Source organism: Delphinus delphis, chromosome 13 (genome assembly GCF_949987515.2).
Source record: "Delphinus delphis chromosome 13, mDelDel1.2, whole genome shotgun sequence".
Taxonomy (NCBI): Eukaryota; Metazoa; Chordata; class Mammalia; order Artiodactyla; family Delphinidae; genus Delphinus; species Delphinus delphis.
The window spans coordinates 66,578,432-66,722,610 of record NC_082695.1 but is presented as its reverse complement, the minus strand read 5'-3'; the positions used below and the strand labels follow the sequence as shown (position 1 = coordinate 66,722,610).

Genomic DNA, 144,179 nt, shown 5'->3' with positions numbered 1-144,179 from the left:
GGGGGTGGAGGGTACTTCTGGCAAGCTTCACGTTAAGACCTTTGAAAAGTATAACCCCAGAGTTTTATGCCTTAGTTGTATATTTGACATCTTTGTTACCGTTCGAAACCCTCTAATCTTATGCAGTTGGCACTGGTAATGGGTGATTACTCCAAAAAGTAATCATGGGTAGTTATGCATAGGTGTCTTAGATATTTTACTTATTTAACTTAAACATACTCAGGATTTAGGGCCAAAGCCTTTTATTTGAGAATGGGGCTGCCAACCAGCATAGTCCTTTGATAAAACCACATTCAATGACCATATTCCATACAATTTCCAATATGTTTCTTTTGAATTTAGCAAAGTTATTCTGTGTTAGTTTTTTTACCCCAGGATTTTACAGTTGTCTCACCCATAGTTCAACAACATCTTTTTTTTTTTCTTTAAGGTACTCGTCTTTATTGAAATTTTAAAAAATAATCAATTTTCATACAAGTTCAGCATCTTCTCACATTTATATGTTACTGCTTTATGTAATTGTTAATTTAGTTAATGCATGAGTGCAGCTAGTATAAACAGATTGGAATCAAAACAACTGATTCTTAGTGAAGCCTGAAATCCAACTGATGGAACAGAAAAGAGATGATGTACTAGCCTTGAGCATTTTGCCATTGTCATCAGTTGACTTTTACAGAGGAAAGAGTAATGTTAAGGTAAAATAATAAGACAGTTAAATGGATGTCAGTTGAAGAGTTTTTATCGCAGTATAGTTGTGTGGAATTTGAAGTTCTGGGAAGAGCAAAAAGACTATATAGATTATGAAGTCAGACTAGGTTTAACTCTGGCTCTGCCTCTTACTTGCTGTGTGAACTTGGACATGTTATACAATTTTTCTGTGGTTTATATTCCTTAGGAATAAAAGGAGTATAATAGTCTCATCCTTAGGGTTGTTATGTAGATTAAATAAGATGATAGATGTTAAATGTCTCACATGTACATTAATGGTTTTTCTTTGCCACCAACACCCTGCACGGTAGTAAACTATTAGTGTTCTGAAAGTCAGACCCATTTATAGTGTAGCTGGCCTATTTCATGCATCATTTGCAATGACTGATAACAAGAGGAAGAGACGATAAGCCTGACCTCTGAGTTAAAGACCTCCAATAGAGGTGTCACCTCCTCCCTGAGAATGAGAGATCACCAGGAAAGTATGCCTCAGGATCTAGGAATTAGGAAAGCTTTATCATCATCTAGTGATAAGTTTTTGTGATAAAGAAAAAACTCTAAAACTTAAAGAGGGAAGAAAAACTGCCCAGACGCAGACTTTTAGCTTGAAAGGAGCTTTCTGTGATTTGTCTTTATCAATATTATTGAAGCAGATGTTGATACTTACGAAATATTTCTTTCTAACAGGTTGTAAAATTAAAGCGCTGAGAGCCAAGACGAACACGTATATCAAGACACCTGTTCGTGGTGAAGAGCCCATTTTTGTTGTCACTGGACGGAAAGAAGATGTTGCCATGGCCAAAAGAGAAATCCTCTCAGCTGCAGAGCACTTCTCCATGATTCGTGCATCTCGAAACAAAAATGGCCCTGCCCTGGGAGGGTTGTCGTGCAGTCCTAATCTGCCTGGTCAGACCACCGTTCAAGTCAGGGTCCCCTATCGTGTGGTAGGATTAGTTGTTGGACCCAAAGGAGCAACAATTAAAAGAATTCAGCAGCAGACCCACACATACATAGTAACTCCAAGCAGAGATAAGGAGCCCGTCTTTGAAGTGACAGGGATGCCCGAGAATGTTGACCGAGCACGAGAAGAAATAGAAATGCATATTGCCATGCGTACAGGAAACTACATTGAGCTCAATGAAGAGAATGATTTCCATTACAACGGTACTGATGTAAGCTTTGAAGGTGGCACGCTCGGCTCTGCGTGGCTCTCCTCCAATCCAGTTCCTCCTAGCCGTGCCAGAATGATCTCCAATTATCGAAATGATAGTTCCAGTTCTCTGGGAAGTGGTTCCACAGATTCCTACTTTGGAAGCAATAGGCTGGCAGACTTTAGTCCAACAAGCCCTTTTAGCACAGGAAACTTTTGGTTTGGAGATACACTACCTTCTGTAGGCTCAGAAGATCTTGCGGTTGATTCTCCTGCCTTTGACTCTTTACCAACATCCGCTCAAACTATCTGGACTCCGTTTGAACCAGTTAACCCGCTCTCTGGCTTTGGGAGTGATCCTCCTGCTAACATGAAGACTCAGCGCAGAGGAAGTCAGCCGTCTACTCCTCGTCTGTCTCCTACATTTCCGGAGAGCATTGAACACCCACTTGCTCGGAGGGTTAGGAGCGACCCACCTAGTACAGGCAGCCATGTTGGCCTTCCAATATACATCCCTGCTTTTTCTAATGGTACCAATAGTTACTCCTCTTCCAATGGTGGTTCCACCTCTAGCTCACCACCAGAATCAAGACGAAAGCACGACTGTGTGATTTGCTTTGAGAATGAAGTTATTGCTGCCCTAGTTCCATGTGGACACAACCTCTTCTGCATGGAATGTGCCAACAAGATCTGTGAAAAGAGAACGCCATCATGTCCAGTTTGCCAGACAGCTGTTACTCAGGCAATCCAAATTCACTCTTAACTATATATATATATACATAAATACTATATCTCTATATGGACTCATAAAGGCATGGGTATAATGGTACCCCCAGTAAACTTCCTAATGAATTCTTATGACTGTTATCAGGCTTTATTGGGATTAGGCTAAAGTTGTTAGTAAACTTATAAAAGGCTGCTGTGGTAACACTAAACCTAAGTGGTCTCTTGTCTATTAGTTTGGTTTGAATTATTAATACTATCCTGTAGACTCAGAGACATAGCTTGTGTAAGAATTGCTAAAGCTGACGTTCAACTCGGCTGAGTGAAGATAATCATAGGTTGTGTGAACCTATGAGAAAAGCGTATACGTCTAAGATTTCAAAACGATGGGCCCCAAAGCCTAACCACATTAAGAGTTTATGGAGGGTACTTGGCATTACAGATGATTCAGACACTTCCAGTGCTGCCTTCTTTACACTGCCAGTTTTCACAAAATAGGTTTGTTTGTTTTTTATTTCACAACAACTTATGCCTAATTCTGCAGGATTGCAAGTAACTTTCTAATGCATTGTGATGACTTACTGGTAATGATAGGGGCTGATGGCGCTTTACTCGATCACTGGTTATAATTTGGGACAAAAACTGCTACATTGACCTTCATCTCGCCCAGAGTGCTCACGGCTGGTATGATCAGTGGATCAGGAATGCATTTGTGTCGATTGTGAATTCATACCCATTGCCTCCCTTGGTGAGTGTGGAAACGGCCACCTGGGTTTTTCCATTTCAGGAAGGGCTTTGGGATGCACCTATATTGGCTAATAATTGAGGATACGAACATTCCATTCATTAGTCTGATCAAGCTATTGATTAATTTTTAGACTATAGATCAAAATGTGAAACATTTTATGTTCAATCCATATTCGTCTTGCACATTATAAATATATTTTTATTTTTTAGTAATTTAGGGGAGGGGGGAGGGAGAGAGGGATAATAACACCCTTAGCATAATTCACAAAAGCAGCTGTGATGACCTCCAATCAGTTTACTTCATTTCAAAACTTATTTCCAATCAAAAGGAAAGATTTCTTTAAGATACACTTTTTACATTTCACCTGTGGATGTCTGTGACTTCATCCTCAGTATGTTCCCAAACCTGTGCTGGCATTGAACGGACAGAACATTATACTGGTGGGGTTTTCTACTAATTATTTTTTGAAGCGTTATTTTCCCAACACAAAGAGCTTTTTTTCTCAGTATAACAAAAATTGAAATCCTATGTGTATTGAATAGTAAATAGACAAAATTTTATTTTTTATTTCCACTTGAAGAGTTACATTTCGTATAAAAGTTTACAAATAACGGTTTTTATTTTGATTTTTTCAGTATAAAAAACTGCCTTGATGGCATATTATGATGTAATGCTGATTGCTTGTAGGATAGTTATATGTCAGTATTGAAACCTAATCTTTAGCTGCCGTCTTGTAGATACAAACGAATGTTCACCAAGCATGTATTTTGTATTTTGTTGCATTGTACACTGCAACTAATAAGCCAAGGAATCGACATATATTAGGTGCGTGTACTGTTTCTAAAAACCACAAACTAAGAATGATAAATTATCAATATAGTTTAGTATTTGCTAATTTTACTACACTCTTTTGTTATGTATATGTAGGGAAGTCATAGGGATTATAAATTCAATTTGAGTAAAGTTTAAAACCATATATTTTATGATAAAGGGCCTTTAACTTAAGATGGCCAAAGCACTGATATTATATATTTGCTGTAAAGAGAATTATAAGAGTTTTATTTTTCTGATATTAAAAGTTACTTAATAAAGACTTGTTTCCATTAACTTGAATGTATTCTCCTTGGTGTTTTTCATGTGATCATTAGTTTAGACTGGGAGACTGCTGTTTGCCAGAATTGAAAATTTCCTTTTACAGTGTTTCCCCTCCTCAGCCAGTGACCCTGTTGCTTATGCTCCTATCCGAATTTAGCTTTTTTCTTTAAATAAGTGTCACATTAGGTAAAACTAGAGATTTGGCTAGTGTCAGATTGTATAGTTAGTTGCATGTTTATATAGTTGACCACAAATAACCACTATTAACCTAATTGTAAATAAAATAGTGAATGATTTATACATATTAATGTTAACTAAAATCCTGAACCCAACTTAGACTTTACTGTTTCAATCCTTTGTTACAGATTTTTGTCTTTCTATCACTAAAACTATAAAACTAATGTTTTTCTAATATGAAGGTACAAGTTTTTAATTTTTAGTTCCTAAGTACCTTCGGAAAGGTTTTGCGGTTGATAAAAATATTACTCCGTTCATGAAATTGACTTGATGCTGACTGGAATAAATTGTTGCCGTTTGTTAAAAAGCAAGAATAAAGGCAGTTCTAGATTATTTTAATAAAACCAAAATTCTGTTCTTAATACTTAGAGGTGTTAGCCACAGGAAGTCTTTTCATCATAAGTTTTGGACAAATTCTCAGGCTGTGCTAGACGACTCTGGAATATATAGATTTGATGGGCAGGATCGTTGCCCTGTAGAATCATTTTACTAGTTTTAGGATTAGCCTTCAGAAGTTTGAAAGTTAAATTATTTGAGTGTGTTTTAGTATTTATACAATTCCAGCACAGATTGAATGAACAGTGAATATGAATTTAACCTTTACCTAATATAAGGTCAGAATCTTTGAGGGGACCTTGAAAAACAATCTACTTTGGAGGCTTTCCTTGCCAGAAGAAGCCAAAACTTTGTCTGAAAGTAATGTTAGCAAAACTGATAAGCACTTATCCAAGGTCTCCGTCTGAATCTGCCTTTCCTCACATGCCCACATTCATTTTCTTGTTTAAGGACATACTGTGGGAGAGGCTCCAGGAACCCCATGGACCTGTGTTACCAGGGAATTGCTGCACCACACTGGATAATCTGCAGTGTGGATAATCCAGAATTGGACAGACCTATTGAGAAGAACTTGACATTCCATTCACACAAACTTGGAGGCTAGATGCTAAACTGAAAACATTTGGATCAGCTAGCAGCTTAGTTACTATAATGATACGTGATTCTTTCTGTAAAGGATTTTATCAAAAGAATCCCCTTGCAAAGTAGGTTTTTAGCAAGAGTGAAAAAGGCTAGAATAATTAGGTTTAGAAAATAGATACAGAATATTGCTCAGCCATAAAAAGGAACAAAATTGTGCCATTTGCAGAGACGTGGATGGACCTAGATAGAGACTGTCATACAGAATGAAGTAAAGTCAGAAAAAGAAAAATATCATATTAATGCCTATATGTGGAATCTAGAACAATGGTATAGATGAACTTACTTGCAAAGGAGAAATAGAGACAGACATAGAGAACAAACGTATGGATACCAAGGGGTGAAGGGGGGGTGGGATAGATTGGGATTGACATATATACACTACTGTGTATAAAACAGATAACTAATGAGAACCGACTGTATAGCACAGGGAACTCTACTCACTGCTCTGTAGCGACCTAAATGGAAAGGAAATCCAAGGAAGAGGGAACGTATGTATACGTGTAGCTGATTCACTTTGCTGTACAGCAGAAACTAACACGTTATAAAGCAACTATCCTCCGATGTAAAAAAAAAAAAAGGTACAGGAATGTTATTATACTTCAGATTATTCTTACCAGTGGATGTGTTAGCATAAAAACAAGACACTCGTTCTCACTCTGCTACCAACCTCCCCTCCCTTAAATTTCTGCTTTTCTCATTCCAAAACTTTTTATAAATAATGCAGGTTAGGAATATTTATAATACAGGCATACCTCGGAAATGTGAGTTCAGTTCAAGACCACCACATATAAGTTATGTTTACACTGTACTGTTGTCTGTTAAGTGTGCAATAGCATTGTGTCAAAGAAACAATGTACATACCTTAATTTTAAAATACTTCATTGCTAAAAAATGCTAATCATCATCTGAGCCTTCAGTGGGTCCTAATCTTTTTGCTGGTGCTGGAGGGTCTTGCCTCTATGTTGATGGCTGCTGACTGATCAAGGTGGTGGTTACTGAAGATTGGGGCAGCTGTGGCAATTTCTTAAAATAACAGAGTTTGCCACATCAATTGACTCTTCCTTTCAGGCAAGATTTCTCTGTAGTGTGCAATGCTGTATGATAGCATTTTACCCACAGTAGGACTTCATTCAGATTTGGAGTCAGTCCTCTCAAACCCCATGCTGCTTTATCAACTAAGTTTATGTCATATTCTAAATCCTTTGTTGTCATTTCAGCAGTCTTCACAACATCTTCACCAGGAGTAGATTCCATCTCAAGAGACCTTTTTATTTGCTCATCCGTAAGAAGCAACTGCAACATTACAGTTTTATCATGAGATGGCAGCCATTCAGTCACATCTTCAGGCTCCACTTCTAATTCTACCTCTCTTGCTCTTTCCACCACGTCTGCAGGTGCTTCCTCCGCTAAAGTCTTGAACCCCTCAGAGTCATCCGTGAGGGTTGGAATCAACTTCTTCCAGACTCTTGTTAATGTTGGTATTTTGACCTCTTCCCATGAATCATGAATGTTTTTAATGGCATCTAGAACCCTTTCCAGGTTTTCAATCGACTTTGCCCAGATCCATCAGAGGAACCACTATCCATGGCAGCTATAGCCTTAACAAAATGTTTATTAAAACATAAGACTTGAAAGTTGAAACTACTTGATCCATGGGCTGCAGAAAGAATGTTGTGTTAAACTCATTATACATCTCCATCAGAGCTCCTGGGTGACCAAGTGCATTGTCAATGAGCAGTAGTATTTTGAAAGGAATCTTTTTTTTTTTTTTTTCCCTGAGCTGTAGATCTCAATGGTGGGCTTAAAATATTCAGTAAACCATGCTGTAAATAGATGTGCTACCATCCAAGCTCTGTTCTGTTTAAAGAGCACAGGCAGAATAGATTTAGCATAATTCTTAAGGGCCCTAGGATTTTTGGAATGGTAAATGAGCATTGCTTTCAACTTAAGGTCACTGGCTGCCATTAGCCCCTAGCAAGAGAGTCAGCTTGTCCTTTGAAACTTTGAGGCCAGGCATTGACTTCTCTTTAGCTATGAAAGTCCTAGATGACATCTTCCAATATAGGGCTGTTTCATCTACAGTGAAAATCTGTGTTTAATATAGCCACCCACATTCGTTACCTTAGCTAGATCTTCTGGATAATCTGCTGCAGCTTCTACATCAGCACTTGCTGCCTCACCTTGCACTTTGATGTTATGGAGACAGCTTCTTCCCTTAAACCTCATGGACCAACCTCTGCTAGCTTCAAACTTTTCTTCTGCTGCTTCCTCACCTCTCTCAGCCTTCATAGAATTGAAGAGAGTTAGGGCCTTGCTCTGGATTAGGCTTTGGCTTAAGGGAATGTTGTGGCTGGTTGGATTTCCTTCAAGAACTCTTCCCTCGAATTCACAACTTGGCTAACTGGACAAGAGGACCAGCTTTCGGCCTGTTTCTGCTTTTGACATGCCTTCCTCACTAAATGGCATTTCTAGCTTTTGATTTCAAGTGAGAGACATGTGACTTCCTTTCACTTGAACACTTAGAGGTTATTAATTGGTCCAATTTCAAAATTGTTGGGTCTCAGGGAATAGGGAGGCCCAAGGAGTGGGAGAGATGGAAGAACAGCCCATTGGTGGAGCGGTCAGAACACACAACATTTATGAATTTAAGTTTGCCATCGTATATGGGCGCGGCTCATGGCACCCCAAAACAATTACAACAGTAACATCAAGGATCACAGATCACTATAACAAAATAATGAAAAAGTTACAAGTACTGCGAGAACTACCAAAATGTGACACACAAAGTAAGCAAATTCTATTGGAAAAATTGCACTGATAGACTTGTTCCATGCAGGGTTGCCACCAACCCTGAATTTGTAAAAGTGTGCAATAGAGCAAAGCGCAGTAAAACAAGGTATGCCTGATACACTGTGAGCATCTTTTCCAGGTCAGTATACTTCCACAGTATGATTCAGTGGTTGCAGTAATAATCTGCTTTATGGCTCTTCCATACCTTAGCCATTTTCTATTAGTGGTTAAGTAACTAGGCAGTGGAGCATTGATGGAATAGGGAAGGACATTGAGAAACGTAATAAGGAGATTCCATTTAATAAAGATTAAGAAGAGCTGTTCTCTTTAAGCTGCCATACCTTCTGACTTGAGTGTCTGAGTAATTATTCCTAGTAAGTGTCTTCAGCTGACCATGTGAAATAATTGAAAGTTATGAATGTTAAATTTTCTTGCCATTTGGGGATTTTCTATGCTGTATCCATATTCATGTTTATCTGGTTTTATAAGTATCATTTGTACAGCAGGGCAAGAGAGCTTCCACAGGGAGAAGTGGTTAGATATCTTAAACAGAAAATAGAGTTCAGTGATCAGAGATGGGGATTGGAAGGCAAAAGAGGAAAACAGCTGAAGAGAAACCACATTTCTAGGCCCTCGGGGTGTTTTTTAGAGGGCTTGTGGGAAATGGCGATGTTTGTCACCTGACACCTAAATGAGTTCCTGCTGCCTTTGTGTTTAAAATGATAAATCTTCAATCTTTGTAAGAGCGTATGGAAAAATACCCTTTTAAGTGTGAAAGTCTTAGGAAGGAGCTACAACATTCAACTGAATGCACAACAATAAAAAACTGAAAAGAATTAGCTTAGTAATAAGAAGCTTGCTCATTTAAGAAGAAAGTAAATTAACATAATAAATCAAGTATACTTCAATAAAATAAATTTTTAAAAAAAGAACAGTCAATGAAGGCCAAGATTATATAAATCTGTTTAATGCCTACCAGCAACATCTCAATGTTCACCTAAAGCCTCTAGCAGTGTCATGCATAATTTACTGCATATATTAATTTTGAACACCAAGATGGGAAAAATCAGTCCCACCAACTTAAAGCCTGTATAAAACCTCAAAATATAGAGATGACCTATGCCAGAGACAGTCAGATGGAGTTCTGTTAAAGTGGAATGTTCTTGGATAAGTCAACAATAGTTAGCCTCTATTCAAAATGAAAATTGGAGGGGTTTTTTAAAATGTGATCCTGGAACTATAAGTATGTAATGATTATTTAAAATGAAATTAATTATACGTATTTCTCTATTTTAAAGCACCGAGGTTCATATCTATTCCGTGACATTACAGTGGAATTTTTTACACGATCTGGTGCTGCAAATTCAAGGAAATTACCAAGGCATTTTAACAAGAGACTTGAATGGGTTAGTGGTTTCAAGCCTACTTGAGTCATAGGTGTGAAATGCTAAACTATGGAAATTAGGCATTGTACTTTAAAGATAAATCTAAAACTAGCAAGATAAGATTTCCACAAGGAATGCGGGAATACTTGATAGCTTATGGATTTTGCTAATGCTAAATATTTGTAAGTTACCTAGATTGAAAGTCTCTGACGTTCACTATTAGATGACAATTTTTTTTTTTTTTTGCGGTACGCGGGCCTCTCACTGCTGTGGCCTCTCCCGTTGCGGAGCACAGGCTCCAGACGCACAGGCTCAGCGGCCATGGCTCACGGGCCCAGCCGCTCGGTGGCATGTGGGATATTCTCGGACCGGGGCACGAACCCGCGTCCCCTGCATCGGCAGGCGGACTCCCAACCACTACGCCACCAGGGAAGCCCTAGGTGACAATTTTTAAAACATCGATGTGTTAATAAGAAATAGCCAAACCTACTACTATTAAGAAATTGTTATTGGAATTTTTCGTAAAGTAAGATTTTCTGAAAGTAAGACCACAGAGGAAAACTGGAGAGATGGGCTAGTGCATTTCTTCCACATTGGTGGAGGCTACAAGAACTTGTTGGACATTTTAAGAATTGTACATGTGTAAAAGTAATTGTGTGGGTTTCTCTTAAAGCTACTTTCTTAAAACAGTCTGTGCTACCTCCGTTAAGGAGGTTTTTTCCCCCTCTATCGATAAGAACCAAGAATGGACTGTTGGATTAAGTAGCAACCTTCCTTTGTTTTCTGTACATTTGCTGAATTTGAACTTCTTGGAAACTGCACATTTATTGTCACCCAATGATATTGTTGAGGATGTTTCTTTTTAATTCTGGTAGTTCCAGTTATCTAGAGGCTGGATATATCTTCCTAAGTTTGTCTTTTCATTGCACGGATGAAGGTTCTCAGAATTCATATTCTGAGAGCCACCATCTCATTGGAAATTAAAAGAACAAACTCTAAACATGTCTAATTTTCCTGGCCTGTTCCCAGTGGCTTTTCTTGAGCAACTTGAAAACCACTGAGATCTTATTCTCATGTGCTTGTGGTGAGGACTCTTGCCTCAGGATCATACTTTATGATTTTTTCCTCTTCCCAAGCAAGTGATGCCTAGTACTTTTTGGAAAATATACCCTCATATCAAAGATTCTATTTGTGGTCAAGGATTACAGAAATGGTTCCTTTACTTTTACCTTCTTTACTAGTAGACAAGTCTTTCTACATGTTCTATTCCATTTCCTCAACCTTTTCAGTAACCTCCCTTCAACTCCCGCCCCTAGCTTTTTTAACTTTCCCCAGGAATAGCAGCATTCTCTGTGATCCCTTCCACTGTACCACCATTTGGGCACCTGTAGGTAAACCCTTCCAGGTAAATCATGGACTCAGCTGGACTCCAAGTCTCTCTCTGAGGTCTTTAAACCCACTTAAAGCACTGAAGGGAATTGGGGGCCACCTTTTAGAGCACATCTGATTTTCAGTTGTTTCCCATGCTTTCCTGGTCATTTGGAAACTGCTCCTGGGCTAGGCCGACAAAAGCTTATTTTCTAGCTTTGGACTCTATTTCAGTTCAAGTTCCCTTATTTTCTGGTTTCAGTAAAGGGCATCTAATGCCATGCTTTGCAGATTATGTTCTTTGAATATCATTTTCCTTATCTGTAAATGAAAATGATTACCTACATGAAATTCAAGTAAGAAACTAAGACCTAGAGATACTGTGAAATAATTTGCCCTCCTTGGCAGCTTCCCTCTTGTTCTGACTTTTTGTAAAACCCAGCATGACCCTGAAAGAAAATGTTGAGGTGCTGCTGAGAGCAATGTGAAGTAAAAGTAAAAAGCCTTCGGATTTTAGAGCTCTACCTTTAGTCGGGTGACCCAGTTTGTACAAAGTGAACTCAGGTAAGTAAGCTTATTTAATCTTTACCACAGCCCTACAGGTGTAGGGACTATTACCTCCATTTTGCAGAGAAAAAAAAAAAAGCTGAGGCTTAAGAGTCCAAGTAGCTGGCTTAAGGTAAAGATAAAAATCCCCAAATCTAAAGCATTTTCAGGAGGATTTCGTGCAAAATGTTTCATGAGTTGCTGACAACTGTGGTGTGAGCATTTTTCATTTAACGCAGTGGTCCTCTAATTCCTGGGCATGCCAATCAAAAGATTTCAGCAGCATTTCCTAATATAATACAGTTCATTTTTATTCTCGAACTGTCATGACCATGAAGGAATTGGGCTAGATTAAAGCACCATGTCTTCTTTCAAAATTGATTTGTGGACTCAAATTGGGCACCAAAGTGCTCTGACCAGCAAATGGAACGTCAGAGTTGGCTGAAACTGTGGTTGAACCAGGAGTTTTACTTAGGTTTTTAATTTCTTCTTTGAGACCAAGCATGAGCAGATATTGGCCCAGCCAGACTACCGTTGACTTTCTGAGGAATTAGTCTTTCCAGAATCATGGAAACTTTCCTCTACTTGTAGTCTCTTAGTATGTAATTTGCTTTATCCTAGAAAGAAAATAAAAAATGGGAGACAGGCCTCATCTATTTTATTACTATGTGATGCCCTTTCTTTTTCCTGGACCACATTTCAGCCCCCAGCTGCTTTCCCGTTCTGACCCTCTAATTTCTATTGCTTTTTCGCATCTTACCAAAAAAACTATTTAAATCAGTCCACTGACCTTATGAGTCTTAACTCTGAATCCAGTTTCTGTAACTTAACCCTGTGAGTGATAACTGCTAAAGGTATCCTAATTGAGAAGAGGGTTGCTCTTCCAGGGATGTGTGCAGGAAATTTCATTTGCTGCCAGATCCCAGACCTGGGGATCCCATTTGCGTCTCCACCTCCCCTCGTCTGAGTGGGCTCACCTCAGCTTCTCCCTTTACATCAGGGACTTTCAGTCTCAGCACTGTTGACATTTGGGGCTGAATAACCGGGGGTGGGGGGGGGCACTGTCCTGTGCATTGTCTCTGTGCTCCGCCTACCGGACACAGTTGTACACATACACACACACACACATATTTGTGACAATCCAAAATGCCTTGACACATTGCCAATTGTACCCTGGGGGGCAAAATTGCCTGTGATTGAGAACCACTGCTTTTTTTTAATAACATTTTTTTTATTCAAACAAAGTCACAAAAATTATAATCATCCTCATCAGTTCACTCAGTTCCACGTAATTAATTATTTTTTTCATCGTGATCTTTTGTTAGCACTTTTGTGAATTCATCAGTTTCCCATTAGAGTTCTGAAAATGCTTCTTCATTCAGTTCAGCAGTATAGTCAGTTACCAGAAACGTGTACTTGTCAGAGTCTTTTCCATGAATTCCTTGAAGATGAAACCCTTTTATAGGAACATATTTGCAAAAGCATCAGAGTACACCCAGAACTGTCTGTAAAGGACAAAAGACTTAAAAATGACCACGGTTAAAGATTTGATGAATGTTCATAATAATGCAATTGACAAGGAAATGTAGTTATTTCTGAGATATACATTTTAAAGTAATAACTAGAATTATGACTTATAACATTATACCAGAACATATAAGATTTTTAGGAATTTCATGTAATGTCTGAAACATTTATATTAACTTATTTCCATACCAATAACCCAAAGAAACTTTAGTATTAGTTTTTTGGAGAACCACTGCTTTTGTAAAAATATTTTAATTTTACTGTAGTATAGTTGATTTACAATGTGTTAGTTTCAGGTGTACAACAAAGTGAGAACCACCGCTTTAGAAGAACATTTGAGTTTATTAGATAAACATTAGACCAAGCCCTCACTTAGCCAGTCGACTTGAGCAAGTTGGACATACTAGACATTCTATGGGCAAGTGACAGAAAAACACTTTTAAATGGCTGAAATAACCGTCTATGAGTACTCGAGTTAAGCATGCTACTAAATGTTTTACCTACAGTCGCATTTAATACTTAAACCTCTGTGGGAGAAGTAGCACCCCGTCTCACAGGTAAGAAGACCACCTCGGATGAATGAACTTGCCGAGGTCACACAGTGAGGGGCAGAACTGGCATTCAGCCCAGTTGGTGGGATTCTGACACCTACGTTCTTCACCCCTGCTCTGTACTGATTCCTTGCCCACCGGTAGCTTACATTCTAACTGAGACGCCACAGTCAGTATTCCTGAGCCTCAGGCCTCCTTCTTAAAAAGCTGTCTCTCGGGGCTTCCCTGGTGGCGCAGTGGTTGAGAGTCCGCCTGCCGATGCAGGGGACGCGGGTTCGTGCCCCAGTCTGGGAGGATCCCACATGCCGCGGAGCGGCTGGGCCCGTGAGCCATGGCCGCTGAGCCTGCGCGTCCAGAGCCTGTGCTCTGCGGCAGGAGAGGCCACAACAGTGAGAGGCCCGCATACCACGGGAAAAAAAAAAAAAAAAAAAAAAAAAATCTGTCTCTCACACTTTCCAGGTCCTCTAGAGGTCTCTCTGCTGCCAGGCCCCAGAACACTCTTCTCCAAGGACAGGCTTTATAGCTATCCAGGCCCTCCCTCTACTGCACTTGCCACCAAGGACACACTGTCCATAAACCTGACAGCTCCACCAAGTTGCCTCAGAATCTATCTGGTGAAAGATACTATATTGTTTGTGGAACAAGCAATGCAGAAGTAAGCTGCCTAAGAATCCATGTTCCGGGTGCCAAGAATTTCTCTGAAGACTTAGGACATCTGCAGCCCTCTGGGAAGTGTCATTTTTCTGTGGTTTTCCCATCTGACCCCGGTTCCATGAAGGAAGCCTCACGTGCAGGCCTCAGGAGGGGTTGGAGGATGCTGTCTTACCTTTACAGGGCTTTGAGAGACATCCTTAGATGCATTTGCTCCCCATCATCAAAAGATGGAAAAAGCCACCTAAGTGTGAGACCTTGTTCCTCTGGCAGATCTGCACCCAGCCTCTTGGGCACGCTGTGCAGTGCCAAGGTCATCTGGAGCTCACGCTGAGACATCTTCATGCTCTAGGGCATGATATTAACACTGGTTTGATCCAGCAAAGCTCCCCAATAGATTTGTCACTGTATCACTTAGACCTTGAAGAAATCACTAGCTCATCTACGAAGAGACCAGAAACCATCGATGAGGGAGTGCCTTCCAGACCTTTCCACCTAAGAGCGAACACCCTTGAGCTGGCACTGCTAATTCTACCTGAACATGAGAGTTGCCTGGGAGCCTTTTTAGACGCAGGTGCTGGACCTCACCCTTGAGGTCCTGATTCAGCTGGTGAGGATGGGCCAGGCGAGGCTGTGTGGAGGAGGTGAGGATGAGGGCATTACACTCTCCCAAGCTGGCCTTGTTAAGCCGCAATCCCGAAATTTCTTTGAAGCCTTGTGGTTAATCTTTTTTTTAAAAAAAAAAATTTGTTTATTTGGCTGTGCCGGGTCTTAGTTGCGGCATGTGGGATCTAGCTCCCTGACCAGGGATCAGACCCAGGCCCCCCGGCACTGGGAGCGCGGCGTCTTACCCACTGGACCCCCAGGGAAGTCCCTTTGTGTTTACTCTTGATTCATGAAAAATCTGCATTTTCCAAACATCCATATAGGATATTAAAATACCTTAAATTAGGGCTTCCCTGGTGGCGCAGTGGTTGAGAGTCCACCTGCCGATGCAGGGGACACGGGTTTGTGCCCCGGTTCGGGAAGATCCCACATGCCGTGGAGCGGCTGGGCCCGTGAGCCATGGCCACTGAGCCTGCACGTCCGGAGCCTGTGCTCCACAACGGGAGAGGCCACAGCAGTGAGAGCCCCGTGTACCGCAAAAAAAAAAAATACCTTAAATTACTAAACTTCCCCCATACACTTCCAAGAGTAAAATCGATGAGCCTGGAAGCTATTTATCACATCTCACATACTTTCATTTGAGGCAGGTGGCATCCAGGTCTTTGAGACCCCTTCAACGCGCTCACTGTCTGCAAAGCCGTGTCATGAGAGAGATTTACAGCTGTTGGCCACCTTCCTTGGGCTTCTGGGAACCCCTTCCTCATTTGAAAGTGCCTGGACTTCCCCCCGGCTAGGTTCTTGAGGGCTTCATAGGCTGCACAGGTAAAAGAGGAACAAGAAGTTCTGCTTGAGTAACAAACATCATATTTTGACCAGGAAAGATGACACAAATGGGGGAAACCTTGACAGCACAGCCGGGGATGCTGAGGCCGGAACCAGGGAGAGAGGCCTCTTGCTCTCAGAGTCCGCACATCCGGGGGCTTCTGATGCCTCACTTAAATGCCTCACTTTCTTTCCAATAATATACGAACAAGTTCCTTATATTTTTATCTTTGACCCTTCTGCCAGTCCCAGAGGCAGGGCAGTGACCCCGTTTTGCAGAGGAGGGGGAAATGGGACTCAGCAAGGCTTCCAGAACTGGAAACCAGGAGGCTCTGAGGCGAGGGCAACGCTCGGGGAAGCTGAGCCCAGGCTGCCCATTTGGTTGGAACAACCTCCCACGGTGCCGACCCGAAGCCTTCCTTCCCTCAGTTTGCAGCATCTAAAGCTGGCTGGCTGGATTCACAGCCAGCTTTAATTATCGTAAAACAGAGTCCCTGGGTGGGAAATATTTTATTCATAAAAAGTACCTCTCTATTCCACGGCGTTCATAGCAAGCAGACTCTCCTGGACATCTGTGCATCCATTATTCCATGTCACCAAGCATGTGCGGGCCCTGCAGGGAGAGGTGGGTCACACACGGCGTCCTGTCGCCTGCAGGGCCCCCTTGGCAGGTACGAGCAGCGTGGGGCCTCTCTTAGGGTGGACTCCATCCTACACCACTGCCCTCCCACCATCCCCAGAGACACCCTGTGTTTTCACATCCTGGAGGCCTTACAAGGGCCTGGAGGGGACCCCCATCCTGCCTAGGACACGGCAGGACGGGCCTGAGGACGGCCCTGTTCAGGGTTGCGAGGGGGGCTCGGCAGAGTCCTCAGCTCCCAAAACGAAGCCGGGCAGGGGGCTGGCCACGTGGAGGTATCAGCACACAGGGAGCCCAGCCAGCCTGCGCAAACCCTGAGGGAGTCCAGAGTGGGATCCATGTGCCATTTCACAAAAGGGGGAGGTGACGAGGAGAGAAAAAACTGAGACTCACCAGGCAGAGACGTCAGAGAAAAAGATGACCTTTGGCCCAGCAGTCCAGATACTTGACTGGAGGGTCAAATAAAGAGAGCAGCTAGGTTCCATCGGGTTTCTGGCCCGGGCTGGGGCTTCTGGTGAGGGCAGGGGGATGACTGGTCTCACCTGCAGCCCATTCTGCCTGGGCCCATTGGACCTGTCCAGGCAGAGGGATGAGGCTTGCGAGGGTGGCAGCTGAAAACCCTGGGCCAGGATGAATCCTCAGGAAAAGTGCTTCCACTCCCTTCCCTTGCCCACGCCCCTCCCACTAACATGTGTCAGCTGGGCCCAGCTACTGGCCTGGGGAAAAAAGACAGAAAACAGGTTCTGTCCTGCTAGCCAGGTCTTCCCCTCCCACTCAGATCTCCCCTAGAGTTTAGGAAACAGGACTTCAGTGCATTCTTCTAATGCTGGCTAAATTCCTTCCTCTGGGCAGCCAAGGGCACAAACGAGAAAAGGAGTAGGAAGGGTTTAATATAGCACACAACTGGCCAACTTGCACTGCCAACATAGGCTAGCTATTACACACCAAAAAATCCAGGTGGTGCAATTTGTTGCAACTGTCTTTGGCGCGGACTCGGGTGTGGTGCGTATTTGTAAGAGCACACATGTTCCCTGGGTGGAACGGAAATAAACCCGGTGCAAATTCTGCTGCAGGCGCTGGGACCATTGCAGGGTATGGTTGCAATTCAGACCGCAACGCGCTTTGGTGTCCAAGTAAAATGTGGTTTTCATCCACTCCTGGCCTCACGCCCCCTCAGGTGATGTGGAGTCATCGGGTGCTGTTGGAATCAGCTGTTTCTAGGAACCGGAACCTAAGACGACCATAAAAGGAAGCCACTTCCTGGGGCTGTTCTTCAAGGCATGTTGGATGGATTCTGGAGATGGCTGTCACAGGCCAGTCTCCTGACTGCAAATAAACACTTTACTGGAGACCCACGTCCCTCATGCACAGTCTCTCCTGAGACTTTCGAGAGGGCCAATGTCATGAATTCAGAGCACTTATTTACAAAGGACGTTTTTAATCACTTAATTAGTTACTATGTCTGTTACAACAAGAGAACAGTGAGCCATCTTGGATGAGGGTGCTGGACCATCCACTAGATTCACTCAGTAGCAAGTGAGTAACGCAGGTCTGTGCCCCTACGAAATGGAAAATACACCCGTCAAGGACCTTCTGGGAATGGCTAAAATGCCAATTGTACAAATGCCAAGGATCTATAATAGTCTTGTCCTCAAACCAAGGGTCTTGATTTGGGCTGAGAACAGAGTGGCTACACCGGCAGACACCTTCTTTTCCTTTGCCTTGGAAGGAAGAAATGTACCTTCCAGGGAGGCACTGGAATCGGCCGATCTTTGTGTTGGAGTGATGCTTTGGGTATCAAAACACTTCACAGCTATTACCTTCCTGTTTGAGGTCAAGAAGGCAGATCTTGGATGGATGAGAAAAGCACCAGGATGTGAAAAGACATTTTGCTCAAAATCACATAATTATTAGTTAGCTGAAGTTGGGATTAGAAACTCCAGTCTTCAACATCCTGCTTCCTCTGCCTCTGCCTCTTTGTTACCTGGCTCTATTCCACCACCACCCCCACACTCGACACCCTCCCCTGGATAGTTCAGTCAAAGAAAGCCACCTATCCTAGATAGATGCCTAAATTCCACCATTTGAGCTTCATCTCTTTTGCTTAAGACATGAGTGTGAATTAAAGTGCAAATGCTCCCGGGAGCATTTGTGGCGGGAGAGGCCACAACGGTGAGAGGCACGCGTACCGCAAAAAAAAAAAAAAAAAAAAGTAGAGCCAGACCCTTGCTCTAAGTTGTCCCCAGTCAGGGCTGTGCTTGGTGGGTCAAGGCTCTGCAGAAAGGAGGAGCGGGGGCGGAAAGAGTGAGCAAGCGACCACCTAGTGCCCCAGGCAGTGAGTGGGGAATGCAGACAGGTCGCCGCTGTCTGCAGTCTGGCCATTGCAGTCTCGGCACCGTCCCTTGGGCCCGTCTAGAAGGGGGCAGCTGCCCACCGGGCTGACAGAGCAGCCTCTGCATCTGGATCACCGCTGGAGCCATTGGGACCTCATGAGAACTGTGACTTTAATGCCGGTGTTTGCTGGCCAGTGAGGGGGAGGTGACTGTTCCCCTTTCTGGCGCACAGTTACACCGATATTCAGATTTTTCTTCTCCCCACATCCATCTGTAGGCTCCATGCCCCACCATGAGGAGGCTGAAAGGTCAGATTGCTCCATGCTGCTGTTACCTTTGAGGGCTTTTGTTATTGCTTTGTTGTTCTTTAAATATAAAAGCCCAACGGAGGAGGAGATCGCTGCTATGGGCTGACACTTTGATCTGCCATGTGGTAGACATGGGGTATATGCTGCTGTCATCCTGAAAGCGCTTCCTCTTACCGTCTCATTTGGTTCTCCTGAGTGGAGTGAATAAGGAGATATAATTATCACCATTTTACAGATGGAAAAACTGAGGCTCAGAGCACTAAACTGACTTCCCCAGGCAGAGCAGGGGAGCAGGGTTTGCATCCAGGTCTGAGTCCAAAACCCTGACTAGGTTTCCAGGCTGACTCCAGGAGGGATATGTGCAGACCAGCAGCCTCTCAACCCCACCCAGAGCAAGGAAGAGACTGGACCAGCCCCTCCAGCCTCGGCCTCCCTCTGTCTCACTTGGGCCCTTAGGCCTGGCAACCCCTCTGTGGCTCTTCCGCTCTTTGCCTGGGGGTGGAAATAGGCTTCCATCTACCTACAGTGCCCACTATGTACTCCGTCCTCACCCCACCCAGCAGTGCAGTCTCCATGGAGACCCACGGGAGCCCCAAGGCCCTACTGCATGAATAGCCCTTCCAGAGAAGCTTTTATCACCATTTCTTCTTATATGTTTATTAGTTTATTGTCCAACATGCAATCGGCACTCTGATATTTATTTGTGCGTGGATGAGTGAATGAGTTAATGCCTCTTACCTTCAGATGCCCCCAGGAACACCAGGATAGGGTTCTCTGTGATTACCTCTCAGTGGAATGGCCCACAGGGGTTTTCTGGAATTTAGTCACATTGGGTCAGCACATGATAAGGATACAAGGGAGCAGCCAATTTCCGGCACTTCACACACATTCGCTTCATCCTCGTGACCATCTGCACTGAGCACCCTCATCACCCCATTTCACGGATCAGGGAACTGAGGCTCAGTGCAGGGCCCAAGGATCTGGACCCAGGTCCCCCTGGCTGTCTCCACACCGGTCCCTTCTGGGCACCAAGTTGTAGGTAAAGGAGGCTCCTTAATTCACCCTAAACCTCGGGCCCCTCGAGGAAGAGGGCTAGAGAAGGAAGGAGCCCAGGGCTACCATTTCCCCCACCAGGGCAGCACCAGCCCAGGTGCACCAGGGGCTGGGAAGGAGCCCAGGGCAGCCTGTTCCCTTCTCCCTGTAGGCTGCATGCTTGGGGCTGGAATCTTAATACTTTTCACTGGCAGCCAATGTAGGCAGGTGCGGAAAAGCGATAGTACAGTGGACCTTCCCTCAGAAGCACACAGCCTGTATGTACGTGGATGTGACTGGGGTCCAATATAAGACACTGACTCTTTATGGCCCAGCCTGTGCTAGAAATCCTGCCATTGAAACTGCATCCCTTGATGTGTTACTGCTTCCGGATTTCAAGCATCCCCTAGAAAAATAGGTGTGAAAAAAAAAAGCTGGATGTGACTATGTGTGGGAGGGAGCCTCGGGGCAGAGGGAGCAGGCTTGCCAGCAGATGTGGGTGCTGGATTCAGCCTCCAGCCCCTGCCCTTAATGCTGAGGGGGTGGAGGGGACAGAGGAGCAGCGTGCGGCCTGCCCCCCCCCCCCACCCAGCGCTCCCAGCTCCCTTCTCGAATCTCCCCTGCACTGGCCACAGCTTCCTCCACCCTCCCTCTCCCAGCACCCTCCTAGCCGCTCAGCTCCTGCCACGGCCCCCCTCCTGTCGCAGGTCAGCTCAGCCCCTCCACCCTCACGGACCCACCGCTTCACTGACCCGGCAGCAAGAGCCTTCACCCAGCAAGACACACCCTTCTTAGAAGACAGCAGGAGAAGGAGAAATCGTAAGTCCTGTTGCACCTATATTATCTTCTGGAAGACTTGAGGTCAAAAGCTAGTGTGTGGCCTCGCAGGCAATCCATCAGATCTCTCAGCCATCAGAGCCTGAGTTACCCACTCCCGTGTCCTCAGGGCGAAGCCAGTAGACAGGCTACAGGGCCCTGCTTCCCGCTTCCCGCTTCCCGCCCCCCACCCCAGGCAGCCAGGCGGTCCTGAGTGCTGTTTCCAGATCCTCCCTTTCTAGAGGTGCTTGCGAAACCTCAGGCAAAGGAATCCACCGCTGAGGGCGACGTCAGGGCAGCGTGGCAGGCTGGGGGTGTCACTGGCGTTCAGGGGGACACTTGTCTTCACTGCGAGGAAGGTGACATGGCAGAGGTGGGCCTCACTCACCTTCAGAGTGCGTTCCCTCAGGCTGTGGTCATTTTTACAGTCCAGAGCCTCCCCAGACCAGCAGCATCAGCTTGGAACCTGCAAATTCTCACATCCCATCCCAGACCTCCTGAGCCAGAGCCCCTGGGGTGGACCCAGCGCCCTGTGCCTTTACAAGCCGCCCGTGATTCTGAGGCTCGTGAAGCCTGAGGTCAGCCATCCTCGAGCTTCTGTGCGACCCACGCTTCCCCGGGGGCCAAAAAGCTGTTCACACTTCCACACAAGTTCTGATGATCTTGTTTTATCTAGGTACTATTATCATATTATGTACAAAAAATCATATTATGTACAAAGTAAAGCATCCAAAAAAGAAGATTCTGAAGGACAAGATAAAGATGAAATTAAGAATATTTTTGAATGTCTTCTTGTTCTCTCATGGCACAGTATCCACTGGAGGCAACATTCACCATGAATGACTAAGGATGTAAAGTCGTGTAGGTTTCTGGACAATTTCAATTCTGACCAACTCTCTGTCAGATATGTTTAAAGCACATGGCTGACAGCGAGCTCCTACCAGGGCTCGGGGAAGGGCCAGCTGTGCCACCTGGGGCCGCTCACCGTGATTTCCATGTTAGTGTCAGCTCCGGTCCAAGGTTCCTTTCAACGATTTTTTTTTTTTTTTTTGCGGTACGCCGGCCTCTCACCGCTGCGGCCTCTCCCGCTGCTGAGCACAGGCTCCGGACGCACAGGCTCAGCGGCCATGGCTCACGGGCCCAGCCGCTCCGCGGCATGTGGGATCCTCCCGGACCGGGGCATGAACCCGCGTCCCCTGCCTCGGCAGGCGGACCCTCAACCACTGCGCCACCAGGGAAGCCCCTCAACGATGTTTTATAGCCACTTGCCCTTCTCGCGAGAGTTCGTTTACCCCAAAAGAGGTAACAGAATCTCTCAGTTCCCCTCAGTGGGCACATGTAAATTACAATGTGCTAAGATATCCCCACCCCCCTCCACAATCCTCCTCCCTCCCCCAGGGGCCCCTTCTCACCCCCGCGACGCCCCCGCCCACGGGACAATCCAGGAGGCCAGAGTCTGTCGGCACTCAGCCTTAATAATGTTGCACAGCTTTCTCTTTCATTTTTGAAGTAAACCATTAATCTAGATAGATGGACTATTATTTTCTCTTCTCAACCCCGTGGATCATCTTCCACACTCTCTGGGGGTGCACGCATCCCACTTTGGAGACCCCAGACTGAACACAGCGCCCCTCCACTACCCCTAAAAGCCCCTAAAGAGGCGTCATCGGTCAAGAGGGCCTGCCAGGAGCTGCCCAGGCCAAGGGAAGGTCAGGCAGGGTGGCCTCAGGGTCCCTTCGGGACCAGCTCCCTGTTACCACCCTAGACCCAGGAGTCTCCCCAGGGCCAGCCCGGCAGGACCCACTGCTGGACAGCACCAGCCTGGGCAGCCACCACTTTCCCGGGGGACAGGCCCAGCTGACAGCCCAAAGCATGGGAGATACGAGGGAGGGGTGGCTGCCTCCCCCTGGCCTCATTGTTTCTGAAATCTTGTTTCCTGTCACCATTCGGAGGCAGGTGTTTCTGTTTTTAGATCCGTCTCCAGTTGCTATTCCAGTCGTGTGAGTGACTAGTTTTTTCCTCGGGGCGGGGGAGCAAACAACCTGGCAGGGTCAGTTGTGCGGCAGAGGCCCCTCCCAGAGACCTGGGGACATTCCAGGGACGGCTGGGGGCCCAGTGGAGCAGGAGCCCATTTCAGGGCAGTTAAAGAGCCATTTGTGTGTTGGTTGAATTGCAGATGTGCAGCACGCCTGGCTCTACCCAGGAAAGGTGAAACAGAAACAAGCCGGCCCTGCGCCTTAGGGGGAACCTGGGCCCACAGGGCGTGAGAGTAGCTGGAGACAATAGTGAGAGAGCTTCTCACACGACATCCAGAACCTCAAACCCAGGAATTTAAAAACTGGGGTCTGCAAACACCCCGAGAAGCACCTGTCCCATTCAGGAGGTCCGTGACCCCCCATGAGAATTTTAACTTCCATTTGAATGAAAATCTTAAAAATTAATGTAAACATGTTCCATATCACATGAAAGATCATCTCATAGCTAAGTGTTTATGGAGATTTCAGAGCCAAATAGTATTTGTAAAAAGAATGGAGGAGAAGCTTTCATTCATGAACATCACGGGGTCCTATACAAGGGAAAGGTGTGCAGTTTCTCCAGTCGGGGGAAGACAGGGAGGAACCTGGTCATCACACCACTCGGGTGGTGTCACCAAGCACAACATTCAGTGTTTGGGTTCAGAAAAGTACCATGAGTTCCCATTAAAGTAAGTGAGCTAAGTGGAGTTTCAGCGACATCATAGGGATTTTCTGTATTTCAGTTGTACACTGGCTTGGGTTTTAGAGTCATGTAAGAGCTATTAAGGATACAGAGTTTAAATAATTTTGTGTCCAGACTTATTTAAGTAATATTATAAGTAAAATCATTTAAATCAGCCCTGGGGGGCATAAGACTTTTGGTTTCCTTTGTTTAAAAGAGGTTTGTACATGACTCAGATTTAAAAATCACCACTTTGGTGTTTGAATCAGATATCCAGAATTACCTTGAATGAGGGTTTATGCTGGGAGAATTACAGAACAGCCTCTTAGGGGCTTAGGACCAACCAAGAGAACCAGCCTGTGGGAGGTATGTTATCACTTGTATGTTTCCTGGGAGCTGAGTTTAAGCAGGGGCTGTTTATTACCAGCGTCATTACTCAGGCCTGAAATCTTAGTTTCTAGTGCTTTGTGGTCAATGAGTAAAAAGTGAATTTCATGTATGTGTTGTTGCCTAATGGAGCACATGAGATGCAATTTGAACACTCATGATCTCCCAAGAGCAGCTGCAGGCAGGTGTGGTCATCGCCCGAGGGTGAAGCCAGCACCTCGCCTCCTCCCCGGGGTCTGAAGCTTCAAGGGCTCATCCGCCTGCCCCGCCCACTGCTGGGTTGAGGGTCACTGGGTCAGGTCTGGGTTGTCACGGTCAGGGGGCAAGGGCCACAGCTTTGTCCAGGTCATTCGCAGGCTTCCCAAGAGCCCCAGCGTCCACAAGAGCAAAACAAAAAACGCAGCGGCGCATGGGGGCGTAGAGTCCAAAACAGTAGTTTGTGAACGAGCCCACGAGGCAGCTAAGTGTCACTGCCCCTGCGGTGTGAGGACTCCGGGAGCAAGTCCAGCCAACGGTCCTGCTTGTACTCCCTGTATAGCCAGGAACTCAGGTGCTCTGTCCCCTGGGGACAGAAACCCCAGAAATCTGGGCTCTTGGCCTCTGAGACGGGAACCTGCTAGAATCTCCTCACTGGGAAGGGGCTGGTTGGTAAAGGAGGATGAAATAAGCCTGGCAAACAGACCCAGACACAAATAGAGGGAACGAAGCCTGATACATCTGGACCAGGTGGGGTGGGGGGTGTTTCCCAGGAGGACAGAGGTTCTCACCATCACCTTCCCATCAACCAAGAGAGGGTTTGACCCCAAGTGTACTCGTTTGCTAGGGCTGCCATATCAAAGTACCACAGACTGGGGGCTTAAACAACAGGACTTCTTTTTCTCACAGTCCTGGAGGCTGGAAGTCCAAGATCAAGGTGTCGGCAGGTTTGGTTCTCCTGAGGCCCCTCTCCTTGGCTTGCAGGTGGCCGTCTGCTTGTGTGTCCTCACACAGCCTTTCCTCTGTGCATTTGCATCTCTGGTGTCTCTCCCTCTTCTTATAAGGACACCAGTCCCATTGGATTAGGGACCACCCATATGACCTCATTTACTTATTACTTCTTTAAAGGCTCTATCTCCAAATACAGTCACATTCTGAGGTATCAGGGGTTAGGGCTTCGATATATGAATTTTAGAGGGACACCATTCAATTCGTAACACCAAGAAAATGGCCTTGTGTGAGGTGTGGAGTCAGACCTGAGCTGTGCCCTTGCCAGTGAGGGTCATGAAGAGCCCCCACCTGCAATGGCAGCTTCATTCACAGTCACAGGAGGATGATGCATTAGCTCCAGGAATGGCCTGTCTCTCACCCTTCCTTGGCCCCTGGCAAGGATGGACTGATTCTGACCCTTGATTCTGACCCAGGTCTTTGAACATGCACTGAGCACTTGCTGTATCCATCTTTGTGAAAGTGGAACGGAGTCTATTTTCATACTGACCTATAGACGTCTGGGAGACCCCTATGGCACCGGGCCCTGGGCACTGATCCCAAATCTGCTCAGGACAGCACAGGCCACCTCAGGTGCCCTGTTGGATTGTGTTTATTCAGGCAGATAAGAAATATGTGCAGCTCCTAGGACTGGCTGACACACACCCCCGCCCCGGAACAGCATCACCGGCTGGGTCTGTGAACCACCTTTCCCAGACACCACAGGTGCTAAAGAGCTCTGGGATTTAGACTGCCCTATTAGCAGCAATACTTGCCCCTATACCTGCTCAGTGAATCTTCTTCAAGTAGAGTATAGCTAATACTCCACTGCCATTAATGACAGAATAGGTAAATCAGACCAATTGTTTCACCAAGGACAACTAGCAAAGCTGGACTAAATATAAAAATCACTGAAGGAAGAGCTAACATAAGAGTGAAAATTTACTGGGCCAAGACCTCACGGAGAGCAGAAACTCAGGTAGGTAAGGCAGGTGTCCAGAGCCTGGGTGCATTTGCTGAGCCACAGAGAGCAGCTGAGAGACTGAGCATAGCTTTTCAAAGCTTACATGCTGCAGGGCAAGGATCCACAAAAATAGCTTATATATCAGAAATGGAATAAATGGAATTAAGGTTTTGTAAGGTACTCATATTGTCTAAGAAGAGGTAAAAGTACTAATTTCTTTTAGAATTTGGTAACTCAAAAAAAATTGTAATCTCTAAGTGTGACCACTAAAAATCATATTTTAAAAAAAAGGATAACTACCAAACTAAGAAAGGAAAAAAAATGAAATAATTTTAAAAGAACTAAAGAAGGCAAGAAAGAAAAAGGAAACATAGACTAATTGGGGCAAATAGAGAGCAAATAATAACATTTAAGTCCAAGTGAATCAGTAATTATATTAAATGTAAATGGACTAAATCCTCCAATTAAAAGATAGTCTGACTTGATAAAAACAAAACCTAGCTATAAGTTGCATATAAGAAGCACACCTAAAGTAAAAAGATACAGAAACATTAAAAGTTAAGTATTGAAAAAGATATGGCAATCAAAAATCTAAAGAAAGTCAGAGTAAACATATTAATACTAGAAAAAATAGATTTAAAATTGAGAAACTTGGGCTTCCCTGGTGGCGCAGTGGTTGAAAGTCCGCCTGCCGATGCAGGGGATGTGGGTTTGTGCCCCGGTCCAGGAAGATCCCACATGCCGTGGAGCAGCTAGGCCCGTGAGCCATGGCCGCTGAGCCTGTGCATCCAGAGCCTGTGCTCCACAACGGGAGGGGCCACAGCAGCGAGAGGCCCGCGTACTGCAAAAAAAAAAAAAAAAAAAAGAAAGAAAAAAATTGAGAAACTTTACTGGAAGTGGTGTTTCATAATAATGAAAAGATCAATTCACCACAAATATCTAGCAAATCTAAATTTGTATGTGCATGATAAAATAGCCTCGAAATGTAGAGAGCAAAATGTTGACAGGTAAAAGAAAAAATAGGCAAATCCTAAACTATAACTGTAGTTAGGAGGTAGTGACATATTTCTCCCAGAAATTTGGAGAAAACAAACAAAAAGTCTGAAAGGAATGAAAAGGATACACCACTTAATTGACCTTAAATAACCAATACGAAGACATATTCTAGTAAAATAGAATTTACTAGACTTTTACGGACTTTAAAAATAAAAAGGAGAAAATAAAGTGGGAGTATAATATGTATTAACTATGTGCTCCATAAAAGAAGGGGAGGAGGTAGAATGGGGTGAGAATATACACACAAAGTCATCTTTTTAACTGTCTTCATTAACCAAATTTGGACAGTCGTGTTCCGTTTCCCAGCGCTTCAGGGAGCAATGTCTGGGACAAGAATTGTACATGATAAGCCTGGAGTATTTTGTCATATGGGATGGAAAAGAAGCTACAAAGGCTCAGGAGTCAAGTAGAACTCCAACTGGCCAAAGAGGGGACAATGTCCTCGTCAGCAAGTTGGCAAAGGAAGCTCTTGAGGCTTGCACGGAAGCTCTTGGTCATCAGGAAAGCATTATAGGCCTCTGCGTTAGGAGAGCCAAGTTTCAGAGCAGGCTGGTGGGGGGCAAGGGAGGGGGCAGAGACCAGGGAGACATAGCAAAGGCGGAGAAAAAAGGCAAAAGAACCCACAGGAGAACTCCAAGAAACCGGACAGGAGCAGGCAGGGCTTCCCACCTCTCCAAAGGGGACTTCTTACTGCCCTGGGCTCCCGTTGGCCATGCGGGGACAAGATGGTCTTGTGGCTGGCAAGTCACGCCCTTGCGCCACTCCACCCACCTCTCCACTTAGACCTTCCTCCGCCTTTAAGGAAGGAGGCCGCAATGAATTCTATATTCCTGGGATGGATCTAAGTACTCCACGAAAATTCCAGTTTAATTAGTCCTAAGTCATCATCCAGCCTGGCATTGTCTGCCTTTATTGAAATCTGGACCCAGAAGCCTGCCCATCCAGACGGATGCTTGCACAGTCTGATGAGTGCAGTTCTAACGCTGCCCTCATTTTCCAAGGTGACCGACAATAAAGGATTTTGTTTACTCATCAGCAAGAAGACCTGGGAAGAGAAAGGGAAGGGGTATGTGCTTGACAAGAAAGCACAGAGGAACTGGGCTTGAGAGAAATCCTTAAGACACACAGGGTGGTTGTACAAAATCCCATCAGTTTAACACCTCTTTTCCCTTTCCTTTTTTTGGGGGGGAAATCTGATTTTGAATTTGTGGTTTGAGTCCCGGCTGAGCTGCCAGGCAGTAGATCTGGCCACCATAGGCTTTGCTTCCTAATCTCTCCAGCGGGTCTGAAAGGCCTGCTGCTGTGTTATGGAGAGAGAAGCAGGATGGTGTCAGGAAAGCACTTCGTAAACTCAAAAGCGTTAGATGTTCTTAGCTCACGTCTCTGATGGCCTCTGCAGGGCCGCCGGAGGAAGGATTTGCTAAGCAAACAAAGGGTGTGGCCACCTAGGCTGGGCAAAGGGAAGGGTTGGCCCAGAAAACCATTCTCTCGCACTTTGAAAGAAACATTTGACCTCATCGCAAGTTATTCTTAATCAGTTCTTCTCCCAGGTAACCCAAGAACCCCTGCTTGGCAGGGCCCACATGTCACCAGGCAGGTATTGGAACGTCCCATAAGAAACATAATGCTGCTGGACTCTTCCAGGACCTCAGCTGGGAGCCCCACCCCAGAGCCTTCCCAGGCAGCCGGGAATGAGTCCGGTTTCCTGATGCTCCCCGGGGCGGGGGGGCGGGCGGGGATCCCACAGTGGTGGCCTTCCCTGTGTGTCCTTGGGCAAGTCACTCAGCAGAAACCTCTGGGAGCTCCTGTTTGTCATCTGCACAGCAGGGAAATGAAAATCCCCTCCTCACAGCATTGCTGTGCAGATGAAGTAATTCGCACAAGCATTGGACAGTGCCTAACACTCAGGAAGTCTTTGCAAAGTATTAGCTATTACCCTCGGGAACAAAAGTCAAATGCGCAGAGGCGGAGAGGCCCACGGAGGCCCCAGGTGTGGGTTTCAGGGACAGAGGCTCCAAATGGAGACAGCTTGACGCACCAGGCTGCTCACTTTACGCATATTTAGACATTTACACACATTTAGACGTTTTACCAAGCTTCCCACAGCACTTCAGCCGACCCCCTCGCCATGGCCTCCCTGCCCCAGGCATGATCCAGTGTTTGAGCTTATTTATGGGAGACCATGAGTTCATTTCAAAATGTCAAATGCTCCTTGGTGACTAATGGTCCCTGCTGTGCTCAATATCTTCACAGAGGTTGTCCTCCTGTGCCCCAAGGGCCTCTGCGCTTCAGGAACATCCATCTGGGTGTCTGTCATAAGGAGTTACTATGTCATAAAACCACCCAAAGAAGTCGGGGAGCCCAGGCCCTGCTGGGGCGAGCACTGGGGGGTCTCAGCCAGAAAGAACATCCCCAGGAATGTGAAAAGGCAATGGTTGGAGGATGAGAACCTATAAATTCAACCACCCAGAAAAAACCACCAGTGCATTGGACAAGTGGGTCTCATGGGATGTACCCAGAAAGCAGTTTTATTATTTTACAATTTTTGCCCACAATTTTTACCCACTGAAACCTGCTCTGATCCTACCCATAAATGACTCTCCAGTAGCTTCTGTGCCTGGCCTATTCACTCCCAATTTCAAAAAGTCCTCTGGTCACCGTTTAAAACTTTGTATGATGGAAATTTTCACACACCACCAAAAATATAGAAAATGGTACCATGAACCCCAAGGTACCCAGTCACCCAGCTTCAACAATTATCAACAGTCCTGCTTATTTTGGCATTTCCCATTCCTTCCCCACCCCTCCCCCAGGCAACACACACACTTTGTCTTTGCTGGAGTATTTACAGAAAATCCTCTAATTACTTTCAGAAACAAAAATAGCCTTAGTTCAGGAATGAGTCCCCAGCCCAGTGGAACAATCTAGGACTTCCAAACTTCGAGTTCAAGCTCACTCTCCTACCCAGGGCTGCTGCAGGCTGGGAGCCTGCCTTTGGAAAGGAAGCATGGTGGGAATCTTCTCTGTTCCCCACCTCAAGTTTCTTCTCCTACTCACAGCTGCCTCTGGCTCTTTCAGGGTTGGCAGTGGTGGGTAAGGCCCGCTTTACCAGCGGGACATGTTCCCGCTGGCTCTCAAGGCTAGAGGTGGTGGTCAGCTAAACGTCCTGATGGAGTGAGCCCTCCATCTCTCCTCTGCAGGGCTTGCCTACCTGGAACTGGCCCCAGAGCTGATGGACAGAAGGTGGAAACAGAGAGCTTCCTGTGTCAGAGAGTAGTGCTTGCTGGGTAAACTGGATGTGGTGAGTCTGTCCGTCACTGTGAAGACGTTTTTTCATTGGGAAGAAAAGTCTGGTGGGAGGAGGGGAAGATAGTCACTGTTTCACCCAGTCCCTTAGGTGACCTGGCATCTCACTTGGGAATGTGGGAATAGTTGGCAGTTCTTGCCTTGGAGCTTCACTGTCCAACACGGCAGCCACTGGCCACGTGTGGCTACCAAGCACATGAGATGTACCATAAGTGTGAAACTGGCTCTCCAAGACTTGGTATGAAAAATAATGTAAAATATTTTAAGTTTTCTAGGGACTTCCCTGGTGACGCAATGGTTAAGAATCTGCCTCCCAATGCAGGGGACGTGGGTTGGATCCCTGGTCCGGGAACTAGATCCCACGTGCGTGCTGCAGCTAAGAGTTCACAAGCCACAACTAAGGAGCACACGAGCCATACGCAACTAAGACCTGGAGCAACCAAAATAAATAAGTAAAATAAATAAAATATTTTTTAAAAACTGTTCTATATTGATTACACATTGAACTGATAATATTTTTATACTGCATTAAATAAAATGTATTATTAAAATTAATTTCAACTCTTTCTTTTTAATTGTTTAATGTGGCTATCAGAAAGTTTAAAATTATATCTGGGGTTCACATCATATTTCCATTGAGCGGTGCTGCCTTAAGGACTTGGCTAAAACCATGAGTGAAATTGTTGCATTTTAATCCGATGGTATGAAAACTCCTTCTCCTCCCCCACCCCCTCCAAAAAACTGGTCCTAAAACCAACAAAAGTTTGATCTGGATGTGTGTCTAGCTGGACTCCTTCATTTTACAGATGATGAAACTGAGGCCTAGAGAGAAGTGACAGGCCTGGCTCGAGGTCACCAAGTGTCACTGCAGAGCACATGAGCCGTTTCAAGTTGCTCCTGCAGAACAGTGGGAAAGATGGGCACCAGACTCCCAGAAAATCTTTCATGCACGCATGCCTCAAAATGCAGCATGTCCTAAGTCAGAGAAAGAAAAATAGTTTGATATCACTTATATGTGGAATCTAAAAATACAACAAACTAGTGAATATAACAGAAAAGAAGCAGACTCACAGATATAGAGAACAAACTAGTGGTTTACCAGCAGGGAGATGAAAGGGGGGGAGGGGTAACATAGGGGTTGGGGATTAAGAGGTACAAACTATTAGGTATAAAATAAGCTATAAGGATGTATTGCACAACACAGGGAATATAGCAAATATTTTATAGTAACTATAAATGGAGCATAACCTTTAAAAATTGTGAGTCACTATATTGTACACCTGTAAGTTATATAATATTGTACAGCAGCTACAACAAAAAGATAAATTAAAAGGTCATAATAAATAAATAAAATGCAGTGTTTCAGTGTCTCGTAGCTGAATGACAGCTCAAAGTGGGGCGGGCGAGGCTGCAGACCTTTACCTGCTGCCGGTGGAGGTGGCTGGGTGCCCGCCAGCAGACAGCACAGGGCCTGAAGAGGTCTGGGTCTGAGGTCAACGAACTGGCGGCCTGAGGCCTAAATCTGGCCCTCAGACCTGTTTTGACTGGCCTGCGATGTTTGACAATTTTTTTTAATCATTTGCCAACATTCCAACTTTAGGGAGCATCAAGAGAAATCTGGGTTCCAACTTCTCCTAAAAAATTAGATCTGGTGACACGGGGCTTGCTGGCCAGTGGAAGGCGACCATTTTACACATTTTCCAGGAGAAAACAGAGGCGCCACCCACTGAGTACAGGGAGCTGGCTCCAGGGTGTCCTGTGGTCTGGAGCTTCTTTCCAGCTCGCCTACATTCCAGGGCCAAGTCACCAGGATTTGTTGGCCGGGGCTGCAGGTGCTTCTGTCCCAAGGACAGATAAAGTACCCCTGGGGGCAGTCAGCCTCCCGAGGGCTCTTCCCAAGAGGCACATCCAGGTACAGGAAGGAGAAAGACACAGCCATGCTAAGGGCAGGAAACCACAGAAAGGGCCATCACCGCTGGCATTTCTGCTGCTTTTCCCGACATCAGGTCATCCTCCCTCCATCCCTGATGGCATCCTACCCTTGGGTTCTGGAGCCCAGTCCTATCTCCCAGGGTATGGGGCCGGCCACACCCAGACTCCCCCAGCTTTCAGAACGTCATCCAGACAAGGCCTGCCCTGTGGGGTTGGCACCCTGACCGGAACGGGGCAGCCCCGGGGCCAGGGGTGCCTCTCAGCTCCCCGAATGAAGGGCTTGGAAGTCCTCACTTGTCCCAGGAGACCCATGGATTGGGATTGTCTCCTGTAGCCCAATGGACAGGCAGGAGAGGGCAGGCTGCCCCAGTAGGGGAGGAGAAGGGAGGGAAGTGGGTTCTAGTTATAATTAAGGCTGCTTGTATGGTTCAAAATTATTTACTTTGGGGGCGGGGGCAAGACAGTAAGTGACAAGTGCACAGCAGGTAGATGCCCCAGCAGCTGGCAGAAGCCCATTTCCTTCTGTCCCCAAACCTGATGAACCAATACGGAAACAGATACTTGCCCAGCCGCCTGGACGGGGGAGCATTGCTTGCCAGGCAAAGGCTGTGAGTCCTTCATTTCACTAGGAAATGAGGGGGGGAGAAAGATGGGGAGTGGAGGAGGGTGGCCTGACCTCTGCCAACCAGGTGGTCCTCTAAGTGCAGGATCCCAGTTTGCTTGCTATGTTGGCAGTCATGGCATTTACACTTCTATTTGCTTCTTTGGTTTTTCCCCTTTGTTTGTTTAGGAAAAAAGTCTCATGCAGGGATTCAGAAAGATTGCTAAGTGAAAAAAGGAGCAGAAACAATGCATTTAGTACTCTACTTTTACAGTAAAGAAAAGTAAGAGTATTACCGAGGCTTGCTTGGATTTACATCAGGAAAATATGGAAGGATACACAAGAAGCAAACAGAAGCGGTTGCTAGGGGACAAGGAGAAGAAATACATCTCAAAGCATACATTTAAAAAATAAAATGAAATCTAGGGACTTCCCTGGTGGACCAGTGGTTAAGAATCTGCCTGCCAATGCTGGGACATGGGTTCGAGCCCTGGTCTGGGGAGATCCCACATGCCGAGGAGCAACTAAGCCTGTGCGCCACAACTACTGAGCCTGCGCTCCAGAGACCGCGAACCACAACTACTGAAGTCCGTACTCCACAGCAAGAGAAGTCACCGAAAAGAGAAGCCTGTGCACCGCAGCGAAGAGTAGCCCCCACTCACCACAACTAGAGAAAGCCCGCACACAGCAACCAAGACCCAACGGAGCCAAAAAATAAATAATTTTAAAATATATAAAATAAAATAAAATCTAAAATAAAAACACCACAAACAACTTCCTAAAGAGTTTAAAAAGCAGATGAAGGACACGTACCCTTAATTCTACTGCCATCAAAGCACAGATGCATTCATTTGTGCCTATTTTCTTCCTGATTTAGCCACATGCTTTTATGTTTTACATATGGATACAATCACAGGGCACATAAAATTGTCTCCTAATTGTTTCACTGTACATCATCAGTGTTTTCCAGGTTGCCAGGTAGGATTCATTTGGGCTGAATACAGAAAATTCCATCACTTTTCTTGCTTCTAAAGACCTACCAGGGTCTTTATTTCTAAAGCTCACCATGTTGATTAGCTCTGAATCTCCTCACTCAGCACAATCATGGCTGCAGCTGGGGTCATGGGAGTGCAAAACGGAGACTTTCTTCTCCCAGGACAAGGCAGAAAAACACAGCCCAGACCCACGCCTCCCCAACAAGGCAACTATGATTCTTCATTGACCTAACACGACCAGCGACCCCAGGAAGGCTTTTATTTCCTCTCAGAGCTAAGAGTTCTTTAAGATTTGTTTACTCTCTATTTTGAAACAATTATAGACTCACAGGAAGTTGCAAAAATAGGACAGAGAAGTCCCAGGTACTCTTCACCCAGTTCCCCACAATGGTGACATCTACCATAGGAGATCAAATATGTCAAAGCCAGGAAATTGACACTGAGACAATATGTATGCAGTGCGATGCCATTCACCACGTGGACAGGTTCCTGTAACCAACACCTCCTTCAAGATAACCATGCCAGCACCACAAAGGTTTCCCTTGTGCTGCTCCCACCCCACTCTCATTCCTAACCCCGGGCAAACAGGAATCTCTTCTCCATCTCCCTAATTTTGTCATTCAAGAATGTTGTATAAATGGAATCATACAGTGTGTTAATATTTGAGATTGGCTTTTGGGGGACTATTCCAAATAAACTGTTATGAACACTCGTGTACGTGTTTGTGTGTGGACATAAGCTTTCATTTCTCTGGGATAAATGTGACATTTGCAGGTCATAGGCTAAAAGCTTAGTTTTTTTTTTGCGGTACGCGGGCCTCTCACGGTTGTGGCCTCTCCCGTTGCGGAGCACAGGCTCCGGACACGCAGGCTCAGCGGCCATGGCTCACGGGCCCAGCCACTCCGCGGCATGTGGGATCTTCCCAGACCGGGGCACGAACCCATGTCCCCTGCATCGGCAGGTGGACTCTCAACCACTGTGCCACCAGGGAAGCCCTAAAAGCTTAGTTTTTTAAGGAACTGCCAAACCGTTTTCAGAGTATCTGCACCATTTTACATTCCCACCAATAAGGGATGAGAGATCCAGTTTTTCCATGTCCTCGCCAGCATGCGGCTTTGAGCATCTCACAAGCGTGGGCCAATCAGAACCCCTCCCGGATGTCAGTAGGTGATGTTGAGAGAGGCAAGTTCTTTATGGGGTTGCTAGTTGTAAGTCGTATTCATTACGTGTTTTTACATTTTCTGTATTTCTGATGCTTTGACATCTGGGGGCTTGCTGACCCTGATGAGACTGCCCCTCCCAGGGCTAGCCAGTTCCTAGAGATGGTAAACCAGTGGGCCTTTCATATGCAAACTAACCAGTCAGAGCCCACACCCCCCAACCGCCTCCTTCGTTGGCTCTTACATTTCGGGGGCCACGCTCTCCCTCCCCTAATCACCCCAGGGACAGGTGTGAGACATCCAGGGGCAGCCCCTCTACCTCAGAGCCCGTTGAAATTATTCAAATTAGCCAGTCCTGCTTACCCTGCTCACCCGTTCCTTCCCACAAGCACTGTACAAGCTCTTGCCCATGTTTGTTTTGCTGCTGGGCCCTCTGCCTCCTGACCCACCATGATGCTTCCCCGTGTGGCCCTGCACGGTGAGCCCAGTCCTCTTGGAAACTGTGAGAAACAAAGTATCTTTTCAATGGCAGTTGTCTCCTGATCATGGGAAGGCAATTGTCTGCCTTCCCGTATCTAATAATAAACCCTACGTTTTAAAACTTGAGGACAATGTGCATTTAGAGTTGCAGGTGGTCCCCCTTACCCACCACGAGGAGAGCCCACCTGAGGATGAAACCCACCTACAGAAACACAAAGGCAAGACAGTGTCCTGATAGGATCATTTCAGGCCCCAGATCCACCTGTGCCTCAAAGGCACCCCAGACTTCCTAGTCCATGAGCAGTTACCTCTTTTTGCTTTTTCCTAAACTATTTTGAGTTGGATTGCCCATCCCAAGCACCCTGACTGATGCACAGACAGGCCATGGCGACCCTGCGAGGTGCTGTGCTTCAGCAAGACCCAGACCCCCAAGAGCGCTGCGGAAGCAGTCTGACAACTCAGCAAAGAAGGAGCTGGTGATGGGCACAAGTCTGGAGCATGTGTGAGGGGCTATGGGGGGAGCAGCTCTCTAGGCTCAAATTTCTCACCTGTAAAAGAAATGGCTTGGGCTTCCCTGGTGGCGCAGTGGTTGAGAGTCCGCCTGCCGATGCAGGGGACGCGGGTTCGTGCCCTGGTCCGGGGGGATCCTGCATGCCGTGGAGCTGCTGGGCCCGTGAGCCATGGCCGCTGGGCCTGCACGTCCGGAGCCTGTACCCTGCAACGGGAGAGGCCGCAGCAGTGAGAGGCCCACGTACCGCCAAAAAATAATAATAATAAATGGCTAGACTAGGTGTCCCTATGGACCCCTTCAGCCCTCACTCATGTTCCCCAATTCTCTAAGTTTTCATTTCAAAGGAAAAATAACACTAGCTAGCGCTCACCACCAGTCAGGCACTATGCTGAGTGATGCATACACGCGAATTCATTTCATCCTTGTAACAGCCCTCCGAGGGGTGTGATTCTACAGATAAGGAAAGTGAGGCACAGATGGACGAAGACCAAGCTTGTAAATGCAAGAGCTAGGATGAGACCCGAGCCGTCTGGCTGCAGAGTTCTCGCTGAAGAGCACTCCTGAGCCCCTCGAGCTCCCCACACCCACGCTTCCCTCTGCTGGAAATTCTCCCCTTTCTGACCTGAATTCTTAGTCTCAGTCTCTTTCTTCAGTTCTTTTTAGTCTTTTTCTTCCCAGACTTAATCATCTGACTTTTTAGACTCCCCTCCAAAGTATTAGCTACTGTTACTTTAAAATTTTCTTTTCTCTCTAAATTACTTCCCACATTGCCCCTCATGTAATCCCATAGAGCTGAGGTCCTTCCTTCTGGGACCAGCTCAGGCAAAGGCCTGCAGCAGTGGGGAATGGCACATCACAAGAGTGTTTCCGAGGCCAAGCAAAGGCCCTGGGGCAGCGGGGCTGTTAGGGGGCAGAATCTGAAATCCTGCTGGAGACACCACCACTGAAGAATCGGGGGCCTGGGTTGCCTCTGTCTCCCATTTGTGAAGTCTCACCATGGGTGTTCTTTTCATCTTCTCAATGTCCAATAATACAGTTTTCATTCCCCACCATTACCACCACCACTATTTATAGATGAGGAAACTTGCCCTAATATTTTAGCTGATAAACAGTGAGATATGTACAAGTGGGTCTGACTTCAAAGCTCTTGTCCTTTCTACTACATTATTAAATAAACTTTATAAAACACTACCCAGGGCTTCCCTGGTGGCGCAGTGGTTGAGAGTCCGCCTGCCGATGCAGGGGACACGGGTTCGTGCCCCGGTCTGGGAAGATCCCACATGCCGCGGAGTGGCTGGGCCTGTGAGCCATGGCCGCTGAGCCTGCGTGTCCGGAGCCTGTGCTCCGCAACGGGAGAGGCCACAACAGTGAGAGGCCCGCGTACCGCAAAAACAAACAAACAAATAAAAAACACCACCCAGTGCTTGACACTGCATTGTTTATGGCTAGCATGGGGGGCAGGGACTGGGCCCAAACAAGGGCAGCTTCTTTCTTTGGGAAGAAGCTGAAGTCAACACATGGTGGGTGAGAACCACACCAGGAGGCTGAGTACAGACCGCAACCCTTAGAGCAGCAGCATGAGACAGGATACTCGTGCCCTGGAGTTGGCAATCGTACTGGGGGGCCAGGCTCTTCTGTAACAATAGCCTTGAATGCCCCTTCCTCCTACTATGGGGGTACATCATTCTCAAGGACAAATGGACTGAACAGCTATTTGCTGACCCAAAAAGGTGGTGTGAGGACTCTTGTGACAGTGCTCCCACAGCCATGGTGGTGGTTTGAGCTCCAACTGCAAAGGCAGCTCTGAAACAGGGCCAGCACCCTCCTCCAGCGGCCCCAGGGATCCCCCCACCCACACACTGGAAAGTATCTGATGAGCTCATTCATCCTGGGGCATTAGACGCCCTCCCTGGGGGAACCAGGGCTCTGGGCCTGGAAGGAACTTACTGGGAGGCAGGGCTTGTCTCAGCACCGGGAAGAATTTTCTATGTTCAGAGGGGGGCAAAATTGGGACCTAGCCTTGTGCCACGTCCTCTTCTCTCTGGTGATGGAGTTTCTGACACCGTTAGCAGTCCTGGGACTGCTTCAAGCCACTGCTTACCTGCCCCTCCAGTTCCACCTCTGCCCGACATCGCCTGTGCCACGTGGTTCACATGCCACAAATGCCCACACAGTCCTCTGTTTAGTGGCCTCTCAATGGGCCATCAGTCAGGAAGGTGACTCAATGATTGTCCCCTCCAGCTTCATGTCACCCTGCCTCTTGCCCACACCGAGAGGTTCTCACACTTAGGGCAAAACTGGTATTTCCCTCACCAGGCTGGGAACACATCCCTTCCAAGGCTGACCTTCAAGGGACTTTGCTAAGGCGGCAGCCTTGACTGCCCTTCCCACCAGGAGGCGCCTTAAGAGAAAAATTCACGGGCAGCTCCTTTAGCAGCCGTTTCTCCTCTAGGTTCTTCAGCAATTTTCCTTTAACGCAATTGTCCCGCGGCAGCGCATTCAGAAAACACATTTTTCTGGTCTCACCCCTACACTTTTCCACTTACCATGAATTGGCTGCTATTTCAGTAAAATAATTGATGACTAACCTGGTGGGTTACTTTCCTTCAAAAGCGTTGAATTTTCAGGAAACTGAGACCCTGAGAGATTTAAGATCTCTATGCCTCACTTTCCTCATCTGTGAAACAGTGATAATATTCCCTTGGAAAATGTTTGTGAGGATTAAATGAGTAACTACAGTTAACGAGTTCAGAACGGTGCCTGGCACATAGTAAGTGCTGACTCAGTGTTAGCTGTTGCTATTATTACTGTTGTTGTTATGTTCGTGCCTCCGGGGCCTGGCCCTAGAACTTCCTCTTTGGACTGTGGCTCCCCGGGCTCAGGCCGGGGACGGGGGGGTGTTCCCCCAACCTTTCAGTAACGGGAGCACTTTGGGGGCCTGATGGGTACCAAGCATCCTTCCGATGCTTTGAGCGCCAAGCCGTTTGCATCAAGGGGGAAGCTTCCATTCAGGTCCAGGAAGGGAAGGAGCTCAGGATGCCGGCCGACCTTCAGCCTCAGACCCCAGATTCTGAGCAAACGAGGGCCTGGCTTAGTTCCTCCGCAAGATCGAGGCTCTTTGTGGACGAAAACGACAGCCGTCCTAGGCTGTCTCCCGGAGTCCTTGCGACATCGAATTAAAGAACCCTAATACCCGAAATCTAGGGACAGGACCACCGGTGTTAGTCCGGTTCCCGGCTCCGCCCTCGGGCTTGGGTACCAGGCAAGCGGCTCGGAGCTGGAACGGGCGCGTCCTCCTCGCAGGCCGGCGACTCACCTGGGAGGAGCCGGGAGGAGCGGGGCGGAGGGGAGGCGGCACCGAGGAGGGCGCTGCGCGGGGCGTTGGCGACCCCTAGCGGTCGTCGTGGGAAGCGGAAAGCCCGAGTGCACCTCCCGACCCCTCGCCCTGGGCCCCCGCGGCTCCCCGCGGCTTCGCCCCGCGTCGGCCCCGCCTTCCCCGAGGCCCCGCTCCCTCCGCCCCTCCCAGGATCCCAGCGGCCTGCAGGCCCGGACTCGCCACACCCCGGACTGCAGTCCGCTTCCCCCCCATGCCTGTACCCGGCTACCGGTCGGCGTCCGGACACCCCAGAGGTGACGGGGCATGCCTGGGGGAGGGCGGGAGTCCCCAGGTGCCTAATGAGGACCCCCAAAAGCCCGCCTTCCCCGGGCACGTTGATAGGCCCGTACATTTCAATGGTGAGGGGGCAGCCCCCAAACACACCAGTTTTCCATTACGGCTCTGATGATAATCATAACGATGATGATGATGATGGTGATGATGGTGATGATGATGAGGGTGATGATGGTGATGATTGATGATGGTGAAGATGATGATGATGATAATGGTGATGATGATGGTGAAGATGATGGCTGCTAAGCTCTATCAACCCCTTCCTGGCAGCAGGCACATTGTTAAGTACTTCACATACATTTTTCTCAATTTATCCTCACATCAAACCTAAGACCTTAAGTATGCCTGTCAGTGCTTTACAGATAAAGAGACTGAAGCTTAAAGAAGTTAGAGAAGTTGCCGAAAATGCAACAATGAGTAACCACGGGCGGGTCTGATGATGCCGAGACACTCGAACCACTACCTCCCCGGTCTCCAGGTGTCGGCCAGTCACGGGTGCACAGGGTGCCGCTGCAGTAGTGTTTTCACCCTCGGTGGTAGATTTTGCACGTCACCACCCTCCTTCTGAGTGCTCCTATTTGCCGATCATCAATGTACCAAGGAAATGAGCCTCCCGAGCCCCAGGAGATGATCAGCAGGCCCCCCAGCCCTAACCCTGTCCTGGCAGAATCGCAGACATGCTCTCATCCCACCGCGTCTGCCTCTCTCAGCCTTTGTCCTCCAGACTGAGGCTCTGGTTCTCAGAAGGTCCCCCTAGGGACACTGCAACATGGCCTGGGCTGGCCTCAAACTAACTCCATGGAGAATCCAACCTGCCAGGGCAGGAAGGCACCACCTCCCACTCGTCCTGTGCTGCCACCATCTCACCCCTCCGAGAGCCGCCCGAGGCCTCCAGCACAGGCCAGTTCAGTGGGCGTGCCTTACCTGTTTCAAAAATCAAGGAATGAATGTTGTGTTAATTTCCTAGAGCTGCTGTAACAAAGTGCCACAAACCAGATGGCTTAAAACAGCAGAAACTGGGCTTCCCTGGTGGCGCAGTGGTTGAGAGTCCGCCTGCCGATGCAGGGGACACAGGTTGGTGCCCCGGTCCGGAAGGATCCCACATGCTGCAGAGCGGCTGGGCCCGTGAGCCATGGCCGCTGAACCTGCGCGTCCGGAGCCTGTGCTCCCCAACGGGAGAGGCCAAAATAGCGAGAGGCCTGCATACCGCAAAAAAAAAACCAACAAAAAAACCCAGCAGAAACTTACTCTCTCACAGTTCTGGGGGCCGCAAGCCCAAAATCAAGGTGTGGGCCCTGCCGTGCTCCCAAGTAAGAGGAGCCTTCCTTGCCTCTTCCAGTTTCGGGTGGTGGCTGGCAATCCTAGCCTTCCTTGGCTGGTAGATGCATCACTCCAGTCTCTGCCTCCGACTTCACAGGGTCCCACCCAAAGCCCCTATTTCCAAATAAGGTCATGTTCACAGGTGCCAGGGATTAGAACTTCAATATATCTTTTTGGAAGACACAATCCAACCTAGAACAACTGTTAAGGGCAACTTGCTTGTGGTCTGTTTCTCAATTTAAACTGAAGCTCCCGGGGCTTGGTTTGTCACAGCAAGCAAAAGGTTGGCAGTGTTTATGAGGTGCTGCCTTACACGCTGCAAAGATGTACTCGTTTCACCCCTGGTTCCTTTCCCGTTTTTTTTTTTTTTTTTTTTTTTTTGGTACACGGGCCTCTCACCGCTGTGGCATCTCCCGTCGCGGAGCACAGGCTCTGGACGCACAGGCTCAGCGGCCATGGCTCACGGGCCCAGCCGCTCCGCGGTACGTGGGATCCTCCCAGACCGGGGCACGAACCCTCGTCCCCTAAATCGGCAGGCGGACCCCCAACCACTGCGCCACCAGGGAAGCCCCCCCTTTCCCTTTTTATTAGTCCATCAGTGGTGCTTTTGTTGTCACGGTACGACTGTGTTTACTCCAGGCTTAAGTGCCTCTGTTTCTCTTTCATGTTAGGTGTTAAAATGAAATATTAACTTGGAATATAGCCTCTCCCTCCCTGGCAGTGGCAAGAAGCATTCTAATGTCAAAATAGGTCAGGCTGACCTCGCGTACTCACTGAAGTCCAGACTCCTCTGCCTGGTCCTTAAGCCTCATCACAGTCCAGCTCCAGCTCGCCTTTCCTGGGGCTGCCTCTCAGTTCACACACTCAAGGGGTGCCTGCCTTTCCCACAAATGCCCCTCGGGCTTTTGTAACCCTTGAGTAGGGAAGACTTTCCTAAGCAAAACATAAAACACAGAAAGCTGTAAAGGAAGTTTCTGAGAAATTTAACTACATTAATTCAAAACTTCAATTAGACATTGGGACCAATAACACAACTAAAAGCAAGAATCAGCCTGGAAGAAATCATTTACACATACATAACAGGCAAAGGATAAATATCCAGGTCCAGATATATAAAATCTTATACTAATAAATTTAAAATTACAATTCACCGAAAAAATAAACAAGCCATAAACATATGAAAAGCTTCTAAACTTACTAATAATCAGGAAAACAAAAAATAAAATAATAGTAATACATCACCCTTAACCCAGTGTGACTGACACAGTTTGTAAGTTGATAATATCCAAAGTGGGCAAAGGTGAGGGAACTCTAATACTCATTTGTTGGGACTGCAAAATGATAAGGACTTCTGGGGGACAATTTAAAATTTTAAACTGGGAATTCCCTGGCAGTCCAGTAGTTAGAACTCTGCACTTCCACTGCTGGGGGCCCAGGTTCAATCCGTGGTCGGGGAACTAATATCCCACAAGCGCGTGGTGCAGGCAAAAAATAAAATAAAATAAAATTTTAAATGGGCAAACTCTTTAATCCAACAATTCTACTTCTAAATATCTATCCTAGAGAAATATTCAAAAAGCCCTGTGAAAGACATTTATTGTAGCATTTTCATAATATTCTGAAAAGTCAGATATCCATATTAGAACAGTGGTTAGATAAATTGTGGGATATCCACACTATGGAATGTTGCAGCTGTTATATTAAAACAAGGCAGGTCTATATAAACTAACATAAAAAGATGTGCACATATCACTGGATGAGAACAGAAAGTTGCAAAATACTAACATATATTTTCAATTTTTCTGAGACATGTATTTTATCACATTTCAACATCTCTGAAAATCGGAAGTCACCTTATAATCAGTGACATGTGAAGTGCTATTGGCCCACTGCCTATATTCCCTGAGTATACGTGAACCCTCAAAATGTCACAAACCCTTAAAGGGCGATTTGGTGAAGAAACATGAATGCTGTCTGTTGCCTGGAAACTTTGTTAACTTCTTGTCAGACGAAGAAAGTACCAGCATCAAAACTTGCAGAATGCATGTTAACAACTTAGAGGAAACTCCCTGAGACGATAGTGAAGTGGTCTTTTAAGAAATGCTGCATCACAAGGCTCTCGATGGTGTAAAGAGGACACAGTATATAAAAACAGTCATGGGCAATTCAGGGTCAGAAGGGATTCGGAAGAGTCAGATTCTAAACATTCAGTAATTTTAGCAAACACCTAAGCCAACTTATTTTATTTATATTTTCCATTTATTGGATGGACATGAGCTATGATACCAGAAAAACTTTGTGTAAACATCTAAATAAATTCTTCCAATAAATGTAAAATAAAAATTACAAAGTGAAAAGAAAACATGGTAAATTACTATTTTTGTTTAGATTTACAGATAGTTCAAAGAGTTCCCATACAGTCCACACCCAGTTTCCCTTGTTATTAACATCTTATATTATAATGGTACATTTGTTGCAATTAATGAAATGATATTGATACATTAATATTACTAAGTCCATACTTTATTCAGATTTCTTTAGATTTTCCCTAGTGTCCCTTTTCTGTCCCAGGAGCCCACCCAGGATCCCACATTCTATTTACTCATAATGTATTCTTAGGCTCCTCTTGGTTGTGACTGTTTCTCAGACTTTCCTTGTTTTTGATGACCTTGACAGTTTTGCAGAGTACTGGTATTTTGTAGAATGTGCCTCAGTTGGGATTTCTGATGTTTTTCTCATGATGAGACTGGGAAGAAGATCAAAGACGTAAAGTACCATTTTCATCACATTATGTCAAGGGCACAGAGTATCAACATGATTTTATCACTGTTTACATGAACCTTGATCACCGGGCTGCGGTAAAATTTGTCAGGTTTCTCTACTGTAAAGTTAATTAATTTTTTACAAAGATGTCAAAATAATTTAATGGGTGAAACAGAAAGACTTTTCAATAAATGGTGCTTGGACAATTGGATATTCTAATAGGGAAAAACCTTGACCCTTCCCTTACAGCACACATAAAGATCAACTTGAAATGTATCACATACCTAAATGTAAAAACTAAAACTATAAAACTTCTACAAGAAAAGAGAAAATCTTCATGATTATGAGGTAGGCAAAGAATTCTTAGGACACAAATAACATAAACAATAAATGAAAAACAATAACTTTGATGTAATCAAAATTTTGAACTGCTCTTTGAAAGACACTATTAAGAACATGAAAAGGCGAGTTGCAGGTTGGGAGAAAATCGTCACCATACATATATCTGATATAGATCTTTCTACAGAATATATTTTAAAATCTTACAGTTCAATCAGAAGGCAAACAATCTGATTTTTTAAATGGCAAAAGATTTAAACAGACTCACAGAAAAATATATAAATGGACAATAAGTACATGAAAAAATGCTCAGCATCATTAGTCATCAAGGAAATGCAAACTAAAACCACAATGAGAGACCACTACATACTCACTAGCATGGGTTAAATTAAAAAGACTCACAATACCAAGTGTTGGTGAGGATGTGGAGAACTAAAATTTTCACACTTTTCTAGTAGGAAAGTAAAATGATGTCAACACTTTGAAAAAGAGTTTGGTACTTTCTTTCTTTTTTTTTTTTTTTGCGGTATGCGGGCCTCTCACTGCTGTGCCCTCTCCCGTTGCGGAGCACAGGCTCCGGACGCGCAGGCTCAGCGGCCATGGCTCACGGGCCCAGCCGGTCCGCGGCATGTGGGATCTTCCCGGACCGGGGCACGAACCCGTGTTCCCTGCATCGGCAGGCGGACTCTCAACCACTGTGCCACCAGGGAAGCCCTGGTACTTTCTTAAAATATGTGCATACAGGCAAGAAGTTTCACTCTTAGGTGTTTACTCAAGAGAAATAAAAACAGATATCCATCCAAAAACTTGAACATTAATGTTCATAGCAGCCTGAGGCATAATAGGGAAAACCTAAAACAACCTTGACGTTTTGCCAAGATATTAGGTTTCTGACATTCTGAAATGCCTCCAGGTGTGCTGGTCCAATAAAGAACCAATTAAATTGAAAACCAGAAATAGTGATAAATGCATGAACCCTCTGTTGCTCTGTGGCTCATTCCTGGGCAAGATTTTAGCAGAGTCATGCCCCAGTCACAAGGTGGGAACAACCTACCGATTACATATGATGGTACCGTTCTAGGCACTATAGAGCACACAAAGCAGTGGAAGTCATGGTCCCTGCCTTAGCCTCTGAGCTCTCTAGTCTTAAGGAATTCCCGCCTGTCAGGCAGAGCCCACCTCCCGTTATAAAGGGAGAACCTGCCAAATACTTGCCCTCCCAGCCTCTCCTGCAGCCAAGACGTGGACCCGATGATCCAGGCTCTCCAATGATGTGTTCTTGACTCAGACTTCACTTGGTAGGCTACCGACAGAAGACCTGGGGACGGTGCAGAATCCGTGCTGGCAAGGGTGGCTGGAACTGCAGAGGCAGTTCCCTCTAGGATCCAGAGGCAGTAACGACATCAGGCCAGCATAGGCAGTGAAGTCAAAGCTCGCTGCTGTTTCAGGGCCCAGCAGACAAGTTCTGCAATGTGACACAGGCAGTGCCTGGCTCTGTGGATTCCAAGCCCACATCTCCTGCTCTAGTTAGGATTCTAATTACCAAGCTGGATCCTTTTAACAAATTCCCTTTCCGCTTAAATTAACCAGAGCTGGTTTCTTTGCTTACTAGATAAACCAGGTCCTTAAGGAATTCACACTCTAGACAAGATGCTTACATAGATTCCCTGAAACAAGAGGGAACAAAGAAGATAGTATTACACAAGTATTAAACGGGGTAGAATAAACTAGAGGCTCAGAGCGAGAGGGATTGCTCAGTGATTGAGGGATTTTCAGAAGAGAGGCTTAGCATGGAAGAGCCATCATAAAGGTAGGAAGTGAGGGGTGCCCTGCCCCATAGCCACAGGGCTGTGAGACCTGCAGGCCCCGGGACACTCTGTTTCCCAGGATTGCTCACGGTCTGGAGGAACATATCAGAGCATCCCTTTCTCTTCAGAGCCAGAGCCTCCGGGCAGCACCGTGATGAGCTGCGGTGGACTTGGAGGACAGCTTCTCAGGGCTCACTCCCCAAGCAGTTCTAGAGTGTCCTGAAGAACCTGCTGATAACATCATTCAGGGAGAACAGCCCCAGAGGAGCAAGTTCTAGTTCCTGGAGATCAGCCTCGAATGAAAGCAGCACAGAACTGAGAGGGATGCAGCTTATCCCAGCTTATCCCTTATCCCTTATGATTGGCAGTCCACCAATCAACACATCTCACTGAGCACCTAAAACATACAGCTGAGGGCTAGATTTCGTGTGTGGAACACGAAGTGTAAAGTGTGAGAACCCGGTGTGGCTGGAGAGACCTCCGGCTCACCTGAGGACAGTCCCCTCTAGCAAACGGGAGGTCTGAAGGGATGCTGCACAGCCAAGATGGGCTTCCTCGGGCTGTGTCCTATGGGAACACCAGAGGGGACGGCAGCAGTCGCAGGGGTCCCGGCCCTGCCCTCGTCCTGTTTCTGTGACCCGAGCTGCCTGAGATGGCAGCTGTGGCAGCCGGCTGTGTGCCATGGCAATCCTGCAAGTTTTGCCTCAACTAAAGTTTTCCCCAAGGTCCCAGCAGCCCTGGGCACCCAACCTCATATGAGATTTGTAAAAGGTTGTTCCTGACACAACTGTGCTAGTTCTGAATGTGGGGAGTGAGTCTGTGGGTGTTCATTTTCTCATTATACTCCATGTATCTTGTATATTATATTCATTCCTTTTCATTGATTGAATAGTACATGGTACTACTTTAATTTACTTAAAAGTTTTACTGCCAAGAACTATAGCAAATGGGGATGTTTGCAAAGTTCTAAGGTGTCTTGGGAAGCACACAACTAATAAGCACTGGACAGTGTGCCGTGGACCGTGCACGGGTGGCAGTCCTGACTTCCGGTTTGAGGATGGGTTAGATGCCATACCAGGCTGCTCTGATTCCAAGCTGATAATGCCAGCTGTCACTGCTGCCAGGACCAGTGGGATGGATTCCATTCCTCCTGGAACCCTTGCATCCCGGTCCCGTCAGCTAGCTGTGTGGCTGCCTGACCTATTCTAAATCCCATCCTGCATATTCTGTTAAGCGTCTGTGTGAGGGGTGACTTCAGCTTTGCCCACTTCTCTAGGGTTTTCACCAGCAACTCACTACAGTGTCATATCCCCCTCCTCCTACCTTCACCTTCTGATTCCAAGTAATCCTCAAGAATCCTATCGCTAACAGTGAAAAGATGTCCATGGATGACACTAGCAGTGGGGTCAGGCCTCGTTCACACTGGAGCAGTAAAACAGGCCACCTCCAGAAAAGTAACTAATTAATGGAACTAAAAGGTTATCTGATGTGACTGACCATAATAAAAGGAATTTCATCGTTCTTTTGCAAAGTTGGAGGCTAAAGTAAGAGACACATAGACTAAGCAAATGTGCACATTAAAATACTGAGGCAATTAATTTCCAGGAAAAAAGCAAAAGCCAAAAATAAATTATCCAAGAAAGAAAATACGCACCAAGTGTCTCAGCTATGAATACTGAATTAATCAAAGTTATGACTTAATTCTATCAGTGAATGGGAAATAATGGTGGTAGTGATAGTGTGAGAGAGCCAAATCCTCATTTTTCAGAGTAGGAAGTCAGTGGATGTCTAAAAAAATTTTTTTTAAACCAAGAAATGGCAACGCAAGTATGCGATTTAGAAAGATGGAGGTAAACCCAGAAAAAGAGCTAAGAAACAGGAATGGGAGTAGAGAGGGGTGAGGGTTAGGGTTAGGGTTCGAGAAAGAGAGACCTGTCTTTCATTGTAAGCCTCATAGTATGACTTTTTTTAAGATTAAACTTTTGATTTTGAGAAAATTATAGAGTCACATGCAGTTGTAAGAAATGATACAGAGGGCTTCCCTGGTGGCGCAGTGGTTGAGAGTCCGCCTGCCGATGCAGGGGACACGGGTTCGTGTCCCGGTCCGGGAAGATCCCACATGCTGCGGAGCAGCTGGGCCTGTGAGCCATGGCCGCTGAGCCTGCGCGTCCGGAGCCTGTGCTCCGCAACGGGAGAGGCCACAACAGTGAGAGGCCCGTGTACTGCAAAAAAAAAAAAAGAAAGAAATGATACGGAGATTCCTCAGCAGTAACATCTTGCTAAATTATAGAGCATTCCACACCGGGTTATCCACATTAATACAGTTGACCCTTGAACAACACAGGTTAACCTGCGCTGGTCCACTTACATGCAGTTGATTGAATGCACAGGTGCAGAACTTGTGGGGACAGTAAAGTGATACACAAATTTTCCACTGCTAAAGGGTCGGCACCCCTTGCCCCCCGGGTTGTCCAAGGTCAACTGTACAGTCAAGATGCACATTTCCATCACTACAATGATCCCTCTGTTACCTTTCTGCTGTATACCCACTGACCTCCAACCTTGGCCTCTAGCAACCACTAATCTGCTCTTCATTTCTGTACTTTTGTCATTTCAAGAATGTTCTATAATTGGAATAATTTGTAATTTGGAGGAATTGTCTTCTTTTACTCAGCAGCATACTCTGGAGATCCATCTAGATGTGCATGTATCGTTTTTTCCTTTTTATTCCTGAGTAGTATTCCATGGTGTAGATGTATCACAGTTTGTTTAACCATTTGTCTCTTGAAGAACATTTGGGTTGTTTCCAGTTTTCAGCTATTACAAATAACGCTGCTATAAACATTCAGGTACAGTTTTTTTGTGTGAACATGACTTTTCAGTTCTCTGGGATAAATGCCCAGGAGTGCAGTTGGAATTTGTGATTAGTTGCATGTTCGGTTTTTTAAAGAGAAACTGCCCAAGTGTTTTCCAGAGCGGTTGTAACATTTTACATCCCCACCAGCAATGTATGTGTGGTCCACTTTCTCTGCATCCCTGTTAGCATATGATGTACTTTTATTTTACCCATTACAGGTGTATAACGATATCTCATTGTGGTTTTAATTTGCATTTCTCTAATGGCTGGTGATGTTGAGTACCTTTTCATGTACTTATATGCCACCTTATATCCTCTTCAGCGAAATGTCTCATTTCTTATGCCCATTTTCTAATGGTATTATTTGTTTTTTTTATTACTGAGTTTTGAGAATTCTTTATATATTCTAGATATTGTCATTTCATTCTCTTAATAAGGTCTTTCACAGAGCAAATATTTTCAATCTTGACAGAATCCAATTTATCAAATTTTCCATTTATGGATTTTGATTTTGGTGTCAAGTCTAAGAACTTCTTGCTTAATCCTAGATCCCAAAGATTTTTTTCTAAAAGTTTTATAACTTTAGGTTTTACATGTTAAGTCTGTGATTCATTTTTAGTTAATTTACATATAAAGTATAAAATTTGGGTCAAGGTCCGTTTCCTTGTCTATGTGTGTCCAGCTTCTCCATCACCATTTGGTGAAAAAACTATCATTTCTCCATTGAATTGCTTTTGCACCTTTGTTAAAAGTCAGTTGTGCATATTTCTGTGGGTCTACTTCTGGGTTCTCTATTCCATCTTACTGATTTGTGTGTCTGTTCCTCCAATACCACAGTCTCCACTACAGTAATCAATATACAGTAATTATATATATATATATATACACACACACACACACACACACACACACACACATTCAGTATACACACACACATACACTATATTTATAATGTCTTGAATTTGAGTAAACTAACTCTTCCTACTTTATTCTTTTATCAAAATTGTCTTACCTTCTGGTTTGCCTTTCCATGTGCATTTTAGAATAATCTTACCTATATCTATGAGAAAAAATCTTGCTGGGATTTTGACAGGAACTGCATTAAACCTGTATATCAATCTAGGGAGAATTGACATATTTACTCTATTGAGTGTTCCAATCCATGAACACACAGCATGTTCCTCCATTTAGACGTTTTTCAATTTATTTCATCAGCATTTGTAGTTTTCAGCATACAAGTCCTATACATGTTTTGTTAGATTACACCTTTCTTTTTCAAGTGATTGTAAACAGTATTGTATTTTAATTTCAGCATCCACATGGTCATTGCTTATGATAAAACTACCGTTGACTTTTGTACGTAAATCTAGTATTCAGCGACCTCAGTAGACTCACTTATTAGTTCTAGTTTTTAAATACATTCCTTGGGAATTTCTACGTAGACAATCATGTCATCTACAAATAGGGATTGTTTTACTTCTTCCTTCCCAATCTGTATGCCTTTTATTTCCTTTTCTTGCTTTATTACACTGGCTAAAACTTTCAGCACTGTGCTGAATAAGAGTTGTGAGAGTAGACATCCTTGATTTGTTCCCAATCCTAGGTGGAAAGCATTTAGTTTCTCACCATTTAGTATTATGTTAGCTGTAGGTTTTTTTGTAGATGTGCTTTATTAAAATGAGGAATTTCCCCTCTGTTCCTATTTTCTGAGTTTTTATCATGAATGGGTGTAGGATGTTGAGATATTTTTCTTCTTTAGCCTGATAATGTGGTAGTTAGATTGATTTTCAAATACTGAACCAGGCTGGCATTCCTAAAATAAACTCCATTTGGTCATGGTGTATAATTTTTTGTATGTTGCTGAATTCTATTTGCTAATATTTTGTTAAGGATTTTTGCATATATATTCATGAGGGATATTGGTCTGGTTTTTTTTTGGTATCATCTTCGTCTGGTTTTGTATCAGGGTAATACTAGCTTCATAAAATGAATGGGGAAGCATTCTCTTCTATTTTCTGGATAATATTGTGTAATTGGTATTAACTCTTCTTTGGTAGAATCTTCAGTGAAACCATCTGGGGACTGGAGATTTCTTTTCAGGGATTTTAAAATTATTTCCATTTCCTTAATAGCTATAAGGCTATTAAATAATCGATTTCATGTTGGGTGAGTTCTGGTAATTTGTGTTTTTCAACAAATTGGTCAATTTCATCTAAGTTGTCAAATTTGTGTGTGTAAAGTTATCTTAGTATTCCCTTCTTATCCTTTTGATGTCTATAGTGGCTGTAGTGATATCCCATTTTATTCCCCATATTGGTAATTTGTGTCTTGTCTTTTTCTGTCAGTCTTGGTAGCGGTTTGTTGATATTACTGATCTTTCCAAAGAACCTGTTCTTTGTTTCATTGATTTTCTCTGTTGGTTTTGTTTCAATTGTACTGATTTCTGCTCCAAATTTATTTCCTTCCTTCTGCTTGCTTTGGGTTTTTCTAAGTGTTTGAAGTGGAAGCTTTAAAGTACTGATTTGAGATTTTTTTTCTTTTTCTCTAATGTTTGCATTTAGTGCTATTAATTTCCCTTTCAGCGCTGCTTTAACTGAATCCCACAGATGTTGATGTTTTCATTTCTCATTCAGTTCAGTGTATTTTTTAAAAATTTCCCTTGAGACTTCCTCTTTAACCCATGGTTTAGAAATATACTGTTTAGTTTCTAAGTGCTTGGAGATTTTCCTGTTATCTCTCTATTACTGATTTTTTGTTTGATTCCACTGTGGTTGGAGAACACTTTATATGATTTCAATTCTTTTAAATTCATTAAGTTTTGAGTCTATCTTAGTATATGTTTTGTTTGCACTTGAAAAGCACAGTATTTTGCTGTTTTTGGATGACTTGTTCTATAAATGTCAGTTAGATCATATTGGTTGATGGTGGTGTTGAGTTCTTCTATATCCTTGATGATTTTAACTATTCTATCAACTGTTTAAAAAGCTATGTTGAAGTCCCCAACTATGGTTGTGGATATATTTCTCCATTCAATTCTATCATTTTTTGCTTCCCATTTTTTGCTCTGTTGCTTGGTGTATACACACTTAGGATTAACTGTGTCTTGACGAATTAACTCTTTATCATTACATACTGTCCCTCTCTATCTCTGGCATTTTTCTTTGCTCTTAAATCTACTTTATCTGATACTAACATAGCCAATCTTGCTTTTCTTTGACTGTTTACCTAATATATATTTTCCTATAAACCTTTTTCTTTCAGATTGCCTATATTGTTATATTTGAAGTTTCTTGTAGACAGTATATAGTTGGATCATGTTTCTTAATACAGTCTACCAATATCTGTCTTTTAATTAGTATATTTAAACCATTTACATTTAATATAATCATTAATATGTTAGATAGTAAGTCTGACATTTTTAAAAACATTTTCTCTTTGTTCTGTTTTTTTGCTTGTTTTCTTTTCTGCCCTGCCTCATTGTGAGTTACTGAACATGTTTTAGAATTCCATTTTGATTTATCTATAGTATTTCTGAGTTTATCTCTTTGGTTAGCTTTTTCATAGTTTTAAATATTTACTCTGTATACATTTAGAATCACCTTAGGTAGTGTTGCAATTTTTGCTTCAACTAGCAAACATAATTTAGAAAACTCAAGATGAGATTTATGTATTAACACATATTTTTGCTTACCATATATATTATTTTGCTTACCATATTTTTAATTTCTTCTTGATATTACCTTTCTTCTTTTATCATTTCCTTTCTGTTTAGAGAAACTCCTTTAAGCATCATTCTTTTAGGGTAGGTCTGCTGGTGACAAATTCCCTGAACCCATCCTGTCCATCTGTCTGGCCCAAAAGGACTACATCAAAATAAAGAAGTAGATGCCATCCCCAAAGTAGGGCCAGAACTAAAAGAATTGTTCTTTTAGAACAGAAGGGGCTGAGGGTAAAGGGCACTACAATTTATCACAGTGAGAAGACAGGGTGAGAAGGGTTTGAAGAGGAGTTGGGACTTTTCAGGTTGTCATTTGTGGGAGCTGTGATAAGGCAGGAGATGGAATAAAGCACAAAGAATCAAGGGTCAAAAGCAGAGGGCAGAGAGAGATGAAGAATACACAAAACTGCCCTTACTCCTGAAGAGTTCCACAAAGGAATGCTTTTTGTGTTTCGTTTTTTTCCCCTCAACAGCATGCCAATCAACAACCCTCTCCAAGTTCAGCTTAAAATACTGTAAATTTTAGGTCAGGCGAGAATGAGTCTCTCGGCCTGATAAATGTCTCTGGAACTCACATCAGCAAGACCAGAAAGAAAATTCTGATTTGGTCGTGATTTTTTTTTTTTTTTTTTTTACAAGCCATTGCCAAAGAAAAACCTTACCTGACCACCCCCTGCCCCACACTGACCCCTCATTTCATAAAGGAGGCAGCTAGGGGGGAATAGCTTTCTTTATCCTTAGATGGGCAATGATAGGGTCAGTCTCCAATTTCCAATTTCTGTCTCTCCTTTAAGCATCTTGGTTCTCATAATTCCCTAGTACCCACCTCTTCAACCACCATCATTCCACTCTCTCCTTTTAAAAATGAGATAAGAATGGGGACAGTTCTCCCATGGTCATATTTGAAATGCTGTAGTTCCCATTTCAATTGTCACAAAGCAATGAAGGAAAATGTCCTCAAGTCTGAGAATTCGCTACGTGATTAGAAATTCTTTCTAGATCTAAAACATCCACAGGCTTTAAGAAAAAGAATGAGCACATAATGATTTAATTGGCTTTCTCTTTTAATCAAAAACATACTTTGTTACAGAGTTCTCAGGAAAGGTTCAACTATTTTTTAGCCACAGACTTCAACCAGGCAAAAGTATACAAAAAGCCACAAAGGAACTACCAGCCTTAGCTAACCAGTTTCCCCAAAAGCAGAGGTTAAATGTGGCTCTTCTGTGAGTTTTGGCATAGCTGCATTCCTCTGACTTCCGAGAAGGAGACAGAGTTGGGAAGTACTATCACCAAATCTGTTCCCAACCCCTAGTCACCTCCTCCAAATGGTTCTGCAGCTCACCAGGTTTTCATCATCCAGGAGCTTTCACACTTTTCCCTTAAATCACATGTCCAAGGCATCGGCCAGAACCCAACTTGGAAGAAGTTTGCTGACTCTATGTTTGGCCTTTTAACCAATCCAAGCCCATGAGTCCTTCTATCAATGACAAGCAGCCACAGCAACAGCAGCTGGTTTCATTCCTTCCTTTCCAGCTACCACAGAGCTGGCCTCTACCAGGACTCCCCAATCCCCTACCCTTGACCCACCCCCCAAGGAAGGTTCTCAAGGTCCTTGAAAAAGCCAAGTCCATTAATTATACTCATCCAAGGATAGGCTGGAAGAGAACTCTGAAAGGAATGCTCCAGCCAAAAGTCTTCTAATCAAAATGGACCTAAAAAGAGCCAAAAATAAAGTGAATAATCATCCACTGGTATTAATTTCTTGAGTCATATAAACCATTTTAATTGACACAGTTCAAGGGAATTTCCCTGTTTTCAGAATAGAAGAGTTAAGAAACCAAAGACCCAAAGCAATGACCTCTAATAACCATTAGGCATTTACAGTAAGTTTTCAATCCATTTTAAAGAAAAAATTACCAGCACACAGTACTTAAGAGGATGGTGTCACACACATACCAACCCAAAAGGTAGAATATCATGACTCCAAAAAAAGCCTTAATACACCTTGAATAGAGATGATGGGAAAATAAGATAAAGGCTTTTCTCCATTTTTTTTTTTTTTAAGTATTTATTGCAGCCCCCAAGGCGGTGCTAGGCCTTTGGTTGAATTTAAGTTTTAAGGACATATTATGTAACTTCTTGTCCACAGAACAGTAATAAAATATCAAGCCTAGTCTCATTTGAATAATGTGGAAATAAGTAAAAAGCCCCCTCAGACAGCAGACCAAAGGTAAGGAAGAAATCAAAAACTGCTGCAAGGTAGGCAAGGTCACTTAAACTTCAGAGCTGGAAGAACTCATCTAGTCCAACTCCCTCATTTTACAGATGAGGCAACTGAGGCCCAAAGAAGGTAAATGACTTGCCCAAGGTCATACATCAAATTAGTGGCAGAGCGCAAACTAGAGAGTGCAACTATCTGGCCCCAGCCCAGAGCCACTACTAGTTTCCGGTTGAACAAGAACGCTAGTTCTGAGACCTATTGAGAAAGCATCTGAAATAAGCTGAAAATTATCCGCATCAATAGAGAGAAATGATTGTCTTCACTAGAGTTTTCTCCTTAGTTCTTCCTACATTTAAAAAAAAAAAAAAAGATGATGAAAGGAAAAGAAAAAAAGGTTCATTCACTCATTCAAGTCTGATGTTAAAATCCCTGAAAACATCAGCAATCACTTTAGCTACTCCTTGGGGCAGGATATCAGACCCTCAATTCTCATAAAGGCACCTAAAGGTCAAAAATATCTGTAGAGGAGGAAGGCCAGAAGATAGGACTCAAAAAGGGGACACCAAAACAAAACAAAATGACCCCCTCATTTTCCAAGGTTTTTATTTTTTTTGCTGTTCTTTTTCTTTTTGCTGGTGTCCTCTAGGTAATGGTATTGCCTCTGGCTATTGATGCTAACTTAGTAACCAACCCTTGTAACCCCAGTATTTGTTTGAGCAGCATTCAAGTGGAAGCAACTAAACCTTTCAAAGGGGAAAATTATGAATATGACTCATTTCTCTCTATCTGAACTACCTGAAACTCAGCAAGAATCAGGAAGCACACTAAGCAGTCAAACTGATATCAAATGCCAAAGCAGTGAAGTTCTTTTCAATACTTTACAGGAAACTTCCTTGGGTCCTGTCCCAGTTTGCCCTGGTGTTTTAAAGAAAGTTCTAATAAGTATGGTTATCTGGCTTCCTTGCCCAGTCGGGAAAATGAATCAGAAAGGGAAGACGGAACTAAGGGGAGGTATACTAGTAACACACAGGAAGTGGTTGCTGTCATTAAAGGGGCGGGGGGAGTATACCAAAACAAACATTCCAAACCATAGGAGTCTGCGACCATTTAATGCAGGTAAAACAGTCCCACATGTCTTAGCAGCCTCTAAAGTCTACAAGACAGGAGGCACAAAAGAAACACTGTATCTAGTATGTTCTCTAATATACATATCAAATAACTCCACCCAAAAAAATGGCCAAAGTAAAAAAAGTTTTACTGTTTAAATAAGGCAAGTTTGGATTATGCAGAAAATTCCATTCCACAGTGATACCAGATAAATAAGATAAACAACCTAGCAACACTGGGACAAGTGCTTACAGACAAGGCTGGGCCTGAGGATGCTATGAATAAGGCCACTAACTTTTTACATCCTTCCTGATATATCTTAGGAGAAAAGAAATTATCTACTTGTGAGGAAAAAATAGAAAGGTTGCACACAAGATTCTCATGCCCCATCTTCAATAATCTTGCAAAGGAGGACTTAGGTGATTATTTACAGATAGCTATCCGCAACAATGGGTTCTGCCTTTAGGAAGGAAAAAAAAAAGCATTTTTTCTATCTGCTAGTCTTAGCCAAACCCCATCCACAAAAGAGTTGTTAACTGACTTTACATACAGGTAATTGCTTTCATATACTCATTTACCCCAGTAACCTAAAATTCACCATTTTCCCAATCTGCTATTATTAAATGCCAGCAAAATGACTCAATGATGGAGGGAGCAACCTATAGAAACTATCAACAAAAAGGATTATTCTGCCTTACTGAGAATAAAACTTCTTCTTCCAAAAGGCTCTCAAAGAGGTTCTGAACTAATCTGATTTTGCATAATAGCTAGTAACTACTAACTAGTTACCACCAAACCAGGAATCGAAATACTTCACCATATATTCTTTAACCTCCACATATACTTAAGGAGCACCATGGAACATGTAAAATTTCCCTTCTTCAGATGGGCATGGTCAAAAAGACAACTGCAATAAACTTTCGAAATAAGATATTTATCATCTGGAAGACAGGACATTTTATTTTGCCTTCAATGTTCTATTACAAATACCCCCTCTCTACACTACACCCTTCCACACGAAAGTGGATTTTTAACTTTGAAATACAACACAGCTCATATGTGTTCATTTTATTTGGGTATTCTGAGTATGGTTATCCCTAAGCCAGGTCACTCAACCTGTAAACCTACAATGTTTACAGGAGGAATGGGACAGGCAACCTATTTGCCTATTAGGTCAATACAAACGAGCCATGCTTCTAGAAAAACAAGGTTATATGGCAGTGATTTATTATCATTATCTTTGTATACCAGGGGTAGTATACTATAAAAAATGACAGACTATATCCCACAAAAGAATCTACTCCCTGGAAAATAAAGGCAACACCATTTTGGATTTAAGGATTTCCCTTTGATAATGCACTGAAAGGCACTAGACAAAAGTGGAATGGGCCTCATACTGGATTGATTATAAAGGTACAAACCTGGTTCATCTCTCTCTCAGCTTCCACTGAAATTCAATATTCTGAGAGTCTCTGAGATATGAACTAGCTAGAGAAAACACACCCAGAACCATATACTCAGAGCAATCAGATTCCAAGAACTGTGGACACTATTCTACTCTTAAAATAGCCATAAAATCTTAAACACTGTGATTCTTTTAGTCTTACTCATCAAAGATGACTACCTCTAAGAAACGTAAATACTGTTCAACAACTATAAGCCCTCAGAAATAACTGATTATAACATACTAGATGTTTTCTCAAAAGCATGTGACTGAACCTAGGCACAAGTATAAAGCAATTAATAACTAGAAGTACTTCTATGTACTTGTCGTATTTTTATGGCTCTTTGCAAAAGGAAACCAAAGTGGGTGGCTTGGCCTGAAAGACAGACTACTTAGCAAATATTTTCCACAATACTTTCCCTAGATGATTAAACATGTAAACCTTCTTTAAAGTAGAATAGGAGGCAATGGATTATATCATAGCATGCTTGTGGTTCTAATCTAACATCCTCGATTTTTAAAATCTGTTATTCTAAAACTCTCTCCCCTCTTGCTCCTATTCTTCATTCACAATAAAACAGACCTAAGTAAAAAATTTCTAGAGAATGAAGATACCTTTTAAAAAATCTGCCAATAAAACGTAAAATCACCAAACTTTACAGATTAAGATTAGGTCTTTAACAGAAGTATCTGTAAGTACTCAAGAGTATAAATGAGTTGGTAGAAATGTTATTTTAAAAAACAAAATACAAGTAGCTTGGATCAAGATATGTTTAAATCACAGCAATAAGCAAACTCAGTGGTTTCTAGGACGGTCTTACTAAGAAGACCTAAGCAAAGAAGTAGAAGATTTGTTGATTTAAGTTGATATAAGGATGACTATCATGCATTAAGTGTTTCTCATGTCTCAAACTTGTAACACACCTGAAATAATCTTATTACACTTAGAAAGGCCCTCCATGAAGAAAGCAAAAACATCTGAAAGATAATCCTTGATTTATTTCACACTATTTATCCTGTAGACAACCTACTTATCTTATAGACAATCAGGCCTAGTTTTGCTACAGTAAAATAAAAGTTAAAAAAATAACCAACCCTACACTTGATACATAATGTCCATAGGGAAGTCCTGGTAGAGTGGGAGAAAAAAACCAAAGCTGCCCAATAGTACTGGCTGTTTGCCTGTCACTTAGTAGAAGGTGTCTCGCCACTAAGGTTGGACTCAAAAGTGCAAAAGAAAAAAAACTTAAAAATCAAACCTAGAATTCAACTTTGCATGTTGAGATTCAGTTTTATTTATGCTACTAGCTAAGTAAAAAGCATACATATTTTATCTGTGGTACAGTCAATACATTTGCAACTTTTCTACTTAAATTCTCTATACAAAGTCACTGCCAATTGATATGATCATTGATGGCAAAGGGCTTAGAATAACCAAAAGGTATAAAAAAGTTTGCAGTCTTGCCCCAAGATACAAAAACTGAATTTTAAACAATGTCATAACATACATGACTTAAACAGTATACGAAAAAAAAGTCACACATCAAATCAAGTACAAAAATATCCAAACTACCTATTATGAACGGTAATGTTTCCCTTATTCTGCACTGTATTTAACACAGAATTTAGCAATTCCCAAAATATTCATTATTTAGTTTAAGCACTGCCACCTTTGCAGAATGGTTAAGATATTAGATGGAGTGACACTGCTTTTAGTGTTTTTAAAAATACAAAACCTTTCCCTATGTTAATGAAGGAAAGAAATTCCTCCTCTAGGCTTCTTAGTAACCAACCCTGTGCCTAGAAATATAGAATACATCTACTGTTTAACAGGGCTAAAGTAGATTTCATGATAAATAGTTATCCAACAAAGATAACAAATGTAATTTTAAATGATATTCCTTTGGTAATTTTAAGGAATTCTCAATATACAGAGATTAGTGTTTTGCCTTGGCAAAAGAAAATTGAAGTCGCAAGACAATCTGAATTGAAATCATCTTCACTAGTTTAACTTGAAAAAAACATTTGCATAAAAGGTTATAATACATTACTATCTTCTTTTTTAAACACAGAGTAAAGTTGCTCTTGGTAAAATTAACTCACCCGCATGGCACAATATTTTGGAGTAAAGTATGTTCAACAATAACAACTCACACACAAGATAATATAGGTGAATTAACTTTGAGAACTTCTCTGCCTTTAAAATCAGCAATATTGAATTTATTCTGTAGAATAACACACATATCAATGTTCTGCATATAAAAGGCTCTAAAACATTTTAAAGGGCTAAATTTTCCAGCATTGGAATGATTCCTTCATACATAACTGGTGAAGATTTAATAAGAATGTGTTTTTCCTGATCTTCAAGCTCTGAGCCATGCCTGAAAAGTTCTAAATAGGAAAAAAAAAATTGTTTTAATCCAGTTTCTGTCTGCTAGGAGCAAGGCAGCAAACACATTTTTCAACCCCTTATGAAAAGATAAAGCAGAACAAAAGTGAAATATATCTTCAGATTATAAACAGGATTGCATTTTATAGTCCACCATCCTGATAATGTTAAGGGCCCCAACATTAAGTTAAAAGACCTCAGTCTAAAGGCTGTGGGTCGGCAATAGGCATGGTGTGAAGTACTTCATCTAGGAGCTGGAGGGCCCGGTGTAAGTGAATCTCAATCCAGCAAGGTGTTTCCTTGATGCTCTGTCTTGGGTAATCAGGCCCCCAGCCTTTCACAAAACTCATCCTGAGTATGCATAAACGACGAAGGTCATCAACACCGATTCCAGCAGCAGCTGACAAACCTAACAGAAAAGATTTAGATGACGTCAGAGGGACAGCTGATCTCTTCCCATCCTCCCTAAATCTTACATTAATAAGGTGATTAGCTTTCTTTACTTCATTCTCCCCAGCATATAACTTCTCTGTCAAGGTGCCAAAAAGTAAGTGTAGATCTATACTTTATCAACAGGGACTGAAAACTTTTGGTAAAGACCACCTACATTCCACATGGGTCTTCTAGCTACCATCAATTATGAATTACCACAATCCACCAACACCCCACCTGTTTTTCTCTTTAGAAGTGGAGGTGAAGGAATAAAAAACAACTTGTTTTTAAGAGGTAGTGCATGTCTACAGGTTGGTTCTAAGAACCTTACTGTCTGTCTAAACAGTCTAGTTCAGAGTAAGACATGACTAATAATGAGACAGTTAACAGTCCTGGTTCCACTAAGACTTCTTGGATGACCCAGATGATGTCTGTCTCTCAGTTTCACAATGTAACAGAGATAATACGTAATTACTCAACAGGGAGCAGTAGATGAGAATGAAAAATTTAATAATAGATCTGGATTCTTTAGTAAAAGCATGTTTATAACATCAAAACTAGCAAATTAATGGTTTAGATGCCCAAATCTTTTAAAAAATAAAATTTTCTAAATGAGTATGCCTTATCTACCTCTAAATTGTAAACTCCTGAACATAAGTCACAACGGAGACTCTGCATCTAATTTTCCAGAACATACAGTCATATAGTCAATCTGCATTCATCAATATTACAATGAAACTAATGGGAGGAATTTGTTATGTACTGTAGAGAAACCTGCAGGGCCACTGCAGTTTTCTTAGCCAGTGTGATTTGCTTACCACACTGAAGAGGTTAAGAACAGGGGTTGAATGAATCACTAGTTATGCCTTCAGACGTGGAAGATGGGTGCCACGTGTTTCCATCATAAAAGTCTATAGTCAGGAGTTTAACTCTGCAGTAAAAAATTCCCCATCAGTGTGAAACCTGGCACACAGTTCAATTTTACCCTAAAATTAAAAAAAAGTCTACAAGTTACCAAAATACCACCCTCACTTAGTTTTCTCTCCATGCTTAGCATACTTAAGAAAAAACTGGAGAGGTGCCTAACTCTGAAACTGAAATATGCTTTCCTTCTAGAATAAAGCAAAGCATGTCGGTGATCTCAACCCACCCTGGCTGGTGAGGCAAGAATTAAAAGCATCAGCAAAAAAAAGGGGAGACTGATCAATATAATATAATAACCCCCTTTCTCCTTTATCCCATACTCCCTTTTTTGATACAAAAAGAATGAACACAGGGTCCTAGACAAAGGGCAACTATTACAGAATAACAGTTTTCTTTTTTTTGTTTACAAATTCAAAAATGTTATCCCAGTAAAAAGAACTTTAATTTCTATTATTGCTTAAATTAACTAATCAACTGAGTCAATCAAGATAAAACGCCAACTATTGCACTTTAAAAAAAAAAAAATCAAAAGTATACTTACTGATAGCTGGGGCTATTCCACCTACTGATCCGGGGCCAGGGATGTTTCCTGCCACGGCTGCTGCCTGGGCAGCTGCTGCAGCTTGTGCAGTAGCTGCCTGTTGTTGCATCTGACGATGACACTGACGCAAATCAAAGACCTTAAAAAAAAGTATAAGTCTCATGCCATGAGTCCAGCAGAAAATATTCCATACATCAAAAACCAATGCATAAAACTCATAGCTTAATTCAGCTCTCAGAATTAAAGAATTCAAAATTTTAATTTTTTATGTATATGTAGTTCTTAGGAAAGGTGGCTTGAAGCTCACCAAGAGGCACATTTCACTATGAGGACAGCTTTGGCTGCCACAGCTCTCTGTATCCTTTATCTAGAGTTCAGTGTGGGGCAGCCATTATTGTCCTTGTGAAAAACCACACCACTGTGTAAAATGAACAGTTAAGAAATCATCCCTCCCTTTCATAACCAAATTGCTGAGAGTTTTCTTTAGGCTGAATCGATGGCCTAGATCATATGGCCAACTTCTTTTCTTTATCATTCTATTTGGAGGAGTGAATAAAAGGCACTGTCACTATATAAGAAAACAACTACATTTCTCAGAGATGCACACTTTAATCCATAGGAGCAAAATAACATGATATTTAGGACTTGTTTTAAAATACTTTAGAAACAGAGGAAAAAGAATAGATCAAGTAAATGTAAAATCTTAACAACTACTGAATCTCAGTGATAGATACATGGGATTTCATTAACTAGTTTCTCATTACTTTCTGTATGCTCGTGATAAAAAAAAAAATGCTTAGCTTTGAATCCTATCACTGATACCTGCTACCTACATGGGTTAAATTTCTTAACCTCTCTGAGGCCTCAATTTTCTTATCTATAAAATGGGAATGCTAAGTGTACATGCTTTTTTATAAGGTTGTTATAAACTTGGCATAGTATACAGTAAGCTGTCAATAAATGTTACTTATTATATTTTATTTTAGTTTTGGCCTCCCATGTAGCCATTGATCTTTCAGGATAAGTTAAGGAGTTCATAAGTAATTTCAATGTTCTTTATCAGCCATGCCAAGGGCTGGCATTTTTTAAAGCACTGGAAGATTACACAAGCAGAGTGATCATCTTAGAAGTTGCAAGAAAGGAAAACAAGGACAGAGTAGAAGCAAGACTGCTCAATGCACTTTTTTTATATCATTTTAATTTCTGAACCATGTGACTATATTCCTTTGTCAAGAGTAAATTACATTAAAAAAAATCCTTCTAGTATGCACAAAACCCAAATATAAGCAAGCATAATTATCCCTGACAATAAAAGAAATCAAAGAACGCATAACATAGTACTTTATCAGATAAACAACAGGTTTGAAACCCAAACCATTAGTTTTCAGATGCCTGAAAAATTCTGACTGTCTTTAGCCATGGTATTTACATGAAACATAAGAGCATACAACAACAATAAACAAGAGAACCCTCTCCAAACAGCAAACCACATTCCTATTTACTTATTTCTCTACTCAATGCCAATCTTCCAGCATCAATGACGGACAAAACTTAAGACTATCCCATTCTCTGAAGAGTTAGAAATTTGTCACAAATAGATGTATTTATTACCTGACCAAACTATCAGTCCTAAAAGGCTTCAGAACAGAAAGCATGACAAAGTCAGGTCTGGAAATCAGAAATCCCACAATGCCCAGAACAAAACCCACTGTTTTTTCAAGATTCCCAAGAGTCCATTAGATTCTGAAATTTTCCACTGGGCTCTCTGACCTCTTAGAAGGCATCACCTAGCACAGTACAAAGTGGGACTCAAATATTTGAAATGCCAAATAGCTCTACAACCACTTCTTTTTAAAGAAAGAAACTAACAAATCTTATTTTTTAGAGCAGTTTTAGGCTCAAGATAAAACTGGGTAAAAAGTAAAGTGAGCTCTGCCTCCCTACTCAATCACAGCCTCCCCCACCGTCAACGCCCCGCACCACAGTGGTGCCCCTGCTACATCGATGAACCTACCCTGACACACCGTTATCACTCCAAATCACAGGCTACATTAGGGTAACTCTTGGTTTTATAATTCTATGGGTTTAGACAAATGTATAACGACACGTATCCAACGTTGTAGTGCCATACAGAGTACTTTCACTACCCTAAAAATCCTCTGCGCACTGCCTATGAGTTCTTCCCTCCTCTCTATCCCTGGAAACCACTCATCTTCTTACCGTCTCCATAGTTTTACCTTTTCCAGAATGTCACAGAGTTGGAGTCATACAACATGTATGTAGCCTTTTCAGATTGGCTTCTTTCACTTAGTAATATGCATTTTAGGTTCCTCCATGTCTCTTCATGACTTAATAGCTCATTTCTTTTTAGTGCTGAATAACATTCCACTCTGTGGATGTACCACAGTTTATTTACCCATTCACCTACTAAAGGACATGTTGGTTGTTTCTAAGTTTTTGGCAGCTGTGAATAAAGCTGCTGTAAACATCCGTGTGTAGGTTTTCGTGTGGACATACATTTTCAAATCATTTGGGTGGATATTAAGGAGTGTGACTGATGGATCATATGGTTAGAATACATTTAGCTATGTAAGAAACTACCAAACTGTCTTCCAAAGTAGCTGTACCATTTTGCATTTCCACCAGTAATGAATGAGAGTTCCTGTTGCTCCACATCCTGGCCAGCATTTGGTTTTGTCAGTGTTTTGGATCTTAGCCATTCTACTAGTATGTAGTGGTATCTCACTGTTGTTTTAATTCACAATTCCCTAATGACATGAACTTGAACATCTATTCATATGCTTACTTGCTATCAATGTATCCTCTTCACTGAAGCATCTATTCAGGTCTTTTGCCCATTTTTTAATCAGGTTGTTCTCTTACTGTTAAGTTTTAAGTGTTTTCTATATTTTCGATAACAGTCCTTTATCAGATGTGTCTTTTGCAAATATATTCTCCCACTCTGTGGCTAATCATCTCATTCTCTTGACACTGTCCTTCGTAGAGCAGCCATTTTTAATTTTAATGAGGTCCAGCCTATCAACTGTTTCTTTCATGGATCCTGCATTTGATGTTGTATCTAAAAAGTCATTGCCATACCCAAGGTCATCTCCTATGTTATCCTCTAAGAGGTTTATGTTTCACATTTAGGTCTTTACAACCACTTAAAAAAAATTTTTTTTAACCATCATTAACCTAGTATGGCCCGGGAGGAGGGAATACAGCTTACTTATAAATTCCCAGGGTTCAATATGTTCTCAACATATCCCCACCTCCACCACGAGTTATTAAAAATAACCAAGAGATATTCACACATAGGTTCTTTACAATATGTTATAAACAATCATAATTACGACTGTCTTAATTACGACTCTCTAAATCTATGCTAACACCAGGAGCACATATTAACCACAGAGATGAAATTTTAAACCTTTTATCTGCAGATGTAGTAAAAACGATTCATTAAGCACCTCAGCAAACCTTCTTTCCACATGGGTTATTTATGTAATTACAGCACCCACACCAAAAGACATATTATTGGCTATACTGCTAACTAAAACTCAGGCTGCCTCCCCACTGTATACTCTGTCTATACCATAATAGGTTTCATCTGTTATACTGGATAGTAAAATTAAGGCTTTCATTGAAATGCAACCATCTTCCTTTCAAAATTTGACTGAGTTGTTGATAAAAACAATTCAAAGTAACCAAAGGTTTTAAATATTCTTTTTGGCTCAGATCCAAAACATATTTCATCACCACCCCTGGGCTAATCAACAATTTACCTCTGATTTCATTTATTTAAACACATTTCCTGTGGTTACTCTCATATAAGTTTATTACAAACTTATTATTTAACAAAGGTGAGTGTCTTCAGGATATTCCCTTTCAACCAGGAGTCAAATTTTGGCATTCTTCTTTATAAGGCTCAATTACAGTACTCTGTTTAAATCAACACCAAGAAATAGTAATCCAGAAAGAGAAACAGATAATTGTGTTGGTGGTATACCGGGCATCTGAATATAAGACTGCTTTAAGGACTTGCTAAGTAATCTGACCTGGAGGTAAGAATCATGATATATAGTAACTGGGAATAAATTTAAGTGGGATCATAATAACCTTCAACCTAGTCCAGCTGTGGTTTAGAAACACAGCCTGCCCCCTGCCCCTAACATATGTGTTCAAAAACAAACCTGACTCATCATCATAAGAGAAATGCATATCAAAAACCACCACAATGAGATACCACTTCACACCCTCTAGGATGGCTAAAATCAAAAAGACAGATAGCAACAAGTATTCATGAGACTGTAGAGAAATCAGAAACTTCATATACTGCTGCTGTAAATATAAAATGCTACAGCCACTTTGGAAAACAGTTTGGCAGTCCCTTAAAAAGTTACACAGAGTTATTTTATGATCCAGCAATTCCACTCCTTGGTATATGCAAGAGAAATGAAGACGTATGTTCACACAAAAATCTGTACGTGAATGTTCATAGTGGTATTATTCATAATATAGCCAAAAAGTAGAAACTCGTATGTCCATCAACTGATGAATGGATAAACAAAATGTGGTATATGGAATATCATTCAGCCCTAAAAGGAATTAAGTACAGATATATGCTACATGGATGAAGCTTGAAAACATTATGCTTAGTGAAAGAAGTCACAAAAGACCACATTATATGATTCCATTTATAAAAACTGTTCAGAGTAGGCAAATCTATAGAGAGAAAAAGTAGGTTAGTGGTTGTCTAGAGCTGGCGGAAATGGGTTGTTGGGAGGTAACAGCTAAAGAGTACAAGGTTTCTTTCTGGGGTGAAGAAAATGTTCTAAAATTGATTGTGGTGATGGTTGCACAACTCTGTGAATATACTAAAAATCACTCAATTGTACTCTTTTAATGGGTGAATTATATGGTATGTGAATTATCTCAGTATCTCAAAAAAACTCTTAAAAAACCTGAGTGTCTACTGCTTAAGCAACAAAAACAAAACAGATCTTACTTTTGAAAGCAAAAGAGCAATGCCACTTAAACAGAATTCAAACATTTGCTCCATTTAAAGCTTGTAAAATGCCATTTTGTTACATCAGATTTTCATAAATATAAGGTGACTGCTATATCATAAGAGAAGCAGGAAAAAAAAATCAACATCTTAGGAGAAAAAAAAATACAATTTAGTCCTAGCCTCTTGGTTTATAAAATGAAAGAATGGTTCTTTAAACCTATGTTTTCCTCATTTTAACTAAAAAGAAAAAAATGTGTTTGTGTGTATGTATGTGTATTGGGGGTAGGGATGGATTCCCCCATGTGGACTCCCCAATGTAAGGGCACTCCTTCCAAGGGTTCCTGTATCTGTATGCAATTCACCCCAGTAACATGATCTCTGGTGAAAATCTACCTGACAACCTAAACTTTAGTTACTGCGGCCCAAAAAATTAGTAAATGAAGAAAAGGCCAATGGTTAGATTTAGGATAAACTTGCATCTCTTTCTGGCTAATGAGAAGACTCTTCTGAAGAACAATATACTTAGTAAACAGAAATAACTATTTTAAAATCTTAGTTAATATAACAAAAATGGGATTTTTTTACTCCACTAAAATGTACCACAAGAGAGTTATTTATTGTTCAAGGCAAAAGTCTGAGATTGCTATAAAAATCTATCCATGACAGTGGTTTATCAAGTGATGACACGTCTCATACCTGGGTGGCTTTTCAAGGACCATTTGTACCAAAATAGAGATCCTACATTATTTGACAATCCTAGAAATTAATTATACAAGATTCCACATTTTTTAAGCTTAAATGTTTTAAATACTACCTCATATCCGTTAAGTTCATAACTACTGTCTGGCACAAAGTATATATTCAACACTGTAGTCCTCTGTCCATTCACTTCTAATTGCACAAGTAATCCAGAGACTTGTAGTCAAGATGGATGCATAGTTATGCATAATCACCTTTGCTCTCTGCTCCAAACATATACAAAGGCTAGAAAAACTATTAAAAATAGATATCTTCCAAGCCAATCATAAAATTCATGTGGAAATCCAAGGGGCTGGCAATAGCCAAAATAATCCTGAAAAATTACAAAGTTGGAGAGCTCGCACTCCCCAATTTCAAAACTTCCTACAAAGCTATAGCAATCAAGAAAGGGTAGTACTGTCACAAGGATAGATATATACAGCAACGAAATAGAATTGATGGCCCAGAAAAAACCCTTTTATCACTTAAGGTCAATTGAGTTTTCAACAGGGTGTCAAGATAATTCAATAAGGGAAAGAACAGTCTTTTGAACAAATGGTTGCTGGAACAACTGGTGCTCATACAAAAGAACAATCCTTTCCCTACACCATACACAAAAATTCACTCAAAATGGATCATAGACCTAAATGTAAGACCTAAAAGTATAAAACACTTAGAAGAAAACATAGGCATAAATCTTCATGACCTTGCCTTAGGCAATGGTTTCTTAGATATGACACCAAAAGCACAAGCAACCAAAGAATAGATAGACTATACTAAATTTTAAAACTTTTGTGCTGCAAATCATTATCATGCAAAAAGTGAAACACGAGCCAAAGAATGGAAGAAGATATTTGCAAATCATGTATTTGATAAAGGACTGATACCCAGAATATATAAAGAACGCTTATAACAATAATAAAAAGACTAAAAAATCCAATTAAAAAATGGGAAAAGATCTGAACAGACATTTCTCCAAAGAAGATACACAAATGGCCAATAAATACACAAAAAGAAGTTCAACATTATTAGCCATTAAGGAAATGCAAATCAAAACCACAATGAGGCAGATACCACTTCATATCCACTAGGATGGCTAAAATAAAAAAGGCAGATAATAACAAGTGTTTGTGAGAATATAGAGAAACAGAAACCCTCCATATATATTGCTGGTGGAAATGTAAAACAGCACTACCATTCTGGAGAACAGTCTGGCAGTCCCTCAAAAAGTCAGACATAGAGTTATCTTATGATCCAGCAACTCCACTCCTAGGCATATATCCAAGAAAATGAAAAAAATACATCTACCTAAAAACTTATACATGACTATTCATAGCAGCATTATTCATAATAGCCAAAAAGCAGACACAACTCATGTCCATTAACTTATGATGGATAAACAAAATCCACAGTGGAGAGCAAGGACGAAAGACAGAAGGTACTTGGGGTACCAGCACCAAACAGGTGTAGAGGACAGGAATTTGACTTCTCAGAGTGATATGGAATGAGAAAACAGGCTCTCCAAGGGCTACAACTGGGCACCTGCCCATAAATCAAGTGCTGGTAAAACAGTTTGACAGTTAATTCAGAAATGCAATTAGGAATAAAATTCTTGTCCATGGCATAGGAAAGCATCAGAGAAATCTATGCAACAGGAAATTAGGCCCTGAGCATACCTGGGGATTGGAACTCAATTTCCTCAAGGGACAAAAATTCCTCTACCTTCTAAATATAAGAATTGGTCCTGAGATGTGGATCCCAGGGTGCCAGACTAAGGCAGAACTGCCCTACAGGGAGAAGCCATGACAGGAAGGAAAAAATAAAAAATAAAATCTCTTGAGAAAAACTTGCCAACAAATATTAAACAGACTACAAAGCATACGAGGAAACACAGCACCACTTAAAAATAATAAAGCACAAATAAGCAAAATTCCTTGTGGAAAAATTAGAAAACACAAATAAAGATAATTCTATTTGTGTGCTAAGCAATTTCCTAGGACTAAGTGATGAGGCAGAGTTAATTCCACTAACTTACAATAGCTAATCTTAAACATGCTGAGGATGATGGTGAAAAATCTGAAATTAGAAATATATTTAGGGTATCTAATTACCATCTTCCACTTTCAAAAACAGTGTATGTTATAAATTAAAATAGGTTGAATATGTAATAATTAATGAAAAATACTTCAGGCTTAATTTGCAAAATAATAGTAAATAAAACTATTTAATGCACAAAATAACTAACCTTAAAAAAAGTGGTACTGAAGAATTTTTCATTTCTCAGTTCTTAATGTGAAAAGCTATACTTTTAGAATTCCCTTCCATAAAATCCTAAAGGTTGGCTAAGATGCAATTTCAGAGTCTGAGTTTTACATATTTTATATCAAAGGAAATTTGGAGGTTTCACTCAGTATTTTCAAGAGCCTGTGTATTACCCTAAAACATTTAACAAATTTGCTAATAAAACAATAGGGCATGAATGCATCCACAAAACTAAATAACCAATCATATCAATAAAAGTGCCCAGGGAATGTGTTTTATATACAAACATAATTTCTTATTTAATACATAAAGAGACATTTTTACACTCCTCCCACCTCCATCTCAATTCTTTAAACAACAAACAGAGCTTTCCAAGTCTAAAATATTTGAGTAAAATTGCAACTAACCTTTATATATGCACTTGGGTAGATCTTATGAACAGCGTCTCCAGGTGCACGCCCAGCTTCTCTGTCCAAGTAGTAGCTCTGTACAAAGACTGCGTGGTCACTAAGGCACCTGACCCAAACATCACCTTCACCTTTACATTCCAACTGCACACCTTTGCCTATGTGCAACCTTAGGAAGAAAAAGTGAATCACATTTCATTTTGATAAGTATTTAAAAATAAATTTTAGTTCAGATTATATAGCATACCCAATACTGAAAAATTTTAAAGAATAAAGGACATTATATAACACCATAACCAAAAGATAGCCACTGTTAACATTTCTGTATGTTTATTTTTTTTAGTATCCTATTCATATGTAATAATGATGAACATTCACATAATGCTTATTATGTGTCAGGAACATTCGATATAAATTCTCACTTAACCTTCACAATTCAATTTAAATTAATTTAAAAATTCAGTTAATCACATGAGCCAAATTTTAACTGCTCAACAGCTACATGTGGCTAGAAGTTACTATACTGGACAGCACAGATATAAACCATTTCCTTCATCACAGAAAATTCTATTAGACAGCACTGGCTTAGAGAGTAGATAATTTGCCAAAATCACACAGCTAGGGATAGAGCCAAGATTATGTGCTTATGCACACACACATTTCCTTAAAGAGTTGAGATCACACAGTACCTAAAATTGTGTATGTTTTCCTGTAATATTTCATCTTAAGTATTTACATTTGATTATGTAAACTTTTTATATTTTAATGACTGCATAAAAATGAAAGTGTATTAAAATTTACTTAACCATTTACCTTTTATTATCAGTCTTCCATTATAAATAACACCTGTGGAAACATGTCTTCATTTTATGTTATTTCCTCTCAGTAAATTTGGAGAAATACCATACAATCAGAGGAAATAAAAACTAGTTTTCAAACTGGGTTCCAAAAGGTCTAGTTATGATGCAAAACACAGAAACCTCACTGACTTTTAAAAAACACGGTATTTTATCATCTTTTAAATAACAAACATCTACAATTCAAATGAAATGCTTACAAATTCTGAATTTTCAAGACGATCTTTATTCTTTTATATCCGAAAACATAATTTACATTGAAAGATATCTCTGAATAAAAGACAATGTACTATGTTCAATTTTTAAAATTAACTATCTAACTATACAATCAATACCTTGCTCTCTCAATGGCTTCTGTCCTGTGGACATTGGAGAGTTGACCCAAGCAAAAGCGATCTCCTCCAGAAGGGTCTACATAACCATCAACAGTAACAACAGGACAGCTTGAAGGAACCTTAAACGTCTCTCCTACTTGAACATCCATTTCAAAGTAAGCAATGGAACACCAATACTCAGGAGCTATAGGAGATAAATGGGAGAGAACAGCCAATCATGTGAGAAAGATTTAAGGCTTTCACTTTCACTCCATATGACAAAGCTTTTCTTAAAGGGTGAAGGAAAGAGAGAGCCCACACAAGAATTTATAATGCATTATAAAGTACGCACTGCCATGACTTCTACTTTTCAGCTTAGTATCTTACATTCTTGAAACTTAAAGTCATTTTTAAAATCTGGAATTTGGTTCTTACCTGAAAGTACCCAATCAACAGGGAATTTAAAAAACGGAAATTAGAAACATAAATTTTTTTACCATGATGTTTCATCTAACTGCACATAATATTTTCTACGTAGTTTGAACTTTTATTTTTTTTTAAAGCACACTGATTCTAATACGTATTTCAGAGAAGTGTTCTTGAATAACATCAATCTATGGTATATATTTATAGATCCCTAAATGAGAGAGAGGGCATAACCAAGCCAGACATCACAGACAAGAGTCAAGGTTAATTACACTCCAACTACACAGTTTCTGTGAGCAGGATTTTTCAGTTGTCTCTTGGATGAAAGGTCATTTGTCCCATCTGTATTTTTAGTGAAGTCCATTCATGTTAACTACTATAATTTTTTTAAATTGTTTTTTTACATAGCAGGTTCTTATTAGTCATCCATTTTATATACATCAGTGTCGACATGTCAATCCCAATCTCCCAATTCATCACACTGCTTTTCCCCCCACCGCTTTCCCCCCTTGGTGTCCATACGTCCGTTCTCTACATCTGTGTCTCAATTTCTGCCCTGCTAACTGGTTCATCTGTACCATTTTTCTAGGTTCCACATATATGCGTTAATATACAATATTTGTTTTTCTCTTTCTGACTTACTTCAGTCTGTATGAGAGTCTCTAGATCCATCCACGTTTCTACAAATGACCCAATTTGTTCCTTTTTATGGCTGAGCAATATTCCATTGTATATATATACCACATCTTCTTTATCCATTTGTCTGTCGATGGGCATTTAGGTTGCTTCCGTGTCCTGGCTATTGTAGATAGTGCTGCAATGAACGTTGGGGTGCATGTGTCTTTTTGAATTATGGTTTTCTCTGGGTATATGCCCAGTAGTGGGATTGCTACGTCATATGGTAGTTCTATTTTTAGTTTTTTAAGGAACCTTCATACTGTTCTCCATAGTGGCTGTATCAATTTACATTCCCACCAACAGTGCAAGAGGGTTCCCTTTTCTCCACATCCCCTCCAGCATTTATTGTTTGTAGATTTTCTGATGATGCCCATTCTAACTGGTGTGAGGTGATACTTCATTGTAGTTTTGATTTGCATTTCTCTAATAATTAGTGATGCTGAGCAGCTTTTCATGTGCTTCGTGGCCATCTGTATGTCTTCTTTGGAGAAATGTCTATTTAGTTTTTCTGCCCATTTTTGGATTGGGTTGTTTTTTTTTAATATTGAGCTGCATGAGCTCTTTATATATTTTGGAGATTAATCCTTTGTCCATTGATTCATTTGCAAATATTTTCTCCCATTCTGAAGGTTGTCTTTTGGTCTTCTTTGTAGTTTCCTTTGCTGTGCAAACAGTTTTAAGTTACATTAGGTCCCAATTGTTTATTTTTGTTTTTATTTCCATTACTGTAGGAGGTGGACCAAAAAAGATCTTGCTGTGATTTACATCAGAGTGTTCTTCCTATGTTTTCCTCTAAGAGATTTATAGTGTCTGGTCTTACATTTAGGTCTCTAATCCATTTTGAGTTTATTTTTGTGTATGGTGTCAGGGAGTGTTCTAATTTCATTCTTTTACATGTAGTTGTCCAGTTTTCCCAGCACCACTTATTGAAGAGACTGTCTTTTCTCCATTGTATATCCTTGCCTCCTTTGTCATAGATTAGTTGAGCATAGGTGCATGGGTTTATCTCTGGGCTTTCTATCTTGTTCCATTGATCTATGTTTCTGTTTTTGTGCCAGTACCATAATGTCTTGATTACTGTAGCTTTGTAGTATAGCCCAAAGTCAGGGAGTCTGATTCCTCCAGCTCTGTTTTTTTTCCCTCAAGAGTCCTTTGGCTATTCGGGGTCTTTTGTGATTCCATAAAAATTCTAAGATTTTTTGTTCTAGTTCTGCAAAATATGACATTGGTAATTTGATAGGGATTGCACTGAATCTGTAGATTGCTTTGGGTTGTAGAGTCATTTTCACAATATTGATTCTGCCAATCCAAGAACATGGTGTATCTCTCCATCTGTTGGTATCATCTTTAATTTCTTTCATCAGTGTTTTATAGTTTTCTGTATACAGGTCTTTTGTCTCTCTAGGTAGGTTTATTCCTAGGTATTTTATTCTTTTTGTTGCAATGGTAAATGGGAGTGTTTCCTTAATTTCTCTTTCAGATTTGTCATCATCAGTGTATAGGAATGCAAGAGATTTCTGTACATTAATTTTGTATCCTGCAACTTTACCAAATTCATTGATTAGCTCTAGTAGTTTTCTGGTAGCATCTTTAGGATTCTCTATGTATAGTATCATATCATCTTCAAACAGTGATAGTTTTACTTCTTTTCCAATCTGTATTCCTTTTACTTCTCTTTCTTCTCTGATTGCGGTGGCTAGGACTTCCAAAATTATGTTGAATAACAGTGGTGAGAGTGGACATCCTTGTCTTGTTCCTGATCTTAGAGGAAATGCATTCACTTTTTCACCACTGAGAATGTTTGTTGTGGGTTTGTCGTATATGGCCTTTATTTTGTTGAGGTAGGTTCCCTCTATGCCCACTTTCTGGAGAGTTTTTATCATAGATAGGTGATGAATTTTGTCAAAAGCTTTTCTGCATCTACTGAGATGATCATATGGTTTTTATTCTTCAATTTGTTAATATAGTGTTATCACATTGATTTGCATATATTGAAGAATCCTTGAATGCCTGGGATAAATCCCACTTGATCATGGTGTATTATCCTTTTAATGTGTTGTTGGATTCTGTTTGCTAGTATTTTCTTGAGGATGTTTGCATCTATATTCATCAGTGATATTGGTCTATAACTTTCTTTTTTTTGTAGTATCTTTGTCTGGTTTTGGTATCAGGGTGATGGTGGCCTCGTAGAATGAGTTTGGGGCTGTTCCTTCCTCTGCAATTTTTTGGAAGAGTTTGAGAAGGATGGGTGTTAGCTCTTCTCAAAATGTTTGATAGAATTCACCTGTGAAGCCATCTGGTCCTGGACTTCTGTTTGTTGGGAGATTTTTAATCACAGTTTCAATTTCATTGCTTGTGATTGGTCTGTTCATATTTTCTATTTCTTCCTGTCTTGGAAGGTTATACCTTTCTAAGAGTTTGTCCATTTCTTCCAGGTTGTCCATTTTATTAGCAGAGTTGCTTGTAGCAGTCTCTTAGGATGCTTTGTATTTCTGCGGTGTCTGTTGTAACTTCTCCTTTTTCATTTCTAATTTTATTGATTTGAGTCCACTCCCTCTTCTTCTTGATGAGCCTGGCTAATGGTTTATCTATTTTGTTTATCTTCTCAAAGAACCAGCTTTTTGCTTTATTGATTTTTTTTTTTTTTTGCGATATGTGGGCCTCTCACTGTTGTGGCCTCTCCTGTTGTGGAGCACAGGCTCCGGAGGCGCAGGCTCAGCAGCCATGGCTCACAGGCCTAGCCGCTCCACGGCATGTGGGATCTTCCCGGACCGGGGCACGAACCCGTGTCCCCTGCATCGGCAGGCGGACACTCAACCACTGCGCCACCAGGGAAGCCCTGCTTTATTGATTTTTGCTACTGTTTTCTTTGTTTCTACTTCATTTATTTCTGCTCTGATCTTTATGATTTCTTTCCTTCTACTAACTTTGGGTTTTGTTTGTTCTTCTTTCTCTAGTTCCTTTAGGTGTAAGGTTAGATTGTTTATTTGAGACGTTTGTTGTTTCTTGAGGTAGGATTGTATTGCTATAAACTTCCCTCTTAGAATTGCTTTTGCAGCATCCCATAGGTTTTGGATCGTCGTGTTTTCATTGTCATTTGTCTCTAGGTATTTTTTGATTTTCTCTTTTATTTCTTCAGTGATCTCTTGGTTATTTAATAACGTATGGTTTAGCCTCCACGTGTTTGTGTTTTTTACGTTTTTTTCCCTGTAACTGATTTCTAATCTCATAGCGTTGTGGTCAGAAAAGATGCTTGATATGATTTCAATTTTCTTAAATTTACTGAGGCTTGATTTGTGACCCAAGATGTGATCTATCCTGGAGAACTTTCTGTGTGCACCTGAGAAGAAACCGTAATCTGCTGTTTTGGGATGGAATGTTCTATAAATATCAATTAAATCTATCTAGTCTATTGTGTCATTTAAGGCTTGAGTTTCCTTATTAATTTTCTGTTTGGATGATCTGTCCATTGGTGTAAGTGAGGTGTTAAAGTCCCCCACTATTATTGTGTTACTGTCGATTTCCTCTTTTAGAGCTGTTAGCAGTTGCCTTATGTATTGAGGTGTTCCTATGTTGGGTGCATATATAATTGTTATATCTTCTTCTTGGATTGACCCCTTGATCATTCTGCAGTATCCTTCCTTGTCTCTTGTAACCTTCTGTACTTTAAAGTCCATTTTATCTGATATGAGTATTGCTACTCCAGCTTTCTTTTGATTTCCATTTGCATGGAATATCTTTTTCCATTCCCTCACTTTCAGTCTGTATGTGTCCCTAGGTCTTAAGTGGGTCTTTTGTAGACAGCATATATATGGGTCTTGTTTTTGTATCCATTCTGCGAGCCTGTGTCTTTTGGTTGGAGCATTTAATCCATTCACGTTTAAGGTAATTATAGATATGTATGTTCCTAATACCATTTTCTTAATTGTTTTGGGTTTGTTTTTGTAGGTTGTTTTCTTCTCTTGTGTTTCCCACTTAGAGAAGTTCCTTTAGCATTTGTTGTAGAGCTGGTTTGGTGGTGCTGAATTCTCTTAGCTTTTGCTTGTCTGTAAAGCCTTTGATTTCTCCATAGCTTTTGCTTGTCTGTAAAGCTTCTGATTTCTCCATCAAATCTGAATGAGATCCTTGCCGGCTAGTGTAATCTTGGTTGTAGGTTCTTCCCTTTCATCACTTTAAATATGTCATGCCACTCCCTTCTGGCTTGTAGAGTTTCTGCTGAGAAATCAGCTGTTAACCTTATGGGAGTCCCCTTGTATGTTATTTGTCGTTTTTCCCTTGCTGCTTTCAATAATTTTTCTTTGTCTTTAAATTTTGCCAATTTGATTACTATGTGTCTTGGTGTGTTTCTCCTTGGGTTTATCCTGTATGGGACTCTCTGCGGTTCCTGGACTTGGGTGGCTATTTCCTTTCCCATGTTAGGGAAGTTTTCGACTACAATCTCTTCAAATATTTTCTCGGGTCCTTTCTCTCTCTCTTCTCCTTCTGGGACCCCTATAATGCGAATGTTGTTGCATTTAATATTGTCCTAGAGATCTCTTAGGCTGCCTTCATTTCTTTTCATTTTTTTTTTTTTTAAATTCTGCTCTGCAGCCATAAATTCCACGATTCTGTCTTCCAGGTCACTTATCTGTTCTTCTGCCTCAGTTATTCTGCTATTGATTCCTTCTAGTGTTATTTTTCACTTCAGTTACTGTATTGTTCACCTCTGTTTGTTTGTTCTTTAATTCTTCTAGGTCTTTGTTAAACATTTCTTACATCTTCTCAATCTTTGCCTCCATTCTTTTTCTGAGGTCCTGGATCATCTTCACTATCATCATTCTGAATTCCTTTTCTGGAAGGTTGCCTAACTCAACTTCATTTAGTTGTTTTTCTGGGGTTTTATCTTGTTCCTTCATCTGGTACATAGACGAGATGAAAAGGCAGAGGGCTGTCTTTCTGTGAATGTGGTTTTAATTCCACAGGCTGCAGGATTGTAGTTCTTCTTGCTTCTGCTGTCTGCCCTCGCTAAAACTGGTTTTTAAACCTCTTTATTGGAGTATAATTGCTTTACAATGGTGTGTTAGTTTCTGCTGTATAGCAAAGTGAATCAGCTATACATATACATACACCCCCATATCTCCTCCCTCTTGTGTCTCCCTCCTACTCTCCCTATCCCACCCCTCTAGGTGGTCACAAAGCACCAAGCTGATCTCCCTGTACTACGCAGCTGCTTCCCACTAGCTATCTATTTTACATTTGGTAGTGTACATATGACCATGCTACTCTCTCACTTCGTCTCAGCTTACCCTTCCCCCTCCCCGTGTCCTCAAGTCCATTCTCTATGTCTGTGTCTTTATTCCTGTCCTGCCCCTAGGTTCTTGAGAACCATTTTTTTTTTGATTCCATATATATGTGTTAGCATACGGTATTTGTTTTTCTCTTTCTGACTTACTTCACTCTGTATGAGTCTCTAGGTCCATTCACCTCACTACAAATAACTCAAACTACTACAATTTTAACTCTGAAAATGTGTTGAATGTATTCATTTGAACTTCAATAAATGATTTTAAATAATTGGGCAAAAGAGAGCCACTACTAGGTTTGGTTTGCAAATATCGTTGATCAAGTATTTCTAATTTTTGTTTGAATACAGTTATTACATAGAGCCTACATACATGCAAATTATTTGATTTTCCTTTTTTAAATAACAGGTATTTATGGGGTACATAAGAATCACTGTAGGCACACACAGCAGTAAACAAGGCAGCTATTGTCCTATTTTCATGGAGGTGCAGAGGCAGACAAGTAATCAAATAAATGAACAAGGTAACTCAGGTAATGATAAACACGGTGAAGAAAATAAAACAAGGTATGGGACAGAAGATGAGTGGAAAGGTACTTCAGACTAGACCAGGGGCACATCCTATCCGAAAAAGTCAGACCTGAAAGACCATGTATCTATGTGGAGACTGTGAATGAACAGCTCAAGAGGAAGGCAAATGCAAAAGCCCTAGAGCAGAAAGGGGTCTGACATAAGGGGGGAATAAAGGCCAGTGCCATTTATTAGAGATCGAAAGTTTTCTATGATAAACCAATTATTTATCTGCATCTCACTGTGCCATTTATGAACTCTGGCTGACCTAGAATTTTCAACAATATAAAAAGATACTCAGAATGACAAAAAAAATACATTTCTTCAAACCTCCCAAAAGATGTTAAAATGAAGTATGATTAATGCTTAAAATATATTAAAAACAAAAATCCTGTAAAGTCTATGTATCTAATTGCTTTTCAAAATGTTGTCAAGGAAAAAAGTACTTTCCAATGAAGTATTAATAAAAGAGACCACATGAAAACTGGGTGATTCAAAAACTTAATAATTCAAATGTTTTGCCATACAGAACGACCAACTAACCACAAACATTCCTTTAAATATTTTTATTATCATGAGAACATGAAAACTAGCGATATACTGAAGTGCCTTCTTAAAAAGCTAGTTTTGAAATATTTATGAAGCTGTTCCTTATAGTAAAATTCTTTATTAAAGGCATCACATTATGCTATGGACAAGAAGCTTCAGCCAACATAACAGGCAGGTATACTGGTTGAAGCTAAAACTAAAGAGGTTGTTTAAGACAAGATAACAATTACCCAATGTTTTGGCAGCAATAAACAGTAACAGCACTTTAATAAGGTCTTTAACAATCAGCCCAAACAGTCAATTTTGTTACAAATAATATCCTGAAGTCACGAATGTTTTCAACGCTGGTTAAAAAAATGAGATCCAAGTACATGCATTTCCTAGTTCATACTGAAGAATACTATTTACAAGTAAAGTTCCATGGCAAGCAATCTTTTTTCCAAGAGAGTCAATTGAGGGGGAAAAGGGGACCTGTATAATCTCCATGTTTAAATAAGAAAAATAACTTTTATCATTATAAATTGCAACATCTGCAACTACACTTAAACATTATGTTATTATTTCCAGTCACCAAAGGGGTTTTTGTTTGCCTAATATTTCAGACAGCATACAACAATGGTGGTTACATAAAGCTGCATTTGGCAAGCTCTGAGTATAAAAGGAAAGTGACATCAGAGTTGCACCACGGACCAGGGATGAAAAATGACCGTCTAATTAAAAGGATTATTAAGGCCCAGGAAAGCAGGAGGAAGGGGGTTACTATCTGTGAGGAGAGACAGGGCTAGAGGTAACCTAATAGGTAATCCAGAGAAGTTAGTGGTGCTGGGATACAAAATACCATGTGAAAACCTTTTCTAAAGGTTTAGAAATGGTTCTAAAGGTTTAGAGTCCACTCTAAATTTGTTATAAAACGAGGAGGGAACATTCTTATTTTTAAAACAGGAGAAGGTAACAGGAAACACTCATTAAGCCTTTCTAGATCTCTCTGTGCTCTTTCGCTCCAAGGACCAAATGCCACATAAGTGACAAGTCTACAGCCTCTCAAAACTAGTATCAACAGCAAGACAGAATTTACTCATTTCCAAGAGAGCTTTCTTAACGTCCCAACTCACTTGAAAGGGAGTGGGATTGTTATGTGCTTGCTGATGTTGCTATTTTTAGTTTCTTGTTCCTTAAGTTAGTGAGGTTGAACTGGTCCCATGAAGTCTATGGGCTGCTTGCTCATCACTGACCAGAGGAAAGGTTTTGAAAGACGAGTTAAGAACATGAATTTTTTTTAATATAAAAACTCAGCTAAATATTTTTTGTAATGAGAAAACGTATTACAAAGCACAGCTTTACCAAAAAATTGTTATTCAATTATAATAGAAAGTGTAAGTCTCCAAGGCATTATCTTTAATTTCTGAAACAAGAGTCATTCAAGAAAAAGTTAGAAATTTGCTTGAAGCACCTAAATGGCTCATTATGAATTATTCCTTTTATTATTTATATCTGAATGAGATGTCCTATGAGAATCTTTCATGAAAATATAAAGGTACTCTCTTAAATGGTAGTTAGTTCCAAAGTACTAGAACACAACCTGAATTTGAAAATCTGTGAATTCTGTATTCATTTATCAGTGACCAAAACAATCTCAAAGATGCTGAGGAAACTCTTCGCTTTAATTTGCAATCAATATTTAATTTAATGAATATATCTCAGCTTTACAAAAAAGCAAAAGAGTGTTAGTCCATAAAAAGAAATGATTAAAAATGAAATGATTAACTTTTTCCAAAAATATTTTTCAACTTAGTTATCAAAGCCTAGAAATCACCAAGTATATGTCCTGTCTGAAATCTTTTATACCAAGGTAAAGACCAATACTAACTTTTTTTCACTTTCAACAATTTATATTACTTATATTTCCTAAGACATACATGCAATTATATTCAAAAACACTTTATCAAAACAGATATACTATATATTATTGATGATTTTTAATTATTAAAAATATTTTACGTATTCAGATATGCACATTTCCCATCTATACAGTCCTAAGTCAGTGGTAGAATATTTTAGCATTTCTTAATCAAACCTTAAAGGGCTGCATTAACCATACACCTAATACAAAATATTTTTACTTTGGTTTCCTTTTCTATTTGTTCATGAAACAAGGATAGCAGATCTTGTAAACTACTAGCTAGGATTTACAAAGCACTAGATAACAGGGGACACGAGGGATTAGGGAATGCTTCTTCACAACTGTGGTGTGACTTTAAAAAGAGGTCACCACACTTAAGAGGGTAGGGGTGTGAGGTATGGGCATCAAGATGGCACCAATGATTCTCACCTCCTGACATTCACATTTTTGTATAGTCCCCTCTCTACAAAATAGGATCTTACAAAAATGAAGATGTGATTTATGAGGTTAAGTCTTAAAAGACCCCGAGGTTCTGTCTTGCTTTCTCTTGATCCCTCAACTTTGGAGGAAGCAAGCTGCCATGTGAAGACACTCAAGAAACTCTGCAGAGAGGTCCATGCAGAAAGGAACTGGAGCTTCCTGCCCACAATACCACTAACTTGCCAGATAGGTGCTAAGCCACCCTGAAAGTGAATTCTCCAACCCCAGAAAAGCTTTCAGATGGTAGCAGCCTGAGCCAACAACTTGACTGCAAGCTCAAGAGACTATGAGCCAGAGCAAACAACAGACAACTAATACAGAGTATATAACATATCTGGCAGAGAACACCATGCACAAAAAAAGTACAGAGGGATGATATAGTCAAGCAAGCTTGGGTAAGCAGTTCAGGATGGTTAAAGTATGAAGAGATGAACCTAGAGAAGTATGCAGGGTCCCGGATCAGAGATTCTTTTCTGCCCAGCTAAGGAATTTGGACTTTATCCTATAGGCTAAGCAATAAGTAGGGAAGTCAGTGCAAGTTCTTCAACAGAGAAATAACATAACTAGATTCAAATTTTAAAAGAAATACTGAGTAGCAGTAGAGATTAAATGGTAGGGAGGAGGGCACTATGACTGGAAGCTGTCCCATTAGGAAGGCCAGTCAGCATATTCTCTTACCAGTGCAAGAGGAGAAATGAAGAACAGCTGTGAGGTAGAACTCTTCTGGGGCCCATCCATATTCACAGTCAGAGAGTTCACAGCCAGCTGGGCTCCAACAAGCTGACTCCATTAATGGTACAGGCGCAGAGCTGACCCCTCCCGCAACCACGTGGACAAAGACCTTTCAGTATCATCCTCGCCATTAAGTCACTTCCCGTTCTACTCAAAAACAGAGGCTTTAATGCCAGTGCAGGGTCCTACAGATGCATATCCTCAAAACTAGTGAATGCTATTCCCTAACCACCAGGAGCTGTTAGGCCTCAACATGAGTTCTACCATGAGAATGAAGTAAATCCATCAAGAGGCCAAAGCAACTGCTGAATCCAAAACGGAGTCCAAATAACTAGCTAAATGCCACCATTCCCAACCCCACTCCACTATTCATCCATGGTAGATCTTTTTTCAGAGCCCTGATTATCCCTACTCCTGTGGACCACCTTCTGCCAAGCCATATGAACACTGAGAACCACACCCCCCAATTTGCCAGGGGTCACTACTGATTGTCAATGATGCTACCTTGAAGCCAGCAAAATTCTCATTCTTAAGACTCCAGATTTCCCCCTTTTATCACAATATGCTTATTAACATGAATTAAGATTCTGATACAATGATTTCATTTATATAACTTCAAAAAGCAGTAAAACCAAACTACTGGATTGTTTACGGATGCATTCATCATTTTCAAAGAGCAAAAAAATTAAATCCATAAAAAGCAGGATAGTGGTTATCTCTGCAGGAGGAGATGAAAAGTTTTTGACTGAGACAAAATGCATGGGGAGGGAAAATTTCTGAGGGTGCTGCAATGTTTTAATTTTCAGTCTGGGTGTTGGTTACACACGTGTTGGCTTTAATGTTATTCATCAGACTGTATGTATACTGGTTTTATGTACGTTCTGTTTATTACATTTCTTAATAAAAATGTTTATAGAAAGGCAAGACCCCTTGACCCACAAAAAATGTTTAAAATCACAAAAATATGCAAATAACATACAGAAAATCCACTTAAGAGGATAATTTAACTAGTAATATGTATGATTAAAAAATATGTTTAAAAATGTAAACATGTAACTAGTAAATATGTATCGTTAAAAAATATTTCTGTCCCACCAGCAGCATTTTTCTCCTTATCAAAACAAATATTTGCCTCCTAAATCAGTAAAAGTTAATTGAAGTATCACATCTACTGCTGGTGAGCATGATAAAACTGGTTCTCATACTCTGATGTGATCACTAAAGCAATGTGGCCTTTTGATCCAGAAATTCTTCAAATTCCCGAAACTGAAATATGAGAAGAATTATAAGCATAAAGGTCTTACCCTCAATGTTATTTTTCTTTAACAGCTAGAAGAAAAGTTAGAACCAACATAAATAATAAATAGCAGAACACTGTTTAAGAAAATTATTTATCTATTTGAGGAACTATATGTTACTCTTTAAATTGACCATTATGGTTACTGTAGTTATATTTTTTAAAAATCTTCAATGGAAATATATACTGAAATATTTATGTATCAAATGATTATATAGTATTTCCATCAAAATAACAGGTAAGGATATGAAAAGTAGGTGAGGGTATAAATGAAACAAGATTGGCCATTAGTTGATAATAGCTGAAACTGAGGAATGAGTACAATTTTCTATACTTGTATTTGGTACATGTTGAAATTCTCCATAATAAAATTTTTGTAAAACTAGGGGGAAAATTAAGGTGATGAACTGAAATTATATAGCTGCATCTTTCTAAGCTAAGAAAAACAGATAGGATAGGATGGAGGGAAGAAAAGCAAATCAAAATCCACTGTTTATGTTAAGAAGCCTTCAATATTTTCTTTTATTTCCAAACTTTGTTTTATTACTTCTATAGTTTACTTAGCTATTTCATCTAATCTTTTGAACATAATTTAGTGCAAATAGTTTCTAAATTGCAGTTAACCAGAGATTCCTGAATCTATCTTCTAAGACAGATACGGTGAATTATTTTTCTGTTCACCATCTACTTCAGATTCTTCCTGGCTTTTTAAGCTACAGTTTTACAGCTGTTCTATTTTGAAACCTAGTTTCTTCTACTGCATATTTATGTATTACATGCATCTTAAAACCGGTATTTTGGTACTTTATATTTTAGCCGAAAATGCAGTTCTTGTCTTTTCTTTCAGAGACAGTTAAAAAAAATCAAATATGGACAGTTTATGTGTGCTTATATTGGTTACTCATAAACTGTTGATTAACTAATGCCATAATGAGTATTGTACTTATCTGAAAAGTTAAGTTACTCTGCAGTTATATTAAAATCTCTCTGTGTGTATGTGTTTCAATTGCCATAAAGAAAAGCTAAATGTAGGGAATTAATTTTGAAATACACTTACCAGGATGGTTAGAAATGGGAGGCTGGAATGCAAGCTCATTGTGAACTGGCGGCCCTAAAGAAAAGACAATAAAAATCCCATTTTCATTTATTAAAAGTTTTCCAATGCTGAAACTTTTAATAAACCTTAAATATAACTATCATACCTTAGGAATTGTTTAGATCAAGCTTATGCAATGTCTAAGAATGTAAAAGCTTAGTTTACTTTATAATTATAATAAGCAAGTACTCTTGAATTACTTTTGTAGCTATTTAATAGCCAACATTTTAGAGCTGTATACCAACTGTTAAACAATTTACAATAGTTGTACATGCAAAATTTAATGTAATTATAAATTATCCATGTAATACAGTACAATTCATAATGTAATATATAATAATAATTCAAATTGTGAGGTCCATTTTAAAACAAGTGTTTATCGTTTATTAAATTAAGAATATTTACAAAATGGCACAGTAGCTAACATAACTGAGAGATTATTATGTGTTAAGACATTGTGCTAAACACCTCACATGAATTATTACATTTACTTCTTACAACATCCCTGAGACAGATACTACTATTACTACCCTTAAGTCTTAGGGAGGTTAAATAATTTGCCAGTGGTCACACAGCCAGTTAAGGGTCCAAACTCAGCACCCATAACAACTATGCTGGCCCAGGCAGCCATTAAAAACTACATTCTCTTAAGACATGGAAAAATAGTAACATAACTGTAAAAAAGCAGGGTACAACAACATAGTCACAGTCTGATTTCCTTCTCCCCCCAAATTTATATATATACCCGACTATATGACTGGAAGGAAAAATGTGACAAAATATTAGAAGTAGATATCTCTGGGTAGTAGGATTCTGGATAATTTTTATTTTCTTATTTACTCCTCTGTGTATTTTCCAAGTTTTCTTTGGTATTATTAATCTTATAATGGAGGAAAAGGGATTTAATATATATGAAAGATTTATACTCTTGATTTTACTAGGCCAAATGAACAATGTCCCTGTTCTGCCTGAAACTACAAGCTATGGTTATCAGTAGGGTATCCCTCCCAATCAAGCCTGCACAGAGTAGAGGAATGACAGATTCAACATCTGAGTGTCTATGGTATGCTGAACTCTGTGGTGAGAGAAACCTTGAGATCTTGACACTCAAGGAGTTTCAATACACTTAGGGTGGATATACAGATACACATGAGATCTAACAACATACACAAAACAAACAAACAAATGAATGGCAATCAATGTGGTGTTAATGAAATATCAGCAACAAAGAAATAAAAGTATTCTGTAAATATCAATCCTCTAAAACAAAGGTATGATAACATAACTATGAAAAATAAAACTGTTTACCAAAAATACTGAAAAGCACTAATCATTTAATGAAACCAAATTTTAAGATGACTAAAAGATGTAAAAACATTTTTAAAAAAATAGAAAGAAAACAAAGTTCTCAAAAAGAAAAGGCCCTTACAACAAAAACAAGAGCTTACAGTAATGTCCGGGATGGGGCGGCATAGGCGGGTGGTGCTGAAGATGGCCGTTTTGATGGTGAGGCAAATTAGGTGTGTATGGTGCAGTTCTACTTCCAGTCCAGGTGGTAGTGCTGTCTAAAAATTAAGGCCCACATGGATTAATTTGCTTTTATAAACTCTGCCTATTTTTTCTCAACTACTTAGAAGATTTTAAAAAGCATATACATACTATGATGGTAAGTAGCTGGCTGACCAGTAAATCCATTCTGCTGCTGTCCTGGCTGAGGCCCTGAAGCTATCTGCAACAATCCTTCACTATGGCTGCCTGCCAGTATACTGGCAGGCTGACCTAGAGGAACAAGAAGACATTAATATGGTACATTTATAGAGGCAATCCTATGGTTTTATACAATAAATGAAGGATCAATTATATCTGATGGTCACAATTACAAAGATGAGCAAAAAGCAGAATTCACCCATGGCCTATATAATAAAAAACCCTAGAGTCATCTATAAAGGCAAACCTTAACTTGAAGAAGTTCAAAATTATTCTATCTTTAAGTAATATCTAGCTAATTTTATTGGCCCATTTCTTCACAAATATTCTTCAAATGCCAGCAAAACCCCACTATAGGTCTAGCCTATCATAATAACTTCTTCAGAAGCACACTAGCTCACTCCCAGCCACTCCATCTAGCTCTGGACCTTTCTGACTAGGACTCCAAAAGTCCAGGCTCAAGAAAATGTTGGAAAGTTCATTATTATCAGCACTGGTACTGGTAATGGCAGAATGCTAGAGGGTGATCAAAGAAAAGGAGAGCAGGCAAATATTTTAAATGGAATGTGATGGGTAAGGTGAGAAGGTTAAAAAAAAAAAAAAAAGGTAAGCTCCACTGTCCAATCAACATAGCATCTGCTAGTTAAAACAAAACAAAACAAAAAATCAGTCTATTTTGAAATTTTTTCATGTGCTTTTAAAAATCAAGAATTGCCTCTAAGAACACTACCATACTCCTGGATTCACAAGAAATTAGTTGCTCTCTCTGTATGTAATATACCAGGAGAACTATTCTATTCAAAACCATTCTAAGAAATTGCTTACATTTTTAAGGCTTTATTTTTTGTACAGAAAAAGCTTAATTTCTTCAAGCAAGAATTAATTAAGTCAACTGTGCATCTCACTTGGAAAGCAATGAAATTCCATAATTGTTATTTGTTACTGTCATTACCTCAATCTTTTCTCATCTATGTGGGAGTATAATCAGATAGAAGAGAGTAAATGACACCATTGCTCGAATATGCAATGAACAGCTCAAAGTATGAAGAAAAAGGAACATCTTTCTCCTCTCTACAACTCACATTTCCTTAAGGCTAAGATTATAAAATTGAAAGCTAAAGAGACTACTTCAATACTCTCTATTTTTTTAAAGAGGATGTTTTCAGCTACCTCCCATCCTATTCATCCCCCTCAAATTTTTCCATCTTTAAAGTTAATTAAATTTTTACTCTTGCTTTTTAACGACTGTACGTGGTGCATACTCTTAGCTATCTTACAAAAACTGTCACTTGCAGAAGAAATTAAATTATTTTAATTTACTACAGATATTTAGAAAGAAACCCTGAAGATACTCAGGTACCAAATGAACATAAAGCCCACTGCAGTTATCTGTACTGAGTATTTCCATTACACAATTCCAAGTACATAAAATGAAATTAAACAACTAAATCAGCTCACATAGTCTTCCAATTCCCCTATTTTAGTCCAATTTCTTTTCTTTCTTCTAATTTTATCAATACACTTTTTGAGATCTAAGGAACCATTCTGCAACAAATTCTAAAACTTATGGTAATCATTACTCATTGCGAAAATATATCCAAAAAACACCAAGACAAAATTATCCACATTTCATTCATATCACTTTATTTGAATAGGACTCAGCCCCAGGGAACTTAACAGTTAAAATGAAGTCACTTTAGCAAGCATCAACAAAGGCATGCAAATTCAACCTCCAGGTAGTATCAACAGAGGTTAAGTGGCACTAATCTATGCTCAAGTGGCTGTAACGTACCTTCTTTTATTCTCCTTCCCAACCAACTCTGTTTGTCAACTATATTCCCAAATTAGTGAATAAAGAGTAGACAGATAACAGAAGCACCAAGTGGTTAAAGATTCAGGTTCCCAAGTTTGTGTTTAACCTATATGGCCCACTTGGAATATGCTGTCTATAGTGAGACTGTCATCTCATGTAGCAAATCCAAAAGATATTGTGTGAAGAGGTAAAATGAATTAAAGAGGGGGAAATTTGGTATACTTTATTTGAAACTCAATTGTAGAAATCAGTCCTACAGAAATCAGTCCTTTGATCTTATTCCAAAGATCAACTTTCTATGTTGAATCTGATCTGATATTAAACAGAATAATGCTTCCTTTGATAGCAACTAACAAGTATCAGTCCAGATCTATCAACAATTCACTGCTGATGTGGGCTTAGATACAATCTCCTTAGCAAGCAGGTACAAATAATACAATACAAATGGGAAGACCCTGTTCTGTGATTAATTTAAAAACAAAAAGAAGGCCACTCAACTTGCCAAGTTGAAAACTGTCCAACCTTTGGTGGCTATGAAAATAAGGTCATTATTTCCTTGACCAGGCCCCAAGAAAATCTGGACCTAATAGCACTCTGCCTCCATGACATGGCAGAGAAGGTGAGCACCTCTTTAATGGGAAGAATCTTTTGAAAACAGACTTGTTAGAAAAAAAATAAAATAAAGTTAGATACACAGAATTTAGCTTTATTTCAAAGTTGACTAAAATACTTAACATCTATCTTGAGGGTTATATGTTTGTTACTAACCAATTTGTCACGATTCCTTTTTCTAAGTTTGCACAACTGGAGACTGAGATGACTATTATAAAGTAATATTCTGCCAGATACAGCAAAATAAAAATACTGATTAGAGGAAAGCTTGCAATTACATTAACAAAGATTTTTATAAACCTCTTGGTTCAAAACTACTTGTTGGTAACTTAAATATTTCTCTAAAATAGATCTGAAAGCTTAAGAGACTTCTTACTTCTGCGTGTAATAAAGTACAAATTACACCATTAATTTAAATCATTACTTAAATTCCAAGTGACTATACATCAACATAAGAACATTTAAATAAATTACAAACACCATTTTTTTCCAGGACAACTCAAAAACCTATTTAATGCTTGTTTACCTATGAAAGATACTCTGTTGGAGGTTTCCTCCAAGTGGTTACCTATAAATATTTAATGGTTAGGAAAATTCATCTTGCTGACTACATCTGACTCTACAACTCACTTGTGGAAGCCACAGGAATGTTGGGAAAGTTGGTGGTGCTGGTAGCGTTAGACTCAGATGGGGCTAAGAGAGCTGGGGTGCTGTAGGTCTCCGTCGATGCACGATTACTTGGTGGATGCTGGATGGTTTGAATTGAATGCCCTTCAGTGGATAATGATGGCTGTCCCTCAAAGTCATGAACATATTCATCCTTCACCAACATACTAGGTGGAGCTATACAGAAAAGCAAACATATTTTAAAATCTTATAAGCTTCTATTCCCAGAAAAAAAAAAATCTTATAACTAATATAACAACACCTTAAATCAACTATAGTGTGTATCAGTCTAACTCAGAATTTTCTAGTACTATTTTTAAAGCATACTATTCTATCAGCAAAAGCTATTTATTTAGAGGTAGTGGCATCAGATCAATCTGACTGACTCCTTGAAATCTGAAGGTAGACCATATTCCAACAACCTCCAGCAATAGTCCTAAAGAGGTATTTTTAGTTTCTTGATTAATAATCTAAAAGTAATCATCACCTTAAATACATAGAATAAAGTAGACAAAAAATCAAGTGGCTGGGGAAAATATTTACCTAGTTAAGACGACCAAATTGAGATCAAGTAATTACTTTTTTTAATCTTTTTGCTAATTTCACGGTGTAAAAATATGAGTGGGATCTGACAGCTATCCAATTCCAGATCTAGAATTACTGTTTAGTAACATATTCTTTGAAAGTGAAGTATACTGAATGTCCCCTAAAAGATCAGAATGAGCAGAAAACTCCCAAATGGTAAGTCAAACTGAAATTTCCTTCTAGAAACCCAATCCAAATAATGATGTTTGATAAATATGTAGTGTGAAAAAACTCGATAAACAACATCTTTCGCCTACGTGGTTACACCTTAATAGCAAAGCTAGGCTCTAGCTGATATAACACCTTTTCTTGAACAAACCAGGGAATAATTAGTTGGCTTTGTTGTGAGGAAAAAAAGGAAAATTGAAGCTGCACTTACAATAATCAATGCTTCTCTTGCCCAGAACCTCCCCATTTTTTTAGGCTACAGTTTTGGGGTTTGCTTTTTATCTTTAGCAAACAACGCTTTACTGCATCTGAACTAACACTACCCTAGAATTTTATAATCAGTTGAACTCTAACACTAGGTTCTTTTCTTAGAGCAGTTAACAGTCCACAAAAAGACATTCTCTTTTCCATTGAGAATCAGCATATAATGCTCCTTATCTTTCTCTATGTTAATCTTTGAAAAAATCCATTACACATAAATACTAACTAGTTACACAGCTACTTTTTTATTAAACTGAGAATATTTCAAAGAGGTAATAATAATCTATTGTTCAGACTTCCACATACAATCTCTTAAAGGGCTTTCTCATGCATCAAAAGTAATGAAGACGCTGATATTTTTAAGACCCATAAATCCCACTACAAAGAGTTTCTCTTTAGAAAATTCTATGGAAACAAAGAGATAACCAAAAGGAGCTTAACATATCATTATATGTCAGTAAAAAAAGTGGATCTAACCACTCACCACTAATGTTGGCCAAATTATAAAAATGCAAAGAAAAAATCATTTGAGACATAAAGCGGGTATGACTGTATTTATTCAGTTTCTTAAAAATCATACTCTTCAACAAAGTCCTATGATTTTCTGCACATAGATCCTGACATCTCTATTAAATTCTTGGAAATTTTAGGGTTCTTTGCTGTTTATAGCGACTGGGATCTTTTGACCAAGATATCGGTATTGCTAGTACATAAGGAGAAAGTTACTCATTTGAGGATATAGCTGGTCAACTTGATACTCATTATTTCTGCTTTTCAGTTGACACTTTGGCTTAATGGGCAATCATAACAACTGAATTCTGGGCATTCCCTGGTGGTCCAGTGGTTAGGACTCGGTGCTTTCACTGCTGTGGCCCGGGTTCAATCAATCCCTGGTCGGGAACTAAGATCCCACAAGCCACATGACGCAGCACACCCCTCAAAAAAAAAAGAAAGAAAGATTTGAAAATAACAACTGAATTCTGCTTTTAAACAGTTATGCCTCATAACTTTTTCTTGCCTAATATGTTGGTTAAACCTTCCCAAGTGTAAGTTTGGGACTTCTACCAGTCTACAGGTCTCTTTAATCAAATAACTTAAAACATAAGTTTCTTAGGTAAAACTGGGTATCAACAAGGATAGATGTCTGCAATATACTTTTGCCAAGAGAAAAAAGGTAGGTTATAAAACACTACTGTACACTATGATCATACTCATGTTTAAAAAATCCTATAAGTGAAAAAGCAAGGTCCAGTACAGTGCACAATACGCTTTTTGTGTAAGAAAGAAGGGAAATAATACATGTATTTTTGCACAAAGAAACCCTGGAAGGAAACACCAGAAACTAAAAAAAGTGATTACCTGAGGTAGGGGGGAATGGGGACAGGGGTGGGAGCACTTCTTTTCACTGTATACCTTTTTATAGTATTTTATGGACCATGTATTGCCTATTCAAAAAAATAAGATTGAAAAAAACATATAGTATATATTTTTAAAGTCCAGGAAACAGACACCAAACTGTTAAGTATTTCTCTTTATGGACTAGCATTCAACAAATTAATTCACTGAAAAAATATTTATTGAGCACCTATGTTCCAGGTACTGTTCTAGCACTTGGGATACAACAGTAAACAAAAGAAAGATCACTGCCCTCACAGAGCTTACAGTCTTTTATGATATTTTTCTATTGTTTAAATATCTAATAGTGAGCACACATTACTCCAGCCCCTCCTAGCTGTCTAATCTTGGGCAAGTTCCTTGACCTCTCCAGGCACCAGTCTCTACATCTGATAAAATGTAAATAATGCCATCTACCATGTAGGAGTATTATGAGAATGATGAGACAATATTTGTAAATTATTTTGACACAAAATAAATACTTAGAAAGTGTTAGCTATTATGATTTAACCATACCCTTAGAGCGGACATACCTGTATATAGAGATTGTAAAATGTTCTGTGAGGAGTAAAGAACACATAGCAGACAGAAAAGCTGAAGACACTGAGCTCATCCTAGGTCTCTGTTCTTTATTACCACCAGCAAGCAGGTCACAGCTTGTCTGATGGTACTGTCACTGTCTTATTTACCTTTTCTTTCCTCCACTAGACTATGAGCTCCCTCAAGGGGAAAAAAAATACCTTATTTATCTTATCGTCCCTGGAACCTAACACAGTACCAGGCAATACATGCTCATTAAATATTTGTTAAAATCAACACACAAGTCAATGTGGTCATGGAAAGTTTCACGAGAGAGATGAGACAGGCTGGAAATGATTACCACCAAGATCCCAACTCAAAAGTGAAGGAATCTGCTTAACTTTTAACTACCTGGCCTTATATTATTTCTTTGTCCAAATCTAAAAGGCCCTGTGAGAAACACCTGTTGTTTTCTAAGGAAAGAAGTCACTGAAGCCAGCCTTTACATAGCCACCACTAGGGGGATCCATAAGGCTGAATATAGGGCTAGAGCAACTAAAAGGGGCTATCAACCCACACAAGCCCATCAATAACAGGTACTCCTAACAGCAGTATTTTCGGACAGGAAGCAGTGTAATGAGTCTTCAGAATCAGATCTCCTCACAACCACGCCCCTAGGAAAATTCTGATATAGTTATCACTACAGCTGCCCAACCCCTAACACCCACTGAGCTAAAAGCTTTCATTCTCCAAAAACACAGATGAAGAATGGTGAAAATCTGAAGGGTGTTTACTTTCAAAAAGAGGTGATATGATATCAACGTCTGTGGTGAAGAGACTGGGTTTTACCCAATCAATCTTAAAGCTACCCTTCTCAGACCACCACAACAGCTTCCCTTATCAGCCCACTGTTCTCAGAAACCAACTAACCCTTAACAAGTATGAAACGGCACTAGAGTCTTCCTTTATTATTACTGACATGGAAGAGAAGTGGAGAATAAAAACAAGTAGACTTCCATGCTCTTCCTAAATTTTAATGTCAGATATTTCTGGCCCATCTCTTAAGATTCTGCAACAAAAGAGGTGCTGAGCCACTAATTTGCCTTCAAAACAATGGCACACCTTACTAAGATGACAGTGGCTCTTTTATCAGAATTTCTCTGCAAATTAATTAGTTCTTACAGAAATTTCAGTTCATTAACATGTTCCAAGAAACAGAGCTAAAGTTTTAAGAGACCTCTGTTCTCAAATATTACACACAAAAAACACCTCCCATATGTTACATTTCCCCACCTCAAAACACTCTTTCCTTTTAAAAATAGAATTAGAACATCTGTGATTGGCAGATACTTTAAAGTAGCCTTGTTTTAGTTACTCAAAATGTAACAAGACAAAAAAATTAATATAGTACACAGTTTTAAGTCCTTCATAAAATTACCATTCATAAAAATAAGTTAGGCTGAAATGAAGAAAAATGACAATTTTGGTGTTTTTAAACTATATTACACATGATTCTAAATTATCAGAGGTTATTTATATCCATTTAAATTAAAATAAATACTTTGAGGATTTTCAAAACAATAAAAAAATAAACTGGCTCTGTGAGATTTTCTTCCAAAATAGCCAGTTTTTACCAATTCAAAATCTATTCTTCTTTTGTATGTTTTATGTTCCCCTATCATATTTTTTAGACTACTTTCGGTCATAAACAGCAGTTCAAAGCCAAAGAGCCAACAGCCTATTTAAATCCAGTTTTAAATGCTGATGAATGCCCCCCCCCAAATCTACATTTCCAAAGCAGTAAGTTTTTTTCTTGTCAATGTTACCAGCGCCCACACAAACTAGTTCTGGGTCAATAAAGAATAAAGAGGATGGGGTAAAAGAAAAGAGAAAGTCACAAGAAACGAATTACCTACCATTACTCTGCAGTGTTAATCCTGAGAGATCTTAAATTTTTAAAGGGGAAAAGAAAATAAAACATTAATCATTAGCATGAAAATAGTTTCCATTATATTTAAAATAACATAATGTAAATTTAAGCCAGGGATTCAAAAATTCCATGAACAATTTCAATTCAAGAATAGTAGTATAAATGCTATCTAACAATGCATAAATGCTTTCCATCTTATTTTTCAAAAACAATGTTCTAAGTGGACAAAATATCAACTATGCATACTTAGTTTTAGCAGTCAAAATACAAGTTTGTTCTGAATTCAAATTTAAATATTTGTATTTCATTAAAAATGTCTGATTCTTTAACCTTAGTTGAAGTCCTGGGCTATCTCCAAATCTGTAATTTAACTGAGAAAAATTAAAACACTATTGAGATCCTTTCCCTTTGTGCTTCTAAGCATAAAAGCAAAGTCTACTTACCAATTCCAGGTGATACAACTCGTTCATAGTGATATGGATTCACACAGACACTATCACATTTTAAGTCAAATGCATACTGACAATATTTAACATGTTTTAATTCGTTTTTGTGAAGATCAGGCCACCTCCAGAGACGGGCATAGATCACATGAGGAAATCCTTTCCGACCAGCCACCTAAGAAAAATAAATGAACATTTATTGAGCATCAGTTATACAGCACATGTTATACAAGGCACTTTATATGTTCTCATTTAATCCTTACAGTCCTACAGAGTCAGTATTATAATCCCCATTTCTTAAATGAGAAAAACTAAAGCTCAAAATAACTTACTTGGCTGTGGTCACAAAGCAATAAACTTAGGTATGATTTCAAGGCTTATGCTCAGGTTTTAAAAATGCAAAAAAAAGTACGAGTTTGAAGAAGAAACCGTGCCTAAAATCTAGAAATAAAAATTTTAAATCTAACAATATAAGCTTTCTATATGTTTCTTTAAAACTATTAAATACAGGAGGTGTATTATGTAGTTCTATATGAAAAATCTGATCAGTGAAAATAAAAGGTAAAGAAAATTTGTAAATGTAAGTTTTTAACCCCACAAGTGTTAAAAGTATGCTTGAATTCTTCTGGATTGTTTTTCATATGAAAAGTACCAAACATACAATATCAGATTTCTAAATTATAAAAGAACTGAGTATAACTCAGTTTTTTAAATGTGCATATAATACCAAAAAAAAAAAAAAAGGATGAATACCAAGTTACTAAAGATGTGGCTTTTCTTCTGATTTTTATTTTCCAAATTTTCTACACAGAACATTTTTTTTAGTCAAAACATTTAAAAACTTTTAAGCTATATCTCTGTTGTATGAAAGATACATTCTTCCATATATTCCCATAATATGTACTGGTACAGGATGTACTATGATATCTAAAGAGACAGAGCAAGCATTAGATTTCCCATAGTAACTTAAGAGGAAAAAAGAATTTGTAAAAATCTGCCACTACCGAAGATACAGAAAAGCCTCTAGAACAAGACTAACCTGAAGCCTTCCATCCAATGTTCTCTGTATGGTAACACATTTGCTAGGGTGAGCTCCATTTGTAGTTATAGCTGTTATTAAAGAATCCAATTCATCTTTTTTCTCCTTCAGTTTCTTTACCAAACTTTCAATTGCTCTTTTTGCAAATGTTTCACTCTCTCCACCTTGTCTATGGCACATCAAACTATGTACAATGCTCAGACAGGCATCATTACTTGTTGGTGTATTCGTAATAGACATATTGTCCATTTGTTAGTTATTTCTTTTAAATCAAATATGTTTCCAATTTCCGGAGCAATTTTGATCTTTTGGAGGCAGTGAAAAACAACGGCTAACGTTGCAATGAAAATTATTAGACATGTGGTATTCAGGATAACCTAAAAAAAAAAAAGAGAGAGAGAGAGAGACAGATATTAGAACACATTTCACAAACTAGATTCAATTTCTTGGGAAAAGATGGAATTGCTCCAGTTAAGTCAAAGACTGAATGGACGTAATTAAAATGTGGTACTTAGCATTTTAAATGACTTAATTAAAATGTTGCTGTTTTTGACATTCCCAAAATGTTAAAGTTAGGCCTTCTCATTATTATAGAAGTATGTTCAATCAAGTCTTGTCGACTGTACTACACCCTAAAGTAAAATCTTAACACAACTTCTTAAAAAGATTACTTATGAAGACCAGCACTTTAAAATATTCTTGATCAACAACTAGCTAAACCTAAAAGTCTATCACTACACATGAAAAATTCACCATCACCTGGTACCAAATACTGTTTATCAGTTAACAACACACAACTTTGTTATAAGAGACCACTGACAACAATAAAAAGATGAATAATTTTTAAATGGGCAAAGGATTCTAATACTCATTTCCCCAAAGAAGAATGGCCAATAAGCACATGAAAGGTACTCAGTATCATTAGTCATTACTGAATTGCAAATCGAAACTACAAAGAGATACCACTTCACATCCACTAGGTTGGATAAATCAAAAGAATAGACAAAAAAAGTACTGGCGAGGGACTTCCCTAGTGGTCCAGTGGTTAAGAATCCGTCTTGCAATGCAGGGGACACCAGTTCAATCCCTGGTCGGGGAACTAAGATCCCACATGCTGCAGGGCAACTAAGCGTGCACGCCACAACTAGAGAGCTCAAGTGCCACAACTATAGAGACCACACGCTCTGGAGCCCGCGTCACAGCTAGAGAGAAGCCTGCACGCCACAACGAAAAGCCCACTCACTGCAACGAAAGATCCCGCGTGCCGCAACTAAGACCCAACACAGCCAATAAATAAATATTTTTTTTTAAAAAAAGTATTGGCCAGAAAGTGGAGAAAATGGAACCCTCATATGTTGCTGGTGGGACTGCAAAATGGTACAGCCATCTTGGAAAGTAGTCTGACAATTCCTCGAAATGTTAAACACGGAGTTACCATATAACCCAGCAATCCCACCCTTAGTAATTCCATCCAAAATTACCAGAAACCTATGTTCACAGCAGTATCTTATAATAGCCATAAATATAATCCAAATGCCCCTCAACTGACGGATGTATAAATGAGTATGTCTATACAATGCAATATTATCCAGTCATAAAAATGAATGAAGTACTGATATTTGCTTCAACATGGATGAATCTGGAAAACATGTTAGGTGAAAGAAGCCAGTCACAAAAGGCCACATGTTGTATAATCCCATTTATATAAAATATTCAGAACAGGCAAATGACCAAAACAAAAAGTAGATTAGTGGTTGCCAAAGGCTGGTGGGGGGGAGGAGGAGTGACTGCTAATGGGTATGGAGTTTCTTTTGGGAGTGATGAAAATGTTCTAAAATGGATGGTTGTACAACTCTGTCACTATAGTGAAAACCATCAAATCATACACTCTAAAAGAGTGAATTTTATAGTATGTGAATTATATATCAATAAAGTTATTATTTTTAAAAAAGAGAGACCACTAAATTCCTCAAAAGATTTTACCCATAAAAGCAATAGGGTAAATTATTTTCAAAAAAATTAAAATATAGAAAATGAATATTAATTAAAAATCCATTCAACATTCATAACACAAACTAACTTATCTAACCTCAAAATCTCACATGGAATAAGAAAAGGCCATCAGCCTAAGAATAAGTGAGATAAAGCAGGAGTGGAGGCTGTACTTATGCCAGGTTGTTTTTCATTTGTTTGTTGATGGTGTTGCATTCCATGCTTATTTTGCTTTTATTTTCTTCGGCTATTTACTTGAATTTTAAAAGCCTACCCTCCACGACCAAATTAATAAAACTAACTCATCAGTCCCTACCAAAACCTGTTCCTCTTCTGACGACCTTTACTTGTACAGCTTAAACTCCACTCAATTACCCAGCGTTGGAAAGCTTCGTAAATCATCTTTGACCTACCTCTTTCTTTGACTACCCCCTACATTCTCTCACAAAGTTACATGATTCTTTATCTTAGTCATTTCTATCAATTTCTATTCTACCAGACACTGCTGTAGTTTTGGGCTTCCTTTAAATTTATATCACTTGCTATTTAACACGTGTTCCCCTCTATTGTTACCTGTTTTACATAAACGCCTGCCCTAGGCAGAGAAAAAGCAGTTTTTCTTATACCTTTGAATACTTAACCACTTGCCCACATGCTGAGGGTACACTTTCCAGATAACCAAAGATTACCTGCCTGGTAGGTTTTGGAGTTAGAGATCTGGATTAGAATCCTAGCTCTCACACTAAGTAGTGGGACAAATTAAGTTACTTAAATTCTCTCTGAACATGGATTAAAAGGAGAGCGTACAAAGTGAAAAATCTATATTAATGTTTAGTAAAAAGCAGCTACTCTCTGAATACTAAAATGTTTAATTGTTTTAAAAAGAGATTTTCCTAAAACACATTATGTATTTTTCTGCATTTTCTCCTATTAAAATTTGTCAAAGAAAATTTGACAAAAAAATCAATGCAGGGGGCCTGGGTTCGATCCCTGGTCAGGGGAACTAGATCCCACATGCCACAACTAAAAAAGATCCCGGATGCCACAACTAAGACCCGGCACACCCAAATAAATAAATAAAGTGAATAGCTGCTACTCACTTCCGGCAGAAGTGGCATTTGAGCTGCCACATCTTCAATGCCTATTTATATGTCAAAAATAAGTATTGGCAACACACCTGTAGGGAAAGGGAAGGAAGGAAGGAGAAAGAGCAACCACTGTGTACGCCAAACCAAACACACCTTCAACTCACATCTGGCCCAAGAGAATCACCAGTTTGAAATCTCAGAATGCCAACCTCAAAATTATAATTTCTAGACTTCAAAAGCTTTCAGGGACAGGGACTGTACTCGTCTTAGTCATCATTATATGCCCAATTCCTAGGACATATAACCGTTTCTTATTGTTAAATGAATGCATTTCTGCATGTGCTTTCAGATTCATGCTCAGGCTATTTCTTTTGCCTAAAATATCCAGTCCTATTTTATCTACTTGGTGAAGTCCTAGCCATTCTTCAAAGTGCAGCTTAAATGTCTCAATTTCTCCAAGAGTTTCCCCTAACACAGTCTCCTCTCCCCACAATCCTGAAGGAGAATTACTTCCCTGGTGTGTTTACTATGTACCCTAGTATATTACCTGATGCCTCCATCAAATTAAAAACACACCCCAATTACAACACATTATATTATAGTTGTTTGATTATGTATTTGTTTCACACCCTGTTGCCGTAAGTTTAGAAGAAAACAGCAACACCTTCCCATCTTAAAAAATCCTAGTACAGTACACAGTTCCTTTCATATACCAGGCAAATGATTGCAAGTTGACTACAGCTTTTTTATTTGGTGTCATTTCCTTGCAACAAATTTTGAAGAATGCAAATGCTTATGTCGTTGAAATCATTTTCTGATATTATATTCCAAAAGATTTGTTCCAATTTATAATGTAATTAAAGTGTTTGTAACTATTTCATCACAATCTCCCTGTTGGATGTTATCATCTCTAAAATTTAAGCTATTTTTGGCCCTAACAGTTTCTCAGAAACTGTTTTAATTGCACATTTCTTTGAACACTAGTGGAAATATTCCTATGACCACAAGTGCCTGAAACATAATTTAAAAGTTCCTTGCAATAAAAAAAAAAAAGTTCCTTGTATAAAAAATAATACCCGCAGGGGTATATAGGTGTTGTTCTACATTAAATAGCTCTAGATTATAATTTTGTAAAGAGTGGTATGGAATGATAGTAGACAAGGGCACTGGACTGGTATAAACAAAATTATATATTCTAATCAAAGCTCTAGCAGCATGATTAGGCAAGTTAACCTCTCTTTCAATTCTCTTATCTATAAAATGGAAACAATATCTGCCTTGCCAAGTTTATAGACTGGCTATGGTGATCAAATGCAACAGGATATAAAAGCAATCTGGGGACCATAAATTGGCCAATTCAGCAAACACTGTATCCGCTAGGAGCAAAGCACTACAGATAAAAAAAACAAGTAGCACATAATCAGAAAGTGGTTCTCAACTCTATCCAGCAGCCCTCCCCAACCTTTTTGGCACCAGGGACCGGTTTCGTGGAAAACAATTTTTCCATGCACGGGGGAGGGGAGGGAAAGGTTCAGGCTGTAATGCGAGCGATGGAGAGGCGATGGAGAGCGGCAGATGAAGCTACCCACCCTCACCTGCCACTTACCTCCTGCTGTGCGGCCCAGGGGGTTGGGGACCCCTGCTTTTGAGAATACCCCCTTTTTTTTTTTTTTTTTTTTTGCGGTGCGCGGGCCTCTCACTGTTGTGGCCCCTCCCGTTGCAGAGCACAGGCTCCGGACGCGCAGGCTCAGCGGCCATGGCTCACGGGCCCAGCCGCTCCGTGGCATGCGGGATCTTCCCAGACCGGGGCACGAACCCGCGTCCCCTGAATCGGCAGGTGGACTCTCAACCACTGCGCCACCAGGGAAGCCCCACCCCATTTTTATAACAAATAATTTATATCACCCCATTAGCTCTCCGGAAACAAAGTTCTAACCTATTTACGCTTTTTAAAAATTTTAACAATGCCCTAATTATAATATAAAGGGGGAAAAGATTAGTATATAATGAAGTGTGTATTTCAATAAAAATGCTCAGGCATATCAACAAAATCAGAAAGTATAATAAAGAGGTTGGATGCCTGAACTGATACAGTAAATCACCATAAACATGACAACTACAAATTCAGACCTTCCAAGACAGGTGTGTTGTTTTGGCACAATGGCATTGCAGTTGGTGAGGTGGATTTTCCAAAATAGTTAACTGTCAATAAAGTTCCAAACAAAAAAACTTCAATTAAACTGAATTAATGGGATTGACATGTACACACTACTATACATATATAAAATAGATAACTAATAAGAACCTACTGTATAGCACAGAAAACTCTATTCAGTACTCTGTAATGACCTATATGGGAAAAGAATCTAAAAAAGAGTGGATATATGTATAACTGATTCACTTTGCTGTACAGTAGAAACTAATACAACATTGTAAATCACCTATACTCCAATAAAAATTAATTTAAAAAACAAACAGGGCTTCCCTGGTGGTGCAGTGGTTGAGAGTCCGCCTGCCGATGCAGGGGACACGGGTTCGTGCCCCGGTCCGGGAAGATCCCACATGCCGCGGAGCGGCTGGGCCCGTGAGCCATGGCCGCTGGGCCTGCGCGTCTGCGTCCTGCGTCTGGAGCCTGTGCTCTGCAACGGGAGGGGCCACAACAGTGAGAGGCCCGCGTACCGCAAAAAAAAAAAAATAATAAAAAAATAATAATAATTTTAAAAAAATTAAAAAAAAAAGAGATGAATTAAGAGAAGCTTAATTTCCAAAAACTGAATATATATTAACATGGTGTTAGGTTCTAGGCTAATTATACGTTTTCCTCCTACATGAATATTCTGGGCATTTAAAAGTGTTGTGGTATGCAAAAAATTCTTCACAGTCTCTCACGTGCAGGATGGCATCCCTAGCCGCCCCCCCCACCCCGCACCAAAGCCCCTCCCAGTAACTTCCACAACATCTCTTAAAGAGGCAGTACTTACTCCACTGAGAACCACTGATCCAGACGATCCAACATATCATTACACTAAGTAACAGATGCCTAAAAGAGGTAGGAATTAAAGTGATCTGGAAATAGGAATGCATGGAAAATCCACAGGTAAGCTAAGTCTTAGCATGATGTAACAGTCAGGCTAAGCTAGTCTATGTCACAGTGACAACCAACTCCCAAATATCAGTAGCCTAAAACAAAGGTTTGTTTTCTGCATAAACTATATGTCAATCACAGATACATGCCCATAACAGCACTGTCCATCACTGCTCATTGTCATCTCTCATGGATTAGGCTAACAAAGTCTCCATTTCTACATATGTCCTTAAATGGCAGGGGAAAAGATAGGTAACTCATGCACTGGCTTTTAAACGTTGACTATCATTTCTGTTCACAATGGATGGACCAAGTCACACGGCCATGCCAGTGGTTCTCAACCAGGGCAACTCTGTCCCTCCAGGGACATTTGGCAATGTCTAGAGACAATGCTGACTGCCACAACTGGAAGGGGGAGGTGGAAGGCAGAGCAGTACACTGGTATCTAGTGGGTGGAGGCCAAGGCCGCTGCTAAACATCCTACAACATACAGGACAGCCCCTCCAACAAAGGATGATCTGGCCCCAAATGTCACTAGTGCCCAAGCTGAGAACCCAGGACCATGCCTAATTTCAAGGTGGGGGAGGGACACAGAGAAGTAAATATTAACCATATGCCAGAAGAGAGCCATCAGAATATGGACGGGAGAGTACTTACAACTACCACATGTGAATAAGAATTTGCCAGGCTGAAGGAAAATCATAGGAAAAAGCAGAGGGACAAGAGTGCAGATGTTTTGTCTAGAGCAGGTTTCTGGTAGAGAGGGGGAGGAATAACAGCATTAGATCTGTATTAGAAAGAAAACTATAGTGAGAGCATGGAGAAGAGCTGTGCAAAGAGGAACAGAAGACCAGTCAAGAAACAGTGATCAGAAGAGTGACAGGGCCTAGATTAGGGGCATGGGCAATGGAAACAAAAGGGGAACCAGTAAGACGTTTCTAGGTAGAACAGACTAGATTTTTTAGTCAACTAAGTATAAGGAGTAAAAAGAAGAGAGTCAAAAGATGGCCTATTTCCTAGATAGGTTAACAGAATGATAAAGAAAGAAGAAAAGATTTAAAAGAGATTAAGTAACAAATTCAGCTTTAAATATGCTGAGTTTGAAGAGCTCATTAGAGAAGTTAAGGTTACTTGAAAGTCTCCAACACACAGGTATTAGATAAAATCGCTATAATAGAACAAGCCATCCCACAGCGATGGGGTAACGGGAGGCAGGAAGTCAGCAAAAGGAACAGAGGTTTGTTCTTATATCTACCTATTTTGTGTTTTGTCTCTAGCCTTGCTGTTAAACATAAGCTGTCACCTGAAGTTGACCATAGGTCTAAAAGCAACTCCATGGACTACAAAGCCAAAATAATTAAAATACTCTCTAAAATTAAAAAGGCTGAGTACTGACCTGAGAGGCTCTCACGGAAATTCATAAACTTTAATGAATGTTGACATTTTTTTATTTCTTGGATGTATGTTTACTTTTGGATTATTGACTACACTATGTGAAAAAAACAGGTATATTTTCTAGAAATTATAGATACTTTGGTCAAGGATCAAATATGGGAATATTTGGGCCTCCCTGGTGGCGCAGTGGTTGAGAGTCTGCCTGCCGATGCAGGGGCCACGGGTTCGTGCCCCGGTCAGGGAGGATCCCACATGCCGCGGAGCAGCTAGGCCCGTGAGCCATGGCCGCTGAGCCTGCGTGTCTGGAGCCTGTGCTCCGCAACCGGAGAGGCCACAGCAGTAAGAGGCCCGTGTACCGCAAAAAAAAAAAAAAAGAAAAAGGGAATATTTGAGAGTGCTTAACAAGGAAGGAAAAAAAAAAAAAGCCTGGCCTGGTGAAGAGTATCACTAGAAAGAAATTCCAAGCATAGGCTTACAAGCTGGGGAAGGGGGCAGGGGTCGGTGCACAGGATTAGTTCAACTGCGTGCAGTACAAGTTACAGCCTAGATTGAGCTTTGTCAAAATAAGTGCAATTGGAGGAGAACTTCCAAGAGCATAAAGAATTACATGTGCAGGTATTAATGATTATAAAGATCTGAGATGGGAATAACACAATCAAAGAAACAAAAAGAACTTTTTTTGTGTGGTAACTTTTAAGATTAACTACAGGGACAAATTTAGAGATGTGCTTCTTGTTTACCCATTGGGATTAGATTTAAATGTCATACTGGTACAGCAATTTCACCTTAAATAATCTTATTTAAAAATTAACATTTTTTCTGAATGAATAAATTAAAGGTTGTTAAAAGAAGAATCAACAAAGTCCTCTAGTTGACATCTGTTTTTTGTCTGCCAGCATATAATTCCCCTTCTATAACAGTACTCTGATTTCCCAATCTGGACAGGTGGGACAATCCCAATCCTGACTAACCAAAGCTACCTCTTAGGTACATTAGCTGTTTCAAAGATGGGAGAGGACCCAAGTCAGGCTAATAACACAGCTCCAGGACTTTTGTTGGAACTACAGAGGGTGGGGGGCGGGGAGCTCTTTGCTGGGCTTGAACTTGAAGCTGAGAGTAGTTAGTCTGGCACCTATCTGAGACATAAACTAACAGAAAGCAAAGCAAAGCCAAGAGATAGAATCCTGATGATACTGGCTTCTTGTGACCCTGGATCCAGCACTCTGAGGCCAGCTCTGATTCCAGACGAAGCCAGTGAATTCCCTTTTTACTTAACTTGATAGAATCCTGATGATACTGGCTTCTTGTGACGCTGGATCCAGCACTCTGAGGCCAGCTCTGATTCCAGATGAAGCCAATGAATTCCCTTTTTACTTAACTTGACTGCTACATATTTCCCAGTACATAACTGAACAAAAATTGAGCTAATCAAGGGCCTACGGTATAGCACAAGGAACTACACTCAACATTATGTAATAACCTATAAGGGGAAAATAATCTGAAAAAGAATATATATATTATCTATATATCTCATCCATATATTCATATTTGAATCACTGTGCTGCACACCTAAAACTAACATGACATTGTAAATCAACCATATACTTCAATTTTTAAAAAACTGAGTTAATATTCCCAGAAACAGCAGCAATATAATACAAACCACATATATAAACAATGGAACCAACCTATAATCTTCTCAATAATACAGATAATGAGTTACTTTAAAATAGCAGTTGCTGGAGGGGTGGGATAGCGAGGGTGGGAGGGAGGGAGACACAAGAGGGAAAAGATATGGGAACATATGTATAACTGATTCACTTTGTTATAAAGCAGAAAGTAACACACCATTGTAAAGCAATTATACTCCAATAAAGATGCAAAAAAATAAATAAAAAATAAAGATGATACAAACAGATGGAGAGATATACCATATTCTTGGAATGGAAGAATCAACATAGTGAAAATGACTCTACTACTCAAAGCAATCTATAGATTCAATGCAATCCCTATCAAACTACCACTGGCATTTTTCACAGAACTAGAAGAAACAAATTCACAATTTGTATGGAAACACAAGAGACCCCAAATAGCCAAAGCAATGTTGAAAAAGAAAAACGGAGCTGGAGGAGTCAGGCTCCCTGACTTCAGACTATACTACAAAGCTACAGTAATCAAGACAGTATGGTACTGGCACAAAAAACAGAAATATAGATCAATGGAACAGGATAGAAAGTCCCAAGATAAACCCACACACATATGGTCACCTTGTCTTTGATAAAGGAGGAAAGAATATACAGTGGAGAAAAGACAGCCTCTTCAATAAGTGGTGCTGGAAAAACTGGACAGCTACATGTAAAAAAATGAAATTAGAACACTCCTTTACACCATACACAAAAATAAACTCAAAATGGATTAAAGACCTAATTGTAAGGACAGACACTATAAAACTCTTAGAGGAAAACATAGGCAGAACACTTTATGACATAAATCACAGCAAGATCCTTTTTGACCCACCTCCTAGAGAAATGGAAATAAAAACAAAAATAAACAAATGGGAACTGATGAAACCTAAAAGCTTTTTCACAACAAAGGAAACCATAAACAAGAGGAAAAGACAACCCTCAGAATGGGAGAAAATATTTGCAAATGAAGCTACTGACAAAGGATTAATCTGCAAAATTTACATGCAGCTCATGTAGCTCAATATCAAAGAAACAAACAACCCAATCCAAAAATGGGCAGAAGACCTAAATAGACATTTCTCCAAAGAAGATATACAGATTGCCAACGAACACATGAAAGGATGCTCAACATCACTAATCATTAGAGAAATGCAAATCAAAAATCAAAATTTACATGCAGCTCATGTAGCTCAATATCAAAGAAACAAACAACCCAATCCAAAAATGGGCAGAAGACCTAAATAGACATTTCTCCAAAGAAGATATACAGATTGCCAACGAACACATGAAAGGATGCTCAACATCACTAATCATTAGAGAAATGCAAATCAAAACTACACCTCACACCAGTCAGAATGGCCGTCAACAGAAAATCTACAAACAATAAATGCTGGAGAGGGTGTGGAGAAATGGGAACCCTCTTGCACTGTTGCTGGGAATGTAAACTGATACAGCCACTATGGAAAACAGTATGGAGGTTCCTTAAAAACTAACAGTAGAACTACCATATGACCCAGCAATCTCACTACTGGGTATATACCCTGAGAAAATCATAATTCAAAAAGTGTCATGTACCACAGTGTTCACTGCAGCTCTATTCACAATAGCCAGGACATGGAAGCAACCTAAGGGTCCATCAACAGATGAATGGATAAATAAGATATGGCACATATATACAATGGAATATTACTCAGCCATAAAAAGAAACGAAATTGAGTTATTCATAGTGAGGTGGAGGGACCTAGAGCCTGTCATACAGAGTGAAGTAAGTCAGAAAGAGAAAAACCAATACCATATGCTAACACATATATATGGAATCTAAAAAACCAAAAAAAAAATAGTCATGAAGAATCTAAGGGCAGGATGGGAAGATGCAGACCTACTAGAGAATGGACTTGAGGATATGGGGAAGGGGAAGGGTAAGCTGTGACAAAGTGAGAGAGTGGCATGGACATATACACTACCAAGTGTAAAACAGATAGCTAGTGGGAAGCAGCCGCATAGCACAGGGAGATCAGCTCGGTGTTTTGTGACCCCCTAGACGGGTTGGATAGGGAGGGTGGGTGGGAGAGACGCAAGAGGGAAGAGATATGGGGATATATGTATATGTATAACTGATTCGCTTTGTTATAAAGCAGAAACTAACACACCATTGTAAAGCAATTATACTCCAATAAAGATATTAAAAATAACAATAATAAATAAATAAAATAAAATAGCAGTTGCCAAACTCTCTGGTCTCCAGTCCACTTACCTACATTCTTAATTATTGAGAATTCCAAATAGCCTTTGTTTATATGAGTTACATCTATTAATATTTATCATATCACAAATTAAAACAAATGTTTATTTACTCTATTAAATTAATTTTAAATAATAAACCCATTACATATTAATAAATTTTATGAAAAATAACTATTTTCTAAAACAAATTAAAAAGTCAGTATTCAGGGGCTTCCCTGGTGGCACAGTGGTTAAGAATCCGCCTGCCAATGCGGGGGACAGGGTTCAAGCCCTGGTCCGGGAAGATCCCACATGCCATGGAGCAACTAAGCCTGTGTACCACAACTACTGAGCCTGCGCTCTAGAGCCCGTGAGTCACAACTACTGAGCCCACGTGAGCCACAACTACTGAGCCCACGTGAGCCACAACTACTGAGCTCACGTGCCACAACTACTGAAGCCCGCGCACCTAGAGCCCGTGCTCTGCAACAGGAGAGGCCACCGCAGTGAGAAGCCCGCGCGCCACAACGAAGAGTAGCTCCCGCTCACCGCAACTAGAGAAAGCCCGCGCACAGCAGTAAAGACCCAACGCAGCCAAAAATAAAATAAATAAAAATTTTTAAAAAGTCAGTATTCAGAGTGACACTGTTTTCCATTTTTGCAAATTTCTTTAACGTCCAGCTTAAGAGAAGCCAGCTGAATTCTCATATCTGCTTCTGCATCCAATCATTGTGATATGTTGTTTTGGTTAACGCTTATGAAGAAAATATGCCTCACACAGATAATTGGAAAAGAAAAGACTATTTTATTGGCCCTTTTAGATAATGATGGATATTCTTCTTTCATTCAACACCAAAATGCAACAAATGGCAATTCCTAAAGGTTAGCTGCAATGTGGAATCTGAAACTGTATCAGTGAACTTCTTGGCTCTGCTATATAAAAATCCATTGGTCCATATTGTGCTTTGAATGGATCTCCTACCCATGCATGATTTGTAACATCATGCATTGGTCATCTGGAAAAACACTGGTTCAATGATTTATACGGACCTTCCCAATGTTGATACATTTCCTTACACAATGTATTTTTAAAAATCACATTGCTAAATCTCATCACCAATCTCATCAGAAAAATCTTTAAGTACTGGGAAGCTGGCAAGCCCATGGTGGCAGATACTAGTTTTCCAAAAATCTAATTTTCACTTGAAAGATCATATTTTTATCATTGGCAACAAATAGTTATTTTCCTTGAGTGGCAGGCTCACTTCACTTATTTTCAAGCAAATGTCTGCCAAACATCCAAGTCTAAGTAACTACAGTTTACCTATCAGTCATTCTTTTAAGTAAAAATAAAGAAGCAGATAGTTTAGCGTGCAGCTCAATCACACAAGTGCTTTTCCTAGAGATGAACCTTGTACGCTGATTGCAGAAGAACTTTATGCACACTTCCATTTAATCACACCGAATACTGAAAAGACATGCACACCAGGGTAGATATTTTAAAAATTAAAACTTTTTACTGCTTCACCAAGGATATTCTTAAGTGAAACTGGCATTTTTTCTTTTTTTTTTTTTTTTTTGCGGTACGCGGGCCTCTCACCGTCGCGGCCTCTCCCGCCGCAGAGCACAGGCTCTGGACACGCAGGCTCAGCGGCCATGGCTCATGGGCCTAGCCGCTCCGCGGCATGTGGGATCTCCCCGGACTGGGGCACGAACCCGCGTGCCCCGCATCGGCAGGCGGACCCTCAACCACTGCGCCACCAGGGAAGCCCCTGAAACTGGCATTTTTTCAAATGCTTAACGTGTGTTTGGTGCCACTGCCTTGACTCAAGATAAAGTGCCAGCAGTTTACCCACCACTGCTTCCCTACCATCAGTGCAAATGTCAACACAGTACAAGGGCACATAATGTCTCAATTTTATTATGTGAATAATTTTGGTTTCATGAACCCCTAGAAGATAAAGGGCATGGGGACCCCCAAGAGTCCGTGGACCACACTTTGGAAAATACCGTTTTAAAAGATTGTGAAGTAGGATGAATTTTAATAACTGAAAAATACATTTCATAAAACCTTCTGAATGAAGGAGACTATCAAGTCATCTAGCTTATTCTTTCAAAAGGGGCTGTATCAGACTTCCCCCTGCAGTAGGCTCAGGCCTACTAAATATATATTGAGTGGGGCCCTACCTTTAAAAAGCACCCTGGGAGTCTGAGTTGTTGTCAGTTTTACAAAGCACTGACGTAGTCTATGCTACTCCACATGCTTCACTTTACAAATTACCAAAAAGATAGTGAAACAAATTGCAATGTCAAGAATATATGAAACTAATTTAAAAGATTAATTACATAGAAGTTATGCCATTTTTCTTACTATTAGCCAGCTGCTTAATTTCAACATCTATACACATAAAATTCTTCCTTCAACTAGTTTTGGTAGGAGACCTCTATGACACAGATGCACCTAGTGTGCTTACGTACAGTAATCCTTTCACCAGATGATTCAATGACTGGCCACATACTGATATCAAATGCTCCAGAATTCACCAGTGAATACCGCTGATAAATAACCTTAATCCAGTCTTAACGTTTAGAAATACATTTTGACTTGAAAAAGACCTGAATTACATACATTAAGATACAAAAATCATACCTTACTACATACCAAAGACAAAATATTCAGTAGAAGTCTTTTTTTTGACATCATAAGATTTGCATTCTAAACATGCAGATTGGGGTTTGATGAACCCCAATGAATTTTAAGTAAATTACTCCAGCGCACCAATGATTGCAAAGTAAAGCTTGTACTGTATCAAAACAAATGAAGCAATAAAGATAAGCACACTAAAATATCCAAAGGCTTTAAAATCAAGAGGTCTTTTTTTTTTTTTTTTTAACAATACAGATTCCCATGCCTCCTGCACTCCATTCTCATCCTGAATCTGTGTGTTTTGGAATGGGACAAAGAATATTTTGTTCTATTTTTTTTAAATAGCTCTTCCAGAGACGCAGATGCAACTACTTGTAGACCAGCACTTATGAACTACTTCAAGTAATACATTGATAAATGGGGAACTGAACATGCCCCTCTAGATGATCTCTAAAGAACTGCTAACTAGTTGGGCTCGTTGAGCAACTGTCTCACAGTGTGTAAGTTAACCTCTGATAGTAAAACCTAAATCAATGCAACTTGCTTCTCAGGAACCAGCAAAGTGACCAGTTAATTGATGCCTAGAAAATGTGATGGTTTCCAAGCAGATTAACCTCTAGGAAGATCAAATTCCCACTGGGAGTTTAGATGCAAAGTTTGGCACCTAAACAAAGTCTTTAGTCTTTAAAAGGAACCCAAATAAGCATTTTAGAATATGTCAAAATATCAACTTCCTATTTGGGATAGCAATGATAAACCAACTTCTCATCGGGAGAGAGATAGCTTCCTATAACTTGCCACCAGACAATTCAAATTAATTGAAAAATGAAGAAAGAGATTCAAAGAGGAGAGAGACAGAGGGACAGATTTGGAAACAAAACAAATGTGGCAATACCTTCAAGGAACCCATTAAGTCAGAAGTGAGATAATTATATCACCCACGTGTATATCACTGTATTAAAGAATAAAGCTGACACAAATGAAACAGTTAAAAAAAAAAAAAAGAAGTTACAGGACCCTAATAGCTCAACAATTTCGGAACTCTGATCTGGCTGCACCCCAAGCCATCTGAGTCACAATTTCTGGAGGTGGGTTCCAGCCATCGGTATTTTGTAAAGCTCCCCAAGAGATTTGAAAATGTAGCCGAGGTTGAGAACCACTGCCCTAAACCTTGGGAGTGAAAAAGCAATAAAAAGATGAACCCCACACAGTTATAAGTTTTCCAAACCGCAAACAATTCTCATTTAAAATGTAAATAATGAAGTACAGTCTTTAAGCTTAAAGGTATTTACAATTATCACCAACTTTAAATTAAGATGTAAAAACAGGCACTCTTTACAATCTCTAGTAGCTGTCTGACCTATAATCTGCAGTAGTAAACAATCAAGACTTAAATTATAAGATTCTGATGACCTATCATCTTAGTTTTACATAAGTAAGTACTACCCTAGTTTTTATCCACTGTCATGGTTAAAACAAATTTTCCTGGATGCCAAGTACACCACGTAATAGTGTCAAGGTGACACAACCTAAAATATCTTGTTCCTGAGAAACTGGAATTTAGCCACATTTCCTATCACCAAAATTACACATATTAGGATGAGAAAAAAAAATCCAAAAATTCTAAATCTGACTCATTATTAAGCATATGTTTTGGCATATTATGATGCTAATAGTACCATACTAAAAGTTGCTCAAATGAATAATATCTAGACATATTTGTCAACTGTTTGAATTTCTCTTTTTAAAACAATTGAATCTTCATCAACTGTGGAACAAAAAACCCAAAATTTGATAATTTAACAAAGTGGTATTAAATTCTGTGTTATGCTGATCTAACTCCTTTAACTTTAGTGTAGAAAATAATGAAATCAATCAAACTCATTTCAGTCAATTAGTTTTATACATGATTGTCACCTCACCTTTAATCATTACTGAAACAAAACAAAAATTTCTGCCTAACTACACTATCTTCTAGGGGAAAAAAAGGAAATCCAAACATATACAACGAGCAGGGAAACGGCTAACGTGTTTACAGAACGATTCACTCTAAAATCACTGAATAAAACAATGAAAAAAAGTTAGGTATAAGCTAGAAGGCAACACAACAGAACTGAAATAAGTAAAACTTAAACATAAGAAAAATAATGTATGTTCTCACCAAAAGAGACAAAATTTTAGATGAGACTAAATATGCATTTTAATTGTAATGAGTGAGGTAGATCCTGTAGGGTTAACTGCCCTAGTAGAGGCCTCAGCACTTCACAGCTCAATTAGAATAGTGTCTAATGATGTTACTATAACACCGGCTCAATCAGAAAAAACAGCTTCAAAGCCAGAGAGCTGGAGTGTGACTGGACAGCATAAATTAGTTTAATACTTGCTCTTTAATTTGGGGGGAAAAATCTGAAGGAGAATGCAGAAAAATTAATTCACACACAAATGGTGAAACAGCTCAACTAAAATGTAGCTTAAGAAAGTGAAGTATATAGGTTTTTAGAAATAAGATTTGCTGCTTCCTAGCATAAGTAGAATTGCTTTGAGCAGCAAAGACTTCGGAAAAGGTCAATGATGCATACAAAACTTACTCCGAAAAATTTCAAAGTGACTTTCTCAGCACAAGTTTTCATTAAATCTGAAACGGGTTTGCAGTTTTTTCTACACTCGCTCATATCGAAGAAACTCAGCCAAACATAGAAGTTTCTACTTAGGCACTCCCACTTCAAAAACAAAAAAATTAAGATGCAATACCTCCTTAAAGCAACCTCACCCAAAAACCTGGAAAGCAAAGAAAAAGTCACTTCTATTAATAGACTCACAAAATGTTATATAAATTTTCTCTAGAACAACTTAGTTTTAATTCCAACAACTTATACCTACATAATTCATCACCACCCTTAGACCTAAAGATGCTCCAAATTTTAAACGCTTGGCCTACCTGTATTACACTTGTACTGTAACAAACTCAAAATCATAACATTATGGGAGAAACATTGTAACTAAAAATTCATATTTTAAGATGTTAATTATATCAATCATTTACAACTTGAAATGTCACGTACTAACCATATCAGAACTTTGCAAAAGACAAAATAAATCTTTAGCAGAAAAAGAAAAATTGCACATTAGAACTCCCGAGGCTATATTTCAGCTGAAATATAGTCTAAGAACAACTTAGCAAAGACAACTTATGAAAACTACAATAAAAACTATTCAAGTGCAACGTTCTAAATCTAATTAACACCCGAATAGTCAAACTGCTACTGGGACTAAAAGGATGCTAATTCTTGCAAAACTCAAATGTTGTTAAAAATCAGCCAAGACAACATGCTTTCACAAAGTCAACTGAGGCTAATTAAAATGATTCCCCATTATCTTATACTTATTATTCCTAAATAACTGGCAGTTTCACCTTAAACTACAGTCCAAAAACTAAAGACGTTAAGAAACTAAATTCAAAATAAACTATTTGAAAATAGGCAAATATATTTTTTAATTTTACTAGGGTTTTCGCGGGGCGGGGGGAATAACTATCAATTTTCAATAGGGTTTTTTTTAAACCTCTCTATCCCCACCCAAAAAAAAAACCGTTCAAGTTAACAAAACACACCAATTTCTTTGAAAATCTTTGAAAATCTAGCTTAAGAAATCGTAACAGCAGTTTGGGGCATGTGATGGAGCCACCGCCCTACACACCCCACACAAATTTCACGCTCAGTACTTGTAGTCCTAGCAATGAGATAAACTATGTCTTTTATTTTTCATTAGGAGTGCGGCGGGCGGGTGTCAGCTGCTAAGAATGTTTCCTGCATACCGCCATCACCCACAATACTCAAAAAATAAGTAAACAAACCAAAGCCAGAAACATAACTGGAATGACTCAACCAGGAAGAGAAAATAAGGGACAAAGAGAAAACAAAAATTTGCTTGAGAAAAGAAATTAAGACAAACCATTTACAACTTTCATTTAGATCTAAGGCAGTACACTCCGACCCGACTCGCTCGGCCAGGAGGGACACTGAAACTACTCAGAACAACAAAGAGCAGCGGCGGCCGCTGCAGGAGTCCCAGTCCGAGTTCAACTTGATTCCGCGACAAACTGCGAAGGGAGTTCGGGGCCGGAGGACCGACCCCGGAGACCGACGGACACGAGGCACCACGGCTCGGTCCGACCCGCGCCGGGGCCGTCGGCCCGTCAGGCGGCCGCGCTGGTTCTCCGGGCCGGCCCGCCGGCCTCCCGCGCGCTACACGCCGCCGCCACCGCCGGGAGCCCGCCCCAGGGCGGGGAAGCCGCGGGCGGGGTGCGCGGGCCCGGTCGGGAGAAGGGGAGGGGACATGGCGCGTTACCTGGGCTCGGGCGACGGCAAGGGGCGTCCGCTCTCCCGCGGCGGTTCGTCCGCGGGGGCGCCGGGCCCGTCCCTCCCCCGGCGGCCCGGAGCGCTCCTCGGCCCCCGCGCTGAGGCGTCCGGGCCAGGCCGCCCCTCCTCGGCGCCGCGCCGCTGCCCGCGCGGGCCGGGCCGCCTCGAGCTCCCGGGCCGCCCCGCGGCAGGGGGCCCCTCTCGCGGGGCGCCCGGCTCCCCGCACCCGCTCCCGCCCCCTGGGCGGCCGTGCAGCCGAGGGGAGGGCGGGAAGGGCCTCCGGAGGAGAGCGGGCGGCCGCGAACGCGGGCTCCGCCACCCGAGCCACTCCGTTACCGCAGCGGCGACGACGACCAGGGCCGTGTTGTTGCTGCCAACTTGTCGAGAGGACACTGAGCATGCGCGCGCAGAGACCACATCCGGGTAATTTCAGGGTTTGGCCCTTTTCCCCCTCAGCTTTCCTTTCTCTTGGCTGCCCCCGCCTCCAGCCGGAGTGACGAGGGTCGTTCTGCGCAGGCGCCCGCGGGGCAGCACAGTCGGCGGGGAGCCCCGAGTCCCAACCTGGGATCGCCCTGGCCGAGGGCACTTCCCGCAAAGGTCGGGGGAAAGGCTGCTTGGAGGGAGTGGTCATCAGACAAATGGGCGTCCCTTTGCCAAAAAGTTCCCAAGCAGCGCGGGAGAACTCGGCGTGTAGTGGGTGTCCAGTAAGTTTATAAATAGCGATCAAAAGGGCCTCGTTTATGAGGACCAGCGTGGGCACAAAAATTAGACTTTAATAGCTTGCTCTGGGGAGAAGGTGGTTGTAGCGGTTTAGTACTTTGGAAAGAGACTAAGATGACTGCAGCCCTGGGTCACTAGATCCAAATGTGTTTAAACTCTTGAGATGCCTTCTTAGGTTGAAAAGGTGCGCAGGCCAATAATGGAACCATAGATTTGAGAGCCTGGACAGGTGTTACGAAAAGTCAGTGGTTCCTGTTGGAAGAGATTTAGTCAGACCTCGGAGTTGGAAGGGACTTTCAAGGTCCTACAAGACACCTGTTAACTAGGTTACCAGCTGGGTGGGGAAAGGTGTAAACTCTGCTCTTGACTTTATACTTCTTTTATTTGAAAATTTTACAGGATGAATGCATTTATTTGATATTTTTAAAATTTCAGAAAACACATACTAATTACATATATATTTTTTCACCAACCAGGAAATATTTCTGTTGGGATCCCACCAAGACTAATTACTGTCGGAAGGCTCTAAAGTCATGTCTGAAGTCTTGTCGCCCAGAAACTGTCTATTCCCCCACCTATGTTTTACACCCAGTTCCCTAATCCCATGCTGTCCTCTCTTTCACAGCTTGGGCTCTTTCTTCTTCTGCACGACAGCCTCTAAAACTGTGTCTTCAAACTGGTGTTCCCTGGGGTTTATGAAGACTTTCCAAGACTAGTTTTAAGGGAATTCATTTCCAGATGCCTCACTGCAATGTGTACTATAGTCTAAAATTGCTCAGCTTGGGACTTCCCTGGCGGTCCAGTGGTTAACACTCCATGCTCCCAATGCAGGGGGCACGGGTTCGATCCCTGGTGGGGGAACTGAGATCCCGCATGCTGCATGTGGGCAAAGATTTAGAAAAAAAAAAAAATTGCTCAGCTTGAGAAAGCACCTGAAGACACAGCATCCCCCTTTCAAAACTGTTCTACTCCCGCTGTCCAACCAAAGTAAAAACTCTCACCCATTACTAAGGTGCATCGATCCAAGATGTAAAAAACCTCCAGGACAATGCAGAGGAACAAGTCAGAAATTGGTGACTGTGCTGAGAAAGTGAATGACTCAAAGCGAATGGTTATAAGTTATCTTGCAAGTCAGGTGGTTTTCAGTTATTTGCTATCAACAAAATTGAAGGAAAACCTAACTATGTGATTTGATTTTTCGCAGTATACCTTAGAAGGAGTTAAAAGAATTGATAACATTGCTATATCTGAACTTCCATTCCTATCTCTCGCAATTATCTATACACATGCATCTTGTCACCTTTGCCGTACTTTGTTGGCCAGAAGTAAATCACAAGTCCCACCCCCACTCAGGGGAAGGAGACCACACAGGACATGAACACCTAGAGGCAGGATCATATGGGGCCACATTAGAGTCTCTATTTATTTATTCAAAGGACAATTCCTATAAGCTCAACCTCCTCAGAATTTCTTCAGGTTCTGTTGCTTCCTTGTTTAAGGGAAACCTGACTTTCCCCTGGGGCACTGCTTCCCCTCCCCCTCTCAAGTCGTAGGTCCTGTATTTTCAACCATGAGCGTCATAGACTGGGCCTGGAGGTGAGGTAGGCCTCCTGCTTGCTCCTCCACAATACTTCCAGACCATCCCTCTCTCTCCTCCCCATTAACCTGCAGCTTTAAGTCTTGTCATTCAGTATCCCTCATCATTGCTCTCATTTCTCTTCATTTTTTCATCATTTGCTCTTGTCAGTCACTCCAGTACCATTTCAGTCTTAATCCTAAGCGTTTGTAATATATACCCGATAATCATCCCCATTCCCTGCCCTCTCAGTTCCATGACGTCTCCTCCAAGGATCTTGTCCTACCCTAACTCAGCCACTTATTCACTTGGCATAATCACAAGAGCCTCATCAAACTCAATAACTTCTTCACAGTTTCAAACCCCTCACACTCTGAACAGCCCCTCCTATTTCCATATTTCCCTGTAGTACTCGAACTCCAACAACTCTGCAATCCGCTTATCCTCTCTCCCATCCTTATCCAGCTTACACTCCTGGTCAGTCATTACAATCACTCCCTGGCACACCACACCTTCAACCCCCTTTCCTCTTCCCCCTTTGCCGTTACTGGGCAAAACCACAATCCTGATTCAAGCCAGCTCTCCATCTACTTCACATCAGCCCCCGTACATCTGAATGTGGCTAAAGAAAAACACAATCACGCTGGCTAGTTTCACTTTAATTTCATCACCTGGAACTTCAAGTGGGTCCTTAGTGCTGCCCAGGAATTCTACTTCCCTCCTCCATTCTTCTGGATGTCGTACCTCTCTGTCCTCCAACCTGTACCTCCTTCCCTCTCATCCATGTTTTTGATTCATAACCTTGTTTCCTATTCCAGTGAGAAAGTTGAAGCAACGACACGAAAACTTACACAGAATCTCGCCATCTCATCTACCCATACCCACATACCAGCATCTGTAACCTCTTCTCCACCTTCCCTTCCATTACGTAGGTGAATTTTCCATGCTGCCAGCTAAAGCCAGTCCCTCTGCTAAGGCAATAGACCCCAATATCATCTTGCTTAATCAAGGGTGTCACCATCACTCCACCAATTATCCTCCCTCCTCTATCTTATCAATGTTTCCCTCTCTACTGGGTGATTCCCATAAACTTTTATAAGCAGCTGTTATTTCTCCAGTCCTACGAAATCTTCTCTTTGACCCACTTCCACTGGCAGTAACTGCCCCATTTCTCTGCTTCCTTTGCAATGAAACTCCTAAAAGAGTTTTCTGTGCTGTCTCTAGTTCTTCTCCCATTCTAGAGCAACAAAATACATAACATATGATACATTTAATATAAAGTTGAAAAACATGCCAAATATGATGTATATGTTAAGACTACATACATAGGTAATAGGATCATAACAACACACATGAGATTACATATGTGGCATATTTTAGGTCTTCAGCTGAGAGGGTCTCCCACCCTCTCTTAAACCCACTCCATTCATGCTTTCATCCTTATCACTTTGTCAAAACTGTTCTTGTCAAGGTCAACAATGAACTTCACATTGCCTAAGTCCAATGACCTATTCTCAATTATCATCTTAAATTGACCTCTTTGTAACAACTGATACAGCTAACCACTTGATTCACCTTTTTTTTAACTACACCCTCTTAGTTTTCTTCCTCATCACTTCATCAGATCCCTATTCCCTTACTTCTTTCTTCTTTGTTGATTCCATCTCTTCTCCCAGACCTTGTAATGACTCAGGGCTCATTCCTTGGATTTCTTCTCTTTTCTATCTCTACTCACCTTTCATTGGTGATCTAATCAGGCCTCCTGACTTTCAGTACCATCTAAGATACATGAGATCATCATATATGATGACAACTCCCAAATTTATATCTTCAGCTCAGACCTCTCATTTAAATTCCAGATTATGATACCCAGCAGCCTACTGCACATCTCCTCCCTCAAATCTGTTCAGCCCAACAACCTCCCTGTCTCAGTTGATGAGAAGTCCACCCTTCAAGTTGCTCAGATCAAAAGCCCTGGAGTCATGCTGGACTTCCCTCTTTCTTATACATCCCATGTCTAGTCCAGAGTCAGAATATTCCTCACCACCTCCACTGCTTCCCCTGGTCTGTTCCACCATCATCTCATGCTTGGGTTAGTCTTCTAAAAGCTCTCCCTGCTTTCATGCTTGCCCCTTAGAGTCTATTCTCAACATAACGGCCAGAGTGATCCTCCTAAAATACAAGTCAGATCATATCATTCCTCTGCTTAAATCCCTGCAATGGCTCCTCATTTCACTCAGAGTAAAAGTCTGTATCCTTAAAATAGTCTCCAGGGTTCTATGAGATCTACACCGTCACCACACTTCGGATCATTACCTCTCTAATTGCATCTCCTGTTACTCTTCTCTTGGACGACTCTGCTGTAGACTTACTGACCTCCTAGCTGACCCTAGAAGACACCAGCCAGGTTCCCAAGGTAGGACCTTTGCATTAGCTGTTTCCTCTGCCTGGAACACACGTTTCCCCAGATATCTGCATTGCTAATTCCCTCATTTACTTTAGTCAAATGTCATCTTCTCAGTGAGGCCCACCCTGACCTTTTTGAAATCACAACCTATTCTGAACCCTCATTCTACACCCCAGATCACCCTTACCCTGCTCTATCTTTTCCCATAGCTCTTATCTTCTAACATACTGTCTTATTTACTTATGTGTTATGCTTAGTGCCTATTGTCTGTCATCTCCCCCTAGAATGAAAGCTCCACAAGAGCAGGGATTTATCTGTAGTGTTTACTAAGTTATCCCAAGTGCCTAGAGTTCCTATTGACATATAGGAGGTGCTCAATAAATATTTGTTGAATGAATGAACAAGGTGTTTCATGCTTCTATCCATACAAGTGGAAATGAGAAATAGAGTTGACTCTGAACCCTATTTTATTCTGGCAAAAATATTCTGCACTTTAATGGTTGATCAAAATTCATAGTATGTAATTTAGATAAATTAGATATTCAAAATTGAACCAAAAGAATAACAAAATTATATTGGTAATACAATTGAGATAAATGTTTTAAACTTAGAGACTCAAAGTTATTTTTATTTTTATAGGGAAATAAAATAGGCTGATCAATAAAAGACTTTCCAGCCTAAAATATTACATTAAAATGTTCCGGGGCAAGTGGAATGGAAATATAAGGTAAAGAGATAAAGAATGATGTTAAACTTCTTTTAAAGAAATGCTTTTTATGTATTTTTTAAATGGATGATAGATGCATCGTGATATTTAGATTCCCTTGGATACACTTAAAGAATGATGTAACAATCTTATTTTTAAATGCCAGTACCTATAATATGCCAAAAATAACAAACTTTGCCATTATTTAAACTTAAGATGAAACATTTTACATATGACCTTTAAAAATACAAGAAGAAACATAGTTTGTCAAATTTCTTTTAGGAGGTAAGCAAGAAATTTTGAAGACCACAGCCCCCAAAGGATCTAAGCTACCACCTTTCCTGAGACCTCCCTGGGTGAAACGTCTCAATTCCCAGATCCATCTCAGTCCTGGGCAGGCAAAGGCTTGAAAGCTTTCTTTCCCTTTTGTTTTCTTTGATGGCTCCACCTCCTGTGAACTGGAGCTTCCCTAGGGTGAGGAGAATACAGAGTTTTAACCTTTTCATCCCAGAGATGGAGACAGAGAGCTCTCACCTCCTGTACTGCCCACCTAGGAAGGAATAGAATAATATGCAGTATTCTTGTGGAAATGACATAGCAATTAACAGCTCCAGGCAAGAGGTAGTACATGATCATTTTGGGGTTAACCCAGTGTTTTGGGTTTTTTTTTACAATTATCCAAGTTGCCTTTGAAGATCACTTAACATTGATTAACCTGGACACTGTGTTTCCCACATTCCTAAAAGCACTATAGTAAACTCTGTCATCTCCTCTGGCTTAAAGTGTAGGAAGTTATGCTTGAGGCTGACTGTTGTGCATTTGACTATCAGGTGATTTGTTGTTTTAGCTTTAGAGGCGGCCAAAGCCAGGCTTGATGAGGAAGGGAGAAGATGGGTGGAGCCAAGGCTCCAGTTCCTTGCTTGCTTTTGCTCTTTCTTTCTTTTCCTTTCTTTTCTTTTCTTTTCTCTCTCTCTTTCTTTTCTTTCGCTTTCTTTTCTTTCTCCCCTTCCTTCCTTCCTTCTTTCCTTCCTTCCTTCTTTCCTTCCTTCCTTCCTTCCTTCCTTCCCTCCCTCCCTCCCCTCCTTCCCTCCCTCCCCCTCCCCTCCCCCTCCCTCCCCCTCCCCTCCCCCTCCCTCCCCTCCCCTCCCCTCCCTCCCCTCCCCCTCCCCTCCCTCCCCCTCCCCCTCCCTCCCCCCTCCCCTTCCCTCCCTCCTCCCCTCCCTCCCCTCCCCCTCCCCTCCCTCCCCTCCCCCTCCCCCTCCCCTCCCCTCCCCCTCCCCTCCCCCTCCCCCTCCCTCCCCCTCCCCCTCCCCCTCCCTCCCCCTCCCCCTCCCCCTCCCTCCCCTCCCCCTCCCCCTCCCTCCCCTCCCCCTCCCTCCCCCCTCCCCCTCCCCTCCCTCCCCTCCCCCTCCCTCCCCCTCCCCTCCCCCTCCCTCCCCCTCCCTCCCCCTCCCCCCTCCCCCTCCCTCCCTCCCTCCCTTCCTTCCCCACCGTAATAGCTAGATCCAGCAAGGGCCACAAGGGCAGCTGTGGACAGATTCCTGAGGGGGGAAAGGGGTGAAGGCAGGAAGGAAGGAATCAGGTGGGAGGGGAAGGGAAATCCTGGCCCACCTTTGTCTGGTGGCAGTCCTCTAAGTATTAACAGAGGCTGGGAGGCAGCTGAAAGTGAGGGACAGGAGCAATGCGAGCCGTCTTTGTCAGTCCTAACCGTTCATGCGATGAACGTTTTATTCAATATCTACCAGGTACCGAGTTCTAAGGGCTTCTGAGATAAATCTACTATAGCACATGCCCTTGAGTACCTCCCAGTCAAGTGGGGGAAGAGTGAAGTGTTAGTAGACAATTCTGGTGATGTGGGGATGGAATATGTGAGAGAAAAGAGAAAGAGCAACCCCATCTTGCCTGCGGGAGTTCAGAAATCTTCACAAGACAGTGACATTTGAGCTAGATCTTGAGATAAAGCAGGAGTTTGCCAGTAGAAAGGGATTGAGCGGGGAATTTCAAGGCAGAGAAAGCAGCCTAGAGATGTGGAAGTGGTTGGTGTGTTTGTAAATGATTTAAAGAAATTTCAATATGTAGCCACAGATATATTTGGCAATATACAAAACAAAACATAATATACTACTTATAAGAGGTTACTTACTGTGGCATTGTTTGCCGTAACAGGCTGTTGGGAATAACTCAAATGCTTACCAAAAGGAGGCTGGATAAATAAATTATGGCACATCCATACAAAGGAACACTATATAACTGTCAGAGTAAAGTTTTCTGCTGTACCTGTACGGAAAGATCTCCAAGGTTTACTGCCAAATGACAAAGCAAGGCCCAGCACAATGTGTATATTATGCTATCTTTTCTGTTAAAAAGGAGAAAAAGTAATGTGTATTTATGACAGCTGTGATTGTGTGGAATGGAGTGGGAAGTGGGCAGATGGAGGATGGGTGGGAGGAAAGTTTTCACTGTACACTTTCTTTTGTTTTTGAACCATGTGAATGTATTCCCTATTCAAAAAATTAAATTGAAACTTGTTTGCAACTTGAAATTGAAAGCGACTGGAACGTATCTTCTTCTTCCTCTCCTATAAGACTCAGTGATCCTCTAGGACCCCTGATGTTTTTCAAGGTTGAGCACCCTTTCTTTCTGCTCCCAGACTAGGCTGTGAGTTCCCTGAGGACAGAGGTTCTCTTCTCTCACTCCCTCCAGAGTGCCTAACACTGGGCCTTGCATGGAATGTTAGAATATTTGTTGAGTGAATGCACAGAGGGGAGAGGTGGGAGATGAGGCTGGGAAGATAGATTCGGGGCCAGCCTATGAAGGAAGACATGTTGATGAGTTGAACAATGGAAGACAGGTATGTTTGGGTTTTTTTTTTTTACAGTTTTATTGAGGTATAATTTTACATTTACAAACTTTTTTAGGTAGAGAGATGAATTTGGGTAAATGCATACATCGTATAACCTCCACCACAATCCAGTTTTAGAACACTTTCATCACTCCAAAATGTTCCCTTCTGTCCCTCTGCAGTCAATCCTCACCTCCGTACTCCAGACCCCAGGTAACCACTGACATGCCTCCTATTGCTAAGGTTTTGGTTTTTCTAGAATCTCATATAAATGAAATCTTAGAGTATGCAGATTTTTGTATCTGGATTCTTTCACTCAGTTGTTTTGGAGATCCAAAATGTTATTGTGTGTATCAGTAGTTAGTTCCTTTTTACTGTTCAGTAGTATTATATTGTATGTGTATGCAAATCCATAGAAACAGAAAGTAGATTAGTGGTTGTCTGGGGATAGGAGAGAGGGGAATTGGGAAATATATGGTTTCTTTTTGGGGTGATGGAAATGTTCTGGCATTAGATGGTGCTGATGGTTGTACAAAATTGTGACTGTACTAAAAGACACAGAATTGTACACTTTAAAATATTAAAACTCATAGAAACAGAGAGTAAAGTGGTGGTTGACAGGGGCTGGGGGGCAGGGGAAGTAGGGAGATGTTGGCCAAAAGTACCAGTTTCTAATTATAAGATGAATAAGTTCTGGGGACCTAATAGTATATTTTGACTATTGTTAACAATACTGTATTGTATACTTAAAAGTTGCTAAGAGAGTAGATCTTACATGTTCTCACGACAGAAGAAAAAACAATGTAATTATGTGAGGTGATAGATTTATTAACCTTATAATGGTAATCATTTTGTGATATATACATGTATCAAATCATCACTTTGTACACTTGAAACTTAAATGATGTTATATATCAATTATATCTCAATAAATGGGGGGGAAAAATAAAATGGTGAATTTTCTTTTTTTTTGGCTTGTGGGATCTTAGTTCCCCCGCCAGGGATTGAACCCGGGGTTCCAGCAGTGGAAGCGCTGAATCCTAACCACTGGACAGCCAGGGAATTTCCAAAATGGTGAATTTTATGTTACATAAATTTAGGTAAGCATCACTATCATGTTTACTAAGCAAATAGTCCTTGGAGGCAGACTGACTTGGTTCAGGTCCCCATTTCACTCCTTACATTGGAAAAATTATTCCAAGCCTCAGTTTCTTCATCTGTAAAACGGGGGTAAAAAGACAGCCTTTGTCACAGAGCTGTAGGGAGGACTTAATGAGATAATGCATGTAAAGCACTTAGCATGGTACCAACAAGCTCCTAATCAGTAATAGCTACTTTTTAATCCACCCACACCTGTCCTGTCTCAAGTCTCAATCTACAGGTGGTTAAACTGAACCATCAGGAGATTTAAAAAACTTGTCCCCATGTTGAGGGACATTCTATAAGAGTGGGCCTCTCACTGTTGTGGCCTCTCCCGTTGCAGAGCACAGGCTCTGGACACGCAGGCTCAGCGGCCATGGCTCACAGGCCCAGCTGCTCCGCGGCATGTGGGATCTTCCGGGACCGGGGCATGAACCCGTGTCCCCTGCATCGGCAGGCAGGCTCTCAACCACTGCGCCACCAGGGAAGCCCGAGAACTGATCTTTATTTTTTCAAAAATGTCAATATCATGACAGACTAAAGAATGGTTCTAGATTGAAGGAGACTCAATAGACATGACAACTAAACTCTACGCGTGATTCTGAATTGGGTGTGGGGAAAAAATTGCTATCGAGGACATTATTGGGACAATTGACAAAATTGTAATATGGGCAACAGAATCAATGTTAGATTTCCTGATTTGGATGACTGTAGTGTGTAGGGCCAGGACTAGGTGTGGCAAGCAAGGCTCCTAGTGTGCAAAATTTAAGGAAGCCCCCCTTGGGATCACTCACTCCCAGGCCTTGCTTGCCTCCCCCTGGATCTGGCCCTGGTGTTGTGATGATGTAAGAGAATGTCCTTGTTCTTAGGAAGTACACACTGAAGTATTAAGGGGGAAGGCATACCAGTGTATGCAACTAACCCTCCAAGAGTTCAGAAACATTAATAATATTTATATAGGTAGAGAGAGAAAATATTAAAGCATATGTGGCAAAATGTTAACATTATAATTGGTGAATAGGGATAAAGGTATACAGAAGTTCTTTGTACTATTCTTGCAAGTTTTCTGTAAGTTGAATTTTTTAAGTCACTTGCCCATGTGATAAAGTTCCTTTAGCAGCAGAGCTGGAATTTGAACTCTGTAGGCTCCAGCCCACCACACACTGTACTGTATGGAGCTGCCCGGTGACCCTTATAGTTATAAGCTGAAGCCAGGGCCTTGGAGGGCCTCCTGATCAGGTGCCTTAGGAAGGAGGTGGACCAGGTGCTTTAGAGCAGTGTTTCTCCAACTTTTAACATGCCCACAAATCACTTGGGGATCTTGTTAAAGTGCAGATTCTGATTCAGTGGATCCCAGGTGGGGCTGGAGTGTCTACATTTCTAACAAGTTCACAAATGAGGCCGATACTGCTGCTCCCTGGATCAGAGTTCCAGAGGCAAGGTAGACTCTAGGGCCCAGAACTATAGGGGCTAAAATGCAAATTTTAGGGCTTCCTTGATGGCGCAGTGGTTGAGAGTCCACCTGCCGATGCAGGGGACACAAGTTCGTGCCCCGGTCCGGGAAGATCCCACATGCCGCGGAGCGGCTGGGCCCGTGAGCCATGGCCGCTGAGCCTGCGCGTCCAGAGCCTGTGCTCCGCAATGGGAGAGGCCACAGCAGTGAGAGGCCTGCGTACCACAAAATAAATAAATAAATAAAATAATAATAAAATAAAATGCAAATTTTATTGGGGAGGGGAATAATGGTAAGGAACATTTAGGAGACAGTCCAGAGTTTTGATTCCATGCACTTCAAATGGTTTTCAATCATAAGGTCAGCTTTCTTTTTTCAAACATCCTTTCATTCAATGTACATGCAGAGTGAGCCTACTGGATGCCACACTTTAGAGTAAGGAATTGAATGGTGATGAACATTAACTGAAAGGCTTATAATTTATCCAGTCTTTCCCCTTCCCTAGGAGACTCCAAATCAGCCTTAAATCTAGACAGTTTTTAGCCCAACAAGTGAACTTGGCATCTAACAGTCTCACAAAGCATCGAGCTGATCTCCCTGTGCTATGCAGCTGCTTCCCACTAGCTATCTGTTTTACATTCGGTAGTGTATATATGTCCATGCCACTCTCTCACTTCGTCCCAGCTTACCCTTCCCCCTCCCCATGTCCTCAAGACACAGGCACAAGAGGGAACATTGCAGGCAGGGAGTGCTATAAATGATGATATCATCAAAAGCAAAAACAAACAAACAAAAAAGAGTTGGCATTTGTGCTATGGTATCATTTTAGGGATGTAAGAATTTTATAATGAATATTTGTACAAAGGGATTGTAGCTTTCAGCTCTAAGGGGGAAACTATTATACCTTAACATCACCAACATCTTTTATTTTTGAAGCATTTTTCCTGGGAGACAACCTTGAGGAAAATCATTAGCTTTACCTTGAACCAAAACTACAGTTACTATTTTCTTAGAGATTTGAGGATAATCAAGTGGCACCTTTTAGAGGGGAGGTACTTGAAGGAGAAGAAGGATGCTGTGAGCATCTCAGCAGCACACACCCCACATCTAACCCTCAGGAAGGAGCCGTGTGAAGGGTAAGGACACCTGGTTCCAAGACTCAGCCCTTCAGTCCCCCTCTTCCAAGAAAAGGAGGCTGGCAGAGCCCTCACCTCTCTGAGGCTCCCAGAACACTTGCCACTGCTCTGAGCGTTTTCTTTCCCTTTTTCCCAGTGGCAGCTGCTGCCTCTCTGCTTTTGCTTCTTCCCCTTTCCTTTGCCTGGCTGACTTTCACTTCCCTGGCACTTCTGCTAAGCTGCACCCAGCTGCTGCCTTTTTTTTTTAACATCTTTACTGGAGTATAATTGCTTTACAACGGTGTGTTAGTTTCTGCTGTATCACAAAGTGAATCAGCTATACATATACATATATCCCCGTTTCCCCGTGCTCTTGTGTCTTCCTCCCACCCTCCCTATCCCACCCCTCTAGGGGGTCACAAAGCACCAAGCTGATCTCCCTGTGCTATGCGGCTGCTTCCCACTAGCTATCTATTTTACATTTGGTAGTGTATGTATGTCCATGCCACTCTCTCACTTCATCCCAGCTTCCCCTTCCCCCTCCCATGTCCTCAAGTCCATTCTCTACGTCTGCATCTTTATTCCTGTCCTGCCCCTAGGTTCTTCAGAACCTTTTTTTTCTTTAGATTCCATATATATGTGTTAGCATATGGCATTGGTTTTTCACTTTCTGACTTACTTCACTCTGTATGACAGTCTCTAGGCCCATCTACCTCATTACAAATAACTCAGTTTTGTTTCCTTTTATGGCCGAGTAATATTGCATTGTATATATGTGCCACATCTTCTTTATGCATTCACCTGTTGATGGACACTTAGGTTGCTTCCATGTCCTGGCTATTGTAAGTAGAACTACAATGAACATTGTGGTACATGACTCTTTTTGAATTATGGTTTTCTCCAAAATATACAAGCAGCTCATGCAGCTCAGCTGCTACCTTTTAACTGTCCCCACACTTCCTGCCCTCCGCTCCCTCCCTGCCTATGGCTACCCAGAGCTTGCCAGAGCCTGGCCTGCAAGGTGAACCTGGTGGAGAAGCACTGCAGGATCCAGGGTCTGCTGCTAAGTTGCGAGGGGGCCACAGCCCTTTCTGAGGCTGCGCAACAGTCCTCCATTGCTGGGTACCTGCATATCCATGTACGTATCTTTAATCGCCAAGGAAATGAGAAGGCCCTGGAGGCCACTGGTGGTCAGAGCTGTTTCCTCTCTCTCCTTTTCAGGGATGCTGGTTATCAGGTCAGCTCCTACCTGGTTCAACAATAACACCTATCCTCTCTAAAAAAGATGGCCTGGCTCAGAAGCCCCCTCCAGCCTGGATGCCCATCTGCCCTCCCCAGCACATAGATAAATGGCTTTGCAGTGGAGCTTTCTGGTCTGAACTTGCCTGAGGCTATGCTGGTTAGTTAGAATGCAGGTCCTAAATCCTATCCTAACCACAGTCCACAAAGTCCCCTGGGATAGGGTTCTTTGTTGGAGGGTTTGACCCAAAGGCCCTGGAAGGCAGGCTCATGCCCTCCTCCCCTACAGCCTGCCCTAACTGCTCCCCCAGGGAGCAAATCAGAACTGATTCTTCAGCAAAGGAAAAAGCCACAGTGGGCAATCACAGGCCAGGCCTAGGGTTTGCCTCCTTCCCTTCCCCACTTTTCCAACCCTCAGTCATCCGTAGGGCCCAACCCTCTGTCTACCAGTGACTCCGTCTCAGCTGATCTCATCCAAAGCCCCCAACTGGCACCTGATTTCCTACCATCTTGTGTGTTTGCGTTCTCCTTCATTAGGAGACAATAAAATAGTGGTGGGCGTTACGGATGAGCTTTAGAGTCAAGGGACCTATGTTCAAATCCTTCTCCATCACTGTGTTCCTAGGCAAGTTACTGAGTCTTCTCGGCTTTAGTTACTTCATCTGTAAAAATAGGTGTCATCATACTTCTTTAACGTTTTTTCCCGAGAATTAACTGAAAATTCTCTCCAACAAAAATTTATTGTGTCTACTGTTTGCCAGGCACTGCTCTAGATGGGGATGTAGTGGTGTATGAGACAAATTCTTTGTCTTTAAAGCACTTACATTCTAGAGACAATAAACGTAGCCAAACAAATAATATAAAATTAAATAGTGATTTTTTTTTTTCAAAAAGATCATAGAGAATGACTAGATTTGGAGAGAGGGTGGAGTAGTATTTTAAATAGGGTGATTAGGGAAGGTTGTCTGAAGAGGTGACATCTGAGCAGACCTGAGGTGTAAAGGAGTGAGCGATGCAAAAATCTGGGGAGAGCAGGTATAAAGATCCTGAAGTAGAAATGAGGCTAGTGTGTTAATGTAACAACAGTAGGATCAGTGCAGATAGGACAGGGTAAGAGAGAGGAGCAAGGATGGAGATAAGATCAAAGAGGTAATACGTGTGGGAAAGATTTAGCATGTAGTAAGTGCTCCATAAGTTATTCTTGAAGGGATCTCATTTTCCTAATAAGGCTGTATGCTCTTGAGGACATTCATATTGAACAAATATTTACTGAGTGCCTACTAGGTGTCAGCTACAGTGCTCCAAGATAGGGATATAATATGAACAAGACAGTCGTGGGAGAGAAAAATGATAAGAAAATGAACAGGGTGCAGTGCAGGATTGCAACCTTAGGAGCTGAACTTGGACTCAGGGGCATCCTGATGCTTGCCATGCTCTTATACAACACTGCTTAGGGAAGTGCCCAGTGAATCACTATTTGAATATTAAGAGATGGAAGAAGAGATACAGGGTAAATATGAACCAAAAGAACTCCATTTAATATTACTCAATATAGACCTTAAAGTAGAAAACATCCTAAGGGACAAAGAGGACTTCACATGCAGTATAGACTGAGAAGCTATAAAGATTATAAAATATATGCACCTAACAATATCACTTCAAAAAAATATAAAGCAACAACTGATAGAAGAATCAACAACCGTAATTGGACATTTAATATAGAGATCTTCCTTAACTTACTGTGGGGTTATATCCTGATAAAAAGTTGAAAACACGTTTAATACACCTAAACTATTGATCATAGGTTAGCCTAGCCTACCTTAAGCAAGCTCAGAACACTTAACATTAGCCAACAGTTGGGTAAAATTATCTAACACAAAGCCTATTTTATATAATAAAGTGTTGAATACTTCATGTAATTTACTGAATACCATACTGAAAGTGAAAAACAAAGTGGTTCTATGGATACAGAATGGTTGTAAATGTATCAGTTGTTCACCCTGGTGATCTTGTGGCTGACTGGGAACTATGATTCACTGCCACTGCCCAGCATCAGGAGAGAGTATTGTACTGCATGTCGATAGCCCAGGAAAAGATCAAAGTTCAAGATTCAAAGTACAGTTTCTACTGAAATTGTATAGCTTTCCCATCATCGTATATTTGAAAAATCTTAAGCTGAACCATCATAGGTCAGGGACTGTGTGTATTACCTTAGAAACTGATAGATCAAATAGTTTTTTTAAAAAAAAGTGAAATATATATATATTTTTTTAAATAAATTTTATTTATTTATTTATTTTTGGCTGCGTTGGGTCTTCGTTGTGGTGCATTGGCTTCTCATTGCGGTGGCTTCTCTTGTTGCGGAGCACTGGCTCTAGGCGCACGGGCTCAGTAGTTGTGGCTTGCGGGTTTTAGAGAGCAGGCTCAGTAGTTGTGGCGCACAGGATTAGTTGCTCCACAGCGTGTGTGATCTTCCCGGACCAGGACTTGAAACTGTGTCCCCTGCATTGGCAGGTGGATTTTTAACTACTGCACCACCAGGGAAGTCCCTATAAAACATATTTTAATGACTCAATTAGTAAGCTCAGTCTATTAGAGAGCTTTATACTCAACAAATAAAGGATATATATTCTTTCCAAGAATATATGGAATAGTCTCAAAGATCAGTCATGTACTAGTCGTGCACCTCAATAAATTCCAAAGAGTTAACATCATACAGCCCATGTTCTCTAATGAAGAATGCAATATATTTAGAAATCAATAACAAAAGGATAGCTTAAAATTCCTAAAAATCTGAAAATGCAAAAAATACTATTAAATACCAGAATAAAGATATTAAAATAAGGAAAATTACAAAAAAATGAAACACCACGTGTCAAAGTATATGTAAGGTAGTCCTTAAAAGGGATATATAGTGCCACATGCACTTATTTAACAAACAAGAAATATTGAAACCAAATGAGCTAAGCGTTCAATGCAAAAGCCCATAAAGATAAGGGCAAAAATCAATGATATTTGATGATGGTGGGGGAGAGGAAAGAAAAGCAATAAATATGAATAGCAAAATCAAAAAATAATTTGTTGAAAAGAAGGATAAAGGAAATGAGTATATTGGTGTCATTGAGAACTGAGATTTTGACATGGCAGAAAGGAGATATACATGTAAGATGGATGAGGTTACATACTTCTGAACTTGAATTGAATGTATGTGGGGCTTCCCTGGTGGCACAGTGGTTAAGAATCCACCTGCCATTGCAGGGGACACGGGTTCGAGCCCTGGTCCGGGAAGATTCCACATGCTGCAGAGCAACTAAGCCTGTGCACCACAACTACTGAGCCTGCGCTCTAGAGCCTGTGAGCCACAACTACTGAGACGCTGTGAGCCACAACTACTGAGCCCCCATGCCACAACTACTGAAGCCCGTGTGCCTAGAGTCCGTGCTCCGCAACAAGAGAAGCCACTGCAATGAGAAGCCTGTGCACCGCAATGAAAGAGTAGCCCTGGCTCGCCGCAGCTAGAGAAAGCCCACGCACGGTAACGAAGACCCAACACAGCCAAAAATAAATAAAATAAATTTTAAAAAGAGGCCAAATTCACAAATTTTAAGGGGAAAAAAAATCCATAGATTTGATGAAATCAAAATTAAATATTTCTGTCCTATGGAGGCCATCATAAATGGAACTAACAGACAAGTGGTCAGTTGGGAAAAGTTATTTGTAATGTTCAAAATCAACACAAAATAAATACTTACAATATTCAAAAAAAGTCCTTTAAGATAGCTTTAAGGAAAAGACAGGGAATCTGACAAAACTAAATGAGCATAGGATAGGAAGAGGCAATTCACAGGAGAAACCTGAATTACTAATAAGTCTACTAAGAGATGTTTAACCTCATTAGTAATCAGTGAAATGTAAATCAAAACTAAATACCATTTTACACCTCTCAGACTGGAGAAAAGAAAATCAGATGCCATTAACTGCTGGCAGTGGGTGGGGCAACAGGACGCTTAAGGTGCTCCCAATGGGAGTGTAAGTGACTGCTCCTGGCGTGGTCATTCAGGAGAGCCCTGGGCATTACTGCGTGAGGATAAGGCTGGGTAGCCCTAAACCCCAGCAGTTCCACTCCTGAGCTTATCCTCAAAAGAAACTTAAGGCTGTTGTGAGAATCAAATGAGCTACATTCAGGAATCAAAGATTAGTTTTGCCCCATCCCTTTTTGGCAAACTCTTATTTCCAAGTGGCTCTCAGACTTTTTCACCTGGATGTACGTAATGAAGTTGGCAAAAGGGATCTAGAAAGGGAATACCCTTTCACAAGATGACTGATTGCCAGCACTTGTCAGTCACTTCCTGGTTAACAATCATAGGAGCAACAACACTTTACACCCTTTGGGCACTTAAAAATTTGCTAAGCATTTTTGCACGTGTGATCTCATGTCAGCTATTCAATAATTCTGTGAGGAAGGTGCCATTAACATTTTAAATTAATTTATTAAATTAAAATAAATTTTTTTAACTGAAATATAGTTGATTTACAATATTTTGTTAGTTGCAGGTGTACAGCAAAGTGATTCGGTTATGCTTATATATGTATATATCTGTATTCTTTTCCATTACAGTTTATTACAAGATACTGAATATAGGTCCCTGTGCTATACAGTAAATCTTTGTTGTTTACCTTTTTTTTTTTTTTTTTTTTTTTTGCGGTACGCGGGCCTCTCACCGCTGCGGCCTCTCCCGTGGCGGAGCACAGGCTCCGGACGCGCAGGCTCAGCGGCCATGGCTCACGGGCCCAGCCGCTCCACGGCACATGGGATCTTCCCGGACCGGGGCACGAACCCGTGTTCCCTGCATCAGCAGGCGGACTCCCAACCACTGCGCCACCAGGGAAGCCCTGTTTATCTATTTTATATATGGTAGTGTGCATCTGTTAATCCCATACTCCCAATTTATCCCTGCCCCTTCCCCTTTGGTAACCATAAGTTTGTTTTCTGTGTCTGTGAGTCTGTTTCTGTTTTATAAATAAGTTCATTTGTACTAATTTTTATATTCCACATATAAGTGATATCATATAATATTTGTCTTTGTCTGACTTCACTTAGTATGATCATCTCTACGTCCATTTGTGTTGCTGCAAATGGCATTATTTCATTATTTTCTATGGCTTAGTAATATTCCACTGTATATATATATATATATATATACCACATCTTCTTTATCCATTCATCTGTCAATGGACACTTAGACTGGCTTTTGTAAATAGTGCCTCTATGAACATTGGGGTGCGTGTATCTTTTCGAATTAGAGTTTTCTTCTTTTCCGGATATATGCCCAGGAGTGGGATTGCAGGATCACATGGTAGTTCTATATTTAGTTTTTTAAGGAACCTTCGTACTGTTCTCCACAGTGGCTGCACCAATCTACATTCCCACCAACAGTGTAGGAGGGTCCCCTTTTCTCCACACCCTCTCCAGCATTTATTTGTAGACTTTTTGATGATGGCCATTAACTCTTTTTTTTTATAGATAAGGAAACAAAGGCTCAGAAGATAAAAATCCAAAGAAGTCTCATAGCTACTACTCAGGATTGTCAGGATTTATATTGGATCAGATGGCTAGGGAGCACAGTGACCTGTTAGGTTATATTAGTTACTACTCTTTTGGTTGCAAATAATAAAACTTTGACAGGAACAACTGAGGGAGGAGAGCCCTAAGGTGATGGGGAAGGCTTTCATTTCTGCCCAAACTACAGCTGCTCTTGTCCTAGCTTTTCCTGATCTGTAACCGCTCACAGCTCCTCCCTACTCTGCCCTCAGCATTGACCACACCAGACCCACCTCCTCAATCTCATCTACCATCATCACTTCCTTCCAAGGCCTCACTTAGCAGAAACCACCACGGATGAAGCCACCACTGCTACTTTAAGGGCATTAGCAGGATCTTAAAAAAAAAAAAAAATCAGGAAAGAGTGATGGGAGGGAAATAAGACAAAGAAAACAAAATGCCTAAAGAAAATATACAAATGGCAAAAATATACTATTGAAAAGAGGCTCAGTAGTAATAGTCATCAGTGAAATGCAAATTAAAACTACAGTGAGACACCTCTTTATGCCTACTAGGATAGATAAAATTAAAATGACTTGCCATGCCAAGAGCTAACAAGGGTGTGGAGTGCCTGGAATGCTGGTAGGTGTGTAAAATGGGACACTTTGGAAAGCAGTTTGGCAGTATCTTAAAAAATTAAATATAGGGCTTCCCTGGTGGCGCAGTGGTTGAGAGTCCACCTGCCGATGCAGGGGACACGGGTTCGTGCCCCGGTCCGGGAGGATCCCACGAGCCGCGGAGCGGCTGGGCCCGTGAGCCATGGCCGCTGAGCCTGCGCGTCCGGGGCCTGTGCTCCGCAACGGGAGGGGCCACAACAGTGAGAGGCCCGCGTACCACAAAAAAAAAAAAAAAAAAAAAAAAATTAAATATACATTTACCATATGACCCAGAAATTCCACTCTTAGATGTTTATCCCACTGCCCCAAGTTGAAAATATGTCTTCACAAGGACCTGTACACAAATGTTCATAGCATCTTTATTCAAAATAGCCAAAAACTGGAAATAACCCAAATGTCCATCCACAGGTGAATGTACAAACAGATTGTGGTAAATTCATTCAATGATCCACTATACAACAATAAAATATCATGAATTATTGGTACATGCCAAAACATGGTGGTTGGGACACCCAATTTGGGCATCTATATATTATATACAGTTAAATAATTAGTTATTCTTCTACAGTATTTATAGTTTGGAATATTTATGTTGCAGTTCTTATGTTAACTAACCATTCCTTGTGGTGTTTCTCAGCCTTGCCTGATAATAAGAACCTATGAATATTACCTTATATGGCAAAAGGGACTTTTCGGATGTGATTAAATTAGGATATTGAGGTGGAGAGATTATCCTGGATTATCTGGGTGGGCCTTATGTAATCATAATAATCCTGACTAATGAGACACAGGAGGATTTGGAGTCAAAGGGAAAGCAATGTGACGTTGCAACCAGAAGTTGAAGTGGTGCACTTTGAAGATGGAAAATGGAGCCACAAGGCAAGGAATACCACTAGAAAGCCACTATGAGGGACTTCCCTGGTGGCGCAGTGGTTAAGAATCTGCCTGCCAATGCAGGGCACACGGGTTTGATCCCTGGTCCAGGAAGATCCCACATGCCGCAGAGTAACTAAGCCTGTGTGCCACAACTACTGAGCCTGCGCTCTAGAGCCCGTGAGCCACAACTACTGAGCCCACATGCCACATCTACTGAAGCCCGTGCGCCTAGAGCCTGTGCTCCACAACAAGAGAAGCCACCACAATGAGAAGCCCACACACCGCAACGAAGAGTAGCCCCTGCTCGCCGCAGCTAGAGAAAGCCCACGTGCAGCAACAAAGACCCAACGCAGTCAAAGATAAAAAGGAAAAAAAAAAAAAGCCTTGTTGTTAGAAAGCCACTAGGAGCTGAAAAAGGCAAGAAATTAATTTTCCCCTCAGAGTCTACTGAAGAAACCAGTCCTTTCCACACTCTGACATTCGTCCATTGAAACTGATTCTGGACTTCTCATCTCCAGAGCTGTAACATAATAAATTTATGTTGCTTTAAGTCACTAAGGATTTTGGTAATTAGTTACAGCAGCAGTAGTAAACTAATACACCTGGGTTATTTGTTAAATGTACAAATTACCATTCTTCTCCCCTGTAAATTCTGATTGCATTGGTCTGAGTGGGAAGCCCAGGAATCTGTTTTCTAACAAAGGTCCAGGTGATTTTTACCTTCAGACAAATTTTGGAACTACTACTATAGTGGATGGTGATAGCCCAGCCAAATTCCTCATCACCAGTTTTCTGGTAACAGACCCCATCTGCTTGCTTTGATTTGCATGTGGAGACATGACCAAGGATTGATGAATCCTGGAACTCACCTGAGTGTTTGAGACTGGTCCATGGGTGGACATATGGCTCACACTGGCCAATCACAATCCTTCTCTGTGAATTTATACATGGAAGCCATGCTTTTTCTTTGTGCTGGGATTGCTGTGCTAGGATGGATCATTGGCCTGCCTTTGCTGGCAACCATCTCTGACTACACGGAGGAAGCCCATCTGCAGTAGGAAAGGGGATAACAAACAGAGGAGAACAGAGTTAAAAGTTAGAAGGAGAGAGAGGGAAAACCCTGATTCCTCTGAGCTCTGGAACCAGTTGCATCTGATGCTGGTACCATCCCTGTTCTTTGGACTTGTAAGAAATCGATAAATTCTGTTATTGTTCAAGCTCATTGAATGGGTATTCAGTCCTCTAAAATATAAAGGCTCCTAACTATCATACTGGGGTGTTATGTGGAATAGATCCCTTACATTGTCTGGCTTTCTCTTCACCCCTTTCTATGTCCAACATCAAATGTTTCATACTTGTCTATGCCAGTTTACACTCATCTGATCAGAATATATATGCTAACCGCATGGAGATTTTAGTCATTCTGTCCCTACCACTCATGCTAACTCCTTTACATCATAAACCAAGTAGAGTCCATCCCCATCAGCTGTATGTTCAGGCTACTTCTCTTTCTACTTCTGATCCTGTTCCCTCCTAACTATTTAGTGACAAGAAATTCTGGGGTGGTGGCTCTCTTCCAGTGAAAACAGACTCTGCAAAACTATGATTGTTTTTATTCAAAGTTCTGTCTACAAAAATACCTTCTGCTGCCACATTATGTGGGGTTTCATAGGCATCTTTAGCTTGAAGTAAGGAGCAAAGAGGTTGAGTACTTGATTGGAAGATTCCCCACCACTATTCAAGTTATTTTTTCAATGATTGTTTTTGATCTTTCAATCCCAAAGTTTCTCGGTTCTAGCAGATGCAGTTAAACACAGTTATCTGCAACATTTTCCTGGTATAAATCTTCATTGCCAAGGGGATGGGCCTATAGCATTACAAACTGGGACTGACCAAAGGAGCCTTTACACACAGACCACCGTTGGCGAGTACTGTCAGGTCCTTCGTACAGTCTGGCTGTAAAACTTGGTGGAAGAATTCCTAACTTTTCCCTCTGCCTGGAGAGTGGAAAAGGACACTGGCTAATAGTCAGAAAACTGAATATAGTCTTGGCTCTGCCATTTATTACCACTTAGTAAACTTAGGCAAGTCAGTTAACACCTCTTGGTTCTAATTTCTTCATCTATAAAATGAGATTCATGATACTCCCCTACCTGCCTACCTTACTGGGTGATTGTAAACATTAAACAAGGTATACAGACATAAGGTATTATTATGCACTAAAACAAATGTAAAGTTTAATAATGGAACCCTACTCCTAGACATCTTTATTTAAACCTGGGATTGTAGAATTGTGACTGTTCTACTTCTAAGATTGAAAAAGTGGATTGCTTCTCATAAATCAATTGATTTAATATCCATACATTATAATGAGTTAGGAATTATGTGGGCTCATATACAGAGTAACATCAAATTTGGAATATCAGGATATTGCCATATGTAAATGGTTGAAGATTCAAAGTATGGATACATATAACAATGTAAATAGATGCTACAAATTTCTGCAACACATGCCTAAAAACAGTCTTCAGCAGATATTTCTAAATTCTGTCTAGATTACAGCTTTTGAACAAAACAAAAGCCCAATGGATTTGGACCAGAGATCTCTAAAATCTCCTCCACCCCACAACTGTCTTTATTTAGTACTAAATTTAGAGCAGATGGAGAAACCAGCAAGCAAGACAATGCCTGCATGTGCTAATAAATTAATACCGCTGAGCCAAACCAGTAGAAACATCTTGAGTGGGCTCTACATGTTAGCTGAGCTACAAAGAATGCAGGGCTCCGGCTTTTGAGGAGTTTATAGTCTATATAATTTACATATGCTATTGTTTACCAACATTTTTTGAGAACTTACTATATGCCGGGCACTATTCTTAGTGTTTTACTCATATCAACCCATTTAATCCTCCCAACACCCCTGTGAGACAGATACTGTTATATTATCCAGTTTACAGAGGAAGACACTGAATCTCATAGAAACTAAGTGACCTTGCCCAAGGTCACATGCTACTGACAGAGCTAGGATTTCAAACATCGCACTCTTAGCCACCACGCTAAACTGCTCTTCTAGAAAGACACAGATAGAAAGGAATAGAATGTCCTATGACTTCACTTCCTATTTACTATGAGGATATGGGCTGGGGGTGCAGAGTGAATTATTTCCTTGAAGAAATGATTTCCTATTGAAAAATGATAGGGTCTCCCTGTCATTCAGTTTATATACATTCATTCATTCAACAGATTTTTTTGAGTGTCTATCTAGGTCAGGCTGCTCTGATGAGATGACATTTGAGCAGAGACCCGAAGGAAATGAGAGGGCGAGCTATGAATGTAGCTGGGGATGGAATGTTTCAAGCTCAGGAAACAGTAAGTAGAAAAGCCCTAAGGTGGGCACACGCTTGGTGTGAGGAACAGCGAGGTGACAGAAAGAGCAGAGGATGATAGGAGATGAGATTGGAGCAGAGTGAGATTTACCACGAAGCCAATGACACTTGCCTGGACCTCTGTTCCTGAGGGGAATTTTGGGAGTCGTGGAGAGTTCTAGATGGGGTGGTGGAGCCAGGCTGCAATCTGGAAGAATCTCTGTGTAAGCACGTCTGATAAATTGCCTGAAGAGATATCAGAAGAAAGGGATCTGAATTAAATTGTTGAGATTTGTTTTCTAATTCTAAATTAACATCAATTCTGTAACTAATTTTATATTTGTAGTTTGCATTCTTTTCCTTAGCAAGGACCCACGTTCCTCTTTCCTTTCCCTCCTGGTCACCTATGGTGTAAGCCTCAGGTTTGGCAAAATCTTGGTCCCACCCTAGACCAGGGAGATTGGAGGTGGCAGTGGATAGGGCTGATCACTTAGGACCTGGTAGAACTTGGTTGGGATTTTGACCTTTACTCTTGAGTGAGACTCAATATTATTGGGGAATTTTGAGCAGAGTAGTGATGTGACCTTAATTACCTTTCTAAGGGATCACTCTGACTGCTGACCTTGAGGCGGACTGTGTAAAGAAGAACTGTACAGTTGAAATACAAGGAGAACCACATATGTCATTTTAAATTGTTTGGTAGGCACATTAAAAAAGTCAAGTGACAGGTGAAATTAATTTTAATAATACATTTTATTTAGCCTAATATGTCCAAAATGTCATTTCAACACATAATCAATGTAAAAAATGATTGAAATATTTTATATTCTTTTTCTCATATTGTGTGAAATCCAGGGAATATTTTCCACTTATAGTACATCTTGGTTTGGACTAGTCACATTTCAGATGCTTAGTAGCACATGTGGCTAGTGGCCTAAACAGATTCAAAGCAATGTGTCCTGGACCCAACCTTCCTAAACTGGGGGGTTGTAGGTACTCCCTACTCACCCTCTGGGTTGGTGGAGTACTCTAAGGGCAGTTTCCAAACTCCATGGGAGTTAAAGCTGAAGTGAATGATGAGGGAACACCCCAGGCTCAGATCTGAGGTTTGACAATGATACTGTCTAACTTGTATATAGTACTTTCGGTTTTAATTGTTTATCTATGTTAAATCATTTAATCTTCATAACAGTTTATTCATGGCAATCCTATTACCATTCCAGATTCACAGATGAAGAAACTAAGGCAAAAGAGAGATGAAATAATTTATTCAAGACCACACTGCAGTTTTACTTCAGAGTCTGTGCTCCCATCTACTACGCCAGTGGTCCTCCCGGTAAAATATTTCATCATTCCTGTTCTCCTTTTGATTGTTTTCCATTCTACTTACCTTAATTAATAGTATTCTTATGCTTTTTTTTTTTTTTTCGGTACGCGGGCCTCTAACCGTTGTGGCCTCTCCCGCTGCGGAGCACAGGCTCTGGACGCGCAGGCTCAGCGGCCATGGCTCACGGGCCCAGCCGCTCCGCGGCACGTGGGATCCTCCCGGACCGGGGCACGAACCCGTGTCCCCTGCATCGGCAGGCGGACTCTCAACCACTGCGCCACCAGGGAAGCCCTTTTATGCTTTTTTGCATACTTTTATTGATCACTCTATCATATTTTTCTGTAACAAAAATCTGAATATATTGAAAACAATTTTTTTATATTTCTTGTGACCAAAAAATTTCTTATGGATTGACTTATTATTAAAATTATAAGTAGTTATAATTGATCGAAATAACCTAATTACAAGTTACTAATATGAAAAGTTAAATTTTATTGGAAATACATTTTTTTTTTTTAATTTATTTTTGGCTGCGTTGGGTCTTCGGTGCTGTGTGTGGGCTTTCTTTTTAGTTGCGGTGAGCGGGGGCTACTCTTCATTGTCATGCGCGGGCCTCTCGTTGCGGTGGCCTCTCTCGTCTTGGGGCCCCGCCTCTGGGTGCGCGGGCTCTAGAGCACAGGCTCAGTAGTTGTGGCGCACGGGCCTAGCTGCTCTGCAGCATGAACCAGGGCTCAAACCCGTGTCCCCTGCACTGGCAGGTGGATTCCTAACCACTGCACCACCAGGGAAGCCCCGGAAATACATTTCTTAAGTGAGATCAATGAGTCTTTTTTTTTCCTTTTTTTACAATCAGTTCTGTGTCCATTTTTATGGTCAGGCCACTTAAGATGGCTGTTGTACATCCTCTGCTAGATCAGTGCCTGCTTTACCAAAACCCTATGCACATGACTGACCTTCCTATGTATTTGGTCCAGGCCCCAGCTGGTGATTGTTCTTGTCAAAGGGACAGTGAGGGGCGTGCCCCTCTACTGGTTTCCCCGGTAACTAATGAGTCCACCTGACATTAATTCCCCTATAACTGGTAATCTCCCCTTCCCCCAGAAACGAAGACTGCCACCATGTCCTGACTGCTGGCCGCCACACACGATGGGATGTCGCTCCAGGACCTCGCTTCAGACGTGTAAGCTCCATCCGTTAAACCATTGATGTCTCTGTTGCTGACTCCGGGCTCTTTTATTGGTCTTGAAGCTGGGCAAGCACAGGCCTTGTAGGCCTGTGGAGTGCAGCCCAAGACCATTGATAAATATTACTTAACACTAAAGCATGACCACGTTCAGTACCCATACTATCTCTAGTTTTCATTTTTATAGATGTGAGCCCTGAGAATCTTGTTTTATAAGTGAGTAAATGGGGATGAAAATAACTTTGTAATAATAATGTTACTCAAGTTTTCGAACCATGTCCAAATTGTGTACCAAAAATTACGTAGCGATTGGTGATTGCCAGAGGCTGGGGGGACGGGGAGGCAGGGGGTTGTTGTTCAATGGGTATAAATTTTCAGTCATGCAAGATGAAAAACTACTTGAGATCCATTGTACAACAATATGTATATAGTTAACAATACTGTAATATACACTTGAAAATTGTTAGGGTAAATTTATATTATGCAGGTTTTTTGTGGGTTTTTTTAACCACAATTACAGAAAAAAAGAGTCAAGCCTGATCCATCAACTGATGAATAGCTAAACAAAATATGGTATATCCACACAAGAGACTACTTATTATTCAGCCATAAAAAGGAATGAAGTTCTGATACATGGACATAAACTTGGATGAACCTTGAAACATTATGCTAAGTGAAAGAAACCAGAAGATCATGTATTGTATGATTCCATTCATATGAAATGTCCAGAATAGGCAAATCCACAGAGACAGAAAGTAAATTGGTGCTTGCCTAGGGCTAGGGGGATGGGAAGCTGAGGGGTGATAGTTCAAGAGTAAGGGGTTTCTTTTCTGGGTGATGAAAATGTTCTAAAATTGATGATGGTGATTGTACAACTCTGTGAATATACTGAAAGTCATTGAAGTGTACACTTGAATAAATTGTGAGGTATGTAAATTATATCTCAATAAAACCATCTTTGAAAATTACATAGTGACTATATTCATTTTCTATTGTTGCATAACAAAATACCAACAAGATTAGCAGCTTAAAATACCATATATTTATTATCTCACAATTTTGTAGATGAGAAGTCCATTGTGAGGGAGGGGGTTTCTAGTTGCTGACTGAGTTTTCTGCTTAGGGTCTCACAATCCCAAAATTAAGGTGTTAACAGGAGCTGGGCTCTTATCTGGAGGCTCTGGGGAAGCATGTTTCATTCTTGCTTTTGGGAGAATTAAGCTCCTTGCAGCTGTAGGACTGAAGTCCTGTTTTCTAGATTCCACATATATGCATTAATATACAATATTTGTTTTTCTCTTTCTGACTTACTTCACTCTGTATGACAGTCTCTAGGTCCATCTACACCTCTACAAATGACCCAATTTCGTTCCTTTTTATGTCTGAGTAATATTCCGTTGTATATATGCACCACATCTTCTTTATCCATTCCTGTCGATGGACATTTAGGTTGCTTCCACGTTATGGCTATTGTAAACAGTGCTGCAGTGAACATTGGGGTGCATGTGTCTTTTTGAATTATGGTTTTCTCTGGGTATATGCCCAGTAGTTTTTGTTAATGTGGTGAATAATATTGATTTTTAAATGTTAAACAAAACTGGCATTCTTAAATAAACTCCCTTTGTCAAATGTCTTATTCTTTTTACATGTCACTGGATTCAATTAGCTAATTATTTTCTTAAGAGTTTTTGTGAGAGAAATTAACCTGTAATTTTCCTGTCTTTTGATGTCCTTAAGTTGTGGCATCAAGGTTACTTAGAAAAAGTAACAGAAAAAGAGGGAACATTTCCTAACTCATTTTCTGTTTCCTGCGTCTGTGTCTGTGGAAGAAAGGTATATTTCTTCCTTAATTGTTTAGAATGATTCACTAGCAAAACCATCTGGGCCTGGAGTTTTGTTTTTTTATAAGAAGGGTTTAATCACAAATTCAGTTTCCTTAATAAATAGAAAAGTGAATAGTCCTATATTTTTTCTTGTGTCAGTTCTAGCAAATTGTGTTTTTTAAGGAAGCTGTTTTAGTAATTTACTTTAAAATTAAAGTTATTTATATCATCTTCTTTTAACTTATTAAAAGATCTGTAGCCATGTCTCATTTTGCATTCCTGATATAAGTATATTGTAAAAATTCCTTTTAATAATCTATCATTGGATCAACTGATGAATGGATAAATAAAATGTGGTATGTCTACACAATAAAATATTATTTGGCCATAAAAAGGATGAAGTAGTGATATAAGCTACAACATCAATTACATCTTGAGAACATTAAGCTAAGTGAAAAAAGCCAGTCACAAAGGACCACATATTATATGATTCAACTTGTATGAAATGTCCAGAATAGACAAATCTATTGAGACAGAAAGTAGATTAGTAGGTAAAAGTAGATTAGTGGTAGAAAGTAGCTTAGGGCCATGGGGTTTGGGAAGAAAGTGAGAGTGACTACCAAAGGGTACAGTTTCTTTTGGGGATAACTGAAAGTTTCTAAAATTGATAGTGGTGATAGTTGCACGACCCCATGAATATATGAAAACCCACTGAATTGTATGGTATGTGAATTATATCTCAATAAAGCAATTAAAATCTATCATTGGACAGATTAGCTACTCCTTGATCTAAACTTGGTTAGATCCTCCTTCAGTTTTATTCAAAGCAACACACTGGAAACTACCCAACTTGAAAAGAATTTGTTACCCAGTCATTCATGTTTTCACCCCAATACCAATAATTCAATTATCCCCTTCTTTGGTATCCTGGAGCATTGTACAATTGACCCAGTAAGACACTTTGCCTATGCTAGTTCTCAGAAAGATTGATTTTAGGAAATATTTCATATGAAAGCATGCCTGTATACCCTTAGAAAAGTTTTTGCATACCTCCAGGGGGACAGATACCCTAGTTTGAAGACCACTTGCAGTAGGCTATACTACCTTTCAGTGTAGGTGTATGGGGGAGAAAATCGATCACATTCCAGTAGCTACTAGCTGTGTGAAGATGTGTTCCACGCAAGACCCTTTGCAAGCCAGTTAGGAGCAACACTTGGATTGCTGCCCCAGATGCCCCAGACATGGATATGTCTACAAGGTCAACTCCAGTCCAGGATGTTTGATGGAGATATGGTGTCATTCAGACAAGCCTATGATCTGGAAGCCACAACAATGAGGAGAACAACCTAGACAAAATAGCCTTGGTTACATTTCGTGACACTGAACTCAGTGTTGCTTAGCTCTACCTGAGTCTGCCTGAAGAGTTTCTGGCAGTTACAGGGGGATTTATATAGCTGGGAAATTTGATCCTTCGCCTTTCCCCTTTTACTTTTTTGTGGGCGAATTTAATCTTTGTACCTGCTGTGTCTGCTGAGTATGATTAGCATGCTGACATCAGAGCAACAGTGTTTCTCAGCTAGCTTTATTTAGGAGCAGAAATATTCTTTACTTTGGATAAACTTAGGCACCCCCTTCAACTTCCTTATCCTCGATGTGACAGCTTTTTAATCCTTAAAAATATGTCTGTCGGGCTTCCCTGGTGGCGCAGTGGTTGAGAGTCCGCCTGCCGATGCAGGGGACGCAGGTTCGTGCCCCGGTCCGGGAAGATCCCACATGCCACGGAGTGGCTGGGCCCGTGAGCCATGGCCGCTGAGCCTGCGCGTCCGGAGCCTGTGCTCCGCAACGGGGAGAGGCCACGACAGTGAGAGGCCCGTGTACTGCAAAAAAAAAAAAAGAAAAAAAGTCTGTCGAGGGCACCTAAATATCTGCATCCAGGTGTCAGCTAGAGCTACCCTGTCCTTTAAGGTATACGTGAAATTGGCTCAACCCTCTATATTACCTCCCAATTCCATGGGTTATGTAAAGGTCAGTGCACTCCTTGCCATCTTCTGAAAATTCCTGGGAGAAGGTTCTCGTGGTCACACCTCTGACTCTGCTCCTTCTGAACCATATTAGTTTGGGACTGTCTCATTCTTTCACTCCTGCTGTCCTTTTCCCACCCACGTCAACCCAGTCATGGAATTCAGAACGTGTTCTAGTTTGGTGGTGTGAAGTGTTGAGATCCCCAAATCCTGTGTCCAGCAGACTTCAAAGAAAGTCTACTTTCAAGCAACACAGCCACCATAAAATTGAACATCAGACCTCTGTGTCCTTAAGGTTCTTCCACCGTTTCCCTACCCTGCATGGGGCTCCAGACTCCCACATGGGGCTTGGCCTTCTT

At 41.0% G+C, this 144,179-nt stretch overlaps 2 protein-coding genes and 1 long non-coding RNA gene across 4 annotated transcripts in view; 2 read left to right on the top strand and 1 right to left on the bottom strand.

Moving 5' to 3' along the window:
• The window catches only part of MEX3C (mex-3 RNA binding family member C), a 21,359-nt gene extending 16,923 nt beyond the window's left edge, over positions 1-4,436 (top strand). The window contains exon 2 of the mRNA XM_060029079.1: positions 1,396-4,436. Within this exon, the coding sequence (XP_059885062.1) occupies positions 1,396-2,621 (1,226 nt within the window). The 3' untranslated portion in view covers positions 2,622-4,436. The remainder of the gene's footprint in view (positions 1-1,395) is intronic.
• A 49,147-nt stretch (positions 4,437-53,583) lies between these two features.
• On the bottom strand, positions 53,584-114,204 carry SMAD4 (SMAD family member 4). 2 transcript variants are annotated; one of them, XM_060029077.1, is made up of 13 exons: positions 113,798-114,204; positions 95,336-95,712; positions 94,297-94,471; positions 93,840-93,869; positions 88,960-89,172; positions 85,857-85,976; positions 85,646-85,762; positions 84,159-84,212; positions 71,210-71,393; positions 70,018-70,186; positions 61,600-61,738; positions 59,899-60,111; positions 53,584-54,253 (listed from the first exon to the last, which is right to left on the bottom strand). In XM_060029077.1, the coding sequence occupies exons 2-12, from the start codon at positions 95,582-95,584 to the stop codon at positions 59,900-59,902; spliced, it is 1,662 nt and encodes a 553-aa protein (XP_059885060.1). In that variant the 5' UTR covers positions 95,585-95,712; positions 113,798-114,204; the 3' UTR covers positions 53,584-54,253; position 59,899. The 2 variants fall into 2 exon arrangements, with proteins under 2 accessions (XP_059885060.1, XP_059885059.1); XM_060029076.1 differs by having other exon boundaries at positions 53,584-60,111.
• Positions 114,205-114,369: 165 nt separating this feature from the next.
• On the top strand, positions 114,370-140,900 carry LOC132436289 (uncharacterized). Its single transcript, XR_009521758.1, has 3 exons — positions 114,370-114,501; positions 138,690-138,802; positions 139,895-140,900. It is a non-coding gene; the product is annotated as an uncharacterized lncRNA (long non-coding RNA).
• The last annotated feature ends 3,279 nt before the right edge of the window (positions 140,901-144,179 follow it).

What these genes read in the sequence shown, in the direction of transcription:
- SMAD4 (XM_060029076.1), bottom strand. Translation starts at nt 95,584, where the DNA reads ATGGACAATATGTCTATTACGAATACACCAACAAGTAATGATGCCTGT. An exon ending in GCCCCATCCCGGACATTACT is followed by an intron (nt 84,213 to 85,645) that starts GTAAGCTCTTGT and finishes TCTTTTCTTTAG; the next exon opens with GGCCGCCAGTTCACAATGAG. An exon ending in TGGAATAGCCCCAGCTATCA is followed by an intron (nt 60,112 to 61,599) that starts GTAAGTATACTT and finishes CTTTTCTGTTAG; the next exon opens with GTTTGTCAGCTGCTGCTGGA.